Source organism: Garra rufa, chromosome 12 (genome assembly GCF_049309525.1).
Source record: "Garra rufa chromosome 12, GarRuf1.0, whole genome shotgun sequence".
NCBI classification, from domain to species: Eukaryota; Metazoa; Chordata; class Actinopteri; order Cypriniformes; family Cyprinidae; genus Garra; species Garra rufa.
In genome coordinates, this window is record NC_133372.1 from 48,589,572 (window position 1) to 48,717,709 (window position 128,138).

General features: G+C 37.9%; 3 protein-coding genes and 2 long non-coding RNA genes across 5 annotated transcripts; 2 read left to right on the forward strand and 3 right to left on the reverse strand.

Annotated features, from left to right (window-relative positions):
* The first annotated feature begins 33,347 nt into the window (after window positions 1-33,347).
* LOC141346420 (uncharacterized) lies at window positions 33,348-34,763 on the forward strand. The gene is made up of 3 exons (XR_012357213.1): window positions 33,348-33,732; window positions 34,431-34,493; window positions 34,649-34,763. It is a non-coding gene; the product is annotated as an uncharacterized lncRNA (long non-coding RNA).
* Window positions 34,764-34,881: 118 nt separating this feature from the next.
* On the forward strand, window positions 34,882-38,271 carry LOC141346292 (uncharacterized). Its single transcript, XR_012357187.1, has 4 exons — window positions 34,882-35,571; window positions 35,719-35,877; window positions 37,387-37,479; window positions 37,865-38,271. It is a non-coding gene; the product is annotated as an uncharacterized lncRNA (long non-coding RNA).
* An 11,551-nt stretch (window positions 38,272-49,822) lies between these two features.
* On the reverse strand, window positions 49,823-65,043 carry traf3ip2l (TRAF3 interacting protein 2-like). The gene is made up of 9 exons (XM_073852418.1): window positions 64,950-65,043; window positions 61,688-62,370; window positions 55,650-55,692; window positions 55,416-55,483; window positions 55,070-55,167; window positions 54,897-54,965; window positions 51,925-52,038; window positions 51,770-51,844; window positions 49,823-51,501 (listed from the first exon to the last, which is right to left on the reverse strand). The coding sequence occupies exons 1-9, from the start codon at window positions 64,979-64,981 to the stop codon at window positions 51,355-51,357; spliced, it is 1,329 nt and encodes a 442-aa protein (XP_073708519.1). The 5' UTR covers window positions 64,982-65,043; the 3' UTR covers window positions 49,823-51,354.
* A 2,372-nt stretch (window positions 65,044-67,415) lies between these two features.
* chd1l (chromodomain helicase DNA binding protein 1-like) lies at window positions 67,416-86,723 on the reverse strand. The gene is made up of 25 exons (XM_073851847.1): window positions 86,539-86,723; window positions 86,028-86,140; window positions 85,816-85,922; window positions 85,413-85,527; window positions 85,242-85,273; window positions 83,897-83,978; window positions 83,600-83,762; window positions 82,940-83,095; window positions 82,760-82,852; window positions 82,580-82,676; window positions 78,458-78,531; window positions 77,892-78,002; window positions 76,092-76,206; window positions 75,104-75,257; window positions 74,758-74,938; window positions 74,526-74,671; window positions 73,340-73,503; window positions 73,048-73,250; window positions 72,821-72,919; window positions 71,300-71,370; window positions 71,090-71,204; window positions 69,704-69,812; window positions 68,799-69,095; window positions 68,589-68,670; window positions 67,416-68,471 (listed from the first exon to the last, which is right to left on the reverse strand). The coding sequence occupies exons 1-25, from the start codon at window positions 86,630-86,632 to the stop codon at window positions 68,349-68,351; spliced, it is 3,096 nt and encodes a 1,031-aa protein (XP_073707948.1). The 5' UTR covers window positions 86,633-86,723; the 3' UTR covers window positions 67,416-68,348.
* An 833-nt stretch (window positions 86,724-87,556) lies between these two features.
* sft2d2a (SFT2 domain containing 2a) lies at window positions 87,557-94,453 on the reverse strand. Its single transcript, XM_073852648.1, has 8 exons — window positions 94,388-94,453; window positions 94,132-94,221; window positions 93,762-93,847; window positions 93,591-93,672; window positions 92,513-92,548; window positions 92,356-92,414; window positions 92,244-92,273; window positions 87,557-87,884 (listed from the first exon to the last, which is right to left on the reverse strand). The coding sequence occupies exons 1-8, from the start codon at window positions 94,451-94,453 to the stop codon at window positions 87,833-87,835; spliced, it is 501 nt and encodes a 166-aa protein (XP_073708749.1). The 3' UTR covers window positions 87,557-87,832.
* Window positions 94,454-128,138: the final 33,685 nt, after the last annotated feature.

Sequence of the window (128,138 nt, forward strand, 5' to 3'; positions counted from 1 at the left end):
CATAAAAAGTTTGGGAACCACTGCCCTAAAGAATCATACCAAGTTGTGAAAAATGGGCGTCAGATGTCTCTTTTAATATTGTGTGTAATATTCAGCATTATTTATTTAAAAATTAGGTTGTACTAAATGAAATTTGATAACGTTGAAAATTGGGCTGTGGATTCTAGTTCCCAGCACGCTTTGTATAGGACTGGATTATATCAGTTTAATGAACAAAGTAATATCTTTCTTGTTTATTAAATTTACATGCTAAATAGGAACTCAATTAATTGGAACAACTTAATTTTTTGGACTAATCAACTTAATTTGTGTTTATTCTACAAATTAAGTTTCCCTAACTTAATCTACTTTTCTGCCTGAAGATTGATGCAAACCAAACAAGTATTACAGATTATGCTATATATTCTATACATATACATTCTCAGCTCAGATTTAAAAATAGTTTCTGGAAGACACAGTGTTGTCAACATGATACTGGACTGTGTTTTTCCCAGACACTAACAAAGTAAAACTGCAACCGCCATCCAGCTGGAAATCTGGGTCTGTTATGTAACACAAATGTGGTCAATGGCCATTCAAAAATCTGAAAACTAACAGACTCACTGTGAAGCCTTGCCAAATGTCTTAGCAGAAGCCTAGCAGCACACAATCAGATATTTAAAATATCTGAATGCTTGACCTTTTAATCTGTCTGAGACATTTGAACTCTGCAGAAACTCTGAAGGGCTTTACAGGATCAACTGGTAAAGTACGGTTTTGGAAACTATTGGGTTATGGGTTTAGTTTGTAGGAAGCATGCATTTTGATTTGAGATTTGTTGGCTCCAACATATCATTACACAATTTGGTAGCTGAAATAGAAATCTATGTTAAAGAAATAATCCTCATAAAAGAGCCCGACCATCCAGACTATTACTTTTTTCCATTCTACAAAAGAAACTGCAATCAACATGGCCTTACATCAAGCAATTTTGATTTCTTTGTTAGCCAGCATAGTGATACGTCACATTAAGCTCTCAGAGGGGAAAGAAAGCCTAAATGCTATTGATCAGCTTCGCTGCTTTGTATTCCATTCTCTAATAATTACCAATGCAGTCCCTCCAATTACTCGGCTCTACTTAACATTTACAGCCACGTGCAATCCACACACATTGATTCATTATGCAAATGACAGGGACTAATTTAAGGCTTGCTTACATGACTCCATTTAAAAACCTGCAGCCATGGCAATGCACTGCACAAATGAATTGAGACACAGTTTTCTTTTAATGCTGCACTGAGAATATGAGAAACATTTAAGCCAAATATTAACAAATGTTGTCAGTGAGGACTTAAATGACACTAAATGCCATGTAGTACAGAGCCAATGACAAATGAGTCTTCAATATTAAGAGTGAATGTGGTGAGGACTCATGATAGGATTACTGTTAAGGTGAATGGCGCAGGCCCGTGTGCTCTCCAGTTTGAGAGTAGAGTGGGTGTCTAGCACCTGAGGGACAAAGAAGCTTATCTGGTATCTAGTGAGCCTGCTTCATCAAAAGCCATGAAAATCAGTGACAGGTTGAGGAGAAGGGAGGTTAAATCTACTTGAAAGGCACTACTGTTTTTTTCAGAAGTGCTTCAGGTATAATTGCTTTGAAGATAACCATTATCTGGTCTCAATGATTATTTTTTTACGCATATTTTATCCTGAGACTCATGACCTCCCCCACAACTGGGAAAGGGGGCTTCTTTAGAAATATTCCATTAAAATATTGCAATTACATTGCTACAAAAAAGAACCAGAGAAGAGAAAAAATAAATATTCTGTTCTGAATTATTAAACAACATTAAGTGCATTAAACATCAGCCTACGTTATATTATGGTTTCCCAAACTGGTGTTCATAAGTTAATAACAACCTTAAAAAACAAAATATATCAATCAAAATAAAACAGTTAAGATGTTCTGAACTTATATGTGACCCTGGACCACAAAACCAGTCATAAGGTTAAATTTTACAAAACTGAGATGTATACATCACATGAAAGCTCAATAAATAAGCTTTCTATTGATGTATGGTTTGTTAGGATGTGACAATATTTGGCCGAGATACATCTATTTGAAAATCTGGAATCTGAGGGTGCAAAAAAATCAAAATACTGAGAAAATCACCTTTAAAGTTGTCCAAATTAAGTTCTTAACAATGCATATTACTAATCAAAAATTACATTTTGATATATTTACAGTAGGAATTTTACAAAAAATCTTCATGGAACATGATCTTTACTTAATTTCCTAATGATTTTTGGCATAAAATAAAAAATGATAATTTTGACCCATACAATGTATTTTTGGCTATTGCTACAAATATACCCCAGCGACTTAAGACTGGTTTTGTGGTCCAGGGTCACATATAATCAATAGGCTTTTTTATAAGGAAAAAAAAGGTAAAAGTAAAAAAAAACTAGGTATAATCACTATACTACTTCAGAAGGAAACACCCAGAATTTAGAGCTGGGGGTGAAAACTTTTTGAATTTGAAGATTAGGGTAAATTTAACTTGTTTGGTCTTCTGGGAAACATGTAAGTATCTTCTGTAGCTTCTGAAGGGCAGTACTAAATGAAAAAAAATCTGATATTTAGGCAAACTAAGAAAAATAAATGTACACATCTTCATTCTGTTCATATGTTTTCACCCCCGGCTTTTGAAGCATCAGTGAGCATTTGAACCTTCTGTAATAGTTGCATATGAGTCCCTCAGTTGTCCTCAGTGTGTAAAGATGGATCTCAAAACCATACAGTCAGTGTTGGAAAGGGTTCAAATACACAAAAATGATGAAAAACCAAAGAATTTGTGGTACCTGATGGATTTTTTCTGAAGAACAGCAGGCAGTTTAACTGTTCAATACAAACAAGGGACTCATGAACAACTATCACTAAACAAAAACAAAAAAACCCACTATGGATATTAAGAATCATCATGGGGATGTAAACTTTTGAACAGGGTCATTTTTATAAATTCAACTATTATTTTTTCTTTTGGACTATATGTAAACATCTTTTATGTGAAATATCTTATTCAGGTCAGTACTTAATAAAAAATAACATGCATTTTGTATGATCCCTCTTATTTTGGTAAAATAATTAACATTTTGCAGATTCTGCAAGGTGTATGTAAACTTTTGACTTCAACTGTAGTTACTGCCTTTGTATGAAAAACATCATGCAATTAATACAAAAGTAAACTGTTTGAAATCTAATTAAGTCCTTTTTTGTAATCTGATCATGTAATCCAGACTACATACTACATTACTACTTAGCGCTCTACTACACTATATATATATATATATATATATATATATATATATACAACTGAACCACATTCTTTAAGATTGTCTGCACATTCCTGCAGTGGCTTTAACAAAGAATAACATCTTGCTTTCTGGTATTCATGGCTGGTGAATGTCAGATAATGTTAAGTTCCTGCCTGGCTTTCTATAGCTTTCTGTATCACCTTTAATATCCAGGGCTCTCTATATATTTACAACAGCAGTGTGTAAAACCACACCGAATTTACTCCTTGGTGCCACACTAAATATTGAAGCTGATAATCTCTGATTGTGTGCTATTTAAGAAAAACACATTATAATGTTAAGATGTAACACTGGCATCATATCTTTAGTATACAGTATGTTGATATATTGCAGCCAAATTGCAAATATTAAACGTGGGCTTACTGGCACAAAGTCAAGAAGCATTTAAGAGAGATCACAGTATTTGTTATAATTTATGCTCTTCAGCTCAAGAGACCAACAATGCCAAGGATAAAGAGAGATTAGATATACTCTAAGAAGTCATTAACATATTAAATCCTAAATATTCTCTTCAATACCTACGTGCTTAAATTTGTGATCATGTTGTGTCGAAAATTCGAGGGAATCTATCTATCTATACACACTAACACAACTTATACCATTTTTCTCAAATAACTCAGCAAAACATCAATGATTTGACCACATCCATTAAATATTTTAGAGAGCATAGCACTATAGTTAAAGAGTTGGTGTTCAAGTTAATAATACAACAGAAGAAATAAAACAGAAGAGAAAATCTCACAGTAACATCCTTCCGATTAATCAGCACTGACAGTAAGAGGTGTGGCCTGAGGAGAAAAGGAGCAGGTTCCCACCCACGTCTCCATGTAACTATGACGCTTGTGAGGGACACGTTTAAAGTACAGGCACTAAGCATTCACAGACCACCAACTGACATTCTCTGGTCATCTGGGACACTCATGACAGCCCTATTCACAGTACACAATAGCCTCCCATTACAATTTCTTACCCAATTCTGAGATACAATAATGTTGTCACATTGAAATTACTTGGCATAAGTGCCTTCACTTCTGAAAATGTAACAACAATATAAGAAACATTCTAGGGTGTATTTTAGTCAAAGCGGGGATAAGGGGAAAAAAATAAGATAACAATCAAGGCTTTCTGGGAAAAAACAGCAAGGTGCAAAACTGATGTCTGAATAGCCTGCTAAACATAACCAATGGTAGAAATTGACTGTCACTTAAAGCCAAGCAAACAATTTTGGAGTGAACAAAGGGTGATGGTCCATCATTTTTTCCCCTAAAAGCTCTACCTCACCAACATCATAACCGAGGCTGAGTTTTAAGTAGATAGCCGCAAGCGAGCTTGAGACAACCAACACAAATAGATAACATAAAAACCTTTACTTAAAAATTTATATAGCTTAGTTTTATACATTGACCAGGGAATACATAAAACAAAGAGTTATGTAATAAACTGTAGTGATACCTGACTCCCGAACAAATCTTTTGAGTCGGATCTTTCGAATCGGACTGAATCACTCTGAGCAGTTCACGAGTCACCGACTCTTTAAACAGAGAACCGACTCTGTAATGGCCGATTTGTAACAAGCTGACACCCGATGAGTCAGCTGACAGTTTTTCATAAATAATAGAGAGATGTAGTCCAAGTGAACTTAATGAATGTAATGTAATGAACACAAATATTATTTAGGGTTTAGGTTCTAATCACTTAATTATTTTGGTTACAGCATAATGCACAGCAACACGTGACACTACAATCCACATCTACGTGAAAAACAAAATCAGAAAACTGTAATAAAGTAACGCATGCATAGTCTCGGACTACGTGGTGACGCATTTACGTAAAATAATTGCTAAATAGGTTCATTGACACGAACTGTTCGAAAGAACCGACTCGGAGAAATTAATCGAACTTCCCATTATAGTGGTTCTGTGCTAAAATATATTTAGAAATGAAAAGAGGGACAAGCTATTTGCAATGAGTCAGCTTGTAATCTAACGCATTTGAAAATGTCATATAATGTTTCGATTGATTTTAAACGTTAGATTCCGCGGAAGACAATATATAAACGGCGTTTGGATCAATTCTTAAGAAAAAAAAGTACATAGGATCCACAGAGCTGACATTGAGAAAAAAAAATATTTTATTTAAATTAGGGTATAACATCCAGTAGCAAACGGCTAGAATTGACTTGCGAAACTTAAAAAATAAAATTAAAACTTGGCATCAGACACTTGCATCAGTTACCGTCAGACACACCCATGAAAAAAGCGTTCAATAAACGCGGATGGATTGGAATTTTGTTATAATATGTTTATTATAAACTACTCATAACTTGACGTGACTCAAATCCCCCATTATTCCCGAACACAATCGTGTGCAACTTTTCTATCCTTATTAATTTTTTTCGAGGACGCAAACATTCGTGGGGCTCTTTCGGACGGTGGGAATCATGAATGACTTCATTGTAATTGTGCAAAGTGTTCCGCTTGGCGGGGTTTACAAAAGTCTACCCCCTTCCCCAGCTCCTTATGCAACCCCTCACATAGAGAATATCGACCCTAGACTTTAAAAACCTATAACTAAGGCAGTCCATCTCTCAAACTCGAAAATATCTCGGACAAAATCATCATGGTCCCAAAGTGTTCTGGTCTACATGGGAATCATCGGGGATTGTGACCCAAATAAAAGTGACGGAGCGGCACTGGGGGGATCTGCCGAGCGTTGTTTACAAAACGGAGAGCAGTGCGACTGAGGCAGGTGCCAGCCAAGTTTAGTTTGAACACTTCTACAGTGACTTGAGTCTCCTACCTGAGCAGCGCGGTGTCTCCCTGTCTGCTGACCACGCTCTCGCTGGACGCATAGTCCACAGTTTGTCCAGCGGGCAAACACGATGGTAAAAAGCAGCAAAGACTAAGAATTATAGCGGTGAGCCACTGACCGGAGACGCACGCATCCTGCACTGCAATCATTATGTCCATCACCGCCGAATGGAGCACAATCCGCGCCGTTATCAAAAATAAAAATATAAGTATCTGGATGAAAATAGAATAATCCTCCGCGAAAACCCCGAGAAATGGCGTTCCGTGTAGTTTCCCAGATTTGTTTTGATCGGAACCTGACCGCGGGAGGAAGTCGACTCTCCAGTGGCTTGCACACCATCTAGTGAGGAAATGGGAAACGGGAGCAGAGCTAGCAGCAGACAACCCCCCGGCTCTGATCCTGTTGCCATGCGGCCGTTTCCCAGGCAACCTGTTCCCTGTAGCTCGTGATGGAGCAGTTAAGCGGGTGGTTATTCTTGATACGGCAATACTATTTAAATGAGCGAGTTTTGACCACCCGGGCTTTAGCGCCCTGCAACCTCGAGACGTCCTCCTGCAAACACGCACTTTGTTTTTGTATTAGCCTATTGCGTGTGACGTCTCCAAAAACGAGTCGATGAAAAGGGCAAGATGGAAAATGACACAGGTCAGCTCTTGTTTGTGTCATCGGTGGCCCAAGCAGCCCTGCAATAGGCTGCTGTTTGTCAAGAGAAGTTACTGCATGTTGAATGTGTCATCCATTATCACATTCAGTATCTTGAAAAATTTCATAGTTCCATTCTAAAGTAAACAAAAATGTCTTTAAAATGAAACATTTAACACATTTACTTGATATTACATAACCCCATTTAAATGCTTAAAGGGATAGTTCACCTAAAAATGAAAATTTTCTCATTAATTATTCATCCTCCAAAGCCTTAAGACCATTCAGTTCATCTTTCTAACACAAATTAAGATTTTTTTTTATGAAATCCAAGAGCTTTCTGACCAACGCAACTGCATGTTTAAAGGTGCCATAGAATGCATTGATACAATATTTTAAATTGTTCTCTGATATCTACATAGAAGGTATATGGCTTAGGTAAGGGCAAAAAATCTCCAGAAACGTTTTTACAAGTCCATTTACAACCCTTAGGATTTGTTCCTAGAATGAAATTGTCTGTTATTGCCTTATTTGGAAGGTTCATGGATAATAATGATGAGCTCTGCTCTGATTGGCTGTCTGATGGTGCGTTCACACCAGACGCGACTTGCGCGAATAAATTGTGCTATTCGCGCGTAGTTGGACGCTTGAACATTTTGAGTTTATTCGCTTCATTCGCGTGTGAAATTCTTGTCATTCGCGCATGACATTTACTTCACAACAGACGCGAATTCGCGTCATGGGAGGGGCGTCTACCACTCGTCAGCGGGAAAGTAGTCGTAAAATAGGTGAATGAGCTCAATTTGCCAGCTTTAGCTTGCTTGTAGTCTCAATATGTATATATATGTAGGTCAGATTGAGTAAAGAGCGTTTTTTTTTTAACTTACCAGATTGTCCGACCTCTTCACTCACTTTCTTCCAAGCAAGATCCTTTTTATTCCTGTTTCTATAAAAGTACAAAGATGTATCATACAGCTCCGAGTAACCACAGACAGCAACGGTGATTTTGTCCTCCATTGTTGTTTCCGATTTCTGCCTCCGTCACTACTAGAGCAAGCTCCTGATTGGTTAACGCGGCGCAAATTTTCGCCAAAGTTCAGATTTTTGAACTTGCGCGTTTCGCGCGAATGGCGCGGCAAACGCTTGAAACGCTCAATTCGCGCCACTTCATTTGCGCTATTCGCGCGTTTCGCGCCGCAGGATGGCTATTCAAGTCTTTGCATTGACTTAACATGTAAATCACTCGCGCTTGCCGCTTCATTCGCGTCCGGTGTGAACGTACCATCACACAGTGGCTCATTTAGCAGCACAGCAGGAAGGAAACACATGGAGGAAAATATATATTTAATTACGGAGCTCAAGCCACTGTTAATATGCAGAGCGAGGCTTTTGCTAGCAAGAAGCTAACCGTGTCCCTTTAGTGGCTCGCCTTATTTTATTAGATTGCCTTATTTGTTTTCCTTGCCTTTCTGAGTACAGACACCAACCCATCCCTGCACTTAACATGATCTCCTGCACAACTTAGAACATAACATTTATTCCCGTGATCTGCCATTTTCGCTATTGTACTCGCTTTGCTTTTTTTTTACAATAGCCTACCTGCAGAACGTCTGATGATTGGGCTATGCAAATGTCGGGGGCGTAACTATTAATGATACTATGCGACTATTGCGTAAAAGTCTGTGTTATGTTGTGTTATGTTATCTTTTTCAGTGGTCTTTTGCAAACATGGAGGAAGGAGGAAATGATGGTGTTTAAGACGGCATGTCATGTCCATGTACAGAACTGTTATTATTCAACTATTCCAAAGTAAATACAGTTTTCCATTCTATGGCACCTTTAAGGCCCAGAAAGGTAGTAAGGACATTGTTAAAATAGTCCATGTGACATCAGTGATTCAACCATTATGTTATGAAGCTACAGGGACACTATTTTAGTGCAAACAAAACAAAAATAATGGTCTTGGTCTTTATTAAATAATTTGTCAGTTTGTCAGTCTTTGCCACGTGTTCAGGACAGTAGGCTATCACAACGTAGAACCTGGATGCATTGTGCCTTGTTTACAAGCAGAAAAATATGCATGCTGTACATAAAACTGACTTCTTAAACATTTCTGAAGATTTCGACAGAGAGGATGACGTGTGATTTTTGCCTAGCCTTTCTTTTTTGAACCAGAATATACAGACAATGAACTAAGAGAGACAGACGTTCTACGTCAGAACATGGTACTCTTGTGAATGCCGGCGGAGACTGACACAGAAGTAGACATGTGCCGGTATTCGCGATATATCACGATAATGAATATGCACAATATTGTTATCATGAGCACATCAAAATAAAGAGATTATTTGATGTTATTTACTTACTAATTATTCAGAATTTTGAATGCATTTTAAGATAAGTTTTCCCATTTTAAGATAACTTTTCCATATTTAAATGTTCAGTTATTTTTGTTATAAGAAAACTTATTAAACATGTTATACTGTATTATGATAACACTTTTGCAAAAAAATTTCAATATCTTGATAAAACTGTATACCTTGATAAAAGCATTATCAATTAACGTTGAATAAAGTTGTTATTTTTGTTTTCTTTGCACACAAATTAGTATTTTCATTGCTTCATAACATAACATTTGAACCACTGATGTCACATGAACAGTTGCATTGCTGTCTATGCAGGGTCATAAAGCTTTCGTATTTCATCAAAAATAACTTAATTTGTGTTCAGAAGATAAACGAAGGTCCTACAGGTTTGGAACGACATGAGGGTGAGTAATTAATGACAGAATTTCATTTTTGGCAGAACTATCCACTAGTCATCAAATAAATAAATCTGTATCTTAAATCTTCTGCTAAAATAGCCCAAACAATATGAAACAACAGACCTGGGAACAACATGCAAGCCTGCAACTTTAACTACAGCAGGCCTAATATTAATACCTTAGCCCTCCATATTTTCACTATTGGCAGTTGCATTTGTATGAAATTGAAGCCTTTTAAAATTGTCTCTTTCATCAACTCTAGTTGTACACACAGAAAATGTAACCATTTTTTGAGGTGGTGATTTGCCTAGACCCCAGTGGTGAGTAGGTTTAGGGGCTGGGTTAGGGCATTCGTAGGAATTTGGGAACTCGTAAAATACGTACGAATTTGTCATTGGTATAATGTGATTTGTACAAAAATGAAGGAATTTAAAAAGAAATAAACAGTTATGAAGCTCCAAACTTAACTGTCCATGGGGTATTAACAGATTGTAAGAAAGCTACAAATAATATCATACGAATTAGCCACCAATTCGCCCACAAAATAAAATACTTACTGCCATGAGTGTGTTAAATATAGTTGCTTACTATGAAAAAGAAAATGGTTTGATTTCAGTTGCCTGAATGAGTGTGCTGAAATTCACAATTGACCAATCAGAGTAAAGCATTCCTGCAAGCAATGTAATAAACAAGCCATACACCTTAGTCAGGTTGATACCATATTGAATTGTGGTGGATAGTGATGGATTTACATTGGCACACACTGTATACAGGTCCTAGATCATGTAATTTTCACAACTCACAACATTGGAAATTGTTTCTTTGAGTTTTGCCTAGTGAAAGTTTTTTTTTTTTTTTTTTGGAAAGATGTTTCATGAGCTGAACAATTATCATCTTGTCAAACAAGAGTACAATCTACACGCTGTACTTTTATCCCACACAGCCTCATTTCAATTCATGTCAAAAATGAAATATGGCAAAGATCTGTTATTAACTGTCATATACAGTCAGACACCAGATATAATTTTTGATATTTTTTTACTAGTGGGTGCAGGACACTATAATTACATTTATGCAAGTGAGGATAGCAAAATAAAGTAAACTGTGACATATTATACCCAAATATTTTTTCATACAGTAAAGCTGATACAATTTTGGGACTAAAATTTAGTTTTAAGAGTTTGACCTGACCATGTGTTGCTACATACCTTTCTCTCACAGTGACATGACATTTTCAATATGATTTTTTTCTGACACAGTTTAACTATTGAGGTCTTGTCATATTTTATTACCATTTTCTAAATTACAGCAAATAAACTGTAATAATGTAAGAAATGTTGAAGGTCTCTGACTACAGTTTGGTTTGACTGTATATGCCATTAATGAATTCCTAATAGGTCTAGGTCATAACTTGGATGTCAACAACAAAAGTATGTTCTGCCTTTGAAATGTTGGTAAGCCAATTTATGACAGGTCATGAGGTTAGACATCAACAACTAAAGGTCTAAGAAGTATTTTCTGCCTTTAGAATGTTGGTAAGCCCATTTAATTTTCTGATCAATACTATACACAATTAGATACTTCCATTTTATTATCTGCATTGAGAATTTTTTCCTCTGATGTCCGTGACCCGTCATTACAGACTTGCGGCACACCAGTTGAAAGCCATTGCTCTAGAACAAAGGAAGTGCTTGAAGGAAAAATCATTCACAGCTAAAATAATGGTTGACACATCCCACAATAGCAGCTATAGGCTACACCGAAATCTTTCATTAAAGTAACCTACATTTTTCTTTTTTCCCTTGCTGCTCAAGGCTATAATCGTCAATGCTTTTCCTCTATAGCCTCTTTAAGACGAAATGCAGTATGCTTTTAGGAGTCACGGTAGAGTATAGCTAGTATAGCTTAAACATAAAGTGAGGACCAGATCAGCATTTTCACTAATAAGCTAGGGGAATTTCTCACACTCATGGCAAGTTTTCCTTTTTATTTGGCGCCATCTGAAACGCTGCACTTTCCAAAACAGCGACTACTTGTTTGCTTGCTCATATTCGCCTCTCTTTGATAGTGAGGTCCAGGTTGTTGAAGAATCTACAAGGTGTGCGGACGTGCTTTGATAAGGGATATAGGTTTTTCTTTTATTGTGCTTGCAGTTTTCATGTGCATTTTCTCCTCACGATGACCATTCCTTTGATGTCCTTTCCCGGCTATTCTGTACTGTTTCCTTTCAAAAATCTATTTTCTTTGTCACTTTTCTCTCTGCAGTCTGTGGTATTGCCTTCTTTATTTTAAATAATACACTCGATGTACTGTACAATCACACAACGTTCAGTGTTGGAGGAACCAAAGGTTTTAGATGAGGATCTAAGGTACAAGTCTTGCACCTAGACCAGCTTCATACACATTAGCTTTAGTTTTATAGATTGTGCATCCTGCAACTAATGGATTTGTCTAATAAGGAATATATTTACTGTTGACTCACTGACATGGTTGGGCCATTTGTAAAATGGTTCTGATAAAAGCATTTTGAACCTGCTCCTGTTGAGTATTTTTCTTTTAATTGGGAAAGACATGGTTTGGATATAATTGGCTGAATGTCATTAGCGTTAATGGCAACCAAAGTCCCTTCATTCCATTCTGTATCTAAATTGGACTGGCATAGTTGGTCTGTGCTAATCATATACGCTGCCAAAAGCCAAACACTCATTACTAGGTAATTCTAGCAACATGCCTGGTGTTTGAATAGGGCGAGAATACATGCATATTAAACACACTTCATTTTTTGTAAGTAACAACTTTATTGAGAAATATTGACAATGAGATATTGGTTTAGGGGTTATTGAGAATATTGGAGACAGAAAAAATATCATTTGCAGGTTAAAAAGTGTAAAATGTAATGATGTTTTGTCACCTGCTGTTAGAGACCGGGCCAATTATAATTTTTACACTTTCCATCATAACTCATTGACTTCTAAAAACATGCTTGCCATCTTTTAGAATAAGAATTATTTATACACTAGTCAAAGATTTTTTTTTTTTTTAAAGAAGTCTCTTCTATTATTTATTTGATCCAAAGTACAGCAAAAACAGCACAATTTTGAAATTTAAAATAACTGTTTTCTATTTGAATATATTTTCAAATGTAATTTCAACGCTGAAATTTTAACATCATTACTCCAGTCACGTGATTCTTTAGAAATCATTCTAAAATTCTGATTTCTGCTAAAAAATCTATTATTATTATTATTATTATTATGTAGAATTATTTTTAGGTTTTTTGATTAATAGAAAGTTTTGAAAAACAGCATTTATCTGAAATTATTTATCTTTTGTAACATTATAAAAGTTTTTATCACTTTTGATCAATATAAAGTATCCTTGTTAAATAAAAGTATTAATTTCTATAATTTCTTTCCCAAAAAAGAAAAATAAGTAAACAAAGTTGACTACAAGCTTATAATAGAAGTTTTTTTTAATTCAAATTAATGTGACACTGAAGACTGGAGTAATGATGCTGAAAATGTGTCCTGATCACAGGAATAAAATTAATTTTAAAATATATTCAAATAGAAAATAGTTATTTTCCAAATAAATGACTTTTTTTTTTAAAAAAACATTAAAATCTCACTGTTCAAAAACTTTTAACTTTTTTTTTTTTTTTTTTTTTTTTTACAAATAATGATATATGAAACATGATAACTTATAACCAACAACTGAGAAATGAAAAGATATTATTTTGAATTCACCTGCATTTAAATGTTGGATAGCCGTAGAAGAAAACGCTTTCTGTTTCTCTCTCTCTATATAAAACAATAAAATAATATAATATAAAATGAAAGAAATCGTATCTCAAAATCAAGAATCACTCCTTTTTTCAGACAGAAAGAGACCAAGCAAGTGTCTTCACTCTGGCTTATATTGTGATTGAAGAAATTTGGTGCATCACAATTACCCCCATTACAACTGCTTCCAGTCTTCCCTGTTGAGGGAACAAGTTTAAGGCTTGATCAAAGGAGTCCATTCATCCATGCAAAAGTAACCTAAGACAAAACAATACAGCAAAACCAGTCACTTAATAACTGAAATGACTTTTGAAATTCTCTCAAGCACACAAAACTGAGTCTACCTGCTCATGCATGAAAGCTGTGATTATTATTACTCCCCAACCTCAACACAGTTCTGTTAAGATGTGAGGGAAATGGGAGCTTTTCACACTTTTTACACAATGCGGCTCCTGAAATAATGGACAAGATAAATGACGCTCAGGATTCTACCACAGTGGCAGGGTCTTTTGTTTTGTGCCGTCTCGCCAAAACCTTTATAAGAAAGAAACACATTTAGACTCCATAGTCCTTATTATTTTATACCACAGAGTATTAAACAAACTGTAAGCCTAAAAGAATAAACTAGTCAGGGGTGAAAAGTTGCATCTCTTCATAGCTTCACTAGCTACTGAAAAGTAAGCCTGGCTGGAGGCCTATATCACAGAATATTTTTTTCCTCACACTTGCATGACATCGGTTACATGCCTGACATGAGCAGTCCAGGAATGATTTGTGCACCCTGCAGTAACTTAACTGGAATGGGCAGAGCAACTAGAAGAGCAGTGCACTCAACAATAAATGTGATGTTATGCAGTCAGAGGACATCTGTATATAGTGCAACTGTTCAGATAATAAACGTCCTTGAATTTGATTGTTTGAACAACGTTCCCAAAGTGCCGATACACTGCTTGGAAGCAGATTTTCTGAATTCAGTTTTTTTATTTTTTTTATTTTGATTTAAAAAGTCAGAATTACAAGAATTAAAGTAGGAAATACCTACTTTTGCGAACTAGTCCTAGGTTTTCCGCCCGATCGGAATTACCCCAGTGCAGAAAGATTCTCTGGAGAGTGAATATCTCTGTCGCAAAGGGATGCCAAAATGTTCGAAAGGGGAGTGGCCACTTTTAGTAAAATGCCTATAACTCCTGAACAGAATGAGATATCTTTAGCAAATTTGGAACACTTATGTAAGATCTCAATCTGAGGTCACAGGACAAAAATCGTGGAGCTTGGCCACTTGGTGGCGCTACAAGAGGGAAAAATATAAAAATGACTACCTACTCAACTATTTGTCCTACCAACATGACAATTGCCGATCACGGTCTTGGTTCAAAGTGTCACAACCATCTATAAGGACATTTGTGTTTCTCAAAAAAACATGGCTGCTATTGGCCGATGAAGTTTAATGACCTATTAGACAAGGTGTATAGGAGGTCGATTTGACTCATTGTTCTAAAGGTCTGTGAGAAATTTGAAAGATATCGGCCACTGGGGGCCAATATTGCATTTTCAAAGTGTGTAAACGATTGTAGGTTGCACGGTTTTACACAAAATATTCATATCACATGATAAAACTCCTTATTACAGACAATTTTGCCTTTAGAGCCACTGCTGTCAATCAAATAGTTTGTTAAACTGATTTAGAAGATGTAAAAAACCTACTTTTGTGAAGTAGTCCTAGTTTTTTTCCTCACTCTAGAAAAAATCACTGCAGTACAATTCTCTAGACTCTCTAGGTCAATAATTATCAAAGAAATGTTGAAAATTACCCTTTGGAAAGCTGTAACGGGTCGTTTAGAAAAGTGGCCTGCCAAAATTGACCCAAAATCCTATAAAGCCTAAAGGAAAACTCAAAACTTCACAAAACATGCAAAGGTTTAAGGAGATCAGGCCACGGCTGGCGCTATAACAGTCATAACCTTTAAAAAACCATAATATTTCTAAGGTAAATTACCTGGATTTGCCAAAAAATCTTTTTTCAAATCATTGATTTAGGTGGTTACAGGCTTGCTAAAATAATCTTTTTTCATATGTGCTTTCAAATGCCTTAAAGCGCTTGAACCCCGGTAATCACTGCTTGCAGCTATATTTAACTTTTTTTGTGGCAGCAACAAAAGTTCAGAATTAACTTAAAAAGTTAAAGTAAAAAAGTAAAGAAGTTAGCATTGCGAGATAGGCCTTTAAACTGTGGTATATATACTTGCTATTGCGAGAATGAAAGTCAGAAATGTTAAATAAAAAGTAGGAAAAACCTACTTTTGCGAACTAGTCCTAGGTTTTTCACCCGATCGGAACCAGCGCAGAAAGATTCTCTTGAGAGTGAATATAATAATTATCCATAAAATTTTAACCTTCGACTTACTGTCACTGCAGTACAACTCTGTGGACTCTCCAGGTCAATAATTATCAAAAAAAAAGTTTAACTTTCGACTCACTGTCGCAAAGGGACGCCAAAACGTTTAAAAGAGGCAGGGTCACTTTCAGTAAAATGCCTATAACTCCTGAACGAAGTGAAATATCTTCTCCAAACTCAGAACACTTATGTAAGAGCTCAATCTAGGTCACAGGATAAAAATCGTGGAGCTTGGGCACTTGGTGGCGCTAGTAGGGGGAAAAAACATAAAAATGACTACCTACGCAACTATTTGTCCTACCAACATGACAATTGCTGATCACGGTCTTGGTCCAAAAGTGCCACAAGCATCTATAAGGACATTTGTGTATCTCAAAAAAACATGACCAGCATTCACCGATAAAGTTTAAGGACCTATTAGACAAGGTTAACAGAGACCGATCGGAGCAAAACTCGGTGGGCCCATTTGACTCGTTGGCCTAAAGGTCTGTGAGAAATTTGAAAGAAATCGGCCACTTGGGGGGGGCAATATTGCATTCAATAATTAATGAAAAAAAAAATGTTGAAATGTACCCTTTGGGAAGCAATAACAGGTCATTTAGAAAAGGAGCCTGCCAAAATTTACCTAAAATCCTATAAAGCCTAATGAAATTTTGAGTTTTTCACGAAACCATACATGCTTAAGGAGATTAGGCCACAGTTGGCGCTATAACAGTCTTAACCATAAAAAACAAAAAAACAAAAAAACATAATATTTCTAGGGTAAATTACTGCTTGCAGCTATATATATATATATATATATATATATATATATATTGTGGCAGCAATAAAAGTTCAGAATTAATAAAAAAAGTTAGAATTGCCAGATAGTCCTATAAACTCAGAACTGTGGTATATAAACTTTATAAAAGTTGAAATACCTTTTTTTTATTTATTTTTTGTATTTTGTGGCAGAAACAAAAGCTCAGAACTCATTAAAAAAGTCAGAATTGCAAAATAGGCAAATAAACTCAGCATTGCGCTATATAAACTTGTAATTGTGAAAATAAAAGTCAGAAATGTTAAATAAAAAGTTAGAATACCTTTTTTATTTATTTTTTTTCTACATTTTTTTTTATTCTGAGGAAAAAAGAATTGTGAGATATGAAATTGCAAAAAAGGAAGTCAGAATTCTGAATTTATATCTCGTAATTCTGAGTTTTTCTCAGAACTGACAGTCGATATGTTCGAGCGAGTCATTGAATCATCCATTCAGCCGATTCATTCAAAATGCTAAATCACTGCAGAAACGCAATCTGGAAACACTTTACAACAAGGTCACATTAGTTAACATTAGTCAATGCATTAACTAACATTCATTAAGAATGTACTTCCATTTTCAACTTTCATCTTTGTTAAAGGGGCTATATGTAACTTTTTCCCCAAAATAAACGTAACAATAGCCTTTTTATTTGACCATTTATGACTCAAACTTCTCCTGATGAGCATACTGACACCTTGTCAGCTCACAGTGGGTGCACCTAAAAGCCTATATTTTCTGTCGGATCGGATTTTTTGCGCGCTGTCTGCGGATGTGACGTCAAGCGCGTTCATGTTAAACGTTTCAGATCACTCTGCCACCACCGCTAGTCATATATATTGCAAACAAACTTAGTTTCTCAAACAATATAAGTATTTGACTGTTCTTACCTCTGTAAACATTATGTTGACTTCTTTGCAGCGGATGACTTGTGAAGTGTGTACGTACGAGCGCTGCGAGATCGAGCAGAAAGGAAGAGCAGTTCCGTTTTTTGGCCACAGGTGTCAGTCGCGAGTTTCAATTTCAGAAAGTTACATATAGCCCCTTTAATATTAGCTAGTAATAACAGTTAGTTGTTGGTTAAACTGATGGGATTTTATTATTATTTTATTATTATCTTTAAAAAAAAAATTATTTATGTGGTGGAAATCAAAGCCAGATAGCTTTGAAGTATTTGATTTATATCCTCAATTAATCTCGAGATCCAAGAATGACCTTTAAGATGTATCAAACAGTGACAAATGGGGTCATTAGAGATAACCTTCTCTTAAACATTGCATGTTGACTGGTTGATGTGGTTGGAGAAATACATTTCAGATATTATTGATTGTATATACTGTTTGCCAAATAAAAACAGTCATAATCAAATTGATTGAAACTGTAAAATTCCAAGTCAGGAAAAATAGAAGTTATAAAGTCAAATTATATTAGTTTCAGAGACTTATAAGGATTCTGGCCTGTGTAAATAATGCGATAAATTCATGAAATGATTTTTAGTGTTTATATAGCTGAGATAAACAAGAGTGATATTACTATTTTTGATTATCAAGGTGGCATTTTGGTGACATTTTCACTTTTGATTAGTAGCTGGAGTCACGGCAAGCACGATATAATTAATGCATAATGAGCATAGTTTAAAGATGTATTCAGAACGGTAATATGTTCATCAGAAGGTTTCATTTCTGTAAACAGAGTTGGTCTACTAGAGGAATAGGATCATAAGATGAATTTATGCATGCAGAAGATCCACCACACTGACAGTTATTGTTCTGCCAAAATGAAAAAGAAAATTTTATCCTGCGTTATGCTCAATTGGCATCATCAAAGAGAGTGACAGTGGATGCCAACAGGATATTGCCCACCAGTACAAACACAGTTGGTCACAGTTGGGAGTCCTTGCAGTTTTTTGATTTTAACATAAAAAACTTTTAAAATACACTGGAACACAGTGCCTGCAAAGTAGAAACTTGGAAGATATTTGTTAGAAGTAAAAGTAAAAAAGGAGACTGTTTTTTTCTGTTATTCATTAGTATTTAATTTACTTTTTATTTTTACCTTAATTATTTTTAGCTCAACTTTTTTAAATACAATAAAAGCTACAATATGCGTGTGTGAAATACTGAAAACCACACTGTCAGTTCCCTTTTCTAAATTACAACACATGCCCAGGGGAATGTTTCCAATGAAAATAGACAGTGTTTCACTGAAAGAACCACTTCAAGAGTCTGACCTTCATATGCCAGACTGGAAGTTAATTTTACATCTCATTTAAAGCCAGTGATCAGAGAGGCTGAGTTTCCCCTGCAGATAGTGCTGCGGAAGACTGGGATTTTCAAAGCAGGTTTTAATCTGCCTGACCCTCTCACATGGAAAGGTAGACCACCCACAGTGCACTTAGACCTAGAACAGCTTTATCAGAGCTCAACGTAAATGCAATTTAGATCCATTGCCTTGAGCTGAAAGTCCATAGTAATACAATACTGAAACAATGACTATAAAGTCTTGGTGCAGCAATCAGATTTTCCCTTTGCTTATGGTAGAATTCAGTCTTGCTTTTGTAGTATTATTATTTTAGTTTTTTTTTTTTTTTTTTTTTTAAATAGATTTTGTCCTGTGAGAACAAATTAATCTTGTAGTCAAAATTCTGTTTTATCATATCATATTTCAAAAATACAAACAAAAAGAAAAAATGAAAGCAAATACAAACTGTATTAATATTATTATTATTAATTTTATATTGTAATACAATGTGGATTATATAGGCTACGCTTAGCAAGTTGTGTAAAAGAGTATTAACATTGTGTTGACTTTCACATTCTGTCCATTTTATCACAATATTCAAACAATAAATGCTGTTTTGGCACTGTTTAAAGTGGAGTGACAGTTTGATTCCAAATATTTTGGAATCGATTCCGATTCCTGGTTCTGGAATCGATTGGATTCGATTCCAAGAATCAATTCCTTACTGTTGTTTTCGATTCTTGCTTTTTTTATTGAAGGAAGCTAATTTTGTAATGACTGCAGGATATAAAGGTCGTAGAAAATGGCCTTCTCATAATATAAAGCTTCATTTGTCAAAATTAGCATATTTCTGCAGCTCTGACTGGTTTTAAATTGTAATTTTGTCTGCATTATTTCATTAAAACGATTCATTCAAACGAACCTTTTCGTGGAAATGAATCGGCCTTCTAATAATTATTAGCGAGCAAAAGGGCAAATTAATGGATGCTTCTCAAAAGGAATGCTGGATCCTCAAACTTACCAAAATCCATATCCTTTCTTACGTAATCGCTCAATCAGTGTTTCAACCGCGGAAAGACGCCAATAACAGCTTGTAAACAATATGTCACCTTACCATCACATTTACCTCAGAACATATTCAGTGACAATAAACTTGTTAGTCAGCTAGAAAAAAAATAACTCTAGAGAGGAGCATTTTGCTCAATATATGCACCATATTACATTTATTATAATGTTTACTGTTCTTCAGTATTTAAAGCTTGGCGCTCTGGCGGTTAATAAACAGAAGAACTGCACGCGTCTTGCGGAAGAACATTGTAGCCGGAGCTACTTTTCTCCGTTTACGTCTACGACGAATCACACACTGCTACTGGGCTACGTCTGAAATAGTCCGAAATATGTATCGTAGTGATTCAGGATAAGCCAAAAACACGGTTTGGAAAATGGATTCATGATGTACTCGCTTATTATATCAATTTTGTACAATTTGAACACAAAATAGTAACAGACTGCAGCTTTAATTAGTTTGAATAAATTTGTCAGGTTTTAATGACAACAAAACCGATTGGAGTACAAATATAATTATGTAATTGTAAAGTAAGTAAAACTTTTATTATTATAAAACCTTAATTGAGTCTAATTTAAGAGTTTGTATACAAATCAGTTCATTTTAACCTTCAATATTATAGTAATGTAAATTCTACAGCATAGATTAGTACTGTAGCTGATGTATATCCAAAATAATCAATATTGAATCAAAAGCCAATTAAATCGCAAGATTGTGAATAGAAATAGAATCGAATCATAAAATTTGTGCCAATACTCAGCCCTAGCAATGTCATTGACAAGATATAGTGCGGATCCACACGATCAGGAATTTTGCATGAGAGTGTAAAGTTTCTCAAAACAGATTCCTGAACTTATTCAAGTCATTTGGATTAAGTGTTGACCAACAGAAAACAGTTTGGTTTGATAGTAGGCGTATAACTTATGAAAGAGCTGTACTTTGTCACTAGTAACAATAGACAGTTAACATTTTTTGCCAGTGAAATTTTGTGAAACTTACACCCTTAGAACAAAATTTCACCTTCTACTGAAAACTTTGGCTGTCTGTGAATAGGGAGGAGGAGGCTATTTAAAGAGGCCATGTCACACGTTTTGCAAAGATCAATATATTCATATGAATGTGGTGACCTTCTCACATTCAAAGACAAGAAGGACTGCCCTCCGGCAGTCTTTTCGAATAGTCTCAAAGATCTTTTGTGTGGCCTGATCATTTCAGAATACCTAATTCAGATCGATAGGCCTCATTGGTCCAACGGAATAAAAAAAAATGAAGTAGCTCTCTGCGCAAGACCATATCTCTGATTAGTAGTTTGCTTTCCTCTGTATACAGAGATACCCAGCGTCAAAGGCAGAGCTCACACTGCAAGCATTTTTAGCGGTGGCTGTCAAGGGGCTCATTAAAACAGGAAATAAAATACATCTGAGAGCTGTGAGTAGTTCAGGAAATGACCAGCAATATCTAGCCTCTTCCCTCCTCGCTCCTGTGGCTGGCAAATAAACCCTAGGAGAAGGCAGGAAGCAACTTATTCAGTCTGGAATTGGCTAGATTGTGATATTCAGCAGAAGATAATGAGAAGTGATGGGGCAAGGCAGACAGGCCAGATAAAAGGCCTCCAGGCATTCTGAATGCCGTTTAAAGGTGGGCACATTGACGATTCGCACCTCACGTTCAGGAGAACTCTTTATCCACACATGTTGTTTTTGTCCGCTTCTCCTGCCACATAAGCATGAGCTTTTATTTGTAGTGCCTGACAATTTCGCCGAGCCACCGTGGAGCAAAAGCAATGGAGGTGAACATGTTTGTGTGAGGAGAAATGCTATTCAATTCCAGTGGGGTCCCTGCGGTAAGGGCCCAATATCTGCAGACACACAAGCAGAGCATAAGTAAACAGCCATATAGTGCTATAGTTGAAGAGCCGGTTGGAGTCCATTTCATCTTCGCTGAGCCGGTTCAGGAGATGCACTGAGGTTTACTTGCCAATTTAAATGTATGCTGGTGTTTCCATGTGGTAAATTCAGTTTACCACCTGAATTGATTTCCTCACTTTGGCTTCATTTAAATGCAGCTGATGCATTTCAACCAGGTATTCTCTTTCCTCTGCAGAGGGACCTCAGCGTCTTCCAAGATTCAAAGATACTCGAGGATGACAAAGACAGTTATGTGCCCTCTGGGACGCTCTTTGAATGGAGGTTTGAATGTTTCATATTCAACATGCTTTCTGTGATCATACCTTGCTCTTGTGAAAAACAAGCGTCAGGGATAAGGCTTGATTTGCTACTTTTATTATTCTTCTGCTATAGTACTAATTCTTTTTTCAAAATGCGAATCGCTGCTTGCATTATAATAAGGCCTGGGTTTCTTTCACCTCCTATCAAGCACGCAATTCATAGCCAACTCTCAGCTGACGTGATTGCACTTGTATCGTTTTCAGGGTAGCATCTGATTTCTCCTCTGTGAACGAGTGTTATTTATCTCAGCCGCATTCACAGGTTCACGGATAACGTGACAACAAAGGTGCCGTGTTAACCTGGGCCGTTATGCATTCAAGACAACAAATTTACCAATGTCCTATTATGACAGAATCAGGATCAAATCGTTCATCTTTTCAAGCTGCTCACTGTCTTCTCCAATAACGCCGTCCATTTTTTTTTCAAATCCATTTATGCCAAAGCCCACATCACCTTTGCTTAGAGCTTCTTTTAATATATCGCGTATAATGACCGCAGGGAATTACAAAGAACTGCTAAATTACCTATTCTGTTATCATAAAGTTATAACCTAAACCTCTCAGCCAGGTGATTACTGCTGGGGCTCGGCCGACGTACTTCTCTGAATACTGATGATATTCTATGATATTCCAAATATGATAAATATTTAAAACCATCATCTTGAAGATCATGAATATTAAACCGCTAGATGTTGTATACTTGCATCTCAATATATAGATTGTGATTCTATTATACGGGACATTTATTAAACAAAGTACTGTAATCCCATGAGATTGCGGCTTGCCAGTCAATGATAGCACACGTCTAGGAACTGTTAAAAGGAAGAGAGGAAGGCAGTGGATTGTAAAATTCATTATTCTACTGATTTAAGTTAAAATGATGTGGAAAAACGTTTGGCTCCTGGTGTATGTACGTAGAAAGGAAAGGGGTCTCCTTTCAGTTTGATCATCCATGTGTGCAAATGTTCCTATTTCTGTTCTAAATGATCAAAAGTTCTCATTCAACTAGCACACAGAGGTCCATCAATCATGTACATACTTAAAAAAAAAACAGCACAGAGGATTCACAAGGGCAAACGGCAAATAGTTTTATTCACATTGAGTTATTGAACTCTTTATTAATTTTCATGGAGAATTCCAAATGAGCATTACATTTTAACTTGAGATAAATAGAGATACTGTCGTAAAATCTTTTTTAGGAAAGTCTGCTTGTACCATCAGACATTCCAAAATGAGCTGTACATCTTTTGCCGTTATGACTTCCATTTCGCAAATCAGACTTGTATTCAATATATATCCGCTTAGAGAACAACTTTCCAGCCCTGAAATAGATATTTTTGGCTGGCTGAGGTTATGATCAACACCCTCATTTCCCCCTTCTACTTCATCAAAGCAATGACCTGGAAATATGTCACCTTGTAGTGTCACCACGTTCAGTCATCTTTGGAGGCCACCTGCAGTTCGAATGTCTCATTTTCAGATTCTGCAGATTTGTAACACGGTGTCCCCACAAGTTTCCTTCTAAATGATGTTCGGCAAATACGTGAAAATTACATGTGACGTTTCATATGCGGTTGTATAAAGCAAATTCACACCACATCTTTTCAGGGCTCGCTGATACAGTTCAGGGAAGTTAGCAGAAAATAAATGTGCACCCATTTATCATCTGTCAGACCGCCATCTCCTGATCTCATCCCTTCTGTGAAAAGTGTGCAGAAGGTGAAATTAAATTGACGACAGACGGATTTCAGCCTTTAAAAATGTTTGAGACATGATAATGCTCTCTATTGTGAAAAAATAACCCTTGCGCTACACTGAAAACCAGCACCTAATTTGGTGGTTTTGGTCAAAAATCACCAGCCTTTTAAAAATTGCTCTCATTATGCTATTGTCAAATCTTGGATTCAATCTTTTTCAACTTGTTTTTATTCAGTTAGCAAAGGTATTGTATTTCTTTTTGGAACTCCTCAGTTTTTAAGCAAAAAAAAATATAGTGAATAATTTTAGCAGTGTTCACTCAAAATGCCTTTGAAATACAAAACCGATGCCAACTGAAAGAAAAAAGTTGGACAAAAAGTAAAATTGGACAAAAATTGGACAAAAAGTAGAATTGTGTGATACACAATTCTACAAAATTGGACAAAAAGTAGAATTGTGTGATACAAACTCACAATTTTGACCTTTTTTCCCTCAAAAATGCATGATATAAATTTGCAATTATCAGAATTGCAAGTTAGTATCTCGCAATTGTGACTTTTTTCTTAGAATTGTGAGTTATTAAGTCAGAATTGTGAGATATAAACTCACAATTCTAAGAATTGGGAAAAAAGGCAGAATTGCATGATACAAACTACTACAAAAGACTATGTTCTCAGAATTGTTTTTATCTCACAATTTTTACTTAACTCGCAATATACAAACTCACAATTCAGACTTTTTTCCTCAGAATTGCTTGATATAAACGCAATTCTAAAATTTTAAAAGAGTTAATATCATGCAATTCAATTTTTTCCAATTTTGAGGAAAAAAAAGACTGATATGTTCTTAGAATTGTGAGTTTATATCTCACAATTCTGACTTAACTGACAATTCGGAGAAATAAAGTCAGAATTGTGTGATATAAACTCACAATTGCGAGTTATTAAGTCAGAATTGTGAGATATAAACTAGCAATTCTGTAAACATATCAGTCTTTTTTCTCCTCAGAACTGGACTTTATAACTCACAATTTCAAGAAAAAAAGTCAGAATTGCAAAAAACAAAGTTGCAATTGCAAGAAAAATTGTGAGTTTATGTCTCATAATCATATATGCATTTATATCTCACAGTTCTGAATAAAAATTCAGAATTGCAAGTTTATATAACGCAATTCTGTGAAAAACTGAATTGCGCGACGTAAACTCGAAATCGCGAGATAAATAGTCGCAATTACCTTTTTTATTCAGTGGTGGAAACAGGCTTCCAAACATTTCAACCACTGAATAATAATAATAATAAAAAAGATAATTGCGACTTTTTGTTTCAAAATTTTAACTTTTTTCTCACGATTGCTAGTTTACATCTCACAATTCTGACATTTTTCTCAGAATTGCGAGTTAGGTCAGAATTATGAGATATAAACTCGCAATTCTGAGAACATATCATTCCTCTCATATTTTAAAAAAAGTATAATTGCGTCATACAAACTCACAATTCTGACATTTTTTTCTCAGAATTCCATGATATAAAAAATGAGTGTGAAAAAAAGTCACAATTGCGAGATATGAACTCGTAATTCTGACAATATCTCGCAATTGTGACTTTTTCTCAGAATTGTAAGTTATTAAGAAAAGCAGTAATTAAGTGAGATAAAAACTCACAATTCTAAGAACATATCAGTCTTTTTTCCTCTCAAAACTGAAAAAAAAAATGCGTGACAAAAAAAAATTATGACTTTTCTCAGAATTGCAAGTTAAGTCAGAATTGTGAGATATAAATTTGCAATTCTGGGAACATATCGGTCTTTTTTCGCTCAAAATGTAACTTTATAACTCGCAATTGTGAGTTTATACCTTACAATTCTGAGAATTCAGAATTGCATGACATGAACTTGAAATTGCAAGTTATAAAGTCAGAACTGCAAGACATAAACTCACAATTGCGAGTTAAAATCTCGCAATTCTTTCTTTTTCTTTTTCTTTTTCTTTTTCTTTTTCTTTTTTAATCAGTGTCGGAAACAGACTTCCATAGGGGACACCATGCACAAGTTGGGAAAAAAAACCCTGTGTGTGGGCTTTAGTCCATTATGATAATATGAACTAGTATTTTCATGAAACATTTCTTCGTCAAAATGATAACAAACATTAAACGAAAATATAACATAAATAAATAAATAAACAAAAACAACTGATGAAACAGTAAAGCGTACGGTACAGAAATGATTGATCTTACAGCCAGAAGACAACCTCCCCACATCCTTGACACTCTACTCTCACTGAAATTAAGGCACATCAGAAACGAGGCACCTTTTGATATGCCTACTGTTGAGGGAGTGAGCTGTGCTGAACAGATGGAGAGAGCAGCAGGGGTCTGGGTGGACCCACATTCCTATAGAGATTCCCCTGGACAGACAGTGGAAAGTGACTGTGGTAATTAATCCATCTTCCTTGTTTCTTTCTCTCTCTCTCTTTCATCCCCCATAACAGGACGGGGTCACGGTAGGGCAGCAGTGTTTTTCTGCCATTTTAAATGTGCCTTTTTCAGCCGGAAAGAAGTGGCAGAGGTTGGTTTAATTGGAGGCTGGTGTGATACTCATCCCTTATGTTATAAAAATACACGATTTATTCTGGCCTCCAGTTTAAGAATATGAAGACTGTAGATAGATAGATAGATAGATAGATAGATAGATAGATAGATAGATAGATAGATAGATAGATAGATAGATAGATAGATAGATAGATAGATAGATAGATAGATAGATAGATGAGGTCATAGTTCTTCTGGCCCTCCATCACACGAGTAGAATATGTATGTAATCCTTCACCTTTCGTTCACTGACCCAGTTTTCAATACTGTGCTCATTTATAATGGACAGCCATTCATGTCAATTCCTAGCCTTAGGGCACAGTAAGACAGGAATAAGGACAGTTTGTGATATGTTTCAGAAGAGAGAGTTTATACTGTATTATATTTTAATAAATCAGAAACCCAAGAAATATATTTTGATGTTGACTGCTTTGAACCATGGGATATATGGCCTATTTCCTTTTCAAGATTGTATTTGAAATGTAATAAAGATTCATTTTAAGAATGTATATGTTTCATTATAGAACAGTTACTGAATGTGGTTCACAGCTGTGGGATAAAATATGAGGTAACTGGCATTATGAAAGTAAAATATAAGGTATGTAGCATCTTGTTTATTAAAAATGTAAAAAAATGATCAGAATTTTAAAACTGTTAATTGGTCAGCGGTTAGTTATCTTAATCTATACAAAGAAAAACTAATAGATCTAAATAGACATTATGTAATTTAACAGCAAAATACTATTAAATGTACAAGAAGAACATCTTAGTTAATTAATTAAATGTTTTTACTGTAAATTTAATTTCAAATTGGAAATTAAAAAAAAAAAAATCCTGGACTGTTAGTGATTTGAATAATTATTTACATAAACTGTCCGCTTAACATAAATACACGATAGCCAATAACTGAAAGTTGTCCTTGTAACTGACAGTGACTTATTTTCATTCCCAGAAAATATCTTTCTCTTCCTCCTCATTTGTAGCTCTTGAAAACAGAAAGTCTAAAATGAACTGTGAAACATGGCTTCAGAAAGAGATAGAGTGATTCTGAGGGTTTGTCTCTGAGGAACTCTGGAATGATTCATGAATTGGAATTAAATTGGTTTAAACTGGGATTTAGTTCCTTTCCTTGGTTCCGTTTCTTTCCTGTACTCCACTAAATTTTTGACAGGGAACTGTGGAAGGACGTTTCTGCCACTTAATTATTATATATATATATATAAAAAAAAAGGTAATTGCAACTTTTTATCTCACAATTCTTTTTTTTCCTCAGAATTGCTTGATATAAACTTGCAATTCTAACATTTTTCTCAGAATTGCGAGAACATTACAATAGAACATTACATTCAAATTTTGAGAACAGTCTTTTTTCCTCTCAAAATTGGAAAAAACTCAGAATTGCATGATCTAAACTCACAATATTGATTTTTTTTCTCAGAATTGCTTGATATTAACTGTCAATTCTAAAAAAAACTCAGAATTGCGATTTAATATCTCACAATTGTGACTTTTTTTCTTAGAATCGTGAGTTATCAAGTCAGAATTGTGAGATATAAACTCACAATTCTGAGAACATATCAGTCTTTTTTCCTCTCAAAATTGGAAAAATGTCAGAATTGCGTGATACAAACTCACAATTCTGACATATTTTCTCAGAATTGCTTGAAATAAACTGGCAATTCTAACATTTTTCTAAGAACTGCTACTTAATATCTGGCAATTGTGACTTTCTCAGAATTGCGAGTTATAAACTCACAATTTTGAGAACATATCAGTCTTTTTTCCTCAATAAATTGAAAAAAGTCAGAATTGCATGATACAAACTCACAATTCTGACAATTTTTCTCAGAATTGCGTAATATAAACTGTCAATTCTAACATTTTTCTCAGAATTGTGAGTTAATATCTGGCAACTGTGAATTTTTTTGTGAAGTTAGAATTGTGAGATATAAATTCTGAAAACACATCAGTCTTTTTTTCTCTCAGAATTGGAAAAAATTGAGAATTGCATGATACAAACTCACAATTCTGACATTTTTTCTCAGAATTGCTTGAAATAAACTGGCAATTCAAAAATTTTTCTCACAATTGCGAGTTAACATCTTGCAATTATGACTTTTTTTAGAATTGCGAGTTGTCAGAATTGTGAGATATAAACTTGCAATTCGGAGAACGTAGTCTTTTTTCCTCTCTAAAAATTGGAAAAAAGTGAGAATTGCATGATACAAACTTACAATACTAACATTTTTTCTCAGAATTGCTTGATATAAACTGGCAATTCTAAAAAAAATTCTCAAAATTACGAAATAATATATTGCAATTGTGACTTTTTTCTCAGAATTGTCAGTTTTGTCAGAATTGTGAGATATAAACTTACAATTCTGAGAACATATCAGTCATTTTTCCTCTCAAAATTGGAAAAAAAAGTGATAATTGCATGATAAAAACTCACAATTCTGACAATTTTCTCAGAATTGCGAAATAATATCTTGCAATTGTGACTTTTCTCAGAATTGCGAGTTATTAAGTTGGAATTGTAAGATATTGCCTCGCAATTCTGAGATTATATCATTTTTTTTCCCTTCTCAAAACTGGAGAAAAAATTGAATTGTGTGGTACAAACTCGTAATTTTGACTTTTTTCTCAGAATTGCGAGACAATATCTTGCAATTGTGACTTTTTTGGTATAGTATATTGGTAATTATATTGTTATATAATTGGGATATTAACATTATTTCAGTTAATTATATGTTTTTACTTTAAATTAAATTTCAATTTGTAAAACTTAAAAAAACTTGCACTGTTAGTGCAATAGTGATTAATAGTGCTTCAATTTAATAATGATTTAAATAAAATGTCTGCTTAACATAAATACGCAATAGCCTAGTCTTTGTAGTCCTTGTAACTGACAGTGACTTATTTTCATTCCCAGAAAATATTTGCCTCTTCCTCCTCCTTTGTAGCTCTTGAAAACAGAAAGTCTATAATGAACTGTGAAACATGGCTTCAGAAAGAGATAGAGTGATTCTGAGAGTTTGTCTCTGAGGAACTCTGGAATGATTCATGAATTGGAATAAAATTGGTTTAAACTGGGATTTAGTTTAATTTTCTTGGTTCGGTTTCTTTCCTGTACTCCACTACTTTTTGACAGGGAACTGTGGAAGCACATTTCTGCCACTTAATATTTTTTTTTTTAAAAGGTAATTGCAACTTTTTATCTCACAATTCTTTTTTTTTCTCTCAGAATTGCTTAATATAAACTTGCAATTCTAACATTTTTCTCAAAATTGCGAGAACATTAGAATAGAACATTACATAAAAATTCTGAGAACATAGTCTTTTTTCCTCTCAAAATTGGAAAAAAAGTCAGAATTGCACGATATAAACTCACAATACTGACATTTTTTCTCAGAATTGCTTGATATTAACTGGCAATTCTAACATTTTTCTCAGAATTGCGATTTAATGTCTCACAAATTTGTGACTTTTTTTTCTTAGAATCGCGAGTTAAGTAAGAATTGTGAGATATAAACTCGTAATTCTGAGAACATATCAGTCTTTTTTCCTCTCAAAATTGGTAAAAATGTGAAATTTGCTTGATACAAACTCACAATTCTGACATTTTTTCTCAGAATTGCTTGATATAAACGGGCAATTCCAAAAAATGTTTTGGAATTGCGAGTTAATATATCACAATTGTGACTTTTTTCTCAGAATTGCGAGTGATTAAATCAGAATTGTGAGACATAAACTTGCAATTCTGAGAACAGTCTTTTTTCCTTTCAAAATTGGAAAAAAGTGAGAATTGCATGATACAAACTTACAATACTAAATTTTTTTTCTCAGAATTGCGAAATAATATCTTGCAATTGTGACTTTTTTCTCAAATTTGTGAGATATAAACTCGCAATTCTGAGAATATATCAGTCTTTTTTCCTCTCAAAATTGGAAAAAAGAGTCAGAATTGCATGATACAAACTCACAATACTGACATTTTTTCTCAGAATTGCTTGATATAAACTGGCAGTTCTAACATTTTTGTAAGAACTGCAAGTTAATATCTGGCAATTGTGACTTTTTCTCAGAATTGCGAGTTATTAAGTAAGAATTGTGAGCTATAAACTCGCAATTCTGAGAGCATATCAGTCTTTTTTCTTCTCAAAATTGGAAAACAAAATCAGAATTGTGAGATATAAACTCGCAATTCTGAGAGTCTTTTTTTCCTCTCAAAATTGAAAAAAAAATTGAATTGCATGATAGAATTCATAATTTCGACTTTTTTCTCAGAATTGCTTAATATAAACGCAATAATATCTCGCAATTGTGACTTTTTTTGGCATAGTATATTGGTAATTATATTGTTATATAATTGGGATATTAACATTACTTCAATTAATTATATGTTTTTACTTTAAATTTAATTTCAATTTGTAAAACTTAAAAAAAAATCTTGCACTGTCGTGATTAATAGTGATTAACTTTAATAATGATTTACATAAAATGTCTGCTTAACATAAAGCCAATAACTGAAAGTAGTCCCTGTAACTGACAGTGACTTATTTTCATTCCCAGAAAATATCTGCCTCTTCCTCTGCCTTTGTAGCTCTTGAAAACAGAAAGTCTAAAATGAACTGTGAAACATGGCTTCAGAAAGAGATGGAGTGATTCTGAGGGTTTGTCTCTGAGGAACTCTGGAATGATTCATACATTGGAATCAAATTGGTTTAAACTGGGATTTCGTTTCTTTCCTTGGTTCAGTTTCTTTCCCGTACTCTAGGTTTAATTACTGTTGGCACACAGTCTCTTAATACAAAATAATATTAGAAATGAATTCATTACAGGTCAGGAATATCCGACAGTCACCAGTAATACAGAAAGACACGTTTTACCCAGTTCAATCATTTTTGTCAGGACTCATTCCGCTCTTGAGTGAAGAGCAGGTCTGGGAAGACGACTACTTTGATTTTTGTCTCATTTCAGCTTTCATTGTTTCCCACAGGGCAAGAGATGAAGGCTTTTCCCAAAAGACTGCTGCTGTAGACTCAGTTATTTTTCTGGAGGAGGCCCTTGAACACAGGACTGACCTAAGCAATGAGTTTTGAGCTTGACTGCATTGATGTAATGGGGTAAAGCTTCTTTGTCAGTTGTTATAGAGAGTTGTAATGCCTTTTCCTTTCTGAGTCACGGAAAAAACACCCAGGCAAATGAGCCAGAGGGTTCCTTGGATGCGCCTGCCGCATATTTAGTTTTCTCAGGCGAATCTCACCTGCTGTGAACAACACACATTTTGAATTCCGCTGACCAAAATGAGGTGCACATAGTGAGAATGATAACAGGCACAATTAGAAAATGTAAGTGTATCTGTTGGTTGCACTTTTATGTAGAAAACTGGACAGCCTATAACTTACAGCAATAATAACATTTACTTTAAGTAGAACCATTTTTCATCTTTGACAGGAATGAGAACGAGAAAAGTTTCAGTTTAATTAATTCAGTCTATCTTTTTACCCCATTTTAACATGGATTTCTATGGAGAATGAAACATGAGAGCATCCAAATGCAAGTTAGAATCCTTCTTCGCTCATCGGTTACTCAGGAAAAAGGTAGATATAGTATGCGAAAAACAGTATGTGCCAAAAAACTAGTATGTCCAAATTCATAACATTCGAAAAACTGTAGGTACCCAGAAGACCTACTTTCGCCAGAATTCTGAAGTGTGCATTTAATGGAGACTTTACTATCCCATGAGGCCACGGGATCGGATTTATAAATGGTAGTTAAGTGATGCAACTAATGTTGGTAGGTCACGTTATAGTAACAACATAGCGGATGTTTTATGTCTGAATTTCAAAAATAGGTTTGCACTTATGTCATGGTTTGGTCAGTTACCCGGATGCATGGCCATATTGGAGATACTCAGATGTAAACAACAGCATTGATTGCACTGTTAATGTACTACTGAATATGCTGCTAATTTATGCTGTCTAAAACATTGAAAAAACGTGAGGAAGCTGCTAAATCATATAGAGAAGGACTTAGTATGCTGGAAAGGGCACAATATTTTGACAAACTAAAGTTAATAGGTGGTAAAGATACGTACGAGCAGTATTAATTAAGATATTAGCCTAATATTTCACCTACCTGACTGGAAATGATAAGAACAAACACAAATGTTGTCAAGATTCTTGCCCTGGAAATCCTGGTTCAGTTTGGCTAACTACAAATGTCTTTTGCCCTCAGACAGTTTTTTGCACTCTTCTCCTCGATTTTTTTTTAACTTTTGGCAAGCTATAGTAGGCTTCTCCAAATATTTTTCCTGGTCTGGCCAATTAGTACAGCACAAAACATGACAATAATTGACCATTTTCATCAGCAATAATCAGAAAAATTGCCGAGTTTTTGTTCAGTTCAGTGACATTGTTTATATTCAGTGCCGCCAACATGGCTAATTGATGAAGTGTTGTAAAAACCCTCTATTGTAAAGTTTATGACTTATCATGAGCATTGTAATGTTTGAAGCAGATGTCATAATAAATGTCAGTAGACCAAGGAGATTTTAAAATATTTACAATTCATAAGATTTTACTTTACTAGCATAATGCCATGCAAGAGGATTTATGAATGGCAGTGAAGCATTGCAACTGATGTTGGCAGGTCACCTGATAGTAACAACATGGTGGATGTTTTATGTATGAATTTAATTTATGAATGAAATAATAAACGGTTTTGGTCAGTTGCCCGGACATATTGGGGATACTCGGATGTAAACAACAGCATGGATTGCACTGTTAATGTACTGTTGAATTCTTTGTTCTGCTAATGTATGCTGTCCAAATCATGGAAAAAACGTGAGGAAGCTGCTAAATCATATAGAGAAGGACTTAGTAAGCAGGAAAGGGCACAATATTTTGACAAACTAAAGTTAATAGGTGGTAAAGACACATACACTGTAAATTCCAATAGCTTTGCTGACTCAAGTATAATTAGTAAACTTTACTCAAATATTAAAAAATATACTTCTTACAAGGTTTTGTTAAGTTACAGTTAATTGCAGGGTGAGTAAAACAATTTACTTAGTAGTGTTAGTGATGTTTACTTGCAACACTTAAGTAGCATCAAAGGAAGCACTGCACCAGTGAGTGGCAGCAGTGCACCCAAGAGTAATAAAGAAGAAGAAATAAGAAGAAGAAGAAGCAGCGAGACTTGTCAGAGCATGCGTAATAGAATTTTTGCGCTCAGCTCCTGAACTGGTGAATTCGAATTGGCGGCTTGGCGCCCATTTTGCAGATGATGTAGGAAGAAGCAGCAGCTAGACAACCGACGTTTTTAACATCTGAAGCTTCGTTACGTTTTTAAAGAATAAAGAGGTAAGTAATCAAGCAAGCAACTTGTATGTGAATGTTTACTTTCTGCTTGTCCTATTTTTTTGCCAATCTAATACATATTTACCAACGAATTTTGACATTATACGGTGCTAGAAGAACACGGTCTGACCACTAAACTAGAAGGTAACAGTTAACAGTTAAGTTACCACAAATGGTAAAAAAAAAAAAAAAAAAAATGTTTTGCCTTTTTCCAATTGGATAATGGATATGTTGTATAGTTTTGTATTTTACCCTGAATTCACAAAGAAAATGCCTTATTTCCATGTTGAAAGTAGAAATTAAGATGTGAAGTGAAGGGCTGGCCAAGATTATATCTTACCAGTGGCTTGTGATTGATGTGAATACAGATTTTGAAATATCTATTTAATGATCAGTGTAATTGTTTACAGTGTTTCCTCTATGATTTTATAAAACTGTGGTGCTTTATTATTAGTAGTAGTAACGTTAGTATTTTTGTGTTCATTATTAAAATATGCTATTGTAATGTCCAGTCCATTTTTTAAATATTAATCATTGTAACTATTCATTACATTGTTACACCTTTTTAGATTTTAAGCTATATTATAGTGGTAAGTATTTTTGTAATGCTTGTAAAACATGAACATATTAAGAAATGAATGCATTTATAATTTGCAATGCAGAACTTCCTTTTCAACTAAACTTTTTTTTATTCTTTTTAGAAGTGCTTCTGGTAACTGCATCCTGAGTATGGTCTTCAATTCACAGATCTTGATACAGTTGAGGTGAGGACATCTTATTCTGAAGTAGTAGTAGTAGAGATTAATTTGTGAAAGTGTTGACTAAGATGCACCTTAAGTATTATATTGAAAGACTAAAACAACTTAAAGGGATAGTTCACCCAAAAATGAAAATGTGATGTTTATCTGCTTATCCCCAGGGCATCCAAGATGTAGGTGACTTTGTTTCTTTAGCAGAACACAAACAGAGATTTTTAACTCAAACCGTTGCAGTCTGTTAGCCAAATAATGTGAGTGGATGGGCACCAAACCTTTAAAAGTAAACAAAAACATGCACAGACAAATCCAAATTACACCCTGCGACTCGTGACGATACATTGATGTCTTAAGACACGAAACGATCGTTTTTTGTGAGAAACAGAACAGTATTTATATCATTTTTTACCTTTGATACATAGCAAAATCCATCTGTGATGAGCACGAGTTTAGCATCAGGCACATTACTTGTGTACGTGCTCTGGCGTAGTATACGCAAACGCTGGAAGCGATCTGTCGCTCGCGACACTCATTGTTTACACAGTGCACAGAGACTGTGGCTATAGCGGCTATTCAAAATGGTAATTACTTGCGCTTATCCTGATTGTTCAAACCAATTCAAAGCTAAAAGATTACGTTTGCTTGAGCAAACTCATCCGGGACTTTTCACTGATTCCCCTCGGCTTTTGCGTATACTATGCCAGAGCGTGTGCACATGTAACGATCCAGATGATGAGCTTGTGCTCAGGACAGATGGACGTGGCTGTGTATCAAAGGTAAAAAATGATATAAATACAGTTCAGTTTCTCGCAAAAAACGATCGTTTCGTGTCTTAAGACGTCAATGTATCGTCACGAGCCGCAGGGTGTAATTTAGATTTGTCTGTGCATGTTTTTGTTTACTTTTAAAGGTCTGGTGCCCATCCACATCCATTATTTGGCTGGCAGACTGCACTGGTTTGAGTTAAAAATCTCTGTTTGTGTTCTTCTGAGGAAACAAGCAAGTAAACCCAAAGTTGCGTTTCACTGCCAGTTATGTGATTACTGTACCAGTGAAAGCATTGCAGGAGCGGTGGCCAGAGAGACAAGTAAGTGCTCATACATTTAGTTTTCCACCATGTTAAACATAATTTTTTTCAGGCTTGGCCTGGTAACCAGTGGGCTGAACATGCATAGTCATATCCACATTGTGAACCATGCTTCTTTATTCACTGTTTATTTTGCCTCTGTTGTAGGTGTTTGCAGAGTTCCATAGGATAGCCACCACAGATCTGCAGAGTGACTTTTTTGGTGCCTTGGATCACTACACACAACGGTTTGACACAATCTTCAAGTCCAAGAAAGGAACAGTTGGACAGAAATTGGCTGAACTTATGCAACAAATTAATACAGCGGTGAGTTTACTGCAGCCTTAATTTTATTTATTGTTGTAAGTTGATTGTGATGTTGCTACCTATTATTATTTTAAAGTATTTAAAAGTAGTGTTGCTAATATTGTAATTGTTACAAGAGTTGTGTTCTGTTTTTGAGAAACACTTTAACACAATGTAAGATAGTTTAGATCATTGATAAAGTAATCCATGTGACATCAGTGGTTCAACTGTAATGTTATGAAGCTACTTATTTTTGTTTCCTTTGCACAAAAAAAAAAGTAGTCTCATAGTTTCATAACAATCATCTTTGTACTTTTCTGGCCTTGAACATGGTAGTACCCTAAAGATGCCTTTTCTACCTTTCATGGCCTTGAAATTGCTAGTTGCCAAGGCTGCATATGGAGGGACAGAAAGCTCTCGTATTTCATTTTTGTTATTTCTTCATGTGTGTTCTGAATATGAACAAAGGTCTAACAAGTTTAAAATGACAAAGTTTAGCAACTGTTGACAGAATTTATGTTTTTGAGAGAATTAAAGGATAACTGTTGCCAAAATGCAACCTGGGCTGTTTTTTTATTTTTTTACTGTAAACGAGACAAACTTATATCTAAAAGCATAATTACGACAAACAAGCCATTTTTGAGATTGACCGTGGTTTAGTTTTGTGGTCAATGGCCGGTGAATGGGAGAACTAGGGTCATAACTTTGAGCGCATCAAAATCAATATTTTTACAACACTAAGAAGGCTCGACACACCATAAAAACTTTGCTCGAAGTATCATCTGGGTCTCTACACATAAACTCCAGCATTAAGAACATTGTTTGTGTACACAGAGTTTACTAAAAAGAAAGGTTTTGAACAACTCACTTTCACTGTTTGAGTTTCCTCTTGCGGCTGTCTTGTCAGTCAAGAAGTGTCCATCTCCGAATGCGACATAATAGCGAGGAGGAGAGTAAAGATGGATAGCTCCTAAAGTATATTTCCATATAAATGCACGGCTAATTCGTTGTTTTGAAGCAAGTGAAAAACAATATTAACCTTCTAGTTGTAAAAAGAGCCTTTCGGAAATCGACACTTCTTGACTATCAAGACAGCCGCGAGTGGAAACTCAAACAGTGAAAGTGAGTTGTTCAAAACCTTTCTTTTTAGTAAACTCTGTGTACACAAACAATATTCTCAATCCTCGAGTTCATGTGTAGAGACCCAGGTGATACTTCAAGCAAAGTTTCATGGTGTGTCGAGCCTTCTTAGTGTTGTAAAAATATCGATTTTGATGCACTTAAAACTTGCCCCTAGTATTCCCATTCACCGGCCACTGACCACAAAACTAAACCACGGTTAATCACAAAAACGGCTCGTTTGTCGTAATTATGCTTTTAGATATAAATTTACGGTAAAAAAAAAAAAAAAACAGCCTAGGTTGCATTTTGGCAATAGTTATCCTTTAATCCTTTAACAAACTGATTGGTACTGTAACTTCAGAATGCTGCAATCTTGAACTTAAATTGTTTTTCATTATCTACTCCTAGGAACCAGATTTGACAGCTATGTGCACATTGGTGCTCCGAGGCCTGCCCGTGATGCTTGGGGATGATGCCAGTACCTTCTACAACACCTGCTTTGTAAGTTCTTAGTTATATTTTATATTTATTTATTGATTATTTCCATTGAAAATGGGTTTACCAAAAAACTTATTAAACAATGTGAGTCCAGTGTACTTTCTGTCTGTCAACCTAAAATTAGGACTTGTTATTATTATATATTCTTCGGAAGTATTAAAATCATATTGCAAGCCATGCAATATGCATAATGTGATATGTACAATGTGATATGCATGAAACGTACTATACCTTGAATATTTATGAGTTGAGATAAAAAAAAAATGCATGTACATACTTAACAAGGAATGGCTAAACGGCAGTTTAGGCAGGGCAGGCAACTGACAATTAATAATTCCTTTCAACATTTCCCTGTTGTAATATTGTTATTGTTTCGTTTTTCTTATAGGCATCTGATAACTGATGAGGACTGGGCACAAGTACCTGTTGGAGTGCTGACTGTCATTGATGAACACATTCCTCTCTTACAAAATCAACTGTACCTTGACCCAGTTTATACTGCCATCATTGTTGAGGGAGGTATTGTCATTGACAATCTACAGAATCTACCACAGGCAATTTGCCTTTTGTTTGGACTGTCATATGTTTTGAATTTGGATTACCCCAAAAACATGAAAAACTGTTGGTTTAGGATGTTACAGTCAGGTCAAGGACTTTTTTTTTTTTGGTCCACAAAATTTATTTTATGTAGATTTTATATAGATTTATTGTACCATCAAATGGTTTGTATTTTATTAAAAAAAAAAAAAATTTGTAAACCCCAATGGAAACTTGTGTGGATCATCCCTGTGCCTATAGTAGAGTAAAACAATACAATAAATTTATCCTTGAACTATGTCACTGCCTTACAGTATTTGTCCAGGTGTAAGTGTGCTCTTTGTTAAATTGCGAACCCCTTCTCAGTGTTTTATAATAGACAATAGATGCACTTAAGTTATTGGAGTAATGCTTACTTGGTTTTTTTAAGGCAATCGGTTTGCATGGTTTTAACAAGTAAATTGGATTGCTTTTGAAGTAAAGTCAACTTAGAAATTTCGAGTTGCATGCAGAAATTGTCAAGTTAGCTCAACTTGCATAAATCAGTAGTTTGGAATACATACAAAGTATATTTCACTTGAAATGATATAGTTGTTAAAAATAGCAATTCTGAGTAACCTGTACTAAAGATGAGTACATCTAAAGTAAACATTCAAGTATATGCTACAATTTAGTTTTAAGTTACTGGAACTCTCTTGTAAGTATACAATACTAGATAGGCGTTTGTTAATACTACAAACTATTCCCATTTAACTTTACTTGGTTTTTTTAAGGCAATCGGTTTGCATGCTTTTTTTAAGTAAGGTTTACTAATTGGATTTTACAGTGTACAAGCAGTATTAATTAAGATATTAGCCTAATATTTCACCTACCTGACCAGAAATGATAAGAACAAACATGAATGTTGTGAAGATTCTTCCCCTGGAAATCCTGCTTCAGTTTGGCCAACCACAAACGCCTTCTTTCCTCAGACAGTCTTTTGCACACTTCTCTTTGATTTGTTATAACTTTTGGTAGTACTCCAAATGTTTTTCCTGGTCCAACAGATTAGTACAGCCCAAAACATGACAATAATTGACCATTTTCAGCAGCAATAATAAGCTAAATTTGAGAGTTCCGTTCGGTTCAGTAGCATTGTTTACATTCTGTGCAGCCAATATGGCTAATTGACGACGCACCTTGAAAACCCTCTATTGTAAAGTTATGGAGTTATCATGAGCATTGTAATGTTTGAAGCGGATGTCATAACAGTTGTCAGTAGACCGGAAATATTTTTAAGTTATTGTCTGCGAATTATATGCCATTGTCGAGTATCTGCGCTGTCTAGTGACACCGGCAGAGTAATCATGTCATACTCTTCCATATCAGTAGGTGGCAGCAGATAGATAACTGCCTTGTATTTCGAGACGAGAATTAGTGATGCCTGGATGTGACAGGTAGCAGTGACAGTGGCATTGTGGCTAGTGAGAATACGATACAAAATCTGCGTCTGGGCAATTAAACTGAGCTCGAACACACCGAACTGACGACACCCGACTACAAACTAGAAGGTGCTTTATTGCGAATGCGTGAGGAGATATACCGCCCACGGTCACCCGCGGTTGCCCACGGTTACGAGTCATCCAAAATATTTTTAATGATATTCGGGTCGCGGTCGGTCGGGTCGTTTGAAATAAAGATGCCAATTAAACCTTTGTAATTTATATAGTAGCCTACTAGACACAATTTTCTATGAAATACATGGACCTACACTTTATTGGCTGAATAATATTTACCTTTTGAATGTTGAGCGTTATTAACTGTTGAATAAATGCTGACGCGGGACAAAATGCCCGATTTCCAACACGTTGAACTGAGCAATGCCATTGTACCATTTTAATAGGCTACTTTTAAACACATATAGCTCAGTAATGTCAGCTTTATGTATTTTCTGAGAGGGGGTGGGTTTTTTGTTGGGAAAGTCGGGGGAGAGACGCACACTTCGATTAGACTGGATAAACACATGCAGCATCTTAATTGTTAAGAAAATGGTATTCCTAATAAATGTCTCGAATATTTTGATTATGTCCAATGCTTCTCTTTCTTTTTGGAATTATTAGACACATTTCACTATGTCTTTTCAAATGCCTAGGTCTGTTTAATTTATTTAATTATAACATTTCTAGCACTATTTGTAAACGTTTATTCAAGCAATAATATATAAATTATCTCATGTATATGCTTGTTTAAAACCAGGGATTAAAAAACGAATTCCAAGTAAAAACGATATTTTTTCTTTACATTTCCAGAGAGCGAAACGAACGAAATTAAACATTAGCCTACTTAATAAATTTAAGGCACTATAATTTCCTTATTCATTTGATACAACTATTATAGCTAAACAATTAATATATGTATAAAATAATATTATTTTGTCATATTCGTGATTCCTGAATTTAAATATGAAAACTTCGTTCTGAAGTGCATTCGTTATGTTTGTATAAGAAAATTCGAGAGAGAGCTGTTGAGGAAGAGCTTTGTGTGTGTCTTTCTTCAATTCCTGCCAGGATATCAGCTCTGTGTTCATCCAAACAGGCCCAGGTTGTGTTTATTTGATTCCTGTTCAAGACACTTCGATAAGAATGGCAGTATATTGTTAATATAGGCTACAGAGTTTCATTTTTTTACAGTTTCTATTGTTGGTGTGCCTTGTGATTTTTTTCAATTAAAAATGTACCTAATTGGCTCAAAAAAGGTTTGGCCTATATGATGCATATTCTAACAATAAACTGGATTTCTTATGTAATTAATAAATGTCTGTGCATAATAAATATGTATATATATTAGCTCGAAACTGAAATTAAATTACGTTACAGAAAGCTGTATTTTTTTAAATCAGGAGCACTTGAGTGCAACTTTAAGACGAAACTCGGCAACAGAGAACTCATGAATATTCATGTTAGCTCCGCCCAGTGTTGCAGAAAATCTCAGACTCCACCGAATATTTCAGAACACCGGAAAACAAGACAGAGCGCAGTTGAAAAGGGGCGTGGCTACATAAGGTCTGATTCAGTTTTAGTATTATTTCGTTAGAGTTAGTTGTTGAACAACCGCATGTTGTTGTATCATTACTTAGCAGTTTGCGTCGGTCCATAATTGTCATTTAAACTTTAACTCCTTTTATTGCACTGAACCTTGATGAACTGTGATGTTACCATAGCAACAACACTTGGCAAGTTTAAGGATCACCCGGCTTCCCCTTTGCAGGAACAAAACAGCAGCCGTGATTTCATGCGCGGAATTACTCCCCTGATACTTACTGAAGTAACTCCTATAAAACGCTCTCACCGAATGCAATCAAAATGAAAGAAATACGAGGCCTTTGGAAGCGTCAAAAATGTGATTTGAACACTCCTTTTTTCTTCCTGGGAGAGTTCGTTTCCTCCTTTGATATTCCTGGCCTTATTTGCCATAAAGAACATATTAAATTGGAATTTAATGATGAAATACGGTGTCACTGATCTAGAGGGGCTTCAGTAGCATGGCAATGGACCGTTACGGAACATGCTCAAAGACATCAATTATGACAGCATCATTTCGCATCATTATATCATCTCCGTAAACAGAGAGTCAATTGAAGTTGAAAATCGAGGGTGCTTTTTAGGTCAGCGCTTGTATATTCATTAATGTCATTTTGTGTCCTAGAACAAAGCTATTCATAGTTTCACAGCTGTATATCACTTTCTAGACTCCACATCGAGGATCAAGTGATGCAACCCCATTGTCAGACTGCTAGAAAAGAGGAAATGTCACTGATCATATATGGCTCTGTATTGAATTATTCAGCAGTGTAAAAATAGAATGTGTGAAACCTTCAATTCTAGGTGGAACTGAAAACTCTCTCAAACAAAGACCTGATGACATACTGCCCCCTAAAGGATTGCCACGGCAATGCAGATTCTTTCATTATGGATTATTTTCTAATTAGGTCAAAATGCTAATAGAGTAACATTTTTCCCCATCGGTATTGATTTGTTATTATAAAGTTAAATTAATTACCTCTATATGTTTTTTTTTTTTTTTGTTCAAAGTGGACTCTAGTATAACTGGAGGACAAAAAGCTAAATAATATATATTACTACCTAATTGGAAAACAAATGATCTCTCCTGTGCTGGCTTAAATTTATGATTATGGTAATACTTTATAATAACGTTGCATAATAACATTCCATAGAAACATAAAATAATGCTAAAATGAACAAATAGTTTCAATAATTACAAAAGTCATTGAACATTAATGCATTTTTGTAGCTGTTGTCTCAACTGCACTGGCAATGGTGGATTGATGGATTTTCCAAGTAAAGTAAAACAAAACAAGTTGCAAGTAAAACAAAAATAATTGTTATGTAAAAATTATTATGTAAGTATGTGTTCCAAGAAAACACTATTTCAGTTTTTTTACTTAAAAAAAAATGTTTAACTCCTTAAGGCTTAAGTGACCTAGGCCACTTGAAACTCATTTTCATTACTTATACATCATTTGAAAGATGAAAACCTCAAAATTCATCCTGTGAAAATCCCATTTTTACATTGGACATTGAGTTAATATTTTGGTGGTGTCAAGTGTCATATTACAAAATGTATTACGGTATTTTATAATCAAAACTTTTTATAATCTTGACATAATACATATTGTTGGAAATAGTGTTAATTTCGTCAGACGAGACGAGACGAAATATGTTCGTCAACGACCTTTTTTTTCATGACTAAGACGAGACGATGACAAGACTGCACCACTGTCCAAAAACGCTGACTAAGACTAAATTAACATGCATTATTGTTGACGAAATAAGACGAGACGAAAATGTTTTGCATAAAATAAAAACTAAGATAAAATCTCTCTTCATTTTCGTCTACAATCGTCTCTGCTTTTTCATCAGCTGTTACGGCTTTAAAATATTCAAACTGCGCTTTGGCTCGCTGGCTGGCGCTGAGCCAGAGACGGACGAGCTCTGCGCTTGTCTTATAATCACAAGTTACGCAATGATTTTAACCACATAACACTTATTTTAGGTTTCAGACATTTAAATACACATAAGTGCTAGTAAAAGAAGACATTTAGAGTTTGTAAAATACACACATAGGTCTATGGAAGCAGCAAATAACAATCTATTCAAATATAATTTGCCGATGTGTTTTATTCATATCACATACACATAGGCTTAGTAACTAAAAAGTTCACTCTATTCCTCTTCAAGTTCACCAGCCACTTACTTGTATGTATTTCGGGAGAAACGGATGAATGTATATGTGTTGTAAATACGGCTGACAGGACTCTGAACGGCAGCGCGAACAAACATGGCCGCGCCCATCTCACGTTACAGATTACGATCCAGATCATTTATATAGGGTTTTAAACGACGAAACATACTAATTCACACATATTTGTGAATCGGAATATTAGATAGTTCATGGCATGGTAAGCAAGTGTGTGAGTATTCTGGATAAAAAAGGAAAAACGAAATAAAAGCGATCTATCTGTCATACAGTGTTGTTGGGTCTGTGTTGTGTCACGTGACAATCTTGATGCGTCGCCATGGAAACAATAAGGACAAACGTTCTAAAATAACAGTCGCTTAAAAAAAACTCACTCTCAGGGGTCCGCTAGAATTAAACTCACCACTGAAAGGGTTAATCATTTGTGAATGTGTCTCCTAAATCAGAAATTGAAAACCAGACACGTTTAACATTTGCATTCAACAAAAATCATTCAACAAGTGTATTTTGTCAGGTAATTCTGACATTTAACCAATGTTTGAGATATGTGAAACACTTTTTTTACTGAAATGTGTATCAGTAATAATCTCAGTAATTATGTGTTATTTTAAAAAAAGACTACAATTTTGACTAAACCTAGACTAAAATATATTGAGTTCTTTTTTGACTAAAACTAGACTAAAATTAGAAGACTTTTAGTCGACTAAAACTTGACTAAGATACCTTGAGTTTTCTTTTGACTAAAACTAGACTAAAATGACGAGACTTTTAGTCGACTAAAACTTGACTAACAAAAAAAGATATGTGAATGACTAAATATGACTAAAACTAACAAGGACATTTGGCACAAGACTAAGACTAAGACTAAATTAAAAATAGGTGACGAAATTAACACTAGTTGGAAAGGTCTGAGACTCAAGATTCCATATTTGTGATCCTGGACCACAAAACCAGTCTTGAGTAGCATGGGTGCATTTGTAGCAATAACCAAAAATACATTGTATGGGTGAAATTTATCGATTTTTTTTTTCTTTTGCCAAAAATCATTATATGAAGTAAAGATCATGTTCCACAAAGACATAAAGATATTTTGTAAATTTCCAACCGTAAATATAGCAAAACTTAATTTTTGATTAGTAATATGCATTGCTAAGAACTTTATTTGAACAACTTGCACTTGCACCCTCAGATTCCAGATTTTCAAATAGATTTTCAAACTTCAAATAGTTTGTCTCAGTCAAATATTGACCCATCCTGACATCAATGGAAAGCTTATGTATTCACTTTTCAAATGATGTATAAATCTCAATTTCAAAAAATGGACCCTTATGACTGGTTTTGTGGTCCAGGGTCACATTTTGTGGAATATTTGGTCAGTTTGTGATAGGAGTAATATTGACAGAGATATTTAGACATTTTTGACAGAAAAATGCATTAAAAAATAAAATAAATAAACGGAGTTTGCATGGCACCCAGTGACTGCTTGTGGTATAACACCCTAAATAAAATCTCAAAGGAACCACATTTTTTTTATATTAACTTCAAATTTGGACTATAACTTCTTTTGACATACGGCTTTGACTTTATAGCAATTTCAGTATAATGCAAAATATTTATTTTATATAAAATAAAAAATGAGTACAGTGCATTTTCTTTACAATAAATTTAAACTTCTATACGATTTCACTTCTGCAATAATCTGCTGATTATCTTCTTTGTATTCCAAGCTGTCCATGAATTATAACAATTTACAGTATCTCACAAAAGTGAGTACACCACTCACATTTCAGCAACCATTTTAGTATATCTTCTCAAGGGACAATACTATAGAAATAAAACTTGGATATATTTTAGAGTACTCAATGTGCAGCTTGTATATCAGTATAGATTAAGTGTCCCCTGAAATTTACTCAACATACAGCCATTATTGTCAAAATATTATCAAAAATATTGACATCCAGTAATTCATGCTCTTGGACAGGTTGTCTTCAGCAAACCGTTTGCAGGCTTTCTTGTAAGCCAGCTTCAGAGAAGGCTTCCTTCTAGGACGATGCCTATGCAAACCTACTTGTTGCAGTGTGCAGCGCATGATCTGAGCACTGACAAGCTGACCTTCTTCTTCTGCAACCTTTAAAGCCATGCTGGCAGCACTCATGCATCTGTTTTTTTTTAAGCCAGGTTCTGCACCTGACGCACAGAACAAGTGCTCAACTTCGCTGATCGACCCTTGCAAGCCCTGTTCCGAATGGAACACACCTTGGAAAACCTCTATATGACCCTGACCACTGTAATGTAACTCAGTTTCAGGGCGTACTATATTGAGGCACCATATTGAATATCCAGTGGTCAGTATGAGACAATTGTACTCAAAGCACCAAATTTGAACTGCTCTAATACAAGATACAAAAATTTGTATGGTCCTGTCAAGCAGACAAAAACATAAACATGATGAATAGGACATGTGGCATTGCATGGTTAAACAACATACTGCTATCACTTAGGGTGTGCTCACTTTTGTTGCCAGCTATTTTGACAATAATGGCTGTATGTTGAGTTATTTTCAGAGGACAGTAAATCTATACTGCTATACAAGCTGCACATTGACTACTCTAAAATATATCCAAGTTTCATTTTTACAGTATTGTCCCTTGAGAAGATATACTAAAATAGTTGCTGAAATGTGAGGGGTGTATTCACTTTTGTGAGATACTGTAAGTTCAGATTTCATGTCTATGTTCCAAAAAAAATTTTTTTTGGTCAAATTTACTACTAAATTATTTTTTTTTCAGTGCACGCTTTGTAATTCTTACATTTTTTCAGCGGATGCTTTATAATAAACTTTTATAATAACCATCCATAGAAACATTATGACATAAAATACTTAAAACTTCAAATAACTGTGATAATTACAAAAGTCATTGAACATTAAATGTAAAGATTTTCACATATATTCATATTTTAATGTACATTTAAAGATGGACTACATATCACTATATGGTGAGTGATTACATATTTAATTCTTGCAAACTGACTTGCAAAATTAAACCTACTCTGAGAAATATTCAGTGGAGTAAAAAGTCAACTAGCCCCGGTATACACAACAATGTCTTAATATTAGAAAGTGTATAGGGCTACTATCAGTGAACATCTAATAGCACATGTAAAGAGTGCCATCTTAAGGCACAACAAAGCAAAGAACAGCAGTTTTACCCTGCAGCTGATGACTGAATTGACTTCATATTGTCACTGCCAAGCCTTCAGAATATTTCACAGAACTGTGGTGCAATTGATGGATGACATATTCCTGGAATTAACTTGTTTCATCTAGAAATTAACCAGCTATAAAAAGACTAAGTTGGAGATCCTGTTCCCATAACCTTTTCTGTCACTGCGTCAAGTAATCAATCATTCTGTTTCTCATCTCATTTTAATTACAAACTGATAACCATTCCTCCTCAGCAAATCATTTTTAGATACTGCTAATATTGTTCATATGAGGATTATGTCAGTCTTTCTATGACCAAATCCTCTTGATTATATTGTTACGGCTGATTTAGAATATTTCATTCCTGATAAGCCTCAATAGGAAGGGTTACACTTTGTTTAATGGGGCTTAATTAACCTTCAGTAACTCCTTGAAGAGACAAACTAAATGGATTGAGCTTTCTAATGTTCCATCCGGCATGACAGTTGTTTGAGAGATTTTGACAGGTGTGTTGATACATGTTTAACTCAGAAGCTTTTAAGATATATTTCACCCGAGAAGGAAACTGTTGACATCACTTACTCATTCGTGTGTCATTATTCCATTGAACACAAAACAAGATGTTTTATTCTCTTACATGGTTGACTGGGGGTGTCAAACCCTAAAAAGGTGGCCCTAAAAATAGCTTTGTTGTGGAAAAGACATATCCACAGCCAATAGAAGGCAAGCCAGAAACATTTAGCCAAACGCTTTTTTTTTTTAAATGGATGGAATAAACAGCTTTTTAGAGGAAAACAGCGTATTATCGGCTAATCTTCAACATGTTTTACACTAAACAATAATTTTGGATTGAACTATTTTTAGAGTTTACACCGAAACAGTATTAAAGGACTAGTTCACTTTCAGAACAAAAATTTACAGATAATGTACTCACCTAGCCTAGAATCTAGACGCGCCCCTAGCGGCAGCAAATTACATTTGCTTCCAAGGTCAGTCTAGTTACTCTCAATTCACTTAAAATTCCGAAAAATCCAAGATGTACCGGGCCAATCACGAGTCGGTGGGCGGGGTTAACATGATGACGACTGACCTGTGACCAATGACCATAAGTTCCGTCAGACATGAATTCCTGGTTCTGTGAACAGTATTTATATAATTTTTTACTTTGGATACACAGCCACGTCCATCTGTCCTGAGCAGGAGCTCGTTACATGTGAACGCGCTGTGGTGTAGAATACGCAAACACCGGAAGCGATCTGTGGCGTGTATACGACACTCATTGTTCACACAGTGCACAGAGATTGTGGATATAGCGGCTATTCAAAATGGTAATTACTTGCGTTTATCCTGGTTGTTCAAACCCATTTAAAGCTAAAAGATTACGTTTTAAGATCTTGGACTTTTTCACCGATTTCCCCTTCCGGTGTTTGCGTATACTACATCAGAGCAGGGTGTAATTTGGATTTGTATGTGCATGTTTTTGTTTACTTTTAAAGGTTTAGTGCCCATCTATGTTTATTATTTGGCTGACAGACTGCACAGTGCACTGATTTTCGTTAAAAATCTCCGTCGCTCTGACTACGTCACCTGACAGACTAAGTCTCTGATTGGTTGTAGCGCTATCCTATTGCGTGGAGAGGAGTTTGAAAGACAACCGTTTATCCCACCCCTCCGGTTGAGCCCTGTCTATGGAGAGTGCCCAGACCCTACATTTATGTGGGTCTGGCTTGCCAGGCTAGTACTCACCCCCTTGTCATCCAAGATGTTCATGTCTTTCTTTCTTTAGTCGTAAAGAAATGGTGTTTTTTAAGGGAAACATTTCAGGATTTCTCTCCATATAATGGACTTCTATGGTGCCCCCGAGATTGAACTTCCAAAATGTAGTTTAAATGCAGCTTCAAAGGGCTCTAAATGATCCCAGCTGTGAACCTCTTGGATGACAAGGGGGTGAGCACATTATCTGTCAATTTTTGTTCTGAAAATGAACTACTCCTTTAAAAGACTACATGTACCTGTATTGGGCAGTTAGATGGGATTACAGCATCTATTTTTAGAAATGAAAGACTATGTAAGTAAGGTATTTTGAGTCTATAGAACATTATAGCCTCAGGCATGTACTGTTTTGTATGTCATGCCATATTTTCTGTCAAAGCACACAGCATTCAATCTTTTTTATAGGCAACTGCAATTACATAAACATGCATTAATGCACACACCTATTATTCATCTCAATTCAGTTCTTGGTTACGAACAAACAACACCAAGTATATTCAATAACATGCTACATTAAACTGTACATGCATTTTCTATAGTAAACCCTAAACTTTGGAACAAACTCCCACTTTATGTAAGATCGCCCTTGTTGCTGAGATTGGTACTTAAAGAATTAAAAAATTTGGTTTAACTCCTGTTGTTTTTAAAATACACTATCAGTCAAAAGTTTTTAATGTTTTTTAAAGAATTTTCTTCTGCACACCAAGCCTGCATTTATTTGATTTAAAATACAGCAAAAGCAGTAATATTGTGAAATATTACATTTTTATTTATTCCTTTATTTTCAGCATCATTACATCAGTGTCACATGATCCTTTGGTAATCATTTTAATTTATTGATTTGCTGTTCAAGAAATATTTTATTATCATTATTATTATCAATATTTAAAACAGTTGAGTAAATTTTTTTATTATTCTTTGATGAATAGAAAGATCCAAAGATCAGCATTTAGAAAATAAAATAAAAAGCTTTTGCAACATTATACACTATACTGTTCAAAAGCTTACAGTCAGTATACTTTTTTTAAGAAAAAAACTATACAAATGAATAGTTTTATTTAGCAAGGATGATTTAAATTGATCAAAAGTTATGATAAAGACATTTATTATGTTACGAAAGATTTCTATTTTAGATAAATGCCATTCTTCTGAACTTTCTATTCATCAAAGAAACCTGAAAAATTCTACTAACATAAAAATGTTTTTTTGAGCAGTTAAACAGAATATTAGAATGTTCTCTGAAGAATGTGACTGTAGTAATGATGCTAAAAATTCAGTTTTGAAATCACAGAAATAAATAACATTTTAAAATATATTTAAATAGAGAAGTTATTTTAAATAGTTAAAAAAAAAAAAAAAATCTAAATTTTACTGTTTTTGCTGTACTGTGTATCAAGTAAATGCAGGCTTGGTAACTTGGCAAATGACAAACATGACAAATCTTACTGTTCAAAAACTTTTGACTGGTAGTGTATGCTCTATAAAAAAAGTCTGAGTTGAGATGAGTTGTACTTTTGCCCCTCACAGCCCTGATGTCTATTCTTGTAAGTTGTACAACAAACAAACAGAATTCTTTAATTTATTATTAAGGGTTTATGCTTTTAAAAACATCCAATGATCATCTAAGAACATGAATGACCATGAAATTTCTATGTGATGTTGAAAATACAAAAGTTTTTTTTGGCACATTACTAATGACTCATACAGAAATTCTAAGACAAAACGTTTGTTATAACAAACTCTATGAAGTGTGTGAAGATAATGTAGTACCAGGTTCATTTCAGGCTCACACAACAACAAAGAAGCATGATGGAAAAAGTGCGTCACATTTGTCATTGTTTGTCGAATATTTGTGGAATCCACATGATCAGGAACTTGGCATGAAGCAAAAGATTTCCCCATGCAGGTTTCGCAACAAGTTCAAGTTGGTCACATGGATTAGTGGCAAATTTTCCTTTTGTGATCCAGGAGTGGTTCACTTCCAGAACAAAAATTGACAGATAATGTGCTCACCCCCTTGTCATCCAAGAGGTTCATGTCTTTCTTTCTTCAGTTGTAAAGAAATTATGTTTTTTAAGGAGAACATTTTAGGATTTCTCTCCATATAATGGACTTCTATGGTGCCCCCGAGTGTGAACTTCCAAAATGCAGTTTAAATGCAGCTTCAAAGGGCTCTAAATGACTCCAACCAAGGAAAAAGGGTCTTATCTAGCGAGACGACTGGTTATTTTGTAAAAAAACATTTAACATTTGGATACTTTTTTAACCTCAAACACTAGTCTTGCCCAGCTCTGCGTGAACACTGTGAATTTCTTTCTCATTTTTTCTTTGAAACTTTGAAATCATCCAACATCACTGCATAAGTACTGACCCAGTGTTTACAATGTGAACATGCAAAGAAGATCAAATGCCTTTTACAAAAAAAGAAATACAGCGAAGTAGCGTGATTTTGAAGTTGAAAAATAAAACGAGATGTTAGTTTTTCGACTAGTTCATGCTGAGCTAAAGATGAGCATTTGAGGTTAAAAAGTGATAAATTGTAAAAAAAAAAAAAATCTAGTTTCACTAGATAAGACCCTTATTCCTTGGCTGGGATCATTTAGAGCCCTTTGAAGTTGCATTTAAACTGATATTGGAAGTAGAAACTCGGGGGCATCATAGAAGTCCATTATATGGAGAGAAATCTCGAAATGTTTTCCTCGAAAAACAACTACTTTGCAACTGAAGAGAGATGACAAGGGGGTGAGCACATTATCTGTTTTGTTTTGGAAGTGAACTACTCCTTTAATACAAAGTGAAAAAATCTGAGCTAACTTCAAAAATCATGCCACTCAACCTCATGTAACCGATGAATTACTACATATGTAATATGTGTTTGCACTTCTTCTACATGTTGGGACACATTCTGACTTATTCATCAACCACAAGTGGTGTAATATTAATTAAGACATGAGTGTTCCACAAAGACTACATCAAATAACAATAGCTTTAGGGATTTAAACATATTAAACGCTCATCTAGTAGCTCTGAGGGACACACAAAACATATACCTGGCCTGTTTATAACTGACATATTATGGGTCTATATAAAAAAGCAAACCTAACCAACTATATGGGGATGGAGACAATGGTGGGCAGCTCTCCTATGGGTGGAGGGTTGTACTTCTCAACACGCATGAGTCGACGAAGAATGTCATCGCAGTCTCTGGGCCAGGTGAAGATTTGTGTGCTTTGAAGCCATGAAGGAACGTGGCACTGACAAACACAAGCAGACACAGAAATGTTGTAAACTAACAATGACGCGCCATTACATCTGAACTGGATTTAAGTGGAATCCAATGGAGCAATCCTTTGGGTGTTACTGTAGTACTGTACAAACAACTACAGATGTCTATTGCTGTTATCATAATAGTTAATCGCACATTAGTAGTTTGGCTCCTTGAGTTAGTACTTATTCAAACAACAACATCCTGTTCGTTAAGCAATTGGGTTTGTAAGTTACTTAAAAAACAGGCAGTTTTACCTTCTTGGCACCGGGAAACAAGATGGGGATGAATCTGTAATTCCTGGCACCGTTTTGAATAAACTCGTTTTGTAACTAAAACACAAAGCGCTTTTATGAGTCAACTGACAAGAAAGATAAAGAATAACCTAGTTTTTTAGCCACCCAAGTTGTACCTGTTTGTGAATGTAGACAGTGTTGAGCGTTTCATCGTTTTCCATGCAAAATGAAGCATTGGTCACAATCTCGTGGTACTTTGGACTAATGACGATGATGATCAAATAGTCTTTCTTGCATAAAAGAACACAAACACAAAATTAGACTCAACTCAAACTCAAATGACATGAGGGAACAATTACTTCAGATGAAACTGAAATTAGACATGCAAGGTTTATCATTCTCAGTGAAGCAGATAGTTTTCTGCGTGGCACTGTAAGAAAATTATGCCAGAAATATGTCCTCCCCCACTTCAGCTCTTAATTAAAATTACATGTTTCATGGTTACAGGTTTTTTTATTAAATACTTTTTTCTTTTTTCTTCCCTCTCAAAATGCATAAATGAAAAGTTGTGTTGGATTGTTTTCCACCCTCATACTTTTAGAAGCAAATGTGAACCTGGACCACAAAACCAGTCATAAGTAGCACAGGTATATTCGTAGAAATCCAAAATTGGGTCAAAATTATTATATTATTTGTAATATGTATTGCTAAGAGATTCATTTGGACAACTTTAAAGGTGGTTTTCTCAATATTTAGATTTTTTTTGCACCCTCAGATTCCAGATTTTCAAATAGTTGTGTCTCAGTCAAATATTGTCCTTTCCTAACAAACCATACCGTCAATAGAAAGCTTTTTTATTCAGCTTTCAGATGATGTATAAATCTCAAGTTTAAAAAATTGACCATTATGACTGTTTTTGTGATCCAGGGTCACATATCGTTGAACACAATTAGGAAACACACACAGCCACACTGAACCTGTTCACCTGTTCAAATTGCCTGAAAACAGCTACTTGTGGACATTCATTTGAAAGGGAATACCATAGTATGTTCAACTATATGTCAGGGACCAATCCTTGCCATTTTTAATGTTTCCAAAGTGAAATGGTGACATTTTATCAGACATATAATGTCAATGAACTAAAAAAATGTGAGATATGTGGGAGCTAAAGACCTCAATAATGGAGAGCACCCCACAATAGGCTGTATGTGTTGACCATAAACAGCGATATTAGTTCTTCTGCTGTTTGCAATTCAACAGTAAACATTGCTGTATAAATGCAACCATTGAACAAGTTTTCCCAGCTGCGCCCAGTTCTATTTGAAAGGTTACAGAGTTTGCATGTCCTTGATGACATACTAGAAATAACATTAGATGTTCTTTAGAAAGCAAGGATACATGTACAACCTTCAACAATGACAAAGCAATGAAAGTACATTCAAGAAAATAAATAAATAAATAGATACATATATAAATAAATAGACAATTGCAGATGAAATGTTGATTTACTCTACAGTAAGTACTATGGTCATTTACACACATTTAATTTAAAACTCACCTACAATGATAATATATATATATATATATATATATATATATATATATATATATATATATATATATATATATACATATACATAGATAGATAGATAGATAGATAGATAGATAGATAGATAGATAGATAGATAGATAAGAAATCGATAAGATTTTTAAGGTTTTTAAATTTTTTAACATTTCATATGCTGAATATTTCTGAATATATATACTACAAGTCAAACAATGGAAAGTAAGGTTTTTAATGTTAAAGAAGTCTCTTCTGCTCACCAAGCCTGCATGGATTTAATCTAAAAGACAGCAAAAACAGTAAAAAATGTGAAATATTTTTATTATTAAAAAAAACTTTTTTTATTTGAATATATTTCAAAATGTAATTTATTCCAGTAATTTCAAAGCTAAATTTTAGCATCATTACTCCAGTCACATGATCCTTCAGAAATCATTCTAATATTCTGATTTGCTGCTCCAAAAACATGTAGTATTAGTATTATTATGATGATGATGATGATGATGATGATGTTAAAAACAGCTGAGTAGATTTTTTTCAGGTTTCTTAGATCAATAAAAACAGAAATGTATCTAAAATAGAAATCTTTTGTAACATTATAACAGTCTTTATCACTTTTTAATTTAAATCAATTTAAAGCATTCTTGCTAAATAAAAGTAATAATAATTTCTATAATTTCTTTCCCCAAAAATAAAATGTAAAAAAATATATACGACTCCAAGCTTTAGAATGGTATAGTGTATGTTACAAACACTTTTTATTTCAGATAAATGCTGATCTTCGGATCTTTCTATTCATCAAAGAATCCTGAAAAAATGTTAGAAAATATTCAAAATTGTACTGGTTCTTCTGTACTTTGGGTCTAATAAACGTAGGCTTGGTGGGCACTGTTCAAAAACTTTTGACTAGTAGTGTATTTCAGAATAATATTTTGGAAACTGTAATACGCCAACGCCAAGTCTAGGGTAAGTATGATTTAAAAAATATATATTTATTTAAATTTTAGAAAAATTGTATTTTATTTAGCAAGGACATATTAAATTGATCAAAAGTGACAGTAAAAGACATTTATAATATTACAAAAGATCTCTATTTCAAGTATATATGTTTGCAACATTGATAATAAAGGAACCAGTATTAAAAATTGAGCACCAAGTCAAAATATTAGAATGATTTTGAAAAACCGTATGACATTAAAGACTGAAGTAATGGCTGAAAAAATGTAGCTTCAAATTTAAACAGCAGTAAATTTTTATTTAAATGTAAAATTACAAATTCCTTCCTTCCCCAATCAATCCTTCTACATACATCTTCCACTATTTATCTAGTGTTTTTTGTGTTTGCAGAGACCGTTGTGCCATTAATTATTTATTTTTTCACTCTGGTCTATTATTGTCATACCCTTTCTCTAAACCCATCTCAAAACTGTTTGGGTTGCTTTAGAGTTTTCAGTCATACAGTCTTTTCCTGTAGGTGGTTCTTGGCCAGAAAAAAGCTGCAATGTGGACTAGATCTTTTGCTGTGTAAGTCAAACTAGGAAAAACACGCTCTCTGAAATTCTAGCAGGCCTGGATTCTACTTACTTCGCTGATGTATCTCTCCATGAAGTCAATCTTGCTTATGCTCTTGAACTGTTGTTCAAACATGTCAATCTGCACAAAAAGAACAAAGAGACTTAACATGATCTTTGGCAGACCCCATATCAGGAGACAAGCATGGCTGCAAGGCAATATCTGGTACAGGTTGCTTGTCTTACGTGAGTGTAGAAGCCGTTGTGTCTCAGTAGGGCGACAAAGTTGATGATCTCTTTGACATGTTTTTCACTGTCTGCTTCGTAAGTAACAAAAACTTTCCCTGCAATAACAAAGAGTGAAAAATAATATAAAACTCAAGATGTACCATGAACTAAACTTAATCTACTGTACATAAAGCTGTTTTACAATATAAACACTTTTTGATAAACACTTTATTTAATCACGTGTCTAAAGAAGAACAGTTAAGAAGTTAATTAAGATTATTAAACTGTGAATTCTTTATTATAGTCTGGGATTCATCACATACTTTTAATTTCAGTGTTGCTCGACATTAATGTGTACACTTACTCTGTTCCAAGGATAGAGGGGCTGTGCTTGGGGTTAGTTTAGCACGAGGGTGAGGAGAGGTGTGGCCACTGCAAGACATGAAAGCAATTGCATAAAGACCTCAGACTGCTTAATTTAAAGTTTAATTTACCAGTAAGAATCAGCAACTTGTTAAATCACTTACAATACGACACAAGACAAGACTGGCTGTCTTACATAAACTGTGCAGAAAAACTGACCACTATTACACATTACCTATGAGTGAACTCTGAGGCTGATAGTCTGCTGTTGTCAGGACCTGTTGGAGATGAAATACTTGATGTGAGTGAGACATCAATCTGCACAGGTCTCGACATTAAGCCTTGACTTGTGCTAAAGTAAATGGGTCATTCACTTTTCCAAGTTAAAATGTTACTTGTCCATAAAAGAAAAAAAATATTGTGTAGCAATGTTCTCTGTCAGTACGCATTTACTTAAAGGGATAGTTCACCCAAAAATGAACATTTATTCTCACCCTCTGTCGATCCAAATCTGTAAGACCTTGTTTCATCTTTGAAAAACAAATTAAGATATTTTTGATGAAATCCGAGAGCTTTCTGACCTTTCATAGTCAGCAAGGGTACTACCAAGGTTAAAGCACAGAAACATAGAAAGAACATTGTTAAAACAGTCCATTTGACATCAGTGGTTCAACCGTAAGTTTACGAAGCTACGAGAATACTTTTTGTGTGCAAAGAAAACAGAAAAATAACGACATCAGAGAGCTCTCGGATTTCATCAGAAATATCTTAATTGTGTTCCGAAGCTTAACAAAGGGCTTACAGGGTTTGGAATGACATGAGGGTGAGTAATAAATTTACAGAATTTTCATTTTTGTGTAAATTATCCCTTTAAATAGGCCTAATTGTGATAAATGTTATGCACTTTATGTTTGTTCCATGAGATTCTTGGTTTGTGCTGTTGTGCTAATTTTTGATTTCTCTACGAGTCTCTCTCACACAGACAGGCTTTGCAAGCCTCAACTGGTACGACCTTGTTACTGTTAATACACCAAATGGAATAAAATTAGAATCATTCTCGCCTAAGTTTCGGTGCTTCCCTAGTTACTTTTATTTATTGATCTTTTAATCAGGCTACTTGTCCTGTTGGGCAAATAAAATTCTCTTTCACTTCTGCCTTCAAAACTTTCCAGACAAGCGTTAATGTCAACCCTAGCTACATACACTCTAAAAATGTTTTGGTAATTTACATTTTAACATTTAAATGAACCATTTTTTTTTCTAAAACAAAAATATTATTTAACATAATTGGAACAACCTGATAATTTGAGCTACACTTTACAAATCAAGTAAAATATTTTCATTAGCCTACAGATACAGTACAAACCCATTTATAACATACTTTTCTATCATTTGATGAATTAGTGCTGCCATGTTCAATAAAAATAGTTAGTTTTTAAATAAAAATAATTAGTTTTTCCGAATGCACCGCGATTCTCTCTGGAATCCATTCTAAACTTAGTTTTTAACAGCAGATGGCACTCTAGGCTAGTTAAACCCCATACTTGACTACTTACGAAGAAGAGCGATTGTGCGTTCGGATCAAGTGTGCCGCACGAGTCTCGAAAAGTGAAGCCAAAAGTTTTCGATCGCCCCCCAGTGGCTGGCTGCAGTATAGGTCATAAACCCCGCCCTCTCCATGTAATCTAATGGGATTTGAGCCAAACTAAATAATCGAATTACACTTGAAATAATTTTTTTCCAAAGATGGTTTCCATCGTGTGAGGTAGTTCTTATAATGCTGATTCATGTTCAAGTGTTCATTTTTCAAAAAAGTTCGCTTTTAGGTAGTTATTTTATGCTATAAAAACGGGGTGTGGTGTCATGATTGTGATCTTGCGATTGGGTCTGCGGGAGTTTGGGCGGGACTTTGATACCGCGGCTCCGCCTCGCGACACTACTGCGCAGACTCTGGCTCCAAACGAATCTCTACTGCGCAGAATCTGGCTCCAAATGACGTAATTTCCCCCAAGATGGCAGCGGCCATATTAAGACATTTTGGCTTCACTTTCCTATATGGAATGAAGCGGAGATGAGTCGTCCATCTTTTTTTACAGTCTATGGTTCGGATGAGTAATGTAAGTGGTTAAATGTACTTGCACCTCAACTTTTATGCTTTCATGACGCAAGATTAATGTAAACAGCCCACTGTGAACACTCTTGTAATTAACCCTTCGCAAAAACCCGCCCTCTTTAGTTTAGTTGCTATGTCCAACAAACAATGCCGCTCTCACACTACACAATCATGTTCTCACGCAGGGAAAAATACATTGCGAAACAAATAAAACTGACAACAAGCAGACAGACAAGACAGAGCAGGTTACTTATGGTTTTAGCTTTAAAATTGTTGTCATTTTTTAAGAAATTCAAACAATAAATACCGTTTTGTGGCTCTTTAATGTTTCCTGACAGATCAATGTATTGCCTTATTAGATCAATGAGAGATTGTCTTTTCTTCTTTACTTAAAGCACGAAAAAAAAAACATGAATGAACATCAGAACATATTTATTTATTTCAACCAAGGAAAGACATCAGTACACACATTTTAAGTTTAACATATTAATTTCAGTTAATCTACTCTGCTGTCTAATTAGTTTGTTGGACAGAACGGCGGATTCAGCATTATGATTGGTCAGATCGCCTGTCAATCAAGCTGTTTGTGAATGGTCAATTTGCTTAAACCTTTTCCAGTTGTATGAAAGATTATTTTAGGTTTAAGTTGGGTGTGTAAAGACATCTGCTGTTAAAAAGTAAGCTCAGAATCAATTCAAGAGAGAATCCTGACAATTTATCACAATTTGGTCAGTTACCTGGATGCACGGCCATATTGGCAGTACTCGGATGTAAACAACAGCGTGGATTGCATGGTTAATGTACTACCGAATACGTTATTCTGCTAATTTATGCTGTCTAAACCACAAAAAAAACAAAAACAAACAAACAGTGGAACCTGTTAAATCATATAGAGAATTTAGTAAGCAGGACTTAATGAGCAGGAAGGGGGGCAGTATTTTGACAAACTAAAGTTAATAGATGGCAAAGATACATACGAGCAGTATTAATTAAGATATTAGCCTAATATTTCATCTACCTGACCGGAAATGATAAGAACAAACACGAATGTTGTCAAGATTCTTGCCTTGGAAATCCTGGTTCAGTTTGGCCAACCGCAAACGCCTTCTGTTCCTCAGGCAGTTTTTTGCACTCTTCTTCTTTATTTGTTATAACTTTTGGCAGTCTATAGTACTTCAAATGTTTTTCCCGGTCAGACCGATTAGTACAGCCCAAAACATGACAATAATTGACCATTTTAAGCAGTAAAAATCAGCAAAATATGCACATTTCTTTCGTTTGAGTGGCATTGTTTACATTCAGTGCCGCCAATATGGCCAATTGATGACGCATTGTGAAAACACTATTCATGAAAATAGTGTTGAGTATCGATCCATGAATCATTCATCGTCACACCAAAGTGAAATTTACTAGTGACAAGTTATTAATTTAATTAACTGTAACCACTGTTTGAATGGACCAACTAATAAACATATTTAAAGTGTTTATCTCATGTTTTAAAATGTATTCAATAAAACAACAAAATAACTAGTTAATAAAGAAATTTTAAGAGTGAAAATAAATTGACATGAAAACGTCCTTAAAATAGTAAATTACAAGTATTTTTTAAATGCACATTGCCAGTTGCTTTTCTTTGTCATCTTGTCAAATGCTTTTCTTACACCATTTGCTAATCAAGTTAAAAATGCCATAGGTCATTTAGTAGGGCCAAGCTGTCAGCTTTTAACTCAATTTTAAAAGCCACCCAAAGTACGTTAATAGTACGGACTATCAATGGACAGTAAGATATACTTACATACACATACTAATGTTTATTAAAGCAGGAATTTACACCATGTTATTTTTTTATGCAATTAAGTGAGTATTGCAAGAAAAGCCGTACAAAATGCAGCTACTTATTATGTTTATACTGTACTTCACACAGAAAGTATGCATTTCAATAAAAAAGATTGATAATGACTTAATTTAAATATGGTTTAGACATTTGACTAAACTAGGGCTGCCACTAACAATTATTTTGGTAATTGAGTAATCAGTCGATTATTCTGACGATTAATCAAATAATCAGATTATCATAATTACTTTTTTCATAGTAATATAAACAGACCTAAGTAAACAATAGCCTTTAAAATTACTTAAAATACACAGCATGAGGCAGTAATACATTACGGATTATAATAAATGACTGCAGAGGGCGTCAACGGCCTGACAATTGTTTTACACTTTACTGCACAATGTAATCCTTGTTTAATTAATATTGACTTGATCATAGCATTTGCAAATTCACAATAGCATTATGTTCTGTTATGGTTTTTAATTGGGTTTAATATATCATACAGCCTTGGAAAACAATCTAATAATGTGGTATTTTCCCAGTTAGGCTACTCCACACAGACTAAATGCAATCTGGGATTTATTTAAATCAAGTACTCAAATTAAATCAAGGAATTGTGACAGCCCTAATCTAAACTATATAGTGGCTGTTCAGTGAATAAAATGTAGGTTTGAGCAACGCACATAAACTGATGCAATGCTTAGAGAATTAGCTTCAAAGTGTAGTGTTAAGCATTATCTAATCCTTATATTTAGATGTTTCATCTTCTAAGATGAGTGTGCTTCTAAAATGGAAATTGGTTGCATAATCTGACAATAGAATTGCACAAATGTACTGCAACGTATCTGGTTGGATAAAGTTCCTGTAACCAGTGGCGGCCGGCCCATAGGGGGCGCTGGGGCACCGCCCTCCCTGATAAAAGGGGCTAAAAATGTAAAATGTATTTTTACAAATTAAGTTTTTTAATTCGGTTTTACTCACCAGTATGTGCCTACATGCGATATGAAAACATATACAACATTTCCCACCTAGTGACATTCATTCACCAGTGAATTTCCACAGACAGACTTGTATCGTTTCTGTCATGGGGCGCTGAGAAAAAGCGCCCCTGCAGTTCAGCCAAATAGCCAGTCATGTGCTGTTGCTAGGGTAAATTAATAAATATGCGGCCAATCAGTCTCTCAGAATTTTATGGTCTTGGGGCGCTGAAAATTCTGCCCCAAGCAGCAGAAAATACCGCGAGATTTAAGTTTGTTTGTTTTTTCTTTTGAGGCGCGGTCAATCAGAGTAATGATGGCGAACTTAACGAGCGAAGAGCGATTTCCACCAAATTCGGTGAGATCACAAGCCGTTCAAATGAAGCAAAAAATAAAACAATCTTACGAATCATGGAGCTTGGATAAAGTCATGTAAAGTCATGCCTTTTATCGTTTTCCCTGTTTGTTATTTCAAAGTCCTGTCACCAAAGCGTTGTGGACAACTACACAGAAAGTAACTGAAACAATGCAGTTTAACTCGATCGTCGGGGTACAAGCACAATGATTTGTGTAGATGATGCAGTTACACAATAGACGTCTTTTTTCAAGTAAATTGTGAGTGTTTATGTTAGTATTATTATAAGCACAATATTATTTATATATATATATATATTCATACATACACACACACACACACACACACACACACACACACACACACACACACATAGATAGATAGGTAGATAGTGTTCCTTCTTTAATTGGACATACATTCAGTTATGTCTACCAACTTGACAAATATATTGTCAATACCATTATAATTAGGTCAAAACAATTAATGGTCTACAAGTATTTACAGTTTTTGCATAACAGTTACTTATTATATCGGACTATATATAACTTTATGAAAATTAATTTATATGCAATGTTTTACTACAAATCAATTTATTTTCACTGTCTTTAAACTGAGAATTATCCTGTGGCTCCCTCGTGTGGATAATATTAGTATTATGGCCTTCATCTCTGAATCACATTAATATAAATGGCTAATATTTTTTTGGATGATTACAAATGTTTAATGATTACTTTACTGATAATAAAGCCTGTATTAACAATGTGATTTATTTTGTGTGTGCCCCCCTAAATTTTTTTAGCACCAGCCGCCACTGCCTGTAACGTTGAAAAGTATGGTCATTTTAATTTCAATAGGCTTATGGAATGTTGGAATTACTGTACTCCTCACATGCCTAGACTGATAAATGAACAAGTTTCATGTAAAAGAAAGAACCTGACTCACTTATGAGTCATTCATAAGAGACATTGAATTTTAACAAAGGACCAAGACTTACATGAAGGCCAACATGGCATGTGGTAATGTGGCCTGTAATGAGAGCCCTGATTCATCTGATACACATCCACAGGGTACTGACTACAGCAGGGCGGCCCGCGGGGCGCACAGGGGGGCAGGGGCATGCCGTAGCTGTGTTGCGCGAACGCAGTTGGGATAGAGTGAAGTGAACGCGGCTGTTCTAGACTTCCCTCTCCCAGACTGTGCCTGTCTGGAGAGCAAGAGTAGCTGGAGTTAACAGAATAACTGCAGTAATTTCCAGACACTAAGCAAGAGGGGAGATTGCCGCTAGGGTATTCCACCGAACTGCTGCCTACGGAAGTCGAACGAAGCAGGTCTCCGTTGTGTGGCTCTAGGGTGCTCAGACATGCTTCTGTCTGACTAGGAAAGGGCGTCTGGGGATTGTATCTGGAAGGTAGACCTAGCGGGGGCTGGTAAGGGCTGTAGCTAGTCTGTGTGGATCTGTAGCTGGTCTTTCTGTCTCTGCAGATATCCGTGAAGTCAGCCTGTGCACTCAATGAGGACTCATTTCTAGACATACAACAAGCGGCAAGAGAGAGTTGGGAATCGGTGGAGTTTGAGTGACAGATGGAGTCCTCAGAAATGCTTTTCTCCATAGTCTCGTCGTTCTCTTCTGGAAAGTTGAGGGATTGTAAACTGTGCTGGCCAAATGGACACATATACCTAGATAATGTGGGGGAAAAAAGTTCTTAATCTTACAGCATATGGAAAAATCAACATTTGAAGAGACAATATACAATGACCAAACAATATCTAAAAAAAATGACTGTAAATACTAGCAGATTTCCTAATATTTATTGAAACAGCGGTTTCAGCCAAAAAACGTCCCTTAGGCATTTTAAAAACAATTGGTGGCAGAACAAAGCTGTCATACCAAAATGTTTGAATATACCCTTATGACTTGTTTTGTGGTCCAGGGTCACTTATGTGTGTGTACTCTGTGTATTTATTATGTTTATATAAATACACACTCATATGAATATATACACTACCGCTCAAAAGTTTGGGGTCATTAAGATTTCAGAAAAAAATTATATTGTGAAATATTATTGTGAAATATTATTACGATGTCTTCTATTTAAAATACATTTAAAAACTTTATTTTAAATTTATTTCTGTGATCAAATCTGAATTTTTCAGCATCATTACTCCAGTCTTCAGTGTCACGTGATCCTTCTGAAATCATTCTAATATGCTGATTTATTATCAGTGCTGGAAAGAGTTTTGTTGCTTAATATTTTTTTGGAACGTGACACTTTTTTCAGGATTCTTTGATGAATAAAAAGGTAAAAAGAACAGCTTTTATTTAAAATAGAAATATTTTCTAACAATATACACTACTGTTTAAAAGTTTGGGGTCAGTACATTTTTATTCTTTATTTTTTGAAAGAAATTAATACTTTTATTCAGCAAGAATGTGTTAAATTGATAAAAAAGTGAAAGCAAAGACTATTGTTAGAAAAGATTTATATGTTGAATAATAGCTGTTCTTTTTAACTTTTTATTTATCAAGCAATCCTGAAAAAAGTATCACAGGTTCCAAAATATTTAGTAGCACAACTGTTGCCAACATAGATGATTCTAATAATAAATCAGCATATTAAAATGATTTCTGAGGGCTCATGTGACACTGAAGACAGGAGTAATGGCTGATGACAATTCAGCTTTGCATCACAGAAAAAAAATATCTTAATGCCTATTAAAATAAAAACCATTATTTTGTATTGTAATAACACTTTTTGATCAAATAAATGCATTCTTGATGAGCATAAGAGACTTCTTTAAAAACATTACAAGCCTTGATCCTAAACTTTTGAAAGGCAGTGTATATTTAAGAAAAAAGTTTATATATTATATGAATATAAATATATACATGTAAAAAAAATTCAAAATATAGGCTGTATGTGTGCGTATTTACATATACATAATAAATATACACAGTATACACATACACACACAAGACCGTTTGTTTTGGATGCGATTATTGGGGATTAATCATTTGACAGCACTAATTGCCACACTAAATATGATCTCAAATATATAAAATAAATAAAAATAAAATTTTAAAGACATTTCTAGGGCTGTAAATAAAATAAAATTATAGCAATAAATCTAATGATTGTCTTTTTAAGATATTACAAAAAAAAGAGAGAAAAAGATTTCAACAATATTATTAATTTCTATTAATGTGTTAAAAATCTTTTCGTTTGAACCTTGTATTAAGAAACCTGCAAGCTCCGGAAATGCGTGGGACTTTAATCTTTCTACAATTTTGTGTCACATGCACCGACCAGAATTATCCAGAATGCACAAAAGATTTGTATTTGTTTTTCTAAAAACTCTTTGAAAAAACATTTTCTTTATCTAAGGTATAAAAATACCAAAACACCAGAATAGGAAACGTTTAAAACGTTGCATATACAAGGTACAAAACTAACAGTGGGAAGTTGCCAAATGCAAGTAAAAACTGGTTTTGTTAAGCAAATAGAATTTGGTCTGCCACAAACTGCCTTTAAAATAATAAAAAGAAAAAGGAACAAACATACACTATATGGACAAAAGTATTGGGACACCTGACTATTACACCATCAGGGACATTAATATATGAGCAGTCTACAGAACAGCTTCAATTCGTCAGAAAAGGTATTCCACAAGATTTGAGAGTGTTTCCATCAGAATGTTTTCCAATTCATTTAATTCATAAAGCATTTGTGAGGTCAAGTACTAATGTAGGACGAGAAGGCCTGCCTCGCAATTTCCATTCCAGCTAAACCCAAAGGTGTTGCATAGAGTTGGGGTCAGGGTTTTGTGAGGGTCAGTCAAGTTCTTCCACACCAAACTCATCCAAACTCTTCAACTATGAAATCAGCACAGTGACTTTCATGCACCATGTGCCTTAGCATTCGGTGACCCCGCTCTATGGATTTACACAATCTTCTGCTTCGTTGCTGCTGTTCCTAAATGCATTCAGTTCAGAATAATACTACTTACAGCTGACAGTCAGATATCTAGCAAGGATGAAATTTCACAGATTTATCGCAAAGGTGGCATCCCATCACATTACCAAACTTGAATTCACTGTGCTCTTTAGAATGACCTCTTTTTTATGGCTTGATTTTAATACACTGGGGTAATAGGTCTGATTGAAAATCTAAATACAATAATTAAGAGTTGCATTTCAATATTTTGTCCATATAGTGTACCTTAAAAACAATTTCTGTCTTTATGAGATGTAAATTTACCTATACTGTAAGCACTGCGACGAAGGCATCATTCTTCTGCCTGATACAAAAAAGCAGCAGCCATTCCATATGCCCAGTCAGCACACAAATCTGTAATAAATGAAAAAGATATGAACACAGATAACCTTGAATCATGATCCCTCTGTTAAATAAAACGGCATTTATGAAAACGAACAACCTTTTGCTACTGAAATACAGGAACCCTCAATTATGCAAAGGGGATTTTTCTCTCTCTCTCTCTCTCTCTCTCTCTAGATTTTCTCTTATCTTACAGTATGAAAATTCAGTGCACTTTACACCATCAGTGGAAAACACCTTAATATGCAGTGGAAACCAAAATGAGACATGGGAAAATCACAGGTGACCAAGGTCATCAAAATCAAAAGCACAAATGGTAGAGGGTACTAATACATAATGTATTTCATTAGCATAACACTAAAAACCTAAAAATACATAATACATAATTTTTTTAATTGACTAGAACGTAGAAATACAGTGACACCACTGAGTTACAAAAAGTAACTCTCCTTTCTGAACAGTTGTACAGTAGATGAGTCATTTTTAATTAAAAGTATGAACGAAAGTACATTATACTCATATATATAACCAGCATCCGTTAAAATATTTAAGCTGCTGTACAACTAGGCATTCCTTTTATATTATTTGGTAAATATTTCGTACAAATTCTCAATGTGTCAAGTTCACGCTAGTTAAAACTGTCACTGCCGCAGGGCAACATAACAATTCTCAGGTTAAAAAAAGTCACTTTTTTTTTTACCACATTACCATACAGGTAACACCTGAAAGCTTAAATACAACATAATAAAGACATAATAAAGACAAAATAATAAAGACAACACGTGTAGAAAACTCCCACTCAGCTCTCATATTACTTTTTCGACAAATTAGACGTCAGCGTTGTCCGTGACAAACTAGCTAACGTGACATAAACCACATAAAACATGTACATACCTGTCAGCTGGTCAGCAGATTTAGTCGAGTGAATTGTTTAATTTCGATTACTCTCGAATATTAGTATACAAAACCGCTTGACATTATATAGAACACACGAAGTGTAGCTGTCGAAGTACATACTGTTTTGAAGTTTCTCAACACCTGCCTAGTCACACCGCAAATTCCGCCCACTTCCCAGAAAACACATCCTTGACTGAAAGCGGCTGTTTATCTGCCTTTAACAAAACAACTAGTGATGAACAAATGGTTTTTGTTTTAATCAAATTCTTTTAAGATCATTATGAATTCTATAATAATATATTAGTTGCTATTACCGTTCATTTTGTTTACAATATTGTCTGAACAATAAACACATTATTTGACACATACACAGATACAGTGCCTTGCGAAAGTAATCGTACCCCTTAATTTTTCACATTTTGTTATGTTGCTGCCTTGTGTTAAACTGCTTTAAATTACTTTTTTTTCCACATTAGTCTACTGCCCCACACACCATAATGGCAAAGCAAAAAAGATTCCAATATATGGAATGGAATATGATTCCATTGCTTAAGTGTTCATACCCTTATCTGGGACATTTGTAATTTTAGGAGCATTCATATTGCAGATGTTACTACACTTTGAATGAAGTTAATTTGTGGTAACTTCAATTGAATGGGTATGATTTGGAAAAGCACACGTCATAATAAAAGGTTTAACAGCTGTAAATGCAGTTCAGAGCAAAAACCAAGCCTTGAGGTAAAAAAAAAATAAATAAATGTAGAGCTCAGACAGGATTGCAGCATGCCGCACATCAGGGGAAGAGTTCAGAAAAAAATCTGTTGCATTGAAATTTCACAAAAGCATGTAGTCTCCATTACCCTTAATGGAAGCTCCATGATCATATATGCAGACGAGAGAAACTTACAGGACAAACATCACTGCAACACTCCACCGATCTGGGATTTTTGGTGGTGTTGAAAGACTCAATCCTCTCCTCAGTGACGTTACACCTGTAATTTGCAAAATTACAAGTTTACAACTGCTCATCACCTGCAGGAGTACCATCCCAAAAGTAAAGTGTGGTGGTAGCAGCCTCATGCCGTGGGGCTGTTTTTCAGTGGTACTGAGGGACTCTTCAGAGCTCAATGCACCGAAATATTGAGATAGCCTTAATGAAACCCCAGTTCAGAGCATTTAGAACCTCAGACTGGACATAATGTTCGCCTTCCAACAAGACAATAACCCCAAGCACACAGCAAGAGTGGCTTATAGACAACTCTGTGAATGTCCTTGCTTGAACCCAAATAAACATTTCTGGAGAAACCTGAGAATGTCTGCCAGACCCTATCCAATCTGACAGAGCTTGAGAGATGAAAAGGGGTGGGCGAAGAATGGCAGATAATTGGCCAGTGTTAATATGCAAATCTTGTTGCATCATATCCAAATATACTTGAGGCTGTAAAGGTGCTTCAGCGAAGTACTGAGTTAAGGGTATGAATACTTATGCAATGTATTTATTTCAGTTTATTTCTTTGTAATAAATTTATGCAGTTGTGATGTGGAAAAAAATCATTTATAACAGTTTAACATAAGGCAACAACATAAAACATTTTAAAAATTAAGGGGCAAGGCACTGTTTGCAGCAATTTTACTAAAAACGAAAGGTATTTGCAGCAGTCATACAGGGTCTTTAAACAGGAAGAACCAACAGGTGTTACACTAAAATGACAAGCCATGGGGCCGAAAAACATTAGACTACATCACTGTGGTTTAAAACAAGGACAAACAACACAATACATCACTCACCGTATCTCCTTGGAAATTACTTTTTTTATTAATTAAAAATGGCCAATGAGATTTTCCAGAAATATAAATTATAACAGACATCTGATAACTTTCATATTATCTTGACATCTGTGGTTTGGTTTTCAGTGCTATGCATTTCTGAGTAAAACTGACATCCGAGATCCGACTTTGAACAGCTTTTACATCTTCATCTGCATTTTGATTTATAACTGTTTAAAACAGATGTTGCATCTCAGTGTTTCTTTTTTCTCTCTATTACATACTACATTTTCTTCTGCTGTTTTTAAACCTGAGCACATGTGAAATCATGTATAAAAATGCCAAATAGTGTAAAACATTCAGTGACTCTAACTATGCAGATAAGTGCATAAAGAAAGTACATGCTTTAGTGTTTACTGTAAAAGCTTTTCAAAGTGTGAAACCTCCACTGTTGTTTCTCTTTAAACGGAAAGCAATGTTTCATTGTTTTTTGATCCACACACTATGACAATAACTTAACATCATTTAGTCGTAACTTGATATACAGGGACAGACCAGTTTATTTCAAACCCTAAATAGATACTAAATGTGATTGTGAATCAACCTAAGGCAAACTGATTTGATCAGTCAGTTCTAAGGAACGTAGGAGGAGCTTTGTCAAGATAACCTAATTACATATTTAGACACACTGACTTTCCTTTGGTTAGCAAAGCAAGACTCCAGCCACTTTTTCTTTACAAGCAGGGTCTGAGGATACTGATGCAATAGATCTCGCAGTTCCTGAAAGAGAAAAACAATGAATGGCATTTTGCCATTACTAAACAGCCAAAATAGTAATATTAAATATTAGTATTCGCACAAAACACCTCTTTAAAAAGTTAATTTTGATTGTACTACCTGTGCATGGACAGGACTTTCCACCTCTCCTACAATATGAGTGACGTGTGGGCTCATGAGATCCTCTTCATCACCGTCATATGTGCACAAATGTTAAAGAGTAAACTACAAGCTCATGTCAACATCAATAAGCTTACTTATTATAAATGTAATGAAGACAGACATGTTGGTGTAGTGTAGTGGTTGTTGGCTTTGGAATGTAAAGGATATGCGATAAGGTAGCGGCCAAGCTTCTTTTTCTCTGTAGCAGCCATGTTGTAGAAGTAGACATGAACTCCTCTCATAAAGTCAGCTAACCCTGGTGCACCCTGACCTTCATGTGACGTACTGGAGAGTTTTGGTGACTTTGAAAGGTCTTTAGTGTTACCGAGGGGACTGGAGGAGTGTGGAGACCCAGATGGCGAGGATGCTGCTGGGTTTGAGGCAGAGTGTGAGGTTGATGGAGTAGCTGTGCATGTTGAGGAAGAAACTGTAGATGAGTGTGAAGTGGCTCGTTTATAATAGTAGCTGAAAAACAAGTCAAGGATAACAAAAGATGCTCACTGCTTTTTCTAAAGGCCAAATATACTTGAAACAAAATCGACAGCAATTCAGGTGAAACAAAATTTGGAGTTCGTTATGGGAGTTCATGATATTTTGCCAAGGCAAACTTTCGCTCCGGCTAATTCAAACTACCATTTGTCTGTGGAGATTACATAACAGACAGGTGTGCTCTGGGGCTCTGCTTACCTTGGCATAGAAATGTTTTCTGGTTCATTTTTACAATTCATCAAGGTCTGACGCAAGTAAAAACATGAACAGAATGGAGAGCTGCTTCATAGTAAAATTGAAGCTGTAATTGTAATTAAAAATAACAATGATATTTTTTTTTTCAGGTTTAATACGGTAAAGCTTTTTGCCATTTAGTCCTATTTAAAAAAAAAATAATAATAATTATATTATTATATATATATATATATGACAAGATTTGATTGGAGTTACAGAGTCACTATTATTAGATGCTTTCTTAACTGCTGTTTTCTTTTTCTTTCTTTTTTTGTTGTTAGGAGGCACCACTATAGTTTATTGTTTTTACTAGCATGCAGTTTTTGAGAAAAATTCTCTGGGTAGGATACATAAATGTAGAGATGCCTTTGGTGGCCAAGTGCTTGCGAATGAGTCTCTCTGTACCATACCAGTTGAAGCCTTTAGTGGAGTGACCAATCCGAGGCAGATGGACACTTGCTATTAAAGAAAACACAGAAAGTGTTCACTAAAGAGACATTTACACAGAACATTCCTTTAAAGTTTTTAGAATGGTGCCGTCATGTACAAAACTCTAGTGCGTGTTTACACAGAAAAACTATGGAAAAGCAGAGTAGTCAAATACAAACACAGTCTGTATAAAAGACCCCTAAGACTTAATCAGCCATTTAAAATGACAGCTGCAACATTATATACAATTGATGTCAAAAGTTTACATACACCTTGCAGAATCGGCAAAACTTTTAATTATTTGAGCAAAATAAGAGGGATTATACAAAGTGCATGTTGTTTTTAATTTAGTACTGACCTGAATAAGATATTTCACATAAAAAGACGTTTACATATAGTCCACAAAAAAAGTTGAATTTATAAGAATGACCCCGTTCAAAAGTTTACATACACTTGATTCTTAATACTATGTTGTTACCTGAATGATCAACAGCTGTGTTTTTTTGTTTAGTGATAGTTGTTTGTGAGTCTCTTGTTTGTCCTGAACAGTTAAACTGCCTGCTGTTCTTCAGAAAAATCCTTCAGGTCCCACAAATTCTTTGATTTTTCAGCATTTTTGTGTATTTGAACCCTTTCCAACAATAACTGTATGAAAGGCTCACCGATGTGCTCACAAACACTCACTGATACTCCAAAAAGAAAAATGATGCATGAAGAGCCAGGGGTGTAAACTTTACTAATTTTGCCTAAATATTTATTTATTTATTTATTTTCATTTAGAACTGCCCTGTAGAAGCTACAGAAGATACTTACATGTTTCCCAGAAGACAAAATAGGTTAAATGTACCCTAATTCTACAAATGTTGAAAAGGGTTCAAATACACATAAATTATGAAAAAACAAAGAATTTGTGGGACCTGAAGGATTTTTTCTGAAAAACAGCGGGCAGTTTAACTGTTCTGGACAAACAAGGGACTCGAGTCATGAACAACTATCACTAAACAAAACAAAACAAACAAAAAAAACACAGCTATGGATCATTCCGGTAACAGCACAATGTTAAGAGTCAAGCATATGTATACTTTTGAACAGGGTAATTTTTATAAATTCAAGTATTGTTTTCTCTTGGGAATTATATGTACATTTCCTTTGTATAAATATATCTTATTGAAGTCAGTACTAAATAAAAAATAACATGCATTTTGTATGATCCCACTTATTTGCAGTCGCAAGTCATTTGTTTATAAGGTGAATAGAGGAAGACACATCATTGGAACCAACTAGTTTTACAAATGAGCACTGAGTACCCTTCTTTTGTTTGGCTTCTCTGTAGATCTTCTTGAGGCCCTCATCCAAGGCAGTGAGCCGAATGCCTGACAAATTGTTGGCTTTATCCCTCTGCTGAGCAACTATCAGTGCCAGCTAGAGAAACAGGAGGCATAAAATGATTAAATAAATTAATGATTAAAAATAATTAGCAGCAGTAGATTAAAGACACAAACAGCTTGCCAACTTACATAGTCTCTTCCACTGAGTCTCGACTGTTTGTCATCAATAGGAAAAAGCAGAACACTCCCCAGTTCTAAGTCTGCAACACACAATTATCACTTTGTCATTTATACATTTTGTTCACTACCCTTAAAGGGATAGTTCACCCAAAAATGAAAATTCTGTCATTAATTACTCACCCTCATGTCGTTCCGAACCTGTAAGACCTTTGTTCATCTTCAGAACACAAATTAAGATATTTTTGATGAAATCCGAGAGCTTTCTGACCCTCCATAGACAGCAAGGGTTCCTTGCACATTTGAATGTAAGTAGTTTCTATAATTAACCATACTTTTATGAAGCTACAAGAATACTTATTGTAAGCAAAGAAAGCAAAAATAATGTCTATTTTCAATTTGTACTTACTATGTTTCTGTGAAAGTACTTGCAGTGTATGGAGGGTCAGAAAGCCCTTGGATCTCAATTTCTTTTCGAAGATGAACAAAGGTCTGAAGGGTTTGGAACGACATAAGGGTAAGTAATTAATGACAGAATAAAAAAATATATACAATAATTAAAAATCTAATAATTTATATCACTGATAAAGATACACACACCATTCAAAAGTTTGGGGTGATTAAGATTTTTTTTTTAGCAAGGACACGTTAAATTGATCAAAATTGACGGTAAGGACACTGATAATGTTACAAAAGATTTTTATTTCAAACTAATCCTGTTCTTTTGAACACAAACGCTCGTCTTGTCTAGCTCTTCATCAACTCTGTATTCCGGTTCAAGACAGTTCAAGACAGTCGAAAAACTCCCATCTCATTTTCTTCTCCAACTTCAAAATCATCCATATCTCGCTGTTTTACCTTTTTCTGTAAAGGCCGTTTGATTTCCTTTAAATGCTCACTTTGTAAACAGTGGGTCGGTACTTCTACATCGACGTAGAATGATTTTGAAGTTGGGGGAGAAAATAAGATGTGAGTTTTTTGACATACACTAACTGTCTTGAACTGGAATACACAAAGTTCACACAGAGCTAGAAAAGACGAGCTTTTGAGGTTAAAAGTACATAAATTGTTTTTTGTTTTTTGTGAACATCTTGGATGAAAGGGGGTAAGTAAACTATCTGTAAATTTTTGTTCTGGTAAAGAACTTCTTATTCAATAACCTCGATTTATCTGTGTCTGCCAGAATTTTTAATATCAGAAATAGAAAAAAACAATAAAATAGAAAACTAATTTTACAATAAAACAGGATAATAAAAATGTCTATAATCACCCCAGTATAAAGCAGAACTACAAACCAGTGTTGTTCATTATTACGCCAAAGGCATTTGGTTTACAGTTAGCCATTTTACCAACAAATGCAAATACTAGCTTTATAGCTCTGATACCACAAACTCAGCCAAATTCCCAACTTTCAAACATCACAATAATAGGTACTAAATCAACGATGACAGTTGGTTTCAGTTTCGGTGTGTAATGTTTGTTTTGACACAGCATGGGTTAGACCTGTCTCAGCAAACAGGAATGCTTAGTCACCTTCCATGTCACCAGCCAACTCATAATGCTTCTTCGGCTCATCTGATCTGAGCTCCAGTGCAGTGAACAATCCTCCTCGCCCCCAGTGTCCAGAGTCATCTACACCAAATACAAACATACATAACACATCATGCCAAATTAGAAAAAAGCTAAGATTGTTATCTGAGACATCTCTGTTACAGGCAAACTTGGCCGCTCCCTTTTTTTTTTTTTTAAAAGAGACGTACCAACACAGTGCACAATGATGGCATCCTCTCGGTCAGCCTGAGGGTGAGTTACATCACCCAGCACATAGCGAATGGCTGTGTGATCTGAATCAGTGGAGCTCCAGCTGACGACATCATCTTCATCAGGCTCCACATCCTCACCCTCACTGTCGACTCGTGGCAAGCACAGTGAGTTGTAGCCACAAGATTCCCACCATGCCATCCTGCCATAGAAATCCATGGGAACATACAATAAATATACTATATACTGGTCAAAAATATGCAACAGAATGCTAAAAATATTTTTTTTTACTTCTTCTTGTAATTGTGTTCTTCCTGTTGCTTTTTCCTTTCCTCCTGTAGCTTTGCTCTCTTTGCAGCTGCTTCTTGTCTCTTCTGACGTCTCTGTTCCAACTCTGATTCTGTAAGAGGTCTCTTCTTCCTCCCTGAGTCGATTAAGGGCCCAGACAGGGACAACTGATGGGCAGTGAAAATTTTTTTGTTTGTTTGTTTTGGTCAAATACATATACATACATACATTATGTCACAAAAGTGAGTACACCCCTCACATTTCAGCAACCATTTTAGTATATCTTCTCAAGGGACAATACTACAGAAATGAAACTTGGATATATTTTATAGTCAATGTGCAGCTTGTATAGCAGTATAGAGTTAATGTCCACTGACAATTACTCAAAATACAGCCATTATTGTCAAAATAGCTGGCAACAAAAATGAGTGAACCCCTAGACCATGATGCTACCACCACCATGCTTGACTGTAGGCAAGACACATTTTTCTTGGTACTCCTCACCAGGGCATCGCCACACAGGCTGGACACCATCTGTACCAAACAAGTTTATCCTATAGTCTCATCAGACCACAGGACATTGTTCCAGTAAATTCATGCTCTTGGACAGGTTGTCTTCAGCTGATCAGTTGATCGACACTTGCAAGGCTTGTTCCGAATAGAGCCCATCTTGGAAAACCTCTGTATGACCCTGTCCACTGTAGCGTAACTCGGTTTCAGGGTGTTACTGAACCTCTAATAGCACTGGCCATCTTTGTGAAGAGCAACAATTCTAATTCCCAAATCCTCAGAGAGTTCTTTGCCATTAGATGTCATGTTGAACATCCAGTGGTCAGTATGAGACAATTGTACTTAAAGCACCCAATTTTAACTGCTCTAATACAAGATACACAACTTTGTATGGTCCTGTCAAGCAGACAAAAACATAAACATGATGAATAAGACATGTGGCTTTGCATGGTTAAACATACTGCTGTTATCACTTAGGGTGTACTTATTTTTGTCGCCAGCTATTTTGACAATAATGGATGTATGTTGAGTTATTTTCAGAGGACAATAAATCTTTACTGCTATACAAGCTGCACATTAACTACTCTAAAATATATCCAAGTTTTATTTCTATAGTATTGTCCCTTGAGAAGATTTACCAAAATGTTTGAAAGGTAGTGTAGCCTTTTAGATAAGTTACCCCAGCTTTATTACGAAGCGCGCGGCCTTCCTTCCCAGCATCCTCTTGTTCAGTTAACTGCTTCTCAATCAAGAGTTCAAAAGTCTTTACATCCGTAGCACTGGGGTCCTTAGAGTAGTCCTTACCCTCAAAGTAGTACATGTGGTCTAGAAAAGTCAGAAAAAAGACATTAACATCTAATTTTCAAGTGCCAGTTATAACAAGATTACTGCAAAGAAGCTAAGTGTTGTACTTTGACCCTCCATGTCCTCATCTTCCTCTTCATCGCTCTCATCAACCTTGACATTCTCTTCATCCGTTAGCCACTGCCCGTCTCGAGATTGCCCCAGGATTAGTCTGAGGTCCACGTCTTGAATGGAGCTCTCCTCTGTTGCCAGCAGTTTATCTACACCAAACTTCAGGATCTCACTCAACTAGATTGGTGGGAATGTAAATGATAGCATACTGAGAAACTGTTAACATGTGCAGTTTTACAAGAAGGGAAACCACAAGTACACTGACATAGATATGAACCAGGAAACAGGGCAAAGACACAATGTGATAAGCTTTTAGAGATAAGGACATGTGACTCTCTCTACCTGAAGGCCTGAAGCTGCAGACTGAGCCTGGTCCAGCAGAGAAAAACGCCCCGCTTCAATCACTGTGTCTGTGAGACGTAGTTTAGACACAGCACGAGAATAGATGATCTCTTCTACAGTATCTCTACCGAGGAGCCGGATGACTTTAACAGGCCTGCAAGCAAAAAGAGAATTTATCCTTACATGGAAACATTTAATGCATGTTAATGCTGCTCTGTGCCATACAATGAAAGCATATGGTGATGAAAAATAAAAAAGCATCAATGTTTATTTTAAATTATGGTCTGCTCCACACACTAAACTATCAAATGGTTCTAGAATACTGGGATTAGAAGTCACATGGATCACTTTTGTAATACTTGTTCCTTTTAGATGCCTGACACTTCAAAACAGGACAAAATGGAACAACATAAAATATGCGTTTTGCACAAGGGGCAACCTCCCGCTCTCTCTATTGAAACCAACACGGAAGTGTCTTAAAATGCAATTCATCGACTGACCGCTTGAGGCTGGCTGCAAAAGAGAGTCAGTCCCATTGACTCCCCATGTTAAAATGCCCAACTTTACAGCAGAAAAAAGTATGTTTACAGCCTGGTTCAAAAAATGGTTTTGGTCTATATAGCTAGTTTTGCCCTTCATGTCAACTGTGAGGGGGGTGAATTTTTTTATAACTCATCCGTTTAAGTTATATTAAGCCTTAAAGTTCAGCATAATTAAGGGCGTGTCCACTTGAGTGACAGGGGGATTGCCGCTGCTGTCACCACTGTCGCTCTAGGCGGGCGTGGTTTCAGCAACCAGCTCCACCCACGTCCCGCCTTTTTGCCCATTTTTGATTAGCCGGGAGTGACGAGCGGTGACGCGTTTCCAAGATGGCGACGGCCGAATCCCGCCCACAACAGGCTTCAAAATAGCGCTTCAGAATCCTACGGGTGACGTCACGGATACTACGTCCATATTTTTTACAGTCTATGGTTTTGCAGTACAACACCTTGTTTGGCCAATCCTGTGAGCTCTGGCTGCTGCTTGTAGGTCATTCTGTGGGTTGAAGTCACTGTCCACAAATATCACAGTATCTGCTGCTGTTAGATTCATGCCAACCCCTCCTAAAAACACCAAAGTCCACATTTATTTGATCAAAAATACAGAAATACAGAAAAACGTAAATCTTTGAAACCTTGATTACAATTTGAGATAACGGTTTTCTATTTTTTATGAAAACCTTCTTCCTCCACTAAATAAAATAGAGTATGAAAAGGTTATTGCGACTTTCTCAGAATTCCATGATACAAACTCTCAATTCTCACTTTTTTTTTCTCAAAATTGTGAGATATAAATTCGTAACTATGAGTTATAAAGTCAGAATTGCAAGACTCACAATTCTGACTTTTCTCTCAGAACTGCTTGATATAAACTCACAATTCGAGAAATAAAGTCAGAAATCCAGGATAAAAACTTGCAATTTTGAATTTTATAAAGTCCAGTTTTGAGATGGAAAAAGTATATGTTCTCAGAATTGTGAGTTTAAAATCTCTAGACTTAGTCTCTAGACTTGATAACTCAACTTATAAACTCACAATTCTGAGAAAAAAAGTCACAATTGTGACTTAATTTCTCAAAATTGCAAGTTTATTTTTAAGAATCACGAGTATATATCACAATTCTGAGAAAATAGTCCGAATTGTGAGATGTAAACTCACAATTGCAAGAAAAAATGTCAGCACTGTGAGACAAAAAGTTGTTTTTTTCGAGTGGCGGAAATGGGCTTCCATAATTTTTCTATATTTTAAAGAGCAATTTATTCCTGTGATGGCAAAGCAGAATTTTCAGCAGTTATTACTTCAGTTTTCAGTGTCACATGATACGAAATTATTTTTTTTTTTTAAATATTATTATTATACATGTGACCCTGTACCACAAAAACAGTCAAAAGGGTCGATTTTTTCAAACTGATAATAAGCTTTCCATTTATGTATGGTTTGTTACGATAGGACAATATTTGGCCAAGATACAATTATTTGAACATCTGGAATCTGAGAGTGCAAAAAAATCTGCATATTGAGAAAATCACCTTTAAAGTTGTCCAAACGAAGTTCTTAGCAATGCATATTACTAATCAAAAATTAAGTTTAATTTTAAAGTTTAAAGATTTTATATATTTATGGTAGGAAATTTACAAAAAAATATTTATGAAACATAATCTTTACTTAATATCCTAATGAGTTTTGGCATAAAAGAAAAATCAATAATTTTATTGATATACTAATTTTACCTATACAATGTATTTTTGACTATTTCTTCAAATATACCTGTGCTACTTAAGACTGGTTTTGTGGTCCAGGGTCACATATTATATATTATTATTCTAACTTTAAGGTAAAAAAAAAAAAAAAAGTAAATGTCAGTGTAAAAATAAAATGTTACATTGAAAGTCAGGCTGTAATTATAATCTGAACTGCTGAGGAAAAATGGTATAACAAGATGAACTGGATCTATCTCTACATCACAGTTTTTGCACCGCCATCTCATACAGAGACAGTTGTAATGCATGGCCTCAATATGTATGCATTATCTCTTGTCACGACTTTCAGTTTTCAATTACATGTGTCTGTTTAAAAGATGCAGATAAGATTTGCATCAGACACATGAGGGCAATTTTGCAACCTGGAATGGTATTCAAATATAATAACAAAAATAGTAACTAATGGGAAAAAAATAGATTTGCTCAGCAGTTGATTATAGAGTGTGATGGTGTGAATCTCAGATTGGCTTTCCCAGACTGTGAACTTACCAGCTTTGGTGCTAAGGAGGAATATAAAAACATCTTTGGTGCTGAAGTTTTTGATAGCTAGGTTACGCTCCTCTCCCCGGACTGAACCATCCAGACGCTCATAACTGTAACCTGCAGAGAAGTAGGAGGGCCCAATCAGTGCTGGCAGTTACACAGCCAGTAGCACATTAACGCACACGCAGCAACAAACACAGGATGTGATACTGAACCCACACTAACTGCTCTAGATCAGAGGACTAGATTACTAGGAGAACATGTAGGGTACGGTTACATAAATGTTCCAAATTGAGAACAAACAAACATATATTTAAGAATACAAAGCTAATACAATTTCTTTTTTTAAATGACAGTCTTAAGTGAACAAATCTTCAAGAGTGGTTACACTAAGTGATTTGTGCTTTCGCCTTAATTTCATCATTTAATGTCTGTTTTGACTTTTTTTTTCTGGGTTGATTCCATTAAGATAAGAAAAGCTAGCACTTTGGTGATCTGTCATGCACATCAAGAGACCACAGTTTAATAAGTAAAGGCAAAGGCTCTGACAGAGTCAAAGTGTGTCTTAGTACCTCTGTACTCTAAATAATCTTGCAGAATATCCAGCATCCTGGTCATTTGAGAAAACAGAAGAACACGATGGCCCCTGCAAACAGTGACAAAAACATATTTATATCTGTGTACAGATATGACATGACATATACATGCAACGACTAATGCAATCTCTTGCAAAATCTGTTCCGATAGCAATATAAATTATTATTATAGGCATAGGTTTATTTTAGGCTTATTACAGACTACTAGATAAAAGTTTGGATTAAATATGAGTTTCTTAAAATAAGTCTCTTATGGTTAACAAGTCTGCACTTATTTGATTAGAAATACAGTAAAAACAGTTATAATAATGACACATTATTACAACTGTTAAAATAGAATTGTTGTCCATTTTAATATACAGGAGCGATCCAAATTAGAGACCAACCTATAATTTCCTAAATTTCAATGTCACTGCTTAGTATTATTTGAAGTTATCCTAACAACAGTAAAAGGGCAGTTTAAGCATATTTCATAAATTAATTGTATTCTGAATCACAGTATAAAAACTTGATATGATATGATATATTTGAAAAAGAACTCTGATAAAAATTAGAGAACATCTACAGATACCTCAAAGTTATTGGTGTTAATCTGGCAAAAGGTGCTAATTTCCTTAATTATTTGACAAACCCTATTTAACTGGCAGCATTCCTCCAATTTTCACTGAGATTGCAAGATGGTGGGCTGCTCTAAGGTGACTGAAACTCTGCAACAGGAGGTTGTCCGGATGAAGGCCAAAAAGATGACACTTCCAGTCATTGCAAGAGTAGTTGGTCATTCCAAATCTGTGATTTTTCAAATATTGCAGGTTTACAATGACACTAATTTATTCAAGTCCCCAAAAAGGGCTGGTCTTCAATGTAAGACAAATGAATGAGAAGACAGGATAATGCAGAGACTCTCAATGAAGAATCGGTTCAACACTGCAGCTGGAATTGCTTGCCAGTTCAGTAATGAACAGGGGAAGGATCTGTCTCTGGATGTTTAAGAGAAGTCGGGTTGAAAGCGCACTTTGCAGTGACCAAGACTCTCATCAACAGAAATAATCAAAAGGCTAAGATCATCTTTGCTAAGGAGAATGTTGTGTGGAGAGAGGAGAACAGGTCCAAAGTTCACTTTAGTGATGAGAGCAAGTTTTTTATTTGGCTCTGATGGGAAAGATTTTGTTCTGTGTCAAACTAAGGAAAGACTGAAGGCCAATAAGAAGTCAGTGAAAGGTAGAGGAGGAAGTGTCATGCTTTGGGGGATGATTTGTGCAGCAGGAGTTGGGCCTCTTGTACAGTTACATGTGAATGCAAGGGTGAATGCAAATGTTAATCAGAATGATGATGCAAATGATAGTCTTGATCTAAACCCAACTGAAAATCTCTGGAAAATCATTAGGGACAAAGAAAGCCCTTACAGTTAATGAACTATGAAGAAGAGTGGAACAAGATCACACAAGAGCAGTGTGAGAAACTAGTGATGTCCAGCAACCGCTGATGTGGTGAACTTATTTAAAGCAAGGGCCTCTACACTTCCTTCTAATTTCTGACAGATGTAACCCTCCAATATTTTTGTTGTAATCTTCTTTTGTCCTACAGTGGTTACCGTTCTCTAATTTTGATCACTGTGTTTTCTACAAAATAAAGGTTTTCTGTTAAAATACCTTGTTCGTTTTGTCAAACATGTTAGTATAACAGTGGTATACTTACAGCTGATATTCTGAAGATTAACAATATTTCAGAAACAAATATTTATAGATTGTTCTCTAATTTTGATCTCCACTGTATTCTAAAATGGAATTGATTTCTGTGAAGGTAAAGATAAATTATTCCAGTCTTCAGTGTCACATGATCCTTCAGAAAACATTCTAATATGCTGATTTGGTGCTCAATAAATATTCCTTATTGTTATCAATGGTAAAAACAATTTTTATTGCTTAATATTTTTTGTGGAAACTGATACACAACAAGGTTTGGGGTAAGAATATAAAAAAGGAAATTAATACTTTATTAAAATAAATTGACCTAAAGTGACACAGACATTTAAAAAGTTACAAAAGATTTCTATTTTAATAAATGCTGTTCTTATGATCTTTTTTAAAATCAAAAAATCCTGACAAAAATATTAATCTTTTAATAATTGACAGCTGATTATAGATTAGAACCATTAATAACAATGGAGTCACAATGGGCCTGTTTACTTCATGCGTTTTCTCTGATTAGGATAGTTATCCGATCTTGAAAAGACCAGGTGTAAATGTTCTCCGAAACACTTTCGAGATGCAATTAAAACCACTCAAACCACTACAGGGGGAATCAGACGAATCTGGACAAGTGTTAATGCATTTGGTTGTTGAAACCACATTTGCTAATTTTACTCCTTCAAAAATAATAAAATAATAAATGTGTGAGAGCGTTTTATAAGCTATATGGCATGTGATAGTCAGATATGACCACGATAATGCAACAAGCATCGTTGTGGAAAAGTAGCGGAGTACAAATGAAACTGAAAGTAAGTCGCAGATGCTCAACACACCATCATCTTCATTAAAAGTAGTGAGACTAACCTATTTTTTCAGTGCTGATGCCGCGATCTCTCCTGTTGCGGCCTTTGATCTTGAAATTAGCTGATGATGAATAAAAGCAGTGCTTATCTGTTGCTTTCATTGACGTGTACTTAAATTTAACTATAGCACAGGAATTGAAGACCGGATTTATATCCGTTTTGCAAAGACACATTTATGTGGCCAACAGGCCTGATAGTGGAAAAAATTCCTGAGCCTGAACTTTTTTTACCCTTGCCCCCGAGGTGAGTGGGGTGGAGGTACTATGTATGCGACGCACTTTTAACACATAACTTGTTGGTTCAGTTCAGTCAGATAAAGGTTTTTCACAAAAAAAGCTTATAGATTGGCATTTCAGCCTTTATCCCATTAAAATGAATAAATCAAGTATATAATGCATAACATTTATTTAAAACAATGTCCTAATTGTTTAGATTTTTAGAAAGCACATTAACTTCTTTCACATTTACAACTCTGTGTTTGCATAAAAAACATTGGTCGAGATTTGCAATAATCTGACCAAAAACAGCTAAAAATTTGGACGTGCAAATTAATTCTATGTCACGAGGGGGCGCTTTAGGAGCGCTGAAATATTACGGTTTCCCTAAGAATGGCTGAAAGCAAAGCAGCATTAACGCTGTTTTATCAGTCATGAAATGAAAATGCCAACGACACGTTTCTGAGGACAGTCGGTTCCCTTCAGATACATTCATATAAAGACAACAGTGCCGCGTTTTGACTTTGAAACGTGCAGTGAGCATATTTATTCAATGAAATCATTGCCTCTTAAAGTTTAATCCAGCTCTATCGCGATTCTCGTTTTTCCGTCCCCAACTGTAAGACCTCTTAAAATAATTAATCCTCTTCTTTTACTATTTAAAATATTTACCAATTTTTATGGCTTTAAATTTGATACAACTAAATTGAGGAGTTTTAAGGACCCCATGAGCCCTCTACTTCAGGATAGCCCGTCGGGCAGCCGGTCAAATAATGTTGGTAGCCCGACTGCAAAACCCAATAAGCCGCTCCGGGACGTCGGGCTAGCGATTTTGCGAGCCCTGTAAATATGCCTTTATCGAAATCCTTAATGTCTTCCCCTGGCTTCATAAACATAGCCATGACTTACGGTTTGAGTTGCCAGTAGGAGACAATTGTATAGGATGGGAGCTAAAAACACCTTCGCGCATGGAGCATTGCCGGTATCAATCAATTTGACAAAGACACAAGGCCCGCCCCTTCCCTACTTCTGATTGGCTCATTGGCTAGAATGTGACTTGTTTGAGTCGTTGAGCGTTAAAGTTGCTCTCTGACCTGCACATCTCAGATTTAGAGAAATGACAGAGCAATATCCGCGAACCTGATTTTTTTTTTTCCACAGCCACAGTACGCTTTACGTTTACGTTTTAACAAATCAAACAGATATCCGATCAGAGAAAATGCATGAAGTGATCAGGTGTAAATAGGCCGAATAATAATCAATGATTCACCAAATCAGCATTTTATACCAGTTTGCTAGTGACAGGAAGAAAACTAGGTGAGCAAGACAAACCCCTCCTGAAGATACGCCAGCATGGTGTCCAGCAGAGAAAGCTTTCCACTGGCCTCCACTAAATGCTCCCCCATCTCAAACGGTTCTGGTTCCACACCTCACGAGGAAAAAAAAAACAATTAGTTGTTTCTATTTTAATTGACCGTAGAAAAAAAATCACAAAAATAATAGTGTTTTTACCATCAAACAAATATGGATGGTCCACACATTTCCTGAGCTGCATTAAAATGTTCAGAAGTCGGGTTTTACTGTTTTGATCAGTCCTAAAGGCATCTGAAATGATTAAAACACTAAAATGAACAGTCATCCTTTAGCTAAAGTACTCAATTTTGACCACTGTGACAGATGAATCAGACATACCAAGGTCTCTCATCAGAATCGCTTTATAGTATCTCTTTTGAAGGGCAGACAGCCCATGAAAAACCACGAGCTCTGTCTTCTTAGGCAGTTCGGCGGCCACCTCTGCTTTAACCCTTCGCAACAAAAAGGGCTGGAGCACTCGATGAAGCTCATCGGCTGCAGATGAAAACAACAATGTTACAAACTCCCACACAAGGTCACACGAGGCCAAATATGAGAATTTATGATCTCTATCCTCGGATAGCCTCAAGCAAATTGGACAGGTAAGTCAGGCATCTATTCTACACCAGGCTGGCATTGCGAAACTGACATATTTGTTGTGCTCTGCCATGTTTTTTAGTTATGTGAAGTGTTCAGTTTGGCACCAAACTGCTGTGTCACTTAGATCTGTTTGAACAGTGCTTTTGTGAAAAGCAGTTACAGTGAGTCACAGCACAATAATTTTCACCACAAACAGCAATTAAAGCACTACCGGTTAAAAAATGAGCTTTTAAAAGCATGTCTGTCTAACCAAAGCCTTTAGGGTCAGTGATGGCAGCTATTATGGATATTTAACATTTGCTAAAACCAACAGCTGTAAATGGTGGCAGACATAAATAGTCTTTCAGTGCTAAGAGTTTGATTTTCACACTAAAAGTGCAAAGGTTTGTGCTGCCATACCAAGAGCAGGTTCAGTCTGTACGTCTGCGTAGGCACTAACAAAGTCCTCAACGGCTTCAGGCAGAAACAGACTGGGCTGGATGAAGGTGAGGAGGGAATAGACTTCTTGCAAGTTATTCTGAATGGGGGTGCCTGTCAACAGCACTCGAAAACCCACTGTAAACTGAGAAGGTAGATGTCAGATGGCAGTTAGTAGCAGGGGAAAGCTGAAAAATTGACAGGCAAGGCTAGGATTATTATCAGGGGTATTACAGACTGACAGTGACTGTAAAAACAATGAAAATGTAATCGTGTAACCTCTTTGAGGGTTCGGTGCAGCAATGATTCCTGGTTCTTCAGCCGGTGAGCCTCATCGACAACTAAAATCTTCCATGTCCAACTGTGGAAAGAGAGTGGAGTGGTAAAGTTAAATATGAATTGAAATATGCAGTCACTGACACCAACAAGCTGATATTTTTTTTATGTTATGACTGATAACTGATAGAATTAAGATATTAAAATTCTACACTATTTTGTATAAATTAACACTTAAAAAATAAAAAAAAACATACTTCTAGTTTTTAAGTTACTAAATTATTTACAATTTGCTAAATGTTACATTTAACAGTGAAAATAAATTATCAGTAATAAGCTTTTACAGATCAACTTCAACTGTGCGTTAGATGACCACAAAAAGTAGTTTTAAAAATGAAAATATGGTAAAGAACCATGCACAACTAAATATTAAATACTTTTTTAAATTAATGTCTTCTGCTCACCAAGCCTGTATTTATTTGATCCAAAATACAGCAAAACAGAAAACTTTTTCAAATTTTTTTTACTATTTAAAAAACTGTTTATATATATAAACAATTTATTGCTGTGATTTCAAAGCTGAATTTGTAGCATAATTACTCCAGTCATATGATGCTTCAGAAATCATTCTAATATTCTGATTTGCTGCTTAAAAACATATATTATTATTATTATAAACAGCTGAATAGAATTTTTTCAGGTTTCGTTGATGAATAGAAAGCTCAAAAGTTCTAAAATAGAAATCTTGTGTAACATTATAAACGTCTTTATCATCACTTTTGGTCAATTTAAAGCATCCTTGCTAAATAAAAGCATTAATTTCTATCATTTCTTTCCCAAATTTTTTTTGAATGGTATAATGTTACAAAAGCTTTTTATTTCAGATAATGCAGATCTTTAGATCTTTCTATTTATCAAAGAATCCTAAAAAAATTCTCAACTTTTTAAAATATTAATAATAAAAATGACAATAATAATCGAAGGATTGGAGTAATTATTCTGAAAATTTAGCTGAATAAATTACACTTAAAAATATATTCAAATAGAAAACGGTTATTTTAAATAGTAAAAATATTTCAGATTTTTACCATTTTCGATGTACTTTGGATCAAATAAATGCAGGATTGGTTAATCATTCAAAATCTTACTGTTCAAAAACTTTTGACTGGTAGTGTATAACCAATATGACCAATAGTGATAGTAAAAAAAAAAAAAATTAAAAAGTAATATCACCTTATAAGGTGTCAAAATACCTGAGTAGGAGAATTATGCAAATATAGTCAATCATATAAAGTTTCAAAATACATCTCTTTCCCAATACAGCAAAAGTCAAAAATAAGATGATTACCTTTTCAGGTAGCTGGCATCCTTAAGGCACATCTATTAAATATAAATAAATAAGATTTTCTGTTAATAAATAGTGCAAAGATCTGGAATGCAACACCTCTGAATGCAGTTCTCTGAAAACAGGTGCACTGACCCAAAGACTATAGAATACCTTAAAAGGACTTTGACTAACCTCATAGGTGGTGAGAAGAACATGGAAGTGTCGGTCATTCTTGATTTCTATCTGGAGCTCTGCTCTTTTTTCTTTATCACCGGTGTAACAGATCACAGACAGACTGGGACAGAAGCTGAATAAAAAAGGAATAATAAAGTAAGAGAACTTTAATTAATCTTTCATATGAAATTGGATTAAAGGCAGATTCTAATCCAGCGTTTATATGCTACTGTCTCCATCTAGTGACAGTGGCAACAAATTGTCTTTCATGTAAAATCAGTTCACTTTTCAATTCAAACATGAATAAAGTGGCATATAGTTTCACAGTCCTTTAACAGTAATAAATCAACATATCTTTAATAAACATTCTTTAAAATCTAAACTGACCACACAAGTCTGATCATATACCAACATCCCTTACCGTTCCAACTCCTGTCTCCAGTTCTCCAAAACAGATAAGGGACAAAGCACAAGGAACGGTCCGCTCATTTTAAGGCATCCTCGAGCATATGCCAGCAAAGAAATGGTCTACAGCAGAGAATGACATCTCACTTATCTGATATCTGACATCCCAGAATAAATCTCTGGCTTAAAAGCAAGCATTATAAGCAAGATAAACATCCCATTACTAACCTGGCAGGTCTTGCCCAGACCCATCTCATCACCAAGGATGCAGCCCTGCTGGTTCTTCATACACTGTGACAGCCACCTCACTCCATCCACCTGATAAGACCTCAGATGAATTGCTGTTAGGAAGGAGATAAAGGATTGCAGTGTTTATAAGAAAACTTTTAGATTTAGAGTATTTCCAACCGTGAAGTAGGCGTTCAAAACATTCGTATACTTCCACATGAAAAGCCAATGTCCAAACATGTTGTATAATGGTATAGATGCTATTGGCTCTAAAAGTTAACTTTTTTCTTATGTCAGAAATGTACTAAACGAAGCTGAAGTAATAAAAAGTATAATTTTATATATGCAAGTAACGTTAGTGCTCCTTAGGTTGAGACAAAGACACTATATTAAATCTATGAACGTAATCCATACAAAAATTATATTACACATCATTTGTGAAATATTTTCATGTAGAATACTTCGCTGTGTTGCCATTAAACATAATAAAAGAAGCGCTTAATTCGCACACCTTCTAGTCCCCATTTTTTCAGGTCACTCTCTGTCAGCTCCGACTTATCCTTTTCTGGTATATTGTTTTTGACTGCTCGAAGAAATGTGGACATTATTGTGGTTTAATTACGTTTACCATAAGCCCTTTAGACACTTTATTCAGCCGAGTTATAATAGGTTGCCCGCGCTAGAGTTTGACGTTAACATCGCCATGACTACTTCCTGCAACAGTGAGTGGGCGGGTACTAGGACAGAGGTCGTCCAATGACATGTCGGCAACGCAGACACGTATTTTAAAGGCGCCATACTTTAAACTATAAACAACATTTCACTTGCATTGGCATTCCTATATCATTATGGCGACATTCCATAGGCGTAATGGTTTTTCTACTCTACAAGCTGTATTTTCTATCCCCTTATCCTAATCCTACACCGAAACCTTCCTCTCACATTAAACGTCCTGCTATTTTAGATTTTCAAAACACTTCATTCTGTATGATTTATAAGCTTGTCTCCTCCTGGGGACCTAAATTGTTCCCACAAGGTCAAAATTTACTGGTATTACTATGCTTGTAGGGTTTATACATCTGAAAGCTAAATAAATAAGCTTTCCATTGATGTATGGTTTGTTAGAATATCAATATTTGGCTGATAAACAACTATTTGAAAATCTGGAATCTGAGGGTGCAAAAATATTGAGAAAATCAATATTTAAAGTAGTCCAAAAATAAAGTTTTGATATATGTACGGTAGCAAATTTACAAAATATCTTCATGGAACATGGTGTTAATATCCTAATGATTTTTGGCATAAAAGAAAAATTGCTACAAATATACCTGTGCTACTTGATTGGTTTTGTGGTCCAGGGTCACATTTAATAAAGGCCATGCTGGTGTACTGCAGATATTGAATTAAAAGAATTCGGACAAGTCATCTGTGACAGTGTCAATGAAACAATTTATTTAAACCAAATAACAAGCTGATTAAACTAGTCTTTATTTACAGGATGTTATCATACAATATTAAGAAAAAGGTAGAGAAATTTGAAAGTGCAACTTTCAAAAGCCACCCCCAAAATATTTGATTTTATAAATATCCATTTTAAAGCACTCCTGTCTAATAACCCTTTCTGTTTTACAATATTTAAAATAAAACACATTCGGTAGAAGGCAGACTTATTCTTTACATTCAGATTCAACAAAATGTCCAACTAGCCATTACAGCAAAGTCCCATTGTGTTCATTTGTGGATCCTGAAATCACAATACTTGAGCAGAAAGTCTTTGGAGTGATGGAAGGCCAAACCTCAGCTCTTCATTTTACACACATGTTGCACAGCATGGAGAAAAACTTGAGGACGGCATCTCTGGATAAGACAAAGAGAGTATGAAGACCTTATAAAAGAAGTCTAGGAGACTCTATATTTAAAAAAAACAGCCAAGGCTGTGTTTTCCAAAAGCATTGTAAGCCTAACTTTATTGTAGCTTCATTGGTGGTAATGGGTCTATGATGTACAAATGCTGCCTTCATGTGATATGGGAAAGATGATGCTTTCCACTTGTGAAGTGGAAATTACCAGTGTGTCGTGTTCAGGTGCTTTTGTTGTCGTAGTGAAGAGAAACATGGCGGACTCGGAATTTTTCCTTACATGCTACTTGGGTAAAAGTTTTAAAACGCTTATAAACTCCCTAATGCATCTGCTACAGGAAGAAGAGGATGCATCAAAACACAAACAGTAAATGATAGGCTGTATATCTTATTGATCATGAATAGTAGTGTTGTTTTAAAGACAATACTAACTAATGGTTTTGTTTTAGCTAGCCTATATAAGTATATATATATTTTATATAGCCCATATAAGTTTTTTTTTTACTTTTAACATCATGCAATGCTCACCATTCAGTATAGTTTCGTTGTTGTCCGCCATGTTGAAAGGTCAAAATTTATCCCATCTCGGCAGCTCGGGTATCATAAAAAATTTCGAGCTTTCCAGTGGAAATTACAACATGAGTGGGTGTTCATGTGCAATTTCGATGTCGGATTTTGGTATTTACCATAATTACGATAGCACATGAAGGCAGCATTAGGCCTACAATGCTTTTGGGAAACACAGCCCAGGGTCCCGTTCTTCGTACCTCGCTTACTACATCCAAGATCAAATGATACATCCAAGATCAAATCATCGCGCTAACTATGAGCTTGCTATTCCGGTTCTCCGAACGCACCTGTTGTTGATGATTAGTATAGCTGGATGAAGTAATTTGAGATCACTGGGTGGCTTAAAAGGGGCTACGTATCGATAGTAGAAACATTGATCGGCAACTCTTTGATTGGTCGGTGAAAATGTCGAAGGAGCACGCTCAGTATTTTTCTGCAGCAGAGCAAGAACTCTTGATTGAGGGATTTCAGGAGTTTCAGAGTTTAATTAAAATGCAAGGGAACACTGCAAAGGCTGCAAAAGCAAGGAGAGAGGGCTGGCAAAAAGTAGTGAACAAATTAAATGCGTTAATGCTGCCCATGTTACATGTTTTTTCCTTGATATGTTATTTTATTTATATTTTTATTTTTTATATACTACCGTTCAAAAGTTTGGGGTCAGTAAGACTTGTAATAGTCTTTAAAGAAGTCTCTTATACTGATCAAGGCTGCATTTATTTGATTCAAAATACAGAAAAAACAGTAATATTGCAAAATGTTTTTACAAAATAAAATAATGTTTTTTATTTTAACATACTTTAAAATAGAATTTATTCCTGTGATGAAAAGCTGAATTTTTATCAGCTGTTACTCCAGTCTTAAGTGTCACATGATCCTTCAGAAATCATTCTAATATGCTGATTTATTATTAGAATGATCAATGTTGGATAATATCAACAGTTGTGCTGCCAAATATTTTTTGGAACCTGTGATTTTTTTCCCCAGGATTCTTTCATGAATAACAAGTTTAAAAAGTACAGTGTTTATTCTATATAACAATGTAAATTATTTATTATTAACTTTTAATAAATTTTTAATTTTAATTTCTTTAAAAAAAAAAAAACAATAAAAATGTACTGACCCCAAACTTTTGAACGGTAGTATATGTGTGTGTATATATATATATATATATATATATATATATATATATATACACACACACTTTCTACACTTTCTTGCAAGATACTTTTCTTTTCCCACGCGAGTCAGTCCGCGTCAGTCGTGCTCTTTAACCAATCAGATGTGACCTCGCCATTTCAACCAATCATAACCCGCCAGGAGCGCAAGCCAAAATCCTGTTTACATGAAATAAACCTGCTCCCGAGCAGGTTTAAGCTTACGGACCTGTTGCTATGACACCATGTCCGAGATGTGCATCAAAGAACGAAACAATCCAAGATCAGGACAAATCCACAACAATCAAATCCAGCTAACTGAGTTAGCGACGTACGAAGAACGGACCCCAGGTCCAAAAAAGCCTATCATTTACCAGAATACAGTGGTGGCCAAAATTATTAGAACACTAGTATTTTCACCAGATAAAAAAAATGGTTTTAAGTCAGTTATTTCTATCTTTTGCTGTAGTGTGTCAGTAGGAAATATCAGTTTACATTTCCAAGCATTCATTTTGCCATTATTGTAATAATCCAGTGAGATTCTTGTTTGCACAAGGAGTCTGACAACAGCCAGCGTTCCACACAGCGATCTATTCTCGTTATTATCCAGTCTGTCTGGAATGACATGAAGAAACAGAACAAAGTGAGACAGACTAAATCCAGAAGAACTGTGGCAGTGTCTTTAAAATGTAGTCTGTCTCAGTTTGTTCTGTTTCTTCATATACAGTGCACAGCCTAAATGAGTACACCCCCTCTAAAACTTATCAAATTGCGCAATTACTCTTCACTTGAAAGACATATTAGGATTCTTTGGAGATATAATGTTCCAACAGGCCAGCTTGATCAATTACCAAAGAAGAATGTCAAAATTATTTAGCAAATTAAGATTTTCCTGTCAAAGTGATAAAATGTTGTGTTGCAAAAATGAGTACACCCTCCTGAAAGTTACTAAATAAAACTAAAAAAAAAAAAAAAACAAAGTGTAGGTTTTAAGCTATTTTTGATCAACCGGTAAGTATACTGAACCAAAACTTTTCAAGACAAGTAATTTGCTGACAGTTAAAGGTGTTTTATAGCCTACTGAATCATACACAGACTTAATGCTGTCAACAATGAAACCACTTGGGAGAAAACTGCCAGGTGACTTATTTCTTAGCAGAAAAGAGGACAGTGGTACAAGAGGAATACCAAATTATTGTTTTAAGTGTGAAAATATAGCAGAGGTAGCACTGACATTCAAAAACAATGGACTTGTGACAAGGCTCCTGAAATTACCAGGTCTTCACTTTAAGTTTTCATTTAATGATGAGTGAATTTTTGCTACAAAATGAGGCGGAGAAATACCATGTAAGAGTATCAGAGCCGGCAAAAGCTATGAAAAGAGTGACACTTTATCTCACAGAGTACGAAGCAGCCTGCAGAAGTGACATGCATGGTTATTGTCACCACTAGAATTACTTACTGTAGCCAAAGCACAGTAAACTCATTTAACCTCTTCCAAGGCCCATATTTACAAAATATAGACTTCTGGGAATCCATACTCTGGTGTCAAGGGACCAAGTCAATCATTTCAGATCCAAAAGCATCCAAAATGTTCTGGTGTTGCTACATGAGGAGTACAGCAAGAAGTGCCTGGTACCTACAGTGACGTTCAGTGGTAGTAAAGCCCTTCTACAGGGATGTATGAGTGCGGAAGGTGTGAGGGAGCAGTGCTGTCATGAATTCACACACTACTGTGTGATGTAATACAAAAAACTGAAACTGCAGATGCTCCCCTCCCCTCATTCCCTGCATTATTGGGCATTTTTTCAGCATGACAATGAGGATATCTATTCTCCCAAGGTGAAAATCCTTCAGTGGACATGTATTTCACTCAGTATTAACACTCTTGAGCAGCTGTGGGGGATTCTGTAGAGACGAGCTAAGCAAAACTCCCCATTAAAGACCAGGGCATTTAAGGAGGTCGTCCTCAAGGAGTTAAACAGGACAGATGTGAAAATTTGCCATGAACTTGTACACTCAGTGCCAAGAAGGGTCAGAGCAGTATACTTAATGTTCTGGAGGACATATTAAGTACTAGAATATTATACATTTGCTGAATTTCATATAGGGTGTACTCATTTCTGCAATCCATTATTTAAACAAAATTGGCTAATTTACTTATATTACAGGAAATATTGGCATATACTTTGTTGTTTTTATTAAGTATATGTTTAATACATTTAAATATTGCCATCTTTCCATGAATTATATTAGTGATCATTAAGAAAATAAATCTTTTATATATATTGAGAGGGGGTGTACTCATTTATGCTGTGCACTGTAATTTCAGACAGACTGGATGATGATGATGAGATCAGATCTCTGTGTGGAGCAATGGCTTTTGCAATCAAAAATCTCACCGGAATATTACAATTAATGGATGTTTGGAAATGCAATCTGATTTTTCCTACTGACACACTACAGCAAAAGATAGAAATAACTGACTTAAAACCATTTTTAGCTGGTGAAAATGCTAGTGTTCTAATAATTTCAGCCACCACTGTAAATGATTGCAAAATAATTCATTTATAAGTCTGTTAATTTCTAATGCTGTGCAATTCAATATTTTGAAATCACAAAACATAACCAACCTTGCAAAAGGAATGTATGACAAGCTATACCTACAGAGAAGAAAAAAATCAATTGATAAAATGTATTTCAGTACAATATTAAATTGGGTGCTGAGTCTCTATGGAAACTTACCACGCAAATGCAAGGATTTGCAGAATGACAAACAGCAAAGTGAGTGCAAAGATCTTCCACTGTGGCACAAAGATCAGTGTTAAAAATGTCAAATAATACTGTATCATATGGTTCAGACTTAGTTTAAAATATACAGTAAGGATAGACTAGAACTCACCCAAAAAGCTGCACAGAGTGTGAGAACCAGACATGTCTGTAGACCACAAGATAAAAAATTTAACTCTCAGTACCCACTGCTAAGCTGGTCAAAAATACGGTATCTATAATCAGTATCTATAATAATCTGTATTCGCTGTAACTGGCTGAACAACAATCTGTATTTCTAAAGGCTGAACATGAACTATTTTTTTTTTCCACTGGCTGGCAGATCCAATTAGTTTTTGGGATAATTCAGTAATTCTAGGAGAAATTTAAAAGCTATTTTTTTAAGTACAACTTGAATTTTACTTTCAAAATGAGAAGTATACCCAAATCAAACAATGTTACTTCCAAAATGATAAGTACACTACCAGTCAAAAGTTAACAGTAAGATTTTTAATGTTTTTTGAAACATTAAGTCTCTTCTGCTCACCAAACCTGCATTTATTTGATCCAAAGTACAGCAAAAACTGTAAAAAAAAATGTTTACTATTTAAATGAACTATTTCAGGTTTCTTTTAAATAAGTCCAGAAGAACAGCATTTATTCCAAATAGAAATCTTTTGTAACAATAAAAAAAAATGTCTTTATCATCAATGCTGACTCCAAACTTTTGAATGGTACAGTGTATAATGTTACAAAAGCTTTTTATTTCAGATATATGTTGATCTTTGGATCTTTCTATTCATCAAAGAAAACAAAAAAAATGTACTCAACTGTTTTAAATATTGATAATAATAATAAAAAAATGTTTCTTGAACAGCAAATCAGCATATTAGAATGATTTCGATGATGAAGGATCATGTGACACTGGAGACTGGAGTAAAGATGCTGCAAATTTTTCTTGGATCACAGTAATAAATTACATTTAAAATTATATTTAAATAGAATTTTTTCATTTTACATAGTAACAATATTTCAAAATGTTACTGGTTTGCTGTACTTTGGATCGGATCAATGCAGGCAAAAAATAAATTGATTGGATTATGAAAATGATCAACATTATTGGTGACATTATTATGAATGATTTCAGGCAGATCCTTGTTGTTGGTTTCATATGAGAAAATTAGTGTGTGGTGTGAAAAGGAATAACTTACTATCATAACAACTGTAGCAAAGGCTCTGGTCTTATCACACATCCGTTTCAACTGTTTCACTGGCCCCATCAGAAACATAGTGCTGGGAGTGGTTCAAATTAAACAGTGAAGTCATCAAAATACAATAATAAATCGTAAGCATGCATTAAGGTTGCAAGCTTTATGGATTACCTTAGTAAGGAGCAAACATTTCCAAATGTGTAAAATACAATGAAGAGAATCACCCCTACTTTAGGAATAAACAGGCAACATACACCCTGAGAGAAAAAAAGAAGGTTATTAATATAATAGAACTTGGTTAACAGTAACAAAGTTAGACCAAATAATACAATTCTCATCTCAATCAAGATACTTGAAATGCCATTTTGCAGTGTGCATCCATCTCATTCCTGAGAGCAGGTCAAACCGGTGACACAGCTCTGCTTCTAAACACATTCTTCCAACTCATCGCCTATCCCTTCTCAACACTCAGGAAGTTACCGATGTATAAAAGTCCACTGATAAACAAAATAAAATTATTTAGGGTTTAAAAGTCACTGACCAGGACAGTGCACACTACTCCTATGACCATACAAACGAGGAATCCTTTCAGTCGCGTTCCCCATCCCAGCGTGGACGCCTCATTCGCCGCCTATGTAGAGAGACTGTGATTTACATGCGTGTCTACCAAAATAAAACGTTTTAAAAATGAAGTCGTTATGTCAAAATCAGCATCACATTATTGCTTGTATGTTTACGGAAATATTTTTAAAGATCTCAATTAAGAGCTATTAGTAGAGCACAATACAGTAAATTACCTGCAGTACATTTCTGTTGTCATTGTTTCCATCACGACCACCCAGAACCGCTCTGAGCTTGTCCATTACTGTACATTCAGTTCTCTATATTAATTGAATCGGTTTACTCTAAATGCCTGAGAATGTGTCGTATCATCGTCCATCTGGCACTCGCTTGACATCACTCGTGTTACCTTTTCCTTTTGGCTCCCTTCATTGAACATTATTGTCACCTGTTGCTCACGCACGCCACCTATTGGTACTTCACAGTTGGACTAAAGGGGGCTTTGAACAGTTCATAGGTCAAGTGGTTTTTCAAGTATTAATTGACTAATTCTTTATTTTCGTTAGTTGGGTCATATGTTATACACACACCCACATACACATGCTGGTTTCCACATTTTATGGGGACATTCAATAAGTGTAATCAGGGTGCGATTTGTGAAAAAAGCAGAGGGGAGATGCTTATGAAAACTTTTTTTCTCTCTCTATAGGCAGAGGTTGGCCAAACTGTTAGTGTAAGCTCTTAACTACGCACATGATGCCCGTTTTTTAAGACAAGAACCAGATGTGCCACGTTATGAAATGTTTTAATATGAAGCTGTCTAACGTGATCACAATTTAATAAAAACATTGTAAGTTCCCAGCAAACACAGAACGTTCCCCTAACGTTTCCATATGGTTCCTATTTGGTTATTTTTTGGGAACCAAATGAGAACGTTCTCAGAACGTTTCCTGTAGGTTATCTTTTGGTTTAATTTTATAACCTAAAAAGAACCTTCCCAGAACGTTTTCTGCCAGGTTATTTTTAGGTTTAATTTTTTTAACCAACAGAGAACGTTCCCTGCAGGTTATTTTTAGATTTAATTTTTTAACCTACAGAGAACGTTACCAGAACGTTCCCTGCAGGTAATTTTTAGGTTTAATTTTTTTAAACTACAGAGAACGTTCCCTGCAGGTTATTTTTAGGTTTAATTTTATAACCTACAGAAAACGTTCCCATAACGTTTATGTAGTAGTCATACTCATGTAAACTAATTTAAACTTTGCAGATGACTCTGATTATTGTAATGCTGAAATGTATTTTTTTTTCACAAACAAATTTTTTGCAGAATCTCATGTCCAAAATAAGCTTTTAATTAAGTGTAGACATCAAAGTGGTCAAATCATATTATAATTATAATAACATTTTATAGCTAAAATAAGCCAAGGTTAAGCGTCTGAAAATCATATCATAAACACTGTATTTATTTCTTTACTGCACGCCTCTGATCTGCTGTAACACGAGGACTCGTAGGAAGCGTGTAAGATCCAATTGCGAGCTTTAATAAATAGATCGTAGTCAAACAGGCAGGGTCAATATCCAAACAAACAGTGTGACGAAGGCAAGACAATAGCGTAATCCAATAGACAGGCGTGGGTCAAAATCCAAGTGAGAAGTCCAAAGTAGCAAATAAAACAAAACAATGAAACAAGGAAAAACTATGACTATGAAACAAAACTATAATCATGAAACAAAACTATGACTAAGAAACAAAACCGTGGCAAAAAACAAGGCACTGAGACAGGGGAAAATGCTTAGTAGAGTCCGCTACAACAAAACAATACTTCGCATAGCCTGTTTGGTTTATGCCCTGCTTAAATAGCCACCAAACAGGAAGTTACCAACGAGGCAGCAGAGGGAGCAGCAACAGTCAGTTCATGGGTAAGGGCTCCCTCTGCTGGCTTGGCATTACAGAATCAGCAATCAAGACATGGCGTGGCTCTGACAGATCAGACGAGGCATGGCATGGCTCTGGCAGGTCAAACGAGACATGGCGTGGCTCTGGCAGGTCAGACGAGACATGGCGTGGCTCTGGCAGGTCAGACGAGACATGGCGTGGCTCTGGCAGGTCAAACGAGACATGGCGTGGCTCTGGCAGGTCAGACGAGACATGGCGTGGCTCTGGCAGGTCAGACGAGACATGGCGTGGCTCTGGCTGGTCAGACGAGACATGGCGTGGCTCTGGCAGGTCAGGCGAGACATGACTTGGCTCTGGACGCTCGGGTGAGACGTGACTTGGCTCTGGAATAACAGCAGCAACTTGGCTTGGCTCATGAAGATCTGCTGTAACTTGGCTTGGCTCATGAAGATCAACTGTAACTTGGCTTGGCTCATGGAAATCAGCTGTAACTTGGCTTGGCTCATGAAGATCAACTGTGGCTTGGCTTGGCTTGGCTCAGGGACAACAGCAGCAACTTGACTTGGCTCATGAAGATCTGCTGTAACTTGGCTTGACTCATGAAGATCAACTGTGGTTTGGCTCAACATAGACAATCCAGCTGTAGCTTGACTTGATTTAGGAACAACAGCTGCAACTTGGCTTGATTCATGGGGTACAGCTGTGACTTGTCTTGACTCGTGGGGCACAGCTATGACTTGGCTTGACTCATGGAGGACAGCTGTATCTTGGCTTGACTCATGAGAACAACAGCTGTATCTTGGCTTGATTCATGAAGAACAGCTATATCTTTTCTTGACTCATGGAGAACAACAGCTGTATCTTGGCTTGACACATGGAGGACAGCTGTGACTTGGCTTGACTCTTGGAGGACAGCTGTGACTTGGCTTGACTCATGGAGGACTGCTGTATCTTGTCTTGGCACTGAAAGTGTAGCCCTGACTTGACTTGACACCGGAGGATCAGGCATCACTTGACTTGATGTCAGAGGAACGGTTGTGACTTGACTTGTCTTTGAAGGGATGGCTGTGACTTGACTTGGCTTTGAGGGAACAGCTGTGACTTGACTTGGCTTTAAAGAAACCACTGTGGATTGGCTTGACTTAGCTGGAACAGCTGCGACGTGGCTTGACTTTGCTGGAGCAGCTGCGGCTTGACCTGTCACATGAACCTCAGCTGCGACGTGACTTGACTTAGCAGGAACAGCAGCTGTAACGTGACTTGACTTGGCAGAAACAGCAGCTGTGACGTGACTTTGCTTGGCAGGAACAGCAGCTGTAACGTGACTTGGCTTGGCAGGAACAGCAGCTGTAACTTGAATTGGCTTGGCAGGAACAGCAGCTGTGACGTGACTTGGCTTGGCAGGAACAGCAGCTGTGATGTGACTTGGCTTGGCAGGAACAGCAGCTGTGACGTGACTTGACTTTGCAGGAACAGCAGACATGACGTGAACAGGCTGTAGCTTGACTGAAGTGGCATAAGGTCGTGCTGGCTTGGTTGACATGACGCTAGCGGGTGCTGGCTGGGCTGACGTGAGTTTAGGGAGACTAGCTGCTCGCTAGCTGCTCGCGCCAACAGCAGTGGTGGGTCCTCTATGCTGGAGGCCAACCATCTTGAAACGACACGATGAAGCGTGGATGTAGCGGCCATTTTGGGTACAGGCTCTGGGCTGGCAGCCATCTGGTGAACAGGCTTTGGGGTGGCGGCCATCTTGGCGACAGGCTCAGGCGTGGCGGCCATCTTGGCGACAGGTCCAGGCGTGGCGGCCATCTTGGTGACAGGCTCAGGCGTGGCGGCCATCTTGTGTAGTGGCTCTGGAAGGGCGGCCATCTTGTGAACAGGCTTAGGTATGGCGTGAGCAGGCCCTGGAGCGGCAGGCATGGCGTGAGCAGGCCCTGGAGCGGCAGGCATGGCGTGAGGAGGCTGTGGCTTGACAGACGTGATGTGAGTAGGTTGTGGTTTGGTAGATGTGACGTAAGCAGGCTGTGGCTTGGCAGCAGGCTTAGCAGATGTGACGTGAGTAGGCCTTGGCTTGGCAGATGTGACGTGAGAAGGCTTTGGCTTGGTAGACGTGACTTGAGCAATTCCAGACATGACATATGGGACATGAAAATGTTCTGGTCGTGTGGGTACTGTGGGATTGTGGGGCTCCTCATCTGCAATCCCAACAGTAAAAGCAGAGCCACTTATCTGGAGTGCAAAGTCAATGTATTGTTCTAGAGTCCAGTGTGGGGTGTGTAGTGGCATACAGGATTTTATGTTTGTGTCCAAACCAAAGAAAAAGATGTCCTTAAGAAAAGAGTCCTTAAAATCTACCTGATAACAGAGTTCACAAAAGTCAGCCACATACTCCTCAATGGGTCGGTTCCTTTGACGGAGGCGAACAAGATAATCTCCCGGGTTCATGGCGATCTGTCGGAAAGCTGCTGGATCTGTGGTAGGCGAAGTATTTCTGTAACACGAGGACTCGTAGGAAGCGTGTAAGATCCAATTTGCGAGCTTTAATAAACAGATCGTAGTCAAACAGGCAGGGTCAATATCCAAACAAACAGTGTGACGAAGGCAAGACAATAGCGTAATCCAATAGACAGGCGTGGGTCAAAATCCAAGTGAGCAGTCCAAAGTAGCAAATAAAACAAAACAATGAAACAACGAAATATGACATATGACTACAAAACAAAACTATGACCATGAAACAAAACTATGACTAAGAAACAAAACCGTGGCAAAAAACAAGGCAGTGAGACAAGAGAAAGCACTTAGTAGAGTCCGCTACAGCAAAACAATACTTCGCAGAGCCTGTTTGGTTCAGGCCCTGCTTAAATGGCCACCAAGCAGGAAGTTACCAACGAGGCAGTAGAGGGAGCAGCAACAGTCAGTTCATGGGTAAGGGCTCCCTCTGCTGGCTTGGCATTACATCTGCAAGTCATGTTATTTGGTGCTTTAATAAACATAAAATCTGGGTTATTATATTGTATGGTACTTCTACATCTTACATAGGCTATTAACAAAATCTTACATAGTATACTAATTCGGTCTCATTTTATGCTCCTTATGATGCTTAAAGGTGCAATGTGAAGATCTCTAGAAAGAAATGCAATATATTATACATAACTATGTTTTCAGGGATGTATAAAGACCTTACACAATGAACCATTATGTTTTTATTACCTTAGAATTATCAGTTTATATCTACATACACCGCGGGTCCCCTCACATGGAAGTCGCCTTTATGTTTCTACAGTAGCCCTAAACGGACAAACTGCTCTACAGATCGCGTTTCATCACTGTTGTTCTTTGACACAAAGATGAACAAGTAACAGTAAAATTCACAATAACATTGTTTTATTGACTAATTAAGTAAATTCCCTAATTTGCATTTTAAAAGAAACCTCGTCATTATTTGCGGTCTAAAACGACATCTTAAACCTGCGTCGACCACCATAGCTTCTGTAAAAAAAGGGGGGGGGGGTGAGCGGTGGACCTCACAACCTCACCGCTAGATGCCGCAAAAATCTACACACTGCACCTTTAAATGTGCTCTAATTATCTGTAATGATTAAACAATAGTTTAAAACAAGACATGGTGTGTAGTAGCGATTATTGAGGTCCACATCCGTCTATCTTCCATGCCGGGAGTGCTGACTTACAGAAGCGGTCTCGTGAAGGTTAGGAGAACGTTCTGGGAACCTTCAGAGAACTTTCAGGAAACCTTCTAGGAACATAAAAAGAATGTTCCCTATTGGTTAGCCAGGAAAGTTTTCTTAATGTAAATAGAATGTTCCCTTTAGGTTAGGGGAACGTTCTGGGAACCTACTGGGAACGTTTTTAGAACGTTGCGGAATTTGCTACCACCTCCATAAATGAGGTCAAATTCATCATTAAGGTAGGGAATTAATGACCACAGAAAGTCAGGAGGCCAGTTTAATGCCTCATGCGAAGGACACTTCTTTTTACAGGGGCCGGATTAAGGTTTCATAAAAACATTTGCTTCTTTTCAAGGTCCGGAATCTGCCTCATTGTATTAGGACTAGGGATGCACCGATACCAATCGGTCGATAAAGCTTGCGCGTTTTGTCAGTAAAGCCGGTTCTGTAATCAGCGGTAAATGCCATCAGGTGCGTGATTTCAAGTTGAGCCGTATATACTACACACAGCCGTTGTTTACCGACGAGCTGCGCATAGCAATGTTCATTATCAGTGTGAATGTGCGCAGCTCGTCAGTGAACAACGGCTGTGTGTAGTATATACGGCTCAACGTGAAATCACGCACCTGATGGCATTTACCGCTGATTACAGAACCGGCTTTACTGACAAAACGCGCAAGTTATCGACCGATACATATCGTGCATCCCTAATTAGGACATTTGATCCCATAGGTACATGTCAGCGAAAGAGCAACCCCTGCTGGTGGGACTAGTTTTTCACAATGGTAGTGCATCCTGCCAGGCTCTATACGCACTACCACCTCCATAAAAGAGGTCAAATTCATCATTAAAGTACATGTCAGGGAATGAGCAACCCCTGCTGGCTGGAATAAAACTATCTCCAACAGGAAGATTTTTCCACAAAGGATCTCCTATCCATGTACATACCAGGCTTAACCCTGCTTAGCTTTAGAGATTAACCAGAATATGACTACTGCAAGCAACATTTGAACTTGCTTTGTGTAATTTAATGAAGCTGCTCTGATAGAGGGGTATTTGACCTCATTTATGGAGGTGGTAGCGCATTCCGCTGGCCTTATTGAACCTGTGAGGATGCGCTACCACCTCCATAAATGAGGTCAAATACATAATTAAGGAGGAGAATTCATGAGTACAAAAGATCAGGAGGCCTGTTTATTGCCTCATCAGAAGGACGCTCCTTTTTACAGCTGCCGGATTAAGGTTTCATAAAAACATTTGCTCCTTTTCAAGGCACGGAATCTGCCTCGTTGTATTAGGACTTGACTTTTGAACCCATGAGTACATGTCAGGGAAGATTACACCCTGCTGGTCGGACTAGTTTTTCACAAAGGTAGCGCATCCTGCCAGGCTCAATAAGGCCGGCAGAATGCGCTACCACCTCCATAAATGAGGTCAAATTCATCATTAAGGTAGGGAATTAATGACCACTAAAGGTCAGGAGGCCAGTTTATTGCCTCATCCGAAAGATGCTTCTTTTTACAAGGGCCGGATTAAGGTTTCATAAAAACATTTGCTCCTTTTCACGGCCTGGAATCCGCCTCGTTGTATTAGGACGTTTGATCCCATAGGTACATGTCAGGGAATGAGCCCGCCTGCTGGCCAGACTAGTTTTTCACAAAGGTAGCGCATGCTGCCAGGCTCTATAAGGTCGGCGGAATGCGCTACCACATCCATAAATGAGGTCAAATTCATCATTAAGGTAGGGAATTAATGACCACTAAAGGTCAGGAGGCCAGTTCATTGCCTCATCCGAAAGATGCTTCTTTTTACAAGGGCCGGATTAAGGTTTCATAAAAACATTTGCTCCTTTTCAAGGCCCGGAATCTGCTTATTTAAATGGGGCGGTTTAATGCTTCATCAAAAGCCTTACACCGCAGAAGTCATTTTTGTATATCTGGACTTTTAGAACCTAAAGAACATGTCAGGGAATGAGCAAACCCTGCTAGCTGGACTAAAACTATCTCCAGCAGGAAGCAAGTTTTCCACAAATGGCCCCCCATCCATGCACAGAGCAGGCTTGGGCCTGCTTAGCCTCAGAGAATAACCAGAATCTGACTACTGCAAGCAACAGTTGAACTTGTTCTTTTTTGTTGAATGAAGCTGCTCTGATAGAGGGGTAGGGCATCCTGACAGGTTCGATCAGGCCAGCGGAATTTGCTACCACCTCCATAAATGAGGTCAAATTCACCATTAAGGTAGGGAATTAATGACCACAGAAAGTCAAGAGGCCAGTTTAATGCCTCATGAGAAGGACACTCCTTTTTACAGGGGCCGGATTAAGGTTTCATAAAAACATTTGCTCCTTTTCACGGCCTGGAATCCGCCTCGTTGTATTAGGACGTTTGATCCCATAGGTACATGTCAGGGAAAGAGCCCCCCCCTGCTGGCCAGACTAGTTTTTCACAAAGGTAGCGCATGCTGCCAGGCTCTATAAGGTCGGCGAAATGCGCTACCACTTCCATAAATGAGGTCAAATTCATCATTAAGGTAGGGAATTAATGACCACTAAAGGTCAGGAGGCCAGTTTATTGCCTCATGAGAAGGACACTCCTTTTTACAGGGGCCGGAATAAGGTTTCATAAAAACATTTGCTCCTTTTCAAGGCCTGGAATCCGCCTCGTTGTATTAGGACGTTTGATCCCATAGGTACATATCAGGGAAAGAGCCCCCCCTGCTGGCCAGACTAGTTTTTCACAAAGGTAGCGCATGCTGCCAGGCTCTATAAGGTCGGCGGAATGCGCTACCACTTCCATAAATGAGGTCAAATTCATCATTAAGGTAGGGAATTAATGACCACTAAAGGTCAGGAGGCCAGTTTATTGCCTCATCTGAAAGATCCTTCTTTTTACAAGGGCCGGATTAAGGTTTCATAAAAACATTTGCTCCTTTTCACGGCCTGGAATCCGCCTCGTTGTATTAGGACGTTTGATCCCATAGGTACGTGTCAGGGAATGAGCCCCCCTGCTGGCCAGACTAGTTTTTCACAAAGGTAGCGCATGCTGCCAGGCTTTATAAGGTCGGCGGAATGCGCTACCACCTCCATAAATGAGGTCAAATTCATCATTAAGGAAGGGAATTGATGACCACTAAAGGTCAGGAGGCCAGTTTATTGCCTCATCCGAAACATGCTTCTTTTTACAAGGGCCAGATTAAGGTTTCATAAAAACATTTGCTCCTTTTCACGGACTGGAATCTGCCTCGTTGTATTAGGACGTTTGATCCCATAGGTACATGTCAGGGAAAGAGCCCCCCCTGCTGGGTGGACTAAAACTACCTCCAGCAGGCAGCTAGTTTTCCAGAAAGGGTCCCCCATCCATGCACAGATCAGGTTTAGACCTGCTTAACTTTGGAGAGTAACCAGAATCTGACTACTGCAAGCAACAGTTGAACTTATTTTTTTTGGATGAATAAAGCTGCTCTGATAGAGGGGTAGCGCATCCTGACAGGTTCAATCAGACCAGCGGAATGTGCTACCACCTCCATAAATGAGGTCAAATTCACCATTAAGGTAGGGAATTAAAGACCACAGAAAGTCAGGAGGCCAGTTTAATGCCTCATGAGAAGGACACTCCTTTTTACAGGGGCCGGATTAAGGTTTCATAAAAACATTTGCTCCTTTTCAAGGCCTGGAATCCGCCTCGTTGTATTAGGACGTTTGATCCCATAGGTACATGTCAGGGAAAGAGCCCCCCCTGCTGGCCAGACTAGTTTTTCACAAAGGTAGCGTATGCTGCCAGGCTCTATAAGGTCGGCGGAATGCGCTACCACTTCCATAAATGAGGTCAAATTCATCATTAAGGTAGGGAATTAATGACCACTAAAGGTCAGGAGGCCAGTTTATTGCCTCATCTGAAAGATCCTTCTTTTTACAAGGGCCGGATTAAGGTTTCATAAAAACATTTGCTCCTTTTCAAGGCCCGGAATCTGCCTCGTTGTATTAGGACGTTTGATCCCATAGGTACATGTCAGGGAAAGAGCCCCCCCTGCTGGACAGACTAGTTTTTCACAAAGATAGCGCATGCTGCCAGGCTCTATAAGGTCGGCGGAATGCGCTACCACTTCCATAAATGAGGTCAAATTCATCATTAAGGTAGGGAATTAATGACCACTAAAGGTCAGGAGGCCAGTTTATTGCCTCATCCGAAAGATGCTTCTTTTTACAAGGGCCGGATTAAGGTTTCATAAAAACATTTGCTCCTTTTCACGGCCTGGAATCCGCCTCGTTGTATTAGGACGTTTGATCCCATAGGTACATGTCAGGGAATGAGCCCGCCTGCTGGCCAGACTAGTTTTTCACAAAGGTAGCGCATGCTGCCAGGCTCTATAAGGTCGGCGGAATGCGCTACCACATCCATAAATGAGGTCAAATTCATCATTAAGGTAGGGAATTAATGACCACTAAAGGTCAGGAGGCCAGTTCATTGCCTCATCCGAAAGATGCTTCTTTTTACAAGGGCCGGATTAAGGTTTCATAAAAACATTTGCTCCTTTTCAAGGCCCGGAATCTGCTTATTTAAATGGGGCGGTTTAATGCTTCATCAAAAGCCTTACACCGCAGAAGTCATTTTTGTATATCTGGACTTTTAGAACCTAAAGAACATGTCAGGGAATGAGCAAACCCTGCTAGCTGGACTAAAACTATCTCCAGCAGGAAGCAAGTTTTCCACAAATGGCCTCCCATCCATGCACAGAGCAGGCTTGGGCCTGCTTAGCCTCAGAGAATAACCAGAATCTGACTACTGCAAGCAACAGTTGAACTTATTATTTTTGGATGAATGAAGCTGCTCTGATAGAGGGGTAGCGCATCCTGACAGGTTCAATCAGGCCAGCGGAATGTGCTACCACCTCCATGAATGAGGTCAAATTCACCATTAAGGTAGTGAAATAATGACCACAGAAAGTCAAGAGGCCAGTTTAATGCCTCATGAGAAGGATGCTCCTTTTTACAGGGGCCGGATTAAGGTTTCATCAAAACATTTGCTCCTTTTCAAGGCCTGGAATCCGCCTCGTTGTATTAGGACGTTTGATCCCATAGGTGCATGTCAGGGAAAGAGCCCCCCCTGCTGGCCAGACTAGTTTTTCACAAAAGTAGCGCATGCTGCCAGGCTCTATAAGGTCGGCGGAATGCGCTACCACTTCCATAAATGAGGTCAAATTCATCATTAAGGTAGGGAATTAATGACCACTAAAGGTCAGGAGGCCAGTTTATTGCCTCATCTGAAAGATCCTTCTTTTTACAAGGGCCGGATTAAGGTTTCATAAAAACATTTGCTCCTTTTCACGGCCTGGAATCCGCCTCGTTGTATTAGGACGTTTGATCCCATAGGTACGTGTCAGGGAATGAGCCCCCCCTGCTGGCCAGACTAGTTTTTCACAAAGGTAGCGCATGCTGCCAGGCTTTATAAGGTCGGCGGAATGCGCTACCACCTCCATAAATGAGGTCAAATTCATCATTAAGGTAGGGAATTAATGACCACTAAAGGTCAGGAGGCCAGTTTATTGCCTCATCCGAAACATGCTTCTTTTTACAAGGGCCAGATTAAGGTTTCATAAAAAAATTTGCTCCTTTTCACGGACTGGAATCCGCCTCGTTGTATTAGGACGTTTGATCCCATAGGTACGTGTCAGGGAAAGAGCCCCCCCTGCTGGGTGGACTAAAACTATCTCCAGCAGGCAGCTAGTTTTCCACAAAGGGTCTCCCATCCATGAACAGATCAGGTTTAGACCTGCTTAACTTTGGAGAGTAACCAGAATCTGACTACTGCAAGCAACAGTTGAACTTGTTCTTTTTTGTTGAATGAAGCTGCTCTGATAGAGGGGTAGGGCATCCTGACAGGTTCGATCAGGCCAGCGGAATTTGCTACCACCTCCATAAATGAGGTCAAATTCACCATTAAGGTAGGGAATTAATGACCACAGAAAGTCAAGAGGCCAGTTTAATGCCTCATGAGAAGGACACTCCTTTTTACAGGGGCCGGATTAAGGTTTCATAAAAACATTTGCTCCTTTTCACGGCCTGGAACCCGCCTCGTTGTATTAGGACGTTTGATCCCATAGGTACATGTCAGGGAAAGAGCCCCCCCTGCTGGCCAGACTAGTTTTTCACAAAGGTAACGCATGCTGCCAGGCTCTATGAGGTCGGCGGAATGCGCTACCACTTCCATAAATGAGGTCAAATTCACCATTAAGGTAGGGAATTAATGACCACAGAAAGTCAAGAGGCCAGTTTAATGCCTCATGAGAAGGACACTCCTTTTTACAGGGGCCGGAATAAGGTTTCATAAAAACATTTGCTCCTTTTCAAGGCCTGGAATCCGCCTCGTTGTATTAGGACGTTTGATCCCATAGGTACATGTCAGGGAAAGAGCCCCCCCTGCTGGCCAAACTAGTTTTTCACAAAGGAAGCGTATGCTGCCAGGCTCTATAAGGTCGGCGGAATGCGCTACCACTTCCATAAATGAGGTCAAATTCATCATTAAGGTAGGGAATTAATGACCACTAAAGGTCAGGAGGCCAGTTTATTGCCTCATCTGAAAGATCCTTCTTTTTACAAGGGCCGGATTAAGGTTTCATAAAAACATTTGCTCCTTTTCAAGGCCCGGAATCTGCCTCGTTGTATTAGGACGTTTGATCCCATAGGTACATGTCAGGGAAAGAGCCCCCCCTGCTGGACAGACTAGTTTTTCACAAAGATAGCGCATGCTGCCAGGCTCTATAAGGTCGGCGGAATGCGCTACCACTTCCATAAATGAGGTCAAATTCATCATTAAGGTAGGGAATTAATGACCACTAAAGGTCAGGAGGCCAGTTTATTGCCTCATCCGAAAGATGCTTCTTTTTACAAGGGCCGGATTAAGGTTTCATAAAAACATTTGCTCCTTTTCACGGCCTGGAATCCGCCTCGTTGTATTAGGACGTTTGATCCCATAGGTACATGTCAGGGAATGAGCCCGCCTGCTGGCCAGACTAGTTTTTCACAAAGGTAGCGCATGCTGCCAGGCTCTATAAGGTCGGCGGAATGCGCTACCACATCCATAAATGAGGTCAAATTCATCATTAAGGTAGGGAATTAATGACCACTAAAGGTCAGGAGGCCAGTTCATTGCCTCATCCGAAAGATGCTTCTTTTTACAAGGGCCGGATTAAGGTTTCATAAAAACATTTGCTCCTTTTCAAGGCCCGGAATCTGCTTATTTAAATGGGGCGGTTTAATGCTTCATCAAAAGCCTTACACCGCAGAAGTCATTTTTGTATATCTGGACTTTTAGAACCTAAAGAACATGTCAGGGAATGAGCAAACCCTGCTAGCTGGACTAAAACTATCTCCAGCAGGAAGCAAGTTTTCCACAAATGGCCTCCCATCCATGCACAGAGCAGGCTTGGGCCTGCTTAGCCTCAGAGAATAACCAGAATCTGACTACTGCAAGCAACAGTTGAACTTATTATTTTTGGATGAATGAAGCTGCTCTGATAGAGGGGTAGCGCATCCTGACAGGTTCAATCAGGCCAGCGGAATGTGCTACCACCTCCATGAATGAGGTCAAATTCACCATTAAGGTAGTGAAATAATGACCACAGAAAGTCAAGAGGCCAGTTTAATGCCTCATGAGAAGGATGCTCCTTTTTACAGGGGCCGGATTAAGGTTTCATCAAAACATTTGCTCCTTTTCAAGGCCTGGAATCCGCCTCGTTGTATTAGGACGTTTGATCCCATAGGTACATGTCAGGGAAAGAGCCCCCCCTGCTGGCCAGACTAGTTTTTCACAAAGGTAGCGCATGCTGCCAGGCTCTATAAGGTCGGCGGAATGCGCTACCACTTCCATAAATGAGGTCAAATTCATCATTAAGGTAGGGAATTAATGACCACTAAAGGTCAGGAGGCCAGTTTATTGCCTCATCTGAAAGATCCTTCTTTTTACAAGGGCCGGATTAAGGTTTCATAAAAACATTTGCTCCTTTTCACGGCCTGGAATCCGCCTCGTTGTATTAGGACGTTTGATCCCATAGGTACGTGTCAGGGAATGAGCCCCCCCTGCTGGCCAGACTAGTTTTTCACAAAGGTAGCGCATGCTGCCAGGCTTTATAAGGTCGGCGGAATGCGCTACCACCTCCATAAATGAGGTCAAATTCATCATTAAGGTAGGGAATTAATGACCACTAAAGGTCAGGAGGCCAGTTTATTGCCTCATCCGAAACATGCTTCTTTTTACAAGGGCCAGATTAAGGTTTCATAAAAAAATTTGCTCCTTTTCACGGACTGGAATCCGCCTCGTTGTATTAGGACGTTTGATCCCATAGGTACGTGTCAGGGAAAGAGCCCCCCCTGCTGGGTGGACTAAAACTATCTCCAGCAGGCAGCTAGTTTTCCACAAAGGGTCTCCCATCCATGAACAGATCAGGTTTAGACCTGCTTAACTTTGGAGAGTAACCAGAATCTGACTACTGCAAGCAACAGTTGAACTTGTTTTTTTTGTTGAATGAAGCTGCTCTGATAGAGTGGTAGGGCATCCTGACAGGTTCGATCAGGCCAGCGGAATTTGCTACCACCTCCATAAATGAGGTCAAATTCACCATTAAGGTAGGGAATTAATGACCACAGAAAGTCAAGAGGCCAGTTTAATGCCTCATGAGAAGGACACTCCTTTTTACAGGGGCCGGATTAAGGTTTCATAAAAACATTTGCTCCTTTTCACGGCCTGGAATCCGCCTCGTTGTATTAGGACGTTTGATCCCATAGGTACATGTCAGGGAAAGAGCCCCCCCCTGCTGGCCAGACTAGTTTTTCACAAAGGTAGCGCATGCTGCCAGGCTCTATAAGGTCGGCGAAATGCGCTACCACTTCCATAAATGAGGTCAAATTCATCATTAAGGTAGGGAATTAATGACCACTAAAGGTCAGGAGGCCAGTTTATTGCCTCATCTGAAAGATCCTTCTTTTTACAAGGGCCGGATTAAGGTTTCATAAAAACATTTGCTCCTTTTCACGGCCTGGAATCCGCCTCGTTGTATTAGGACGTTTGATCCCATAGTTACGTGTCAGGGAATGAGCCCCCCCTGCTGGCCAGACTAATTTTTCACAAAGGTAGCGCATGCTGCCAGGCTCTATAAGGTCGGCGGAATGCGCTACCACTTCCATAAATGAGGTCAAATTCACCATTAAGGTAGGGAATTAATGACCACAGAAAGTCAAGAGGCCAGTTTAATGCCTCATGAGAAGGACACTCCTTTTTACAGGGGCCGGAATAAGGTTTCATAAAAACATTTGCTCCTTTTCAAGGCCTGGAATCCGCCTCGTTGTATTAGGACGTTTGATCCCATAGGTACATGTCAGGGAAAGAGCCCCCCCTGCTGGCCAGACTAGTTTTTCACAAAGGTAGCGCATGCTGCCAGGCTCTATAAGGTCGGCGGAATGCGCTACCACTTCCATAAATGAGGTCAAATTCATCATTAAGGTAGGGAATTAATGACCACTAAAGGTCAGGAGGCCAGTTTATTGCCTCATCTGAAAGATCCTTCTTTTTACAAGGGCCGGATTAAGGTTTCATAAAAACATTTGCTCCTTTTCACGGCCTGGAATCCGCCTCGTTGTATTAGGACGTTTGATCCCATAGGTACGTGTCAGGGAATGAGCCCCCCCCTGCTGGCCAGACTAGTTTTTCACAAAGGTAGCGCATGCTGCCAGGCTTTATAAGGTCGGCGGAATGCGCTACCACCTCCATAAATGAGGTCAAATTCATCATTAAGGAAGGGAATTGATGACCACTAAAGGTCAGGAGGCCAGTTTATTGCCTCATCCGAAACATGCTTCTTTTTACAAGGGCCAGATTAAGGTTTCATAAAAACATTTGCTCCTTTTCACGTACTGGAATCCGCCTCGTTGTATTAGGACGTTTGATCCCATAGGTACATGTCAGGGAAAGAGCCCCCCCTGCTGGGTGGACTAAAACTACCTCCAGCAGGCAGCTAGTTTTCCAGAAAGGGTCCCCCATCCATGCACAGATCAGGTTTAGACCTGCTTAACTTTGGAGAGTAACCAGAATCTGACTACTGCAAGCAACAGTTGAACTTATTTTTTTTGTATGAATAAAGCTGCTCTGATAGAGGGGTAGCGCATCCTGACAGGTTCAATCAGACCAGCGGAATGTGCTACCACCTCCATAAATGAGGTCAAATTCACCATTAAGGTAGGGAATTAAAGACCACAGAAAGTCAGGAGGCCAGTTTAATGCCTCATGAGAAGGACACTCCTTTTTACAGGGGCCGGATTAAGGTTTCATTAAAACATTTGCTCCTTTTCACGGCCTGGAACCCGCCTCGTTGTATTAGGACGTTTGATCCCATAGGTACATGTCAGGGAAAGAGCCCCCCCTGCTGGCCAGACTAGTTTTTCACAAAGGTAGCGCATGCTGCCAGGCTCTATAAGGTCGGCGGAATGCGCTACCACTTCCATAAATGAGGTCAAATTCACCATTAAGGTAGGGAATTAATGACCACAGAAAGTCAAGAGGCCAGTTTAATGCCTCATGAGAAGGACACTCCTTTTTACAGGGGCCGGAATAAGGTTTCATAAAAACATTTGCTCCTTTTCACGGCCTGGAATCCGCCTCGTTGTATTAGGACGTTTGATCCCATAGGTACGTGTCAGGGAATGAGCCACCCCTGCTGGCCAGACTAGTTTTTCACAAAGGTAGCGCATGCTGCCAGGCTTTATAAGGTCGGCAGAATGCGCTACCACCTCCATAAATGAGGTCAAATTCATCATTAAGGAAGGGAATTGATGACCACTAAAGGTCAGGAGGCCAGTTTATTGCCTCATCCGAAACATGCTTCTTTTTACAAGGGCCAGATTAAGGTTTCATAAAAACATTTGCTCCTTTTCACGGACTGGAATCCGCCTCGTTGTATTAGGACGTTTGATCCCATAGGTACATGTCAGGGAAAGAGCCCCCCCTGCTGGGTGGACTAAAACTACCTCCAGCAGGCAGCTAGTTTTCCAGAAAGGGTCCCCCATCCATGCACAGATCAGGTTTAGACCTGCTTAACTTTGGAGAGTAACCAGAATCTGACTACTGCAAGCAACAGTTGAACTTATTTTTTTTGGATGAATAAAGCTGCTCTGATAGAGGGGTAGCGCATCCTGACAGGTTCAATCAGACCAGCGGAATGTGCTACCACTTCCATAAATGAGGTCAAATTCACCATTAAGGTAGGGAATTAATGACCACAGAAAGTCAAGAGGCCAGTTTAATGCCTCATGAGAAGGACACTCCTTTTTACAGGGGCCGGAATAAGGTTTCATAAAAACATTTGCTCCTTTTCAAGGCCTGGAATCCGCCTCGTTGTATTAGGACGTTTGATCCCATAGGTACATGTCAGGGAAAGAGCCCCCCCTGCTGGCCAGACTAGTTTTTCACAAAGGAAGCGTATGCTGCCAGGCTCTATAAGGTCGGCGGAATGCGCTACCACTTCCATAAATGAGGTCAAATTCATCATTAAGGTAGGGAATTAATGACCACTAAAGGTCAGGAGGCCAGTTTATTGCCTCATCTGAAAGATCCTTCTTTTTACAAGGGCCGGATTAAGGTTTCATAAAAACATTTGCTCCTTTTCAAGGCCCGGAATCTGCCTCGTTGTATTAGGACGTTTGATCCCATAGGTACATGTCAGGGAAAGAGCCCCCCCTGCTGGACAGACTAGTTTTTCACAAAGATAGCGCATGCTGCCAGGCTCTATAAGGTCGGCGGAATGCGCTACCACTTCCATAAATGAGGTCAAATTCATCATTAAGGTAGGGAATTAATGACCACTAAAGGTCAGGAGGCCAGTTTATTGCCTCATCCGAAAGATGCTTCTTTTTACAAGGGCCGGATTAAGGTTTCATAAAAACATTTGCTCCTTTTCACGGCCTGGAATCCGCCTCGTTGTATTAGGACGTTTGATCCCATAGGTACATGTCAGGGAATGAGCCCGCCTGCTGGCCAGACTAGTTTTTCACAAAGGTAGCGCATGCTGCCAGGCTCTATAAGGTCGGCGGAATGCGCTACCACATCCATAAATGAGGTCAAATTCATCATTAAGGTAGGGAATTAATGACCACTAAAGGTCAGGAGGCCAGTTCATTGCCTCATCCGAAAGATGCTTCTTTTTACAAGGGCCGGATTAAGGTTTCATGAAAACATTTGCTCCTTTTCAAGGCCCGGAATCTGCTTATTTAAATGGGGCGGTTTAATGCTTCATCAAAAGCCTTACACCGCAGAAGTCATTTTTGTATATCTGGACTTTTAGAACCTAAAGAACATGTCAGGGAATGAGCAAACCCTGCTAGCTGGACTAAAACTATCTCCAGCAGGAAGCAAGTTTTCCACAAATGGCCTCCCATCCATGCACAGAGCAGGCTTGGGCCTGCTTAGCTTTAGAGAATAGCCAGAATCTGACTACTGCAAGCAACAGTTGAACTTATTATTTTTGAATGAATGAAGCTGCTCTGATAGAGGGGTAGCGCATCCTGACAGGTTCAATCAGGCCAGCGGAATGTGCTACCACCTCCATGAATGAGGTCAAATTCACCATTAAGGTAGTGAAATAATGACCACAGAAAGTCAAGAGGCCAGTTTAATGCCTCATGAGAAGGATACTCCTTTTTACAGGGGCCGGATTAAGGTTTTATCAAAACATTTGCTCCTTTTCAAGGCCTGGAATCCGCCTCGTTGTATTAGGACGTTTGATCCCATAGGTACATGTCAGGGAAAGAGCCCCCCCTGCTGGCCAGACTAGTTTTTCACAAAGGTAGCGCATGCTGCCAGGCTCTATAAGGTCGGCGGAATGCGCTACCACTTCCATAAATGAGGTCAAATTCATCATTAAGGTAGGGAATTAATGACCACTAAAGGTCAGGAGGCCAGTTTGTTGCCTCATCTGAAAGATCCTTCTTTTTACAAGGGCCGGATTAAGGTTTCATAAAAACATTTGCTCCTTTTCAAGGCCTGGAATCCGCCTCGTTGTATTAGGACGTTTAATCCCATAGGTACATGTCAGGGAAAGAGCCCCCCCTGCTGGCCAGACTAGTTTTTCACAAAGGTAGCGCATGCTGCCAGGCTCTATAAGGTCGGCGGAATGCACTACCACTTCCATAAATGAGGTCAAATTCACCATTAAGGTAGGGAATTAATGACCACAGAAAGTCAAGAGGCCAGTTTAATGCCTCATGAGAAGGACACTCCTTTTTACAGGGGCCGGAATAAGGTTTCATAAAAACATTTGCTCCTTTTCAAGGCCTGGAATCCGCCTCGTTGTATTAGGACGTTTGATCCCATAGGTACATGTCAGGGAAAGAGCCCCCCCTGCTGGCCAGACTAGTTTTTCACAAAGGTAGCGCATGCTGCCAGGCTCTATAAGGTCGGCGGAATGCGCTACCACTTCCATAAATGAGGTCAAATTCATCATTAAGGTAGGGAATTAATGACCACTAAAGGTCAGGAGGCCAGTTTATTGCCTCATCTGAAAGATCCTTCTTTTTACAAGGGCCGGATTAAGGTTTCATAAAAACATTTGCTCCTTTTCACGGCCTGGAATCCGCCTCGTTGTATTAGGACGTTTGATCCCATAGGTACGTGTCAGGGAATGAGCCCCCCCTGCTGGCCAGACTAGTTTTTCACAAAGGTAGCGCATGCTGCCAGGCTTTATAAGGTCGGCGGAATGCGCTACCACCTCCATAAATGAGGTCAAATTCATCATTAAGGTAGGGAATTGATGACCACTAAAGGTCAGGAGGCCAGTTTATTGCCTCATCCGAAACATGCTTCTTTTTACAAGGGCCAGATTAAGGTTTCATAAAAACATTTGCTCCTTTTCACGGACTGGAATCCGCCTCGTTGTATTAGGATGTTTGATCCCATAGGTACATGTCAGGGAAAGAGCCCCCCCTGCTGGGTGGACTAAAACTACCTCCAGCAGGCAGCTAGTTTTCCAGAAAGGGTCCCCCATCCATGCACAGATAAGGTTTAGACCTGCTTAACTTCGGAGAGTAACCAGAATCTGACTACTGCAAGCAACAGTTGAACTTATTTTTTTTGGATGAATGAAGCTGCTCTGATAGAGGGGTAGCGCATCCTGACAGGTTCAATCAGACCAGCGGAATGTGCTACCACCTCCATAAATGAGGTCAAATTCACCATTAAGGTAGGGAATTAAAGACCACAGAAAGTCAGGAGGCCAGTTTAATGCCTCATGAGAAGGACACTCCTTTTTACAGGGGCCGGATTAAGGTTTCATTAAAACATTTGCTCCTTTTCACGGCCTGGAACCCGCCTCGTTGTATTAGGACGTTTAATCCCATAGGTACATGTCAGGGAAAGAGCCCCCCCTGCTGGCCAGACTAGTTTTTCACAAAGGTAGCGCATGCTGCCAGGCTCTATAAGGTCGGCGGAATGCGCTACCACTTCCATAAATGAGGTCAAATTCACCATTAAGGTAGGGAATTAATGACCACAGAAAGTCAAGAGGCCAGTTTAATGCCTCATGAGAAGGACACTCCTTTTTACAGGGGCCGGAATAAGGTTTCATAAAAACATTTGCTCCTTTTCAAGGCCTGGAATCCGCCTCGTTGTATTAGGACGTTTGATCCCATAGGTACATGTCAGGGAAAGAGCCCCCCCTGCTGGCCAGACTAGTTTTTCACAAAGGTAGCACCTGCTGCCAGGCTCTATAAGGTCGGCGGAATGCGCTACCACTTCCATAAATGAGGTCAAATTCATCATTAAGGTAGGGAATTAATGACCACTAAAGGTCAGGAGGCCAGTTCATTGCCTCATCCGAAAGATGCTTCTTTTTACAAGGGCCGGATTAAGGTTTCATAAAAACATTTGCTCCTTTTCAAGGCCCGGAATCTGCCTAGTTAAATGGGGCGGTTTAATGCTTCATCAAAAGCCTTACACCGCAGAAGTCATTTTTGTATATCTGGACTTTTAGAACCTAAAGAACATGTCAGGGAATGAGCAAACCCTGCTGGCTGGACTAAAACTATCTCCAGCAGGAAGCTAGTTTTCCACAAATGGTCTCCCATCCATGCACAGAGCAGGCTTGGGCTTGCTTAGCTTTAGAGAATGACCAGAATCTGCCTACCGGAAGCAACAGTTGAACTTATTTTTTTTTTGGATGAATGAAGCTGCTCTGACAGAGGGGTAGCGCATCCTGACAGGTTCAATCAGGCCAGCGGAATGTGCTACCACCTCCATAAATGAGGTCAAATTCACCATTAAGGTAGGGAATTAATGACCACAGAAAGTCAAGAGGCCAGTTTAATGCCTCATGTGAAGGATACTCCTTTTTACAGGCGCCGGATTAAGGTTTCATAAAAACATTTGCTCCTTTTCAAGGCCTGGAATCCGCCTCGTTGTATTAGGACGTTTGATCCCATAGGTACATGTCAGGGAAAGAGCCCCCCCTGCTGGCCAGACTAGTTTTTTACAAAGGTAGCGCATGCTGCCAGGCTCTATAAGGTCGGCGGAATGCGCTACCACTTCCATAAATGAGGTCAAATTCATCATTAAGGTAGGGAATTAATGACCACTAAAGGTCAGGAGGCCAGTTTATTGCCTCATCCGAAACATGCTTCTTTTTACAAGGGCCAGATTAAGGTTTCATAAAAACATTTGCTCCTTTTCACGGACTGGAATACGCCTCGTTGTATTAGGACGTTTGATCCCATAGGTACATGTCAGGGGAAGAGCCCCCCCTGCTGGGTGGACTAAAACTATCTCCAGCAGGAAGCTAGTTTTCCACAAAGGGTCTCCCATCCATGCACAGATCAGGTTTGGACCTGCTTAGCTTTGGAGAGTAACCAGAATCTGACTACTGCAAGCAACAGTTGAACTTGTTCTTTTTTGTTGAATGAAGCTGCTCTGATAGAGGGGTAGGGCATCCTGACAGGTTCAATCAGGCCAGCGGAATGTGCTACCACCTCCATAAATGAGGTCAAATTCACCATTAAGGTAGGGAATTAATGACCACAGAAAGTCAGGAGGCCAGTTTAATGCCTCATCCGAAAGATGCTTCTTTTTACAAGGGCCGGATTAAGGTTTCATAAAAACATTTGCTCCTTTTCACGGCCTGGAATCCGCCTCGTTGTATTAGGACGTTTGATCCCATAGGTACATGTCAGGGAAAGAGCCCCCCCTGCTGGCCAGACTAGTTTTTCACAAAGGTAGCGCATGCTGCCAGGCTCTATAAGGTCGGCGGAATGCGCTACCACTTCCATAAATGAGGTCAAATTCACCATTAAGGTAGGGAATTAATGACCACAGAAAGTCAAGAGGCCAGTTTAATGCCTCATGAGAAGGACATTCCTTTGTACAGGGGCCGGATTAAGGTTTCATAAAAACATTTGCTCATTTTCACGGCCTGGAATCCGCCTCGTTGTATTAGGACGTTTGATCCCATAGGTACATGTCAGGGAAAGAGCCCCCCCTGCTGGCCAGACTAGTTTTTCACAAAGGTAGCGCATGCTGCCAGGCTCTAGAAGGTCGGCGGAATGCGCTACCACTTCCATAAATGAGGTCAAATTCATCATTAAGGTAGGGAATTAATGACCACTAAAGGTCAGGAGGCCAGTTCATTGCCTCATCCGAAAGATGCTTCTTTTTACAAGGGCCGGATTAAGGTTTCATAAAAACATTTGCTCCTTTTCAAGGCCCGGAATCTGCCTAGTTAAATGGGGCGGTTTAATGCTTCATCAAAAGCCTTACACCGCAGAAGTCATTTTTGTATATCTGGACTTTTAGAACCTAAAGAACATGTCAGGGAATGAGCAAACCCTGCTGGCTGGACTAAAACTATCTCCAGCAGGAAGCTAGTTTTCCACAAATGGTCTCCCATCCATAACAGAGCAGGCTTGGACCTGCTTAGCTTTAGAGAACAACCAGAATCTGACTAGTGCAAGCAACAGTTGAACATACATTTTTTGGATGAATGAAGCTGCACTGATAGAGGGGTAGCGCATCCTGACAGGTTCAATCAGACCAGCGGAATGTGCTACCACCTCCATAAATGAGGTCAAATTCACCATTAAGGTAGGGAATTAAAGACCACAGAAAGTCAGGAGGCCAGTTTAATGCCTCATGAGAAGGACACTCCTTTTTACAGTGGCCGGATTAAGGTTTCATAAAAACATTTGCTCCTTTTCACGGCCTGGAATCCGCCTCGTTGTATTAGGACGTTTGATCCCATAGGTACATGTCAGGGAAAGAGCCCCCCCTGCTGGCCAGACTAGTTTTTCACAAAGGTAGCGCATGCTGCCAGGCTCTATAAGGTCGGCGGAATGCGCTACCACCTCCATAAATGAGGTCAAATTCACCATTAAGGTAGGGAATTAATTACCACAGAAAGTCAGGAGGCCAGTTTAATGCCTCATGCGAAGGACACTCCTTTTAAAGGGGCCGGATTAAGGTTTCATAAAAACATTTGCTCCTTTTCACGGCCTGGAATCCGCCTCGTTGTATTAGGACGTTTGATCCCATAGGTACATGTCAGGGAAAGAGCCCCCCCTGCTGGCCAGACTAGTTTTTCACAAAGGTAGCGCACGCTGCCAGGCTCCATAAGGTCGGCGGAATGCGCTACCACTTCCATAAATGAGGTCAAATTCATCATTAAGGTAGGAAATTAATGACCACTAAAGGTCAGGAGGCCAGTTCATTGCCTCGTTCGAAAAATGCTTCTTTTTACAAGGGCCGGATTAAGGATTCATAAAAACATTTGCTCCTTTTCAAGGCCCGGACTCTGCCTAGTTAAATGGGGAGGTTTAATGCTTCATCAAAAGCCTTACACCGCAGAAGTCATTTTTGTATATCTGGACTTTTGGAACCTAAAGTACATGTCAGGGAATGAGCAAACCCTGCTGGCTGGACTAAAACTATCTCCAGCAGGAAGCTAGTTTTCCACAAATGGTCTCCCGTCCATGCACAGAGTAGGTTTAGGCCTGCTTAGCTTTAGAGAATAACCAGAATCTGACTACTGCAAGCAACAGTTGAACTTATTTTCTTCGGATGAATGAAGCTGCTCTGATAGAGGGGTAGCGCATCCTGACAGGTTCAATCAGACCAGCGGAATGTGCTACCACCTCCATAAATGAGGTCAAATTCACCATTAAGGTAGGGAATTAAAGACCACAGAAAGTCAGGAGGCCAGTTTAATGCCTCATGAGAAGGACACTCCTTTTTACAGGGGCCGGATTAAGGTTTCATAAAAACATTTGCTCCTTTTCACGGCCTGGAATCCGCCTCGTTGTATTAGGACGTTTGATCCCATAGGTACATGTCAGGGAAAGAGCCCCCCCTGCTGGCCAGACTAGTTTTTCACAAAGGTAGCGCATGCTGCCAGGCTCTATAAGGTCGGCGGAATGCGCTACCACCTCCATAAATGAGGTCAAATTCACCATTAAGGTAGGGAATTAATTACCACAGAAAGTCAGGAGGCCAGTTTAATGCCTCATGCGAAGGACACTCCTTTTAAAGGGGCCGGATTAAGGTTTCATAAAAACATTTGCTCCTTTTCACGGCCTGGAATCCGCCTCGTTGTATTAGGACGTTTGATCCCATAGGTACATGTCAGGGAAAGAGCCCCCCTGCTGGCCAGACTAGTTTTTCACAAAGGTAGCGCACGCTGCCAGGCTCTATAAGGTCGGCGGAATGCGCTACCACTTCCATAAATGAGGTCAAATTCATCATTAAGGTAGGGAATTAATGACCACTAAAGGTCAGGAGGCCAGTTCATTGCCTCATCCGAAAGATGCTTCTTTTTACAAGGGCCGGATTAAGGTTTCATAAAAACATTTGCTCCTTTTCAAGGCCCGGAATCTGCCTAGTTAAATGGGGCGGTTTAATGCTTCATCAAAAGCCTTACACCACAGAAGTCATTTTTGTATATCTGGACTTTTAGAACCTAAAGAACATGTCAGGGAATGAGCAAACCCTGCTGGCTGGACTAAAACTATCCCCAGCAGGAAGCTAGTTTTCCACAAATGGTCTCAAATCCATGCACAGAGCAGGCTTGGGCCTGCTTAGCTTTAGAGAATAACCAGAATCTGACTACCGCAAGCAACAGTTGAACTTATTTTTTTTGGATGAATGAAGCTGCTCTGATAGAGGGGTAGCGCATCCTGACAGGTTCGATCAGGCCAGCGGAATTTGCTACCACCTCCATAAATGAGGTCAAATTCACCATTAAGGTAGGGAATTAATGACCACAGAAAGTCAAGAGGCCAGTTTAATGCCTCATGAGAAGGACACTCCTTTTTACAGGGGACGGATTAAGGTTTCATAAAAACATTTGCTCCTTTTCACGGCCTGGAATCCGCCTCGTTGTATTAGGACGTTTGATCCCATAGGTACATGTCAGGGAAAGAGCCCCCCCCCTGCTGGCCAGACTAGTTTTTCACAAAGGTAGCGCATGCTGCCAGGCTCTATAAGGTCGGCGAAATGCGCTACCACTTCCATAAATGAGGTCAAATTCATCATTAAGGTAGGGAATTAATGACCACTAAAGGTCAGGAGGCCAGTTTATTGCCTCATCTGAAAGATCCTTCTTTTTACAAGGGCCGGATTAAGGTTTCATAAAAACATTTGCTCCTTTTCACGGCCTGGAATCCGCCTCGTTGTATTAGGACGTTTGATCCCATAGTTACGTGTCAGGGAATGAGCCCCCCCTGCTGGCCAGACTAATTTTTCACAAAGGTAGCGCATGCTGCCAGGCTCTATAAGGTCGGCGGAATGCGCTACCACTTCCATAAATGAGGTCAAATTCACCATTAAGGTAGGGAATTAATGACCACAGAAAGTCAAGAGGCCAGTTTAATGCCTCATGAGAAGGACACTCCTTTTTACAGGGTCCGGAATAAGGTTTCATAAAAACATTTGCTCCTTTTCAAGGCCTGGAATCCGCCTCGTTGTATTAGGACGTTTGATCCCATAGGTACATGTCAGGGAAAGAGCCCCCCCTGCTGGCCAGACTAGTTTTTCACAAAGGTAGCGCATGCTGCCAGGCTCTATAAGTTCGGCGGAATGCGCTACCACTTCCATAAATGAGGTCAAATTCATCATTAAGGTAGGGAATTAATGACCACTAAAGGTCAGGAGGCCAGTTTATTGCCTCATCTGAAAGATCCTTCTTTTTACAAGGGCCGGATTAAGGTTTCATAAAAACATTTGCTCCTTTTCACGGCCTGGAATCCGCCTCGTTGTATTAGGACGTTTGATCCCATAGGTACGTGTCAGGGAATGAGCCCCCCCCTGCTGGCCAGACTAGTTTTTCACAAAGGTAGCGCATGCTGCCAGGCTTTATAAGGTCGGCGGAATGCGCTACCACCTCCATAAATGAGGTCAAATTCATCATTAAGGAAGGGAATTGATGACCACTAAAGGTCAGGAGGCCAGTTTATTGCCTCATCCGAAACATGCTTCTTTTTACAAGGGCCAGATTAAGGTTTCATAAAAACATTTGCTCCTTTTCACGTACTGGAATCCGCCTCGTTGTATTAGGACGTTTGATCCCATAGGTACATGTCAGGGAAAGAGCCCCCCCTGCTGGGTGGACTAAAACTACCTCCAGCAGGCAGCTAGTTTTCCAGAAAGGGTCCCCCATCCATGCACAGATCAGGTTTAGACCTGCTTAACTTTGGAGAGTAACCAGAATCTGACTACTGCAAGCAACAGTTGAACTTATTTTTTTTGGATGAATAAAGCTGCTCTGATAGAGGGGTAGCGCATCCTGACAGGTTCAATCAGACCAGCGGAATGTGCTACCACCTCCATAAATGAGGTCAAATTCACCATTAAGGTAGGGAATTAAAGACCACAGAAAGTCAGGAGGCCAGTTTAATGCCTCATGAGAAGGACACTCCTTTTTACAGGGGCCGGATTAAGGTTTCATAAAAACATTTGCTCCTTTTCACGGCCTGGAACCCGCCTCGTTGTATTAGGACGTTTGATCCCATAGGTACATGTCAGGGAAAGAGCCCCCCCTGCTGGCCAGACTAGTTTTTCACAAAGGTAGCGCATGCTGCCAGGCTCTATAAGGTCGGCGGAATGCGCTACCACTTCCATAAATGAGGTCAAATTCACCATTAAGGTAGGGAATTAATGACCACAGAAAGTCAAGAGGCCAGTTTAATGCCTCATGAGAAGGACACTCCTTTTTACAGGGGCCGGAATAAGGTTTCATAAAAACATTTGCTCCTTTTCAAGGCCTGGAATCCGCCTCGTTGTATTAGGACGTTTGATCCCATAGGTACATGTCAGGGAAAGAGCCCCCCCTGCTGGCCAGACTAGTTTTTCACAAAGGTAGCGTATGCTGCCAGGCTCTATAAGGTCGGCGGAATGCGCTACCACTTCCATAAATGAGGTCAAATTCATCATTAAGGTAGGGAATTAATGACCACTAAAGGTCAGGAGGCCAGTTTATTGCCTCATCTGAAAGATCCTTCTTTTTACAAGGGCCGGATTAAGGTTTCATAAAAACATTTGCTCCTTTTCACGGCCTGGAATCCGCCTCGTTGTATTAGGACTTTTGATCCCATAGGTACGTGTCAGGGAATGAGCCCCCCCTGCTGGCCAGACTAGTTTTTCACAAAGGTAGCGCATGCTGCCAGGCTCTATAAGGTCGGCGGAATGCACTACCACATCCATAAATGAGGTCAAATTCATCATTAAGGTAGGGAATTAATGACCACTAAAGGTCAGGAGGCCAGTTCATTGCCTCATCCGAAAGATGCTTCTTTTTACAAGGGCCGGACTAAGGTTTCATGAAAACATTTGCTCCTTTTCAAGGCCCGGAATCTGCTTATTTAAATGGGGCGGTTTAATGCTTCATCAAAAGCCTTACACCGCAGAAGTCATTTTTGTATATCTGGACTTTTAGAACCTAAAGAACATGTCAGGGAATGAGCAAACCCTGCTAGCTGGACTAAAACTATCTCCAGCAGGAAGCAAGTTTTCCACAAATGGCCTCCCATCCATGCACAGAGCAGGCTTGGGCCTGCTTAGCTTTAGAGAATAGCCAGAATCTGACTACTGCAAGCAACAGTTGAACCTATTATTTTTGAATGAATGAAGCTGCTCTGATAGAGGGGTAGCGCATCCTGACAGGTTCAATCAGGCCAGCGGAATGTGCTACCACCTCCATGAATGAGGTCAAATTCACCATTAAGGTAGTGAAATAATGACCACAGAAAGTCAAGAGGCCAGTTTAATGCCTCATGAGAAGGATACTCCTTTTTACAGGGGCCGGATTAAGGTTTTATCAAAACATTTGCTCCTTTTCAAGGCCTGGAATCCGCCTCGTTGTATTAGGACGTTTGATCCCATAGGTACATGTCAGGGAAAGAGCCCCCCCTGCTGGCCAGACTAGTTTTTCACAAAGGTAGCGCATGCTGCCAGGCTCTATAAGGTCGGCGGAATGCGCTACCACTTCCATAAATGAGGTCAAATTCATCATTAAGGTAGGGAATTAATGACCACTAAAGGTCAGGAGGCCAGTTTGTTGCCTCATCTGAAAGATCCTTCTTTTTACAAGGGCCGGATTAAGGTTTCATAAAAACATTTGCTCCTTTTCAAGGCCTGGAATCCGCCTCGTTGTATTAGGACGTTTAATCCCATAGGTACATGTCAGGGAAAGAGCCCCCCCTGCTGGCCAGACTAATTTTTCACAAAGGTAGCGCATGCTGCCAGGCTCTATAAGGTCGGCGGAATGCACTACCACTTCCATAAATGAGGTCAAATTCACCATTAAGGTAGGGAATTAATGACCACAGAAAGTCAAGAGGCCAGTTTAATGCCTCATGAGAAGGACACTCCTTTTTACAGGGGCCGGAATAAGGTTTCATAAAAACATTTGCTCCTTTTCAAGGCCTGGAATCCGCCTCGTTGTATTAGGACGTTTGATCCCATAGGTACATGTCAGGGAAAGAGCCCCCCCTGCTGGCCAGACTAGTTTTTCACAAAGGTAGCGCATGCTGCCAGGCTCTATAAGGTCGGCGGAATGCGCTACCACTTCCATAAATGAGGTCAAATTCATCATTAAGGTAGGGAATTAATGACCACTAAAGGTCAGGAGGCCAGTTTATTGCCTCATCCTAAAAGATCCTTCTTTTTACAAGGGCCGGATTAAGGTTTCATAAAAACATTTGCTCCTTTTCACGGCCTGGAATCCGCCTCGTTGTATTAGGACGTTTGATCCCATAGGTACGTGTCAGGGAATGAGCCCCCCCTGCTGGCCAGACTAGTTTTTCACAAAGGTAGCGCATGCTGCCAGGCTTTATAAGGTCGGTGGAATGCGCTACCACCTCCATAAATGAGGTCAAATTCATCATTAAGGTAGGGAATTGATGACCACTAAAGGTCAGGAGGCCAGTTTATTGCCTCATCCGAAACATGCTTCTTTTTACAAGGGCCAGATTAAGGTTTCATAAAAACATTTGCTCCTTTTCACGGACTGGAATCCGCCTCGTTGTATTAGGATGTTTGATCCCATAGGTACATGTCAGGGAAAGAGCCCCCCCTGCTGGGTGGACTAAAACTACCTCCAGCAGGCAGCTAGTTTTCCAGAAAGGGTCCCCCATCCATGCACAGATAAGGTTTAGACCTGCTTAACTTCGGAGAGTAACCAGAATCTGACTACTGCAAGCAACAGTTGAACTTATTTTTTTTGGATGAATGAAGCTGCTCTGATAGAGGGGTAGCGCATCCTGACAGGTTCAATCAGACCAGCGGAATGTGCTACCACCTCCATAAATGAGGTCAAATTCACCATTAAGGTAGGGAATTAAAGACCACAGAAAGTCAGGAGGCCAGTTTAATGCCTCATGAGAAGGACACTCCTTTTTACAGGGGCCGGATTAAGGTTTCATTAAAACATTTGCTCCTTTTCACGGCCTGGAACCCGCCTCGTTGTATTAGGACGTTTGATCCCATAGGTACATGTCAGGGAAAGAGCCCCCCCTGCTGGCCAGACTAGTTTTTCACAAAGGTAGCGCATGCTGCCAGGCTCTATAAGGTCGGCGGAATGCGCTACCACTTCCATAAATGAGGTCAAATTCACCATTAAGGTAGGGAATTAATGACCACAGAAAGTCAAGAGGCCAGTTTAATGCCTCATGAGAAGGACACTCCTTTTTACAGGGGCCGGAATAAGGTTTCATAAAAACATTTGCTCCTTTTCAAGGCCTGGAATCCGCCTCGTTGTATTAGGACGTTTGATCCCATAGGTACATGTCAGGGAAAGAGCCCCCCCTGCTGGCCAGACTAGTTTTTCACAAAGGTAGCGCCTGCTGCCAGGCTCTATAAGGTCGGCGGAATGCGCTACCACTTCCATAAATGAGGTCAAATTCATCATTAAGGTAGGGAATTAATGACCACTAAAGGTCAGGAGGCCAGTTCATTGCCTCATCCGAAAGATGCTTCTTTTTACAAGGGCCGGATTAAGGTTTCATAAAAACATTTGCTCCTTTTCAAGGCCCGGAATCTGCCTAGTTAAATGGGGCGGTTTAATGCTTCATCAAAAGCCTTACACCGCAGAAGTCATTTTTGTATATCTGGACTTTTAGAACCTAAAGAACATGTCAGGGAATGAGCAAACCCTGCTGGCTGGACTAAAACTATCTCCAGCAGGAAGCTGGTTTTCCACAAATGGTCTCCCATCCATGCACAGAGCAGGCTTGGGCTTGCTTAGCTTTAGAGAATGACCAGAATCTGCCTACCGCAAGCAACAGTTGAACTTATTTTTTTTTTGGATGAATGAAGCTGCTCTGACAGAGGGGTAGCGCATCCTGACAGGTTCAATCAGGCCAGCGGAATGTGCTACCACCTCCATAAATGAGGTCAAATTGACCATTAAGGTAGGGAATTAATGACCACAGAAAGTCAAGAGGCCAGTTTAATGCCTCATGTGAAGGATACTCCTTTTTACAGGCGCCGGATTAAGGTTTCATAAAAACATTTGCTCCTTTTCAAGGCCTGGAATCCGCCTCGTTGTATTAGGACGTTTGATCCCATAGGTACATGTCAGGGAAAGAGCCCCCCCTGCTGGCCAGACTAGTTTTTCACAAAGGTAGCGCATGCTGCCAGGCTCTATAAGGTCGGCGGAATGCGCTACCACTTCCATAAATGAGGTCAAATTCATCATTAAGGTAGGGAATTAATGACCACTAAAGGTCAGGAGGCCAGTTTATTGCCTCATCCGAAACATGCTTCTTTTTACAAGGGCCAGATTAAGGTTTCATAAAAACATTTGCTCCTTTTCACGGACTGGAATACGCCTCGTTGTATTAGGACGTTTGATCCCATAGGTACATGTCAGGGGAAGAGCCCCCCCTGCTGGGTGGACTAAAACTATCTCCAGCAGGAAGCTAGTTTTCCACAAAGGGTCTCCCATCCATGCACAGATCAGGTTTGGACCTGCTTAGCTTTGGAGAGTAACCAGAATCTGACTACTGCAAGCAACAGTTGAACTTGTTCTTTTTTGTTGAATGAAGCTGCTCTGATAGAGGGGTAGGGCATCCTGACAGGTTCAATCAGGCCAGCGGAATGTGCTACCACCTCCATAAATGAGGTCAAATTCACCATTAAGGTAGGGAATTAATGACCACAGAAAGTCAGGAGGCCAGTTTAATGCCTCATCCGAAAGATGCTTCTTTTTACAAGGGCCGGATTAAGGTTTCATAAAAACATTTGCTCCTTTTCACGGCCTGGAATCCGCCTCGTTGTATTAGGACGTTTGATCCCATAGGTACATGTCAGGGAAAGAGCCCCCCCTGCTGGCCAGACTAGTTTTTCACAAAGGTAGCGCATGCTGCCAGGCTCTATAAGGTCGGCGGAATGCGCTACCACTTCCATAAATGAGGTCAAATTCACCATTAAGGTAGGGAATTAATGACCACAGAAAGTCAAGAGGCCAGTTTAATGCCTCATGAGAAGGACATTCCTTTGTACAGGGGCCGGATTAAGGTTTCATAAAAACATTTGCTCATTTTCACGGCCTGGAATCCGCCTCGTTGTATTAGGACGTTTGATCCCATAGGTACATGTCAGGGAAAGAGCCCCCCCTGCTGGCCAGACTAGTTTTTCACAAAGGTAGCGCATGCTGCCAGGCTCTAGAAGGTCGGCGGAATGCGCTACCACTTCCATAAATGAGGTCAAATTCATCATTAAGGTAGGGAATTAATGACCACTAAAGGTCAGGAGGCCAGTTCATTGCCTCATCCGAAAGATGCTTCTTTTTACAAGGGCCGGATTAAGGTTTCATAAAAACATTTGCTCCTTTTCAAGGCCCGGAATCTGCCTAGTTAAATGGGGCGGTTTAATGCTTCATCAAAAGCCTTACACCGCAGAAGTCATTTTTGTATATCTGGACTTTTAGAACCTAAAGAACATGTCAGGGAATGAGCAAACCCTGCTGGCTGGACTAAAACTATCTCCAGCAGGAAGCTAGTTTTCCACAAATGGTCTCCCATCCATAACAGAGCAGGCTTGGACCTGCTTAGCTTTAGAGAATAACCAGAATCTGACTAGTGCAAGCAACAGTTGAACATACATTTTTTGGATGAATGAAGCTGCACTGATAGAGGGGTAGCGCATCCTGACAGGTTCAATCAGACCAGCGGAATGTGCTACCACCTCCATAAATGAGGTCAAATTCACCATTAAGGTAGGGAATTAAAGACCACAGAAAGTCAGGAGGCCAGTTTAATGCCTCATGAGAAGGACACTCCTTTTTACAGTGGCCGGATTAAGGTTTCATAAAAACATTTGCTCCTTTTCACGGCCTGGAATCCGCCTCGTTGTATTAGGACGTTTGATCCCATAGGTACATGTCAGGGAAAGAGCCCCCCCTGCTGGCCAGACTAGTTTTTCACAAAGGTAGCGCATGCTGCCAGGCTCTATAAGGTCGGCGGAATGCGCTACCACCTCCATAAATGAGGTCAAATTCACCATTAAGGTAGGGAATTAATTACCACAGAAAGTCAGGAGGCCAGTTTAATGCCTCATGCGAAGGACACTCCTTTTAAAGGGGCCGGATTAAGGTTTCATAAAAACATTTGCTCCTTTTCACGGCCTGGAATCCGCCTCGTTGTATTAGGACGTTTGATCCCATAGGTACATGTCAGGGAAAGAGCCCCCCCTGCTGGCCAGACTAGTTTTTCACAAAGGTAGCGCATGCTGCCAGGCTCTATAAGGTCGGCGGAATGCACTACCACATCCATAAATGAGGTCAAATTCATCATTAAGGTAGGGAATTAATGACCACTAAAGGTCAGGAGGCCAGTTCATTGCCTCATCCGAAAGATGCTTCTTTTTACAAGGGCCGGATTAAGGTTTCATGAAAACATTTGCTCCTTTTCAAGGCCCGGAATCTGCTTATTTAAATGGGGCGGTTTAATGCTTCATCAAAAGCCTTACACCGCAGAAGTCATTTTTGTATATCTGGACTTTTAGAACCTAAAGAACATGTCAGGGAATGAGCAAACCCTGCTAGCTGGACTAAAACTATCTCCAGCAGGAAGCAAGTTTTCCACAAATGGCCTCCCATCCATGCACAGAGCAGGCTTGGGCCTGCTTAGCTTTAGAGAATAGCCAGAATCTGACTACTGCAAGCAACAGTTGAACTTATTATTTTTGAATGAATGAAGCTGCTCTGATAGAGGGGTAGCGCATCCTGACAGGTTCAATCAGGCCAGCGGAATGTGCTACCACCTCCATGAATGAGGTCAAATTCACCATTAAGGTAGTGAAATAATGACCACAGAAAGTCAAGAGGCCAGTTTAATGCCTCATGAGAAGGATACTCCTTTTTACAGGGGCCGGATTAAGGTTTTATCAAAACATTTGCTCCTTTTCAAGGCCTGGAATCCGCCTCGTTGTATTAGGACGTTTGATCCCATAGGTACATGTCAGGGAAAGAGCCCCCCCTGCTGGCCAGACTAGTTTTTCACAAAGGTAGCGCATGCTGCCAGGCTCTATAAGGTCGGCGGAATGCGCTACCACTTCCATAAATGAGGTCAAATTCATCATTAAGGTAGGGAATTAATGACCACTAAAGGTCAGGAGGCCAGTTTGTTGCCTCATCTGAAAGATCCTTCTTTTTACAAGGGCCGGATTAAGGTTTCATAAAAACATTTGCTCCTTTTCAAGGCCTGGAATCCGCCTCGTTGTATTAGGACGTTTAATCCCATAGGTACATGTCAGGGAAAGAGCCCCCCCTGCTGGCCAGACTAATTTTTCACAAAGGTAGCGCATGCTGCCAGGCTCTATAAGGTCGGCGGAATGCACTACCACTTCCATAAATGAGGTCAAATTCACCATTAAGGTAGGGAATTAATGA

Coding starts and splice junctions, on each gene's coding strand:
- traf3ip2l (XM_073852418.1), bottom strand. CDS start 64,981: ATGATGCCTTCGTCGCAGTGCTTACAGTATAG. Junction 55,693..61,687: donor CATGCCATGTTGGCCTTCAT/GTAAGTCTTGGT, acceptor CATCTCCAACAG/GTCCTGACAACAGCAGACTA. Junction 54,966..55,069: donor ACAACGGCTTCTACACTCAC/GTAAGACAAGCA, acceptor CTTTTTGTGCAG/ATTGACATGTTTGAACAACA.
- chd1l (XM_073851847.1), bottom strand. CDS start 86,632: ATGTCCACATTTCTTCGAGCAGTCAAAAACAATATACCAGAAAAGGAT. Junction 85,528..85,815: donor TGGAGACAGGAGTTGGAACG/GTAAGGGATGTT, acceptor TTTTTTATTCAG/CTTCTGTCCCAGTCTGTCTG. Junction 74,939..75,103: donor CTGCAGCTTCAGGCCTTCAG/GTAGAGAGAGTC, acceptor CCACCAATCTAG/TTGAGTGAGATCCTGAAGTT.
- sft2d2a (XM_073852648.1), bottom strand. CDS start 94,453: ATGGACAAGCTCAGAGCGGTTCTGGGTGGTCGTGATGGAAACAATGAC. Junction 94,222..94,387: donor ACAACAGAAATGTACTGCAG/GTAATTTACTGT, acceptor CTCTCTACATAG/GCGGCGAATGAGGCGTCCAC. Junction 93,673..93,761: donor AATGTTTGCTCCTTACTAAG/GTAATCCATAAA, acceptor AACCACTCCCAG/CACTATGTTTCTGATGGGGC.